Source organism: Cottoperca gobio, chromosome 16 (assembly GCF_900634415.1).
Source record: "Cottoperca gobio chromosome 16, fCotGob3.1, whole genome shotgun sequence".
Lineage (NCBI taxonomy): Eukaryota > Metazoa > Chordata > Actinopteri > Perciformes > Bovichtidae > Cottoperca > Cottoperca gobio.
This window is the reverse complement of record NC_041370.1, coordinates 26,060,954-26,168,453: the sequence shown is the minus strand read 5'-3', so window position 1 is coordinate 26,168,453 and position 107,500 is coordinate 26,060,954. Positions and strand designations below refer to the sequence as shown.

Here is a 107,500-nt window from a genome sequence, read left to right as displayed (position 1 = left end):
TGGTTTGACTCGGCCCTCCTGCCTGCCCCTGCCTGAGCTGGGCCTCGTGCTCAACCTGAAGGAGAAGAAGGCTGTCCTAAACCCCACCATCAAGCCTGAGCTGGGGGTCGGCACTGTGATGGACACAGCTGTCAGTATAGGCATCCATGGTGTCGGCATGAGCTACGCAGCAGTAAGTGGTGTGGGGTCATTTCAGGCAAGACATACGACATCACGCAGCAACTTGACTTTCATTGGTCTCTTTGCTAATGGTGATGTTATCAGCAAGCTGCGTTGGTGGTCTTTATTTCCCTCCACTCGAGTGTCTTTGATTTACTAAAGCAGCATAAAACATTTCAGATGGCACACACATAGAACCTCATAAAAAACAGTTATTTTAGGTTGAATCTATGTAATTATGGCTACTAAAGTGCTGCCAACAGTATTTGGCTGTACATCGTTCCCATTGCATCACCATTGCACCCAGAATCCTCAGTGTTAAGAGCACTTCTGGCTATAAAACATCTCTGGCAGCTGTATTATCAGCAGAATCCTTACATCAGAATTCTGCTCAAAAAACATTAATTTGTGTTGCAAACTCATCTTATTATTAAAGGTACATTTCTATAAAGAACAATAAGTAAGCCACACTACTACATATTAAAGTTTGTTTGTGTGTCCAGGTGGATGAAGAGCCTGATCCCATTTCATTAGGGGTGTGTGGGGTGGGCCAGCCCCCCCAGGGCCTGAAAAGGAAGGCTGAAACCCCACTGGGCTCTCCTCCAGAGCCAGGACAGATACTGCAGCAACAGGAGGATGAGGGGAGAGGAGGGCGCTACAAGATCAGGGTAACAGACCGCTCTGGCATGACCTTTTGATTTTCTGCACTCTCCTCTCTCTTCTGTTTCAGGTTATTCATTAATCAACTTCGGTTTTGCTGAAACCTGCAATGTTCTGTGACAATAACGTCTCTGCTGCGCCAAAGACTCGGACGATGTTCTGTTATTGGTGTTCACATGTAGTTCTGTGTGTTGTAGTTCAACACAATGGAAGAAGAAGATATTGATATGGAGACGGTTCATGATAGTCAGGCCTTCATTCACCATCATCTCAACCTGTTGGAGAGACCGTCGACACCAGGTGAGCACACCCACATTACCAAAAATAAATATGTTAGCCATAGCCTGGTTACACACACACACACACACACACCTACACACACCTGTCCTCTTTCTGTTTTTAGGTAAAGAGCCACCGTCCGTGGAGCAGTCCATGCTCTCTATGCCTGCCACGCCCGTCCCGACCTTCTCCAAAGAGACCACCTCCTCGTCCTCCAAACACGGCGGGGAACATGGCCACCACCATCACCACCACCATCACGAGCACAAGAAGAAGAAGAAGAAGCACAAACATAAACACAAGCATAAGCACAAACATGAAAGCAAGGACAAGGAGAAGGACAGAGAGAAGGACAACTCCCATGCCTACAGTAACAGCCCGGCCAGCGGCAGGTCGCTGCGCTCGCCCTCTTTGTCGGACTGAACATCTGGAGGCCAGTTCGCTTTCCAACTGCTATTGGTTCAGTCGTGGTTAACAGGTTACAGCCATCTGAGCACGGAGACACAGAATGGAAAGCAAAACATGTTTAGTTTATCTAAATATTCAGTACTCGTGGTATTATCATAGAGGAAGACTCATTTGGACAACGTGTAATAAAATGTAATGCTCAGTTAAACGCCACTGATGCAGAGACAGCAGCCACACACACACACACACACACACACACACACAGACACACACACACACACACACACACACACACACACACACACACACACACATACAGACAGCTTTCAGGAGTTTGAGGAGTTGCAACCACATACACCCCCCCCCCACAGAGACACTCTGGTGTGCCTCACCCCACAGCTCAGTTCCCTTCAGTTCAACATGTTGGTGCTGCGGCTTCTTCTGGACTTACTAACAACATTCTCCTGTTTGCCCTGGAAATGAAACAGGAATCTTCTGTACATTTTTTACTGTACAAGTGAAACTCAAGTAATATTAGTATGTTTTTTAAGATATGTCATTGTTGACAATGAAACACTTTTGTCTTCATGATTGTTTTAACTACATTGAGTCCATGTATGGCTGTGTTTACTCTGGCACGGTCTCTTAGCTTTGATTAGTTTAAAACAATGAACACAACGTGCAGAATTCAATATTCCCCATTTAGATGACCAGAAGGGGATCCAAATTGTAATTCAAAAGGTTAAGGAAAAAACATTCTTGCCGACTTGCCTGAATAAAACAATAAACGTTCATGCAAAGATTCTTGACATTGGTTAAATAGTCCCTGTCGGCATAAATGATTACTTGTGCGTGAATTCTCCGGGGACCCTCGTCTCCAGTGTGTTGATGTTGTGAAACCTTCTTGGGATTACAAAGTGTTGACCAGGTGTTTAAAATACTTGCTTCCTCTTGTTAAACACAATAATCTCCTGAAAGCTATGACACAGTATTGCTTTCACAAGTGTAGGAGATGCAAAGAAGTCATGACAGACATGTAGAGATAACATTTAAAGTAGAATTCACAAGCTTTGTTGGAAATGAATGATGCTTAATTTAGGAGCGTGGCTCAAATGTTTTCTTCTTTAAAAATTAAAGTAGAATCTTTCATTTTCGTTTTCGTTCAAGACTTGTTGATTTAATTTTTTTTTTAATAAATTGAGTGAAATAATCTCTTTTCTTAAATGTTTCTACTGAAAGCAAATCGTAACAAATCTTCTTCTTTTTTTTGCTTTAAAAAAAGAAAGTGGTAGGGTGTTCTTTAGTCACACCCAGGGTCTTTGGGGCAATTTGACCCGGCTCGTGTTCAACCATTCTAAAGTAGTTATAAACCACTGCGATGCTGGTGGGCCCTGGCACCATCTTGATTATACTTTCTGCATCGAGTCTTCCTTGACATTTAGGAGTTGAGGACCATTGTATGTCACCATTTTTTAAGATGAAGGTACGGACAGGAATGTCCTCATTCAGACACATCCTCTTCAATTTCACTGTTTCACTGTCAAGAATACCTGCCAGATACCCCAGGGCTGTCCTCTCTGTTTGAATTGCTCATGTTGTCCCGCTGAAAGTCGCTGCAAAGTTGACCGGAGATTTTGTCTATCTCCCCTCTACTGCTGAGTGTGGGTGGAGTTTTCTCACACACAGCAAGAGAAGGGACCTGTAGCAAAACATACAACGTGTGTGTGTGTGTGTGTGTGTGTGTGTGTGTGTGTGTGTGTGTGTGTACACATGGCAGACTCGAGGCTTTTTCATGTCTGCCATCGTTGCATTGGGAACATCCTTTGTCATTTCACCTTGTTAATTGCTAATTGCTACTCCAAGATGAAAAATCCACCTTTTTATAATTGTCATATAGTAAAATGATTATTATTTCATTATATTCTATAAAGGAATTATCCAATTGATTCAAACGATTGTGTTCCTCGCCACAATATGGGTTCTGAAGAGTGATCATATTTAGAAGATACCTGCCAGTGTTTCATTATTATGATACAAATCAAACATGGTTGTAATGTGTCTGCTCTATCCTGGGTTGACCCGCAATCCTGTGACACAGCACACGAGCACGCGCCCACAGACGTGAGCCCCACTCGCATGTTGATGCCCCCCCATTTGACTTTCCTTCTCTCCCTGTATCTGAATCCCTCCTCCAACCCAACACCAATAAGAATCCGGTCCGCTCCTCTCACTCACCTCCCCCCTTCCCCTGCTCTCTTCAGCGGTCTTCCTCTCCGCCTCGGTGGTCCTTCAGTGTTGGAGTCAGCATCACTCCCTCTCCGACCTACAGCCCGACACAGGAACATGTTGCTTCACAAACTGGTACGGTAAGAGTCCGTGTCTACTACTTTTATCTGCAGGTTACTTCAGAGTACATGCATCGCTGTGCGTTATCCGTGCGCTATTACGCATCCAACTGTGTCTTTTGTTAGTTTGAGTTATTCATTGTGGTCAAATAGCATTTTCTTACCCCCCCCCCCCCCAATTTTCCCTCTTTCCTTCCTGCTGCTTAGCATTTGCAGAACAATTGTAGATCCATCAAAGGCGATTGTTCTGCAGCCGCTGGGGGTTCCTGTTCTCTTTGAACTGAGCACCGCAGCAGTATTGGCAGGTCATCGTGAAATACAGTCAGCATGACCGGTGTTAGACCACATCCAATAAAGGAGTTTTATGAAGTTTTGTTCTGTCCCCATTTCTTTTTAATGCTTCACAACTTTTTTTTAAATATAAAGTTGAACGTGGGCTCCTTGACTCTTTATTTTCTTTAATAGGCCAATACTAAACTAGGATAGAAAGACAACATTTTGCAATAATAAGGCAAATGTAAAGCCAAAAAAAGTAGAACAAATTGTAATGTTACATATAACTATCCAGGAAGAGCTCACATAAAAACATGTATTCTTATAAGTGTCTGATGACTCTAATGGAGACAAGACCTCATGATTCACCTCTGCAGCAGTTCTAATGTCCATGTGTTGTTGTCTCAGTTTGTTTGGATCCTGTCAGTCCTGTGTGGCACCGACGTGTGTTCTGGGTTCGTCTACGACCGGCCCAAACGCTCAGGAGAGGACAGGACTTCAGCCAGGACAGAGTGTGAGTAAGCTGCTCATGTTAACTTAGAGAACATCTTTGAACCTGAACTGACAAGCATTCACACACTGAGGTGGCACTGCATCCATTCCACCTTCAGGGGGGCTCTTCTCTAACTTGACCTTTACTGCTGACCTCCTTGTGGATAGTAGGCAAGAGAGAATACAAATGACAAGAGTCAGAAGTGAACCTGGATTGTCTGTCAAATAAAGTAAGATTTCATTGAGTAAAGTGGGACCCTGGGTCGTTTTCCTTTTGTGGGATATCATTTCATTTCTGTCCCTCTAAGCCAGGGGTGTCAAACTCATTTTAGTTCAGGGGCCACATTCAGCACAATTTGATCTCAAGTGGGCCGGACCAGTAAAATCATAGCATAATAAATAACCTATAAATAACTCCAAGTTTTTTTCCTTCGTTTTAGTGCAAAAAAGTACAAGTACATTCTGAAAATGTTAATCTTTTCACAAAACATTATGAACAACCTGAAAAAGGTGCAATTTCTACAATATTGTGCCTCAGTTTATAATTTACACATGTGTGTTACAATTTACAGATCACAGTGTATCTACAAAGGCACAACACATTTCGTCCCAGGTATCTGGAACAGTATTTTACTTTATGATCAAAACAACTAAGTTTTACACTTTGCGGGCCGGTTTTGGCCCCCCGGGCCGCATGTTTGACACCCCTGCTCTAGGCACTACTACAGAAATACATTAGGTGATATACAGTCCTTTTAAGACAAAGACATGTGTCCTTGTGTCTGAGCTGTGAGGACTAAACACACACAGATGGTAACGCTGTAATCATTCCTAGAGCTCTGAAGAGGTAACTGTTCAAGAACAAAGCAAACATTAGAGCATTTTGTTCTTGACTGAAATAGTAAAGAAAGCACATCCCAGTTTCCAAAAGTCCAAGATTACAACTTCAGAAGACTTGTTGTGTTTGGCCAACAGTCCAAAACCCAAATATCTTCAGTTTACTGTCACCTAAGACAAATGTTGGACAGAATATACAATTTGAAGATGTCACATTGGCCTCCAGGAATTTATGATGGACATGTTTCACAATGTTTTATTTAACTGAAACAAACAATGAATTGAACAATCAACAATGAAAGTAATTGTTAGTTGCAGCCCTACATCAGCCCCATGTTAGTGCTGTCAGATGTATGAGCACAATGCAAAGGTGCATTAAACGTATGTGAAAGCTTCTCAGGACTGTGTTCAGTAAAGCGAACCCGTGAAATAGTCACAGACTTTAATTTATTTGCCATAGTGGCTCAGCACAGGCAATGTGAAGTGTATTTTGGACCAGCACTAATGTTTCTTGGCCAAGTGTTGGTAGGATATGTCTAAAGCTCTGCTTCACTCGCAGAAAACTAGTTTGGAGTTTTTTTTTTATGTGAGCTTGAAGTGCAATCATTCACCCCAACGTCAACCGGAGGGACACGCGTCCAGCCAGGCTGTCTCTGAGCAACATGCAGTTAGATGAGAACTAACTTTCCACACCAACAGCAGCTCCAGAGGAATGTCTCCTGCTCCGTTTATTTGCTGGGTATTTTCTATAAGAAGTGTCTGCCAGCTCATATGAAATGAGCGAGCAGAGAGTAGTATGGTGGGGGGGGTTACAACGGATCACTGTGAACCTGCGAGGCTGTGATTGGGCAGCGCATGTGTTTTTTTGAGGAGAGAGAGTGTGTTTGTGTTGCTCTACCTTGAGTCAATATTAAGAGAGCATTGGAGCTCATTTTCTGCTTCAGATTCTCAAACCCTGTCAGGATAAGAAGGTAGAGGTCTGCTTCACGGTGCCATAGATTGTCATGGTAACTGGCAGTGGCTGCAGACGATTATGGAATTTGGTTGCTGTTTATTTTGCTATATTTTTGCATTTGTATAAACTATTCACAAGAAAATTCAAACACGTGGCACAACTCTTCTTCAATATACCTTGCTTTATTCACCGAAGGCTTTCAGCTATCTTGCCTTCATCTGAAGGGTCTCTGTCGGCCTACAGGGGCAGCACTGAGCGCACTGTCAGGGTGAAGAAGAAATCCTGCACCATTTTTGGTGTTTAAGGTTTGAATTGACTTTAATAGAATAGGCCTTTCTCGGTGGAGAACATAAGTCTTTTTCACAGAAGATGTTTCCATACGTCGCAGCAGGAAAAGCACAGGTGTAAGTAATCAAATGAATGTTGGCCAAATTCCATTTAGCTGCTTGAGTTTCAGGGCACTTCACACTTGAATAGAACAGAGCCATGTTAATGTTGTTGTTAGTAACACCGGTGCTTGTCTTACTTACTTTGACAAGTCAAATGTCTGTTGTGAAAAGATTGATACAGAGGGTGAATATCTCAGCACCGGGAGTCACAGCGGGCTGATGGAGTTCTGGGTCTAACCTGTGTTACAGCAGCAACAGAAAGATGAGTCGGCTGAATCAGAGCAGTCTGCTGCCGGCTAACAGAAGATCTGTCCGTCTCCCGTCTCTCTCCCACACTCTCCTCCTGTGGACGGTGAGGACGAGGCGAGGGTGCGAGATGTTTCCTCGTTTCTGCCACTTTGGATTTAATCAAACAAACTATGAAAGCGTGCAGGGATCATGGATGTGATGTACAGGACTGTCTCAGAAAATTAGAATATTGTGATAAAGTTCTTTATTTTCTGTAATGCAATTAAAAAAACAAAAATGTCATACATTCTGGATTCATTACAAATCAACTGAAATATTGCAAGCCTTTTATTATTTTAATATTGCTGATTATGGCATACAGCTTAAGAAAACTCAAATATCCTATCTCTAAATATTAGAATATCATGAAAAAGTATACTAGTAGGGTGTTCAACGAATCACTTGAATCGTCTAATTAACTCGAAACACCTGCAAGGGTTTCCTGAGCCTTGAAAAACACTCAGCTTGGTTCAGTAAACTAAATCACAAGTATGGGGAAGACTGCTGATCTGACTGCTGTCCAGAGGACCATCATTGACACCCTCCATCAGGAGGGTAAGACACAAAAAGAAATGTCTCAAAGAGCAAGCTGTTCACAGAGTGCAGTTTCAAAGCACATCCACAAAAAGTCTGTTGGAAGGGGGAAATGTGGCAGGAAACGCTGCACAACCAAGAGAGATGACCGCAGCCTTAACAGCATTGTGAAGAAGAGTCGCTTCCAGAATTTGGGGGAGCTTCAAAGACAGTGGACTGAAGCTGGAGTCTAGGTACCAAAAGCCACTGTTCACAGACGTGTCCGGAAAATGGGCTACAATAGCCGTATTCCCATGGTCAAGCCACTTCTGAACTCAAGACAACGGAAGAAGCGTCTGACTTGGGCTATGGAAAAGAAGCACTGGACAGTTGCAGAGTGGTCCAAAGTCCTCTTTTCAGACGAAAGCAAGTTTTGTATTTCATTTGGAAGTCAAGGCGCCAGAGTCTGGAGAAAGGCTGGAGAGGAGCAAAATCCAAGTTGCTTGAAATCCAGTGGGAAGTTCCCACAGTCAGCGATGGTTTGGGGAGCCATGTCAGCTGCTGGTGTTGGTCCACTGTGTTTCATCAAGCCCAGAGTAAATGCAGCTGTGTACCAAGAGATTTTAGAGCACTACATGCTTCCGTCTGCTGAAAAGCTCTATGGAGATGAGGAATTCATTTTCCAGCATGATCTGGCACCTGCCCACAGTGCCAAAACCACCAGTAACTGGTGTACTGACCATGGCATTACTGTCCTCGATTGGCCTGCCAATTCCCCTGACCTGAACCCCATAGAGAATATGTGGGGTATTGTGAAGAAGAAGCTGAAAGACACCAGACCCAACAATGTTAATGAGCTAAAGGCCGCTATTGAAGCATCCTGGGCATCCATAACACCTCAGCAATGCCACAGGCTGATTGCCTCCATGCCACGCCGCATTGATGCAGTAATCCGTGCAAAAGGATTCCCAACCAAGTACTGAGTGCATTAATGGACATTTTCAAATGTTTGATTTTGTTTTGCTGTTATAAATCTTTTTTTTTTACTTGGTCTGAGGAACTATTCTAATTTTTTGAGATAGGATTTTTGAGTTTTCTTAAGCTGTAAGCCATAATCAGCAATATTAAAATAATAAAAGGCTTGCAATATTTCAGTTGATTTGTAATGAATCCAGAATGCATGACATTTTTGTTTTTTTAATTGCATTACAGAAAATAAAGAACTTTATCACAATATTCTAATTTTCTGAGACAGTCCTGTAGACCCTGAGTCTGCTGAGTCAGGCAGCTGTACTTCTTCTCTCTGTACTGAGGCAGACTGCAGCTACAGTGACTCACTATCACCTCTACAGGAACAAGTGGTATTACAGGCTGGATGGAGAGCAGCTAGCTGTTAGCATGCTAACCTCAGTAGATATCTCTGCAACACAACACATAGACGTGTTTGACACTGTTACCTCTTCACACTCTGTTCATAATGTTAGTTCATTGTTTTAATGTGTTAAGTTTAAATCTGCCATATCGTACACATTGAACCATTAATGACCTTTGCAACATAAATAACAAGCTTTTCCCAGAGCTTTCAATCTCATCATTCATATTTTTGCTGCGCCAACTAGCTGGGCAGAATAAATCATTTACAGAGCAATACCTCAGCTACTTCACATATGCACACTTGCAAACACACACACGCACACGCACACGCACACACACACACACACGTATGTCCACACAGGAACTCACAAACTGCTGTTTGCATCCTCTGGTTTTTTCTGTGAGTAAGTGATTGTTATTTCACAAGTCAGTGGACAAAGAGCATGTTGTTAAAAATGTAAAAGTAAGTTCAGTCTGTCTCACTTTTAGATCTCCAGGATGTCTTCAGTTAAGCCAGGGGGTTCACAGTGTGGGTCGAGTTCCTTTGGGACCTTAGTCGACAAGGTCATTATTGAGAGATAGAATTACACAGTTTGGTCCCAGGAGAGTAACGTTTAGTAACTGTTGAATTTGGCACATGGCGTACAGACCTTTTGTCACTGGTATTAAAAGTTATCATCAAATACAAAAATAAAATGAATTGTTCATTGTTCACTGCTACATTTTAGTTTGCCAACCACAAAAAGTGTGTCGTAATTATACAGTATTTATGACTGCAGGTCAGTCCAGGTTGATACATTTCATTTTCCTTGAAGACATTTGAACAGTGCAGCCATTTATTCATTGTCTTGACAATATGCAGTATTTTGTTATTAATCCCACTTGCTGAATGCCACAATGTCCTGGTAATGTTTTTGAAGTGTGGAAGATGTTGAGTTGAATGACCGTGACATTTGTGGTGAAACCGTTTAAAACCGTCCACAGTGAAAGTGTTTTATGCCTTCATAATAACATATGAACACATTTCTGAATACAACTAAATATGAGAGTGGTATTATTTTGAAAGGGAACATTGTTGCCAGTTGATATCTAAACACACACGTCCGTTACTATGACTCAAGTCAAGTGCGGTTTTTAGTGTGCCTCAAACAAAAACAACATAATAACAAAAAAAATTAAATGGCAATATAAGGAGCACACTGGAATCACAGCTCTGTCATTTTATTAGCAACATTTGGATCAACTGCAGGTCCTCACGGGTAAGAAAGGATGAATTACTGTATAGCAAAATGACTAGTGACATCATTATCATCTCACCACATTCATATGTATCAAGATATCCTGGTCAAAGGAAAACAACTCAGCCATGTAAGTAATAGGGTTCATGCCAACAGTTGAACAAGACACAAAAAGAGTCGATGAAAGGCATTTTAACCCCTAACCCTAACCCAAGACTAATCTGCTCCATTACACTATTATACTAAATCTGAGACTATGACATGTCAAAACATTTTAGACTTATTGATCGTACATATACAAAGGGCTTAATTATCATACAAATTATAATCATACACCTGGCCGCGCTTGGTGGTGTATGTGACTAGAGAGAAATTAGATGGTTGCCTCAGACCCACATTTGACTGGAAATATATAGATAATATATAATATATAAGATATATTATAGAAATAATATAGATATAAATATATAGAAAGAGAGAATAATATACGAATGGTAAAAAAAAAGAAGAATTAGATAGTAAATAGATCCCTAAAGAGAAAAAAAAATAATACTATATCTCATAAAAGATATTTTCTCCCTTCTCTCTCAGAAAGAGAGAGCGAGAGATCTATAGAGAATCTATATATATATATACATATATAAATATATATATATATAGATATATAGATATACATATATATATATATATATATATATACATATATACATATATATATATATATATATATATATACATATATACATATATATTTATACACTGCTGGGTTGAGGAAGAGTTATCAGATATATTTTTAACATTGCACAGGAACCTAAAATATTTAAATACTCAAAATATGTTTTAATATTTCTGCATTGATGTTCCAACAGTTTTGAGAAGTTTTTCAGCAGTGTGTGGAGACACCACAGCAATAACATTGAATGTGTGTTTCTTTGGTCAGCTCGCTCTGCGCCTCAGTACGTGCCATTCTCCGGCTCCTGCAGGAACAGGTGTTTTGAGCTGGTTGAGTTGGAGCCGCCAAGCTGTCGCTGTGACAACCTGTGCAAGACCTATAACGGCTGCTGCTGGGACTTTGATCAGCTCTGCCTCAGGACAGGTACTCACTCACTGTCATTTGTGTCTCCTGACTTCAGACACACCAACATTTGTCTTGGTAGGTAGACAGGCAGGTTGGTAGGCAAGTAGGTAGACAGGCAGGTAGGTAGGCAAGCAGGTAGACAGGCAGGTAGGTAGGCAAGCAGATAGACAGGCAGGCAAGCAGGTAGGTAGGCAAGCAGGTAGGTAGGCAAGCAGGTAGGTAGACAGGCAGGTTGGCAGACAGGCAGGTAGGTAGGCAAGCAGGTAGACAGGCAGGTAGGTAGACAGGCAGGTTGGCAAGCATGTAGACAGGCAAGCAGGTAGACAGGCAGGTAGGTAGACAGGCAGGTAGGTAGGTAGGCAGGTAGGTAGGCAGGCAGGCAGGCAGGTAGGTAGGCAGGCAGGTAGGTAGGCAAGCAGGTAGACAGGCAGGTAGGTAGACAGGCAGGTAGGTAGGGAAGCAGGTAGACAGGCAGGTAGATAGACAGGCAAGTAGGTAGGCAAGCAGGTAGACAGGCAGGTAGGTAGGCAAGCAGGTAGGTAGGCAAGCAGGTAGACAGGCAGGTAGGCAGGCAGGCAGGTAGGCAGGCAGGCAGGTAGGTAGGCAAGCAGGTAGACAGGCAGGTAGGTAGACAGGCAGGTAGGTAGGCAAGCAGGTAGACAGGCAGGTAGACAGGCAGGTAGGTAGACAGGCAGGTTGGTAGGCAGGTAGGTAGGCAAGCAGGTAGACAGGTAGGTAGGTAGACAGGCAGGTAGGTAGACAGGCAGGTTGGTAGGCAGGTAGGTAGGCAAGCAGGTAGGTAGACAGGCAGGTTGGTAGACAGACAGGCAGGTTGGTAGGCAGGTAGGTAGGCAAGCAGGTAGACAGGCAGGCAGGTAGGTAGACAGGCAGGTTGGTAGGCAGGTAGGTAGGCAAGCAGGTAGACAGGCAGGTAGGTAGACAGGGAGGTTGGTAGACAGGCAGGTTGGTAGGCAGGTAGGTAGGCAAGCAGGTAGACAGGCAGGTAGGTAGACAGGCAGGTAGGTAGACAGGCAGGTTGGTAGGCAGGTAGGTAGGCAAGCAGGTAGACAGGCAGGTAGGTAGACAGGCAGGTAGGTAGACAGGCAGGTAGGTAGTCAAGCAGGTGGACAGGCAGATAGGTAGACATGCAGGCAGGTAGACAGGCAGATAGGTAGACAGGCAGATAGGTAGACAGGCAGATAGGTAGACATGCAGGCAAGTAGACAGGCTTTGTTTTGTCAGAGCATTTGATTTATTATTTCCTGTCAGGATCTAAAGCGAATTTAAATTTCTAAAATACATTTCCCACCCTGGATTTTATTCAATATACCGTATTATGCTCCATTAATTACTGATACATTACTTTCAGTGGTGGAGTGTAACAAATACATTTACTCAAGATCAGTAGCCTACTCAGTACAAATTATAGGGACTTTTAATTTACTAGTATTTCTTATCTAATGCTACCTTCAGAGGGAAATATTGTATGTTTACTCCATTACCTGTTGTTATTAGTTGCTTTAAAAATTAAGATGGGCATACCAATCAGATAATGAGCCTATAAAATGTGTTGCAGTGCTATAGGTTCTACCAACACTGTACGTGTTTACATTATATATTAGCTCCACCTCGACAAACTACAGCTGTAATATCCTACTTACACACACGCATCACTGACAATAATCCTCACTTTCACACCATTCTCTGTATTGAATACTTTTACTCTTGATACCTTAAGTACAGTTAGTAAAGTGACTTAGATACTTTTACCTAGGTATCATTTGGAATGCAGGACTTTGACTTGTAATGGGCCATTTATACAGGGTGTATATGAATATTTATATTATATAATAGTATCTACTTCAGGGTTGCTCATAACTGTACTTTGCTTGTTGTTTGTTGCCATGCTAGTCTAGAAAAATACTAACAGAGTTTATAATGTCCAATGAAGGAATGTTTGTTCTAGTCACTTTAAATTTCCAGACATTTCTTAAACGTTGGTGAGTTAACATCTCATTTGAAAAATACTTTATCAAAGTCTTTAAATCAAAACTTTTATATCAAGTTTAAAGTCAAGAAACAATATCTGAGGTATAATTCTGAGCCTTCAATTTAGTTCTACAAGCTGAAATGAGCCCGAACAGGTTTCTTACTTGTGATGTAAGCTGTACTTGTTTGTTTCTATACCTCCCTGTTCGTGTTCTGCATTCTCTCTGTCGCTCTGTCAACATCTCCCCCTGCTACTTCAGTGTTGGTGGTCTGATTTAATGTTCTCTCCTTCAGCCTGGTGGTCTTTGGCTTACCACTCCCTTGTCACTGAAATCCTCCCTTGGCCTGAAAGGATGATACACATTGGTACACTAAGCCGGAACTTTCAGCTACAACTCTCATCTGGTGTTCTCATCTTGAGAATTTGGCCAGAATCCATGTAATATTGTCAATGTATGCAGCCAAATCACTGCTACATTAATATATCAGCTTTCAGTGCTTGTGATTTCAGCACTAATGTATCATATTAGTTGTGTAGTATATACAAAGGTTTTGGAGTCTACTGTGTTAATTCCCTGCAGGTTATTATATAAACATCTATGTTCCCGCACACAGACGGAGGTTATGAGTGCAGTAAAGATCGGTGTGGGGAGACTCGAAATGAGCAACATGCCTGCCACTGCTCTGATGACTGTCTGGCCAGAGGAGACTGTTGTACCAACTACAAGACGCTGTGTAAAGGTTTGCCACTGTCCTAAATATCATAGTACATACGATGATGGAAAGGCTTCTGTATGCCCTATCAAGCTGATAAACAAACAATCCACCAAGACAAAGTGTACTGCTAACTTCAGTTTGAAGTCTAACGTTCTATATATCTAGCTATATCGCTAGCTATAGCTAATGCTTTTTAGCTAGTGAGCTCTTACTTTTAACATCTTAAAAACTTACACCCAATTATCAACATCAGTCACGTTAGGTGCAAAATGCTTAGATTATTTTTTCTCTAATATGAACAAGATGCCGCCTGTCCTTGGCTTGTAAACCACAGTGAACAGGTTTGTTTATGTCAGTGCATTCACATGGATTTAATAACCAAATTACAGTCAGCTTTCTCCAGTACCTTAACTGATTACACACCCACTCAATCAGTACCACGCCCCACTGCCATCCGGGCGCAGGTACAGAACTCTAAAATGTAAAAGGCCGCTGCCATTGCTGCCTTAAATAACAGGCAGTGAGTGTGTGTACACCTGTATACCTGTCATGTGTGGTGCTATCTGTTTGTCTTTTGTGTTATTCGTTGTATATATATATATTGTATGTATACTGTGTATATGTACAGTGCCGTGAAAATGAATTTCCTCCTGGGGACAATAAATCTAATCTAATGTCTTACATGTTAAAAAAAAAACCTTAAACCTAGGTAGGACTTTAGAGAAACTTGGTTTCCCTGCTAGATGACTCCTGGAGAACGCGTAACCGGGTTTACATTTGCGCATGTGCGTTAAAACGACTTCAGACAGGGAAAAGATCAGATAAGCTTATCTCAGCTAAACATTAGACGATCGGCATTTTGGAGAATTCAGACACATTTGTGCTGTGAGGAAGAGCTCCTCTCTGTCTGTCCTCAGTGTCAGTCTGCTCAGACACACAGCAAATGTGTGAAAATAAACAGTTAATGTCATGTTTCCAAAATAAGTTTAGGGTATAGGAGGAGTCTGATCACTGACCTGCAGATTTGTAGTAACCTTCATGTAGACGCACTGACACTGCCTGTGTGCCCAGTCAAACATATTCAGAGGTTTGGAGGCATTTCTGATATATCTTTAAAGACTTTTGTATGTTTTCTATAATACAGAAATAAAGCATGAACAATGCATTTGAAAATCACTGTTCCAAAGCAGCCATTCAGTAGCTTGTGTTGTTTACGCATCATCTTCTCTCTCTCTCGTCCCTCCTGGGATTATGTTCTTCCAGGGGACTCTTCGTGGCTGCAGGATGAGTGTGAGGAGATCAAGACATCTGAATGTCCTGCTGGGTATGTTTACACGTGAGCCATAAAGGGATCAATCAATGTTAATATTAATACTTCTTTATTTGCCACACATTTGCTGAGGATGGAGCTCGGCAGACCAAGTTTGATTTCATGTAACAGCATTGTCTTCCTCTCTTGTGTGTGTGTGCAGGTTTGTGCGGCCGCCACTCATCATGCTGTCTGTGGATGGATTTAGAGCTTCTTATGTGAAGAGAGGAAACACTGTCATACCTAACATTGAGAAACTGAGTAAGACCTGCATGGGACTATGAGAAAGATTTGGTTTAGATTTCTACGTTATCTCCTTGGCAAGGGGGAAGACTCTTGATGTGGTGATTTATGGAGCCATGAGCATTACTTGACAATCAAAAACTGATTTATGGGTGTCTCTGTGCTAATGTAGGGTTTTTCTTTTCAGGAACATGTGGAACCCATGCTCCATACATGAGGCCTGTTTACCCCTCAAAGACCTTCCCCAACCTCTACTCTCTGGCTACGGTACGGCACAGTGATGTCATCAATAATCAGGATGTCAGTTGTTGTTAGTCTCATGTTATATAAAATATAAAACAGTTTGCCCCAAGTGTTTACAGATGTTAGCCTCAGCTGTATCTTAACATTGTACTGCATTGTATTAGGAACGGAAAACAGAAGACCGGTCTTCTACAGTGCAGTTATTAATAAATGCTATTTCCGTTAGCATAATGTCAGTTTGAATGTTCTCAGGGTCTCTACCCAGAGTCTCACGGTATCATCGGCAACTCCATGCATGACCCCGTGTTTGATGCCACCTTCAACCTGAGGAGCCGAGAGAAACTCAATCATCGTTGGTGGGGAGGACAGCCAGTAAGTACTGTCTCATCCTCCCTTCTCTCCTCTCCTCTCTCATTTCTCCTCTCCTCTCTCATTTCTCCTCTCCTCTCCTCTCCTCTCTCATTTCTCCTCTCCTCTCCTCTCTCATTTCTCCTCTCCTCTCTCAATTCTTCTCTCCTCCCCTCTCAATTCTCCTCCCCTCCCCTCTCGAGCGCGAGAAGGGAGAAGGAAGAGAGCAGGGAGAGGTGGCGGAGGGGCATTAGAGAAGGAGAGCGGAATTCTCCGAAGCCTCCCTCTCCTCTCTCGTCTCTCAGGGGAAGAGAAATCCGCGCCCCTCCTATCCTACGGCTCGCTCCTCGTCTCATTTCCCTCTCCTCTCATCTCTTCGAAACAGAGAACAATCTCTCGCTATCCTAGTCTCTCGCATTCTCCCTCCTCTCCTCTATCCTACTCTCCTCTCTTCTAAACTCTGTTCTCTCCTCTCTCTCCTCTCCTTTCCTCTCCTCTCTTCCTCTCTGTTCTGTTCTGTTCTGTTCTGTTCTGTTCTGTTCTGTTCTGTTCTGTTCTTTTCTCCTCGCTCTTTATTATTAGTATTAGTAGCTATGGCTTTTTTCAAATTCATCTGTCACAGATCGGGATTTACGGGATCTAAAACGGCAAGTCTGATTTATTTAAATGATAAATAACAGATGTTAATAGGAACGCTGGACAAGCCTGGGTTAGGATTGTATTTGTTGATTGACAAATTGAACAAACATAATATTGGGTCAGGATGCATTGCTAACTAACAAGTCTTAGACAATGGTTGATGAACACTAAGCTACTGTTTGGGTCAGTACCCATCACCCACATCCTTCATGGTGTACTGTAGCTACCGTGACATTGTTTTTTTTTGCCTCATGTTTTTGTTTGTGTTCAGGGTAACGCTCCAGGGTAATAGTATCCTTCTGAACTATATCAGAGAGATAAAACTAATGTTTCTCTCCTAGATCTGGATCACAGCACTCACACAGGGAGTAGCGGCTGCCACCTTCTTTTGGCCTGTGTAAGTCTATATTTGCAGTTTTCAGTCTCAGAATATTTTCTTGAATACATTGTCTGGCCTTGCTCTCTCAGTGCAGTTTGTTGATGCTCTCCATAAACCTTGGATGTCCAAAAAGACAATCTTTCACAAATTGACAGTAAATGTCTTCCTTTTCTTTTCAATACTTTCTTTAGTATCACTTACTAAGTATTACTCAAATATGGCCCTGATAGTTTAAAATATTTACAAGAATGGTGTGATGAATGTGGTTTCCCAGCAGGATGTTCGTTAAGTACGGCACAGATACGGAAACGAGGCATTATTTCCAATGCTATTTTATACTATTTTTGTAATGTAATAATTAATAATGTATATAATTTGTATATAATTTACATTATAATAATGTAATAATTTGGTATTTTTTCATTTACATCAACACTGTGATTATTGTACTGTAAATGCTCTTATTCTGTCTAATGTTGTACTATTTTTATGTGTTTCTGTGAAGCACTTTGGGCTGCAATTCTTGTAAGAAAGGTGCTATACAAATAAAGCTTATTATTATTATTATTATTACGGCTGGGTGGACGCTCTGTGTGTCACCCTTCTGCTTACACAGCACAATTTAAAGCTTTGTACAGTTCTTTTAAACTTTGTTCTCTGTGGTCTGTGGCCTCTCACAGAGAGTCACATACAGTCTGTTTAATATACTGACTGCACTGTTGATGTAGTGCCACCTGAGCTCATCTCCCCAAACAAACTGAACTAAAATAATAAAAGAGTTTGGTGTAAATGTGTCTTAAAGACCACTGCATTGTCTTTTAATTTAGAATTCATGGAGTGTTAATGATTTGGTGGTGAATGTTCTTTAAGGAAGTCATCAGAACATGCCTGTTCATGTTCCTGCTGCACTCAACCTATAGCCTGCAGGAACACAAAGGAGCCCACATTTATCAGCACAGAGAAGGCTTTGATGGAGCGGGAGGCAGATCTCAGCAGAGGGCTGTTTTCTCAGCAATTTGTGCAAATGGCCCTGCTTACACTGGGCAGGACTCCTCTGTGAACCCAGGGCGCAGACATGCCACTATATAGAATTATGAGGGCCACAGTGTGATTTACAGTGCTTTTCTTGCACTTGGCCAGTGCCCCTGACAGGGGTGTGAGGAATAAAGGGAGAATGAGACAGAAGCATATGACATAGAAGCAGAGAGAGGAAGTCTGTGCTGATATATCTTTGTGGCTGACTGAACCTGTTGTACATCACAGTACAGTGTTATAGTACCACAGTGGGATTGGCATGGTAATGTGGACCAGAGATTATTATATAGTCGGTCAATCATTTCTTATATTAAATAATTGGCTGACTGGTTGAAAGTCTGTGTTGGGTTCAGCATCCTGGGAGGTCCCCCCCCCCCCCAACCACAAGAAGAGGATGGATAGAAGAGAGAAGAAGAAAGAGATGGACAGTATATAAAATAGACATCGGGGGAGGGGACATTTTGTTGAAAGATTTGTTGTGTGAAAAGTAGAGAAAGGGATCAAACATGCTGAGAGAAGCATTCTGTCAGTGTAACCACACCTCCTCCTTCCTCCATGCTGCCCCCTCACTGCCTCATACATCAAGCCCCATTCAGGGCCTCCATCCTGGGCTTGATGGCTGGCAGCTGTGGACTGTATGACAGCCAGCAGCTTGGTTGGTGGCCTCATCACTACACAGGCAGCCTTTGACTTTCAGACACTTTAAACAGTGTGAGGTCTCTTCTCTACAACCCTCAACTTTATGAGGCTCTTTGTGAGTAAAAAGAGCAGTTTGGAGTTTCATGGTTTAATGGTTCAAGAAGGCACCAGATTCTATTACTATAACTCTGTCTTTATGTCCTTGGCTTGTTTGTCACTTGCTGCTATGGTGTTATTCAAATGTGAGCTATGTTACCCTTCCTTGTGTGTGTTTCTGTTCCAGTGCTATCCCATTGGAGAGGCGGATACTGACCATGCTGCAGTGGCTCCACCTCCCTGACGGGGAGAGGTGAAATCCCTTTTTAATTTTTTGTCTAACTGAAATTTTTTTTCACCATATCGCATTAGTTGCTTGAAGTCAAGTACCACAGCTGGATGTTCAGAAACAGAATATACATTTGCTGATGAGTGCATTCGAATCCGACACAAGGTCCTTTGCTGCATGTCGTCCCCTCTCTCTCCCCCTTTCATTTCTATCTAATAAACACTTTTTGTGAAATGTTTGATAAATTGACCTCTTTGAGGCTCAGAGACATGGAGCTCCGACCAGACACTTGAATCATTTTGTGTTTTCTTAATGTACAATCTTTATCTAAAACAGTAACTAGTAACTATAACTGTCAAAATAAATGTAGTTATAGTATAAAATAGCGTAACATGGAAATATTCAAGTAAAGTAAAAGTATCTAAAAAGTATACTCAGTGCAGTACTTAAAATACATTGACTTAGTTTCCATCACTGCAAATGATGCACTGTAAAGCAGCCGTTTTAGAAAAGCTTTTATTATTGATTATTACTGTCATTACAGCACAAACACTTCTCCATCTCACTGACTTGCATCTTCTTCCAGGCCCTATGTGTACGCCATGCACTCTGAACAACCAGACACATATGGACACAAAATGGGGCCAATGAGCACAGAAGTGAGTCTGCATCTGTGTGTGTTGGTTTGCATGGAAAGCACACAAACCAGACACCAATATACACCCACACCCATATAGTTTCTCTATGTGTGTGTAGTGTAGCATCAAAACACACACACACACACACACACACACACACACACACACACACAAGGTTTGAATCCCTTTCTGTGTTTCAGTTGAACAACCCTCTGAGGCTGATTGACAGAATTGTTGGTCAATTGATGGACGGACTGAAACAGATGAAACTGCACCGCTGTGTCAACATCATCCTGGTGGGGGATCATGGTACACACACACACACACACACACACACACACACACACACACACACACACACACACACACACACACACACACACACATGTGTGCTTTGCTCAAAGGTACGCAGGCTTAATATAACTCAGGCAACAAAGAGCAAGAGACCTTTCACTTCATTCTAGTCACCAGCCAATAACAGATATCCCCACTCATTCTCCTGTGTATGTGTTCTCAGGTATGGAAGAGGCTCACTGTGATCACACCGAGTTCCTCAGTAACTACATGACCAACGCTGATGACATCATCCTCATCCCTGGGTCTCTAGGCAGAATACGCTCAAGATACCCCAACAACCCTAAATGTAAAAAATAGACAGAGTGAAAATTCTTTCTCTCTTTTTTTTGTTTCTTTGGGTTCTTTGTTTTTTCCATTCACTCAACGTTATTTAGGATTTATCATGCAGACTTCATGTATTCAGAGCTTTTGGTCTGTTAGACCTTCATCATCAAGCATAATCCAATGATTTGTAGGCAAGAATTTGAGGCTCTGAAGGGATCATGGCAGTACCTACAGTGGCTACCAGTGGAAACGTGTCAACCATCTTTGATCATCTTGTTAAATAGTCATTTTGTTAGGTGTCTACATTCATTTGTCCTACTAACCTACTACCAGTAGTACACCAGCTGAAGTTCATTAAGTACATTGTTTTCTGGGAGTACATTGTTCAAAGACAGAGAACTTGGATGGTAACTGCTCTGACTATTGTTCTTTTTTGCAGATGATCCCAAGGCTGTTGTTGCAAATCTAACAGTAAGTATTAAGAAGTGTCAATTGTGTGAACTTAAAAAGTACTGATGGAAAATGTTGTAAAATTTGGTATGAAGAGAATTATACTATTGTAGCACAAATAAGATAGAACATGCAATGCTGCGTGGTGATCTGTATGATTGGCTTTGTTCCAGTGCAAGAGAGCAGACCAGCACTTTAAAGCATACTTGAAGCAGCACCTGCCGAAGAGACTGCACTACGCCAACAACCGACGCATTGAAGAGATTCACCTGCTGGTGGAGAGGAAGTGGCACGTTGCCAGGTACCGTACCACCACTGCAACAGGAAGTGCAAATAACATCCGACAAAGTGACACTCCTTTCAATATACCAGTTAGAGATACAGTATAAATAGCACATGAGAAGTAAACTGAGAACACATATATATGATATACGAGATATCTCTCCTTCCACCTTTGACCTGAAACTATATCACATGAGACCCACCCTGACACATGTGTGTAACTTCAGATACACCAGGCTTGAGTCTTATAGTGAAACATCTAATAGCAGATTTGTGATTGTAACCATTGCGAGGCATTTAGTGTTTTAATGAAGTTCACAGATTAGGTGAAGTTTGTCTTTTATTGATTTTACTAACCCTTAGCAACCGATTTCACCTGTGCAGTCTGTGTAGATGTGGCTTTTTCAGCCCACCCATCTGTGAAGCTTTTTACTGCACATCTTGCTTTCCTTAAAAGACACATTTTATGTCAATGTGGCCTGCTAACAACGCATCATTAACATGAAGTGCTGAAAAGTTTAAGAGATGTGCTGTTTCCAGCCACACTCTTGTGAAAAAACCTGAATATTTTTCAAATATGCAGCTGCTGAAATGTTAATGACATGCTAAAGTGTACTCTGACAGGCGTTTGATGTCGAGCCGTGAAAAGTCTTAAAGTCTTACTGCAGTGATTCAGTGACAAAGTAAACCATGAGGTCATCAGGACAGAAAGTGAAAACAAACCACCTCAGCTAAAACTGTGCGCGTGCATGCGTGTGTGTGTTACTTGTGAGTAACAGCCTCCTTGCATGGAGCTGTCATGTTGTTTTGGTTGGTAAACCATGGGAGAGCTACATTCTGTCTCTGTACACACACACACACACACACACACACACACACACACACACACACACACACACACACGCACACACACACACGCACACACACACACACACACACACACACACACACACACACACACACACCCAGATAGACACATATACATTCGTCAATGTCTGTGTAAATCCCAAACCAACTAACTGTTCATAAATGAAACACTGAGTTTGACTTATTTTCCTGTCAGCTAGCATTTACATTTTTAACATGCTTGTGGCTTCATCCCCGACACACACACACATTAAGTTGAATAACTGGAAGGAGTGTTTTAATGGACACTTAGTAAAAAGTGGCAGTTTTTCAATTAGAGGACTGAGACTTGGGTTGTGTTAAGGAGTACTTCTCCCCTGCCTAGGGCTTAAGTTGGTGAATACTGACAACATACTGCAGTTCAACTGGATATCAAAGCACAGTTTACCCTTTAAGATGTGGACCTGACGGCACACTGCATCAGGTCTTTCTAAACCATCTAGGTATTTGATGAAAATCCTTTGAAACCTTTGTGGATTTATTGGACTTGTTTTGTGCAATGTGACATATGTGGCATGCACCCAGAGATCACTGGCATGTCAGTCAAAGTAAACACATTGTTTATGTTCTGTTTCTCTGACCCCAGACTTCTACCATGCTCACAAACATTTGAAATTTACTGCAATTAGAGACCGAACGAGATCAAACATATACTGTAATCCTGAACAGTTTCTTCAGAGAGCCTCAACAATCTTTTTACAATTTCTTAAAAGTCGTCATTCTCCTATTTCATTTGCCTGATTTGACCACAGTTTGGCATTGATGGGTGGGCATCTTTCAGAATTGCCACAATAAATTTAAGTAAAACAAATGACAGCAGTATTAAACAAAATTGGTTGATGTGGTATTCAATATTTTATCTTGTAACTCTGCTTGTGACAGTACTTTTGCAGCTGAACTTAGTGGGTCATCTAATACAATGTTCTGAACAGACAGATGAACCTGCAATTAACATGTTGAAATGTCCTTGTGCAAGTTACTGAACCCCAAAATCAGTGTTTATCCTGATGAGCAGGTGCCACCAGTGTGTGAATGTGTGTTTAAAAGTGCTTTGAATGGTTGCAAAGACTAGAAAAGCGCTATATGAATGCAGTCCATTTACCATAACCTTAGTACTGGAGGTGCACACTGCAAATAGCCCATCAAGTTGATGGATGCTGGAAGTATCGATTTGTTTTTGTAGGAAAGAGGAAAAAGCCAATTGACACCAGGAGTTTAAAACAAGCAAATGTAAAAGTTTTCATGAAGAAATATCATTTGCACCACTATTAGAATATAAATAAAATGTAAATGGCCACATTTACTGTATATAGCACTTTTATCCAATGTGATTCACAAGGTTTTTGAAGGTCATTCACACATACACAAACACACCAATGGAAGGTAGCTACCACTCAGGAGGTGATCAGTAGACGACTGAATTGAATTATGAGTTCTTCTAAATGTACAGCTGCATTTTACATACTGTATCCATGGAGCTACTTTAAATGCTGGTTGACTACTTTAATAATGAATTATTATACTTCATATTCAATCTTTGGTCAATCAGAGTTAACCACAATGTGCATGAACCAAATCCGATTCATACTATTCATTACAGGAAGGTCCCTGAGGGGAAGAGGCACTGTGGCTTTGCTGGTGACCATGGATACGACAATAAGATCAACAGCATGCAGGTACTCTTGATAATCTACAGTGTCATGAAGGGTCCAGTGCAGCAACACAGATTATACACTACTCTACTGGCCTAGAATAAACCACATGGTGTAATAGCCATACACCTGAACACCTGAACCAGTGATATACTAACTGTTGTTATTTATTCTGATGAATCAATTGACTGACTCAAAATGAAAACTTTCATTTTCAGACTATTTTCTTGGGGTATGGACCTACATTCAAATTCAAGACTAAAGTTCCAGCCTTTGAAAACATTGAGCTTTATAACGTCATGTGTGGTAAGGCATATTTTTGTGTCCCTGCGATTCTAGTTCAAGTGGTGTTTTAGTCTTTCAGCTGATGTGAAATTGACTCTCCCATGCTCAGATCTTCTGGGTCTGAAACCAGCTCCCAATAATGGAACCCATGGAAGTATGAACCACCTGCTGAAGAGCCCCCCCTACAGAGCCACCATGCCCGAGGAGGTTTCCAGGCCAGCTGTCTCTGCTCTCGTTCCTGCAGGAACAGAAGACCTGGGCTGCAGCTGCGACGACAAGGTCAGCCTTGACTCAGTGGCAGACTTGGGGTCAGCATTGACTCAGAGGCAGACATGGGGTCAGCATGATGACTCAGTGGCAGACCTTGGGTCAGCCTTGATTCAGTGGCAGACCTGGAGTCAGCCTTGACTCAGAGGCAGACCTGGAGTCAGCATGATGACTCAGAGGCAGACCTGGGGTCAACACGATGACTCAGTGGCAGACCTGGAGTCAGCACGATGACTCAGAGGCAGATCAGGGTTAGCATTATGACTCAGAGGCAGACCTGGGGTCAACACGATGACTCAGAGGCAGACCTGGAGTCAGCACGATGACTAAGAGGCAGATCAGGGTTAGCATTATGACTCAGTGGCAGACCTGGGTCAGCCTTGACTCAGAGGCAGATATGAGGTCAGCATGATGACTCAGAGGCAGACCTGGGGTCAGCACGATGACTCAGTGGCAGGCCTGGGGTCAGCCTTGACTCAGTGGCAGACCTGGGGTCAGCCTTGACTCAGTGGCAGGCCTGGGGTCAGCACGATGACTCAGAGCAGATCTGGAGTCAGTACGATGACTCAGAGGCAGACCTGGGGTCAGCCTTGACTCAGTGGCAGACCTGGGGTCAACACAATGACTCAATGGTAGACCTTGGGTCAACACGATGACTCAGTGGCAGACCTGGGGTCAGCCTTGACTCAGTGGCAGACCTGAGGTCAAACCTGGGTTCAACAAGATGACTCAGAGGCAGACCTGGGGTCAACACGATGACTCAGTGGCAGACCTGGGGTCAGCCTTGACTGTGTGGCAGACCTGAGGTCAAACCTGGGGTCAACACAGCCTTGACTCAGTGGCAGACATGGAGTCAGCACGATGACTCAGAGGCAGATCAGGGTTAGCATTATGACTCAGAGGCAGACCTGGGGTCAACACGATGACTCAGAAGCAGACCTGGGCTCAGCACGATGACTCAGAGGCAGATCAGGGTTAGCATTATGACTCTGAGGCAGACCTGGGGTCATAACGATGACTCAGTGGCAGACCTGGAGTCAACACGATGACTCAGTGGCAGACCTGGGGTCAGCCTTGACTCAGTGGCAGACCTGGGGTCAGCCTTGACTCAGAGGCAGATATGAGGTCAGCATGATGACTCAGAGGCAGACCTGGGGTCAGCCTTGACTCAGTGGCAGGCCTGGGGTCAGCACGATGACTCAGAGCAGATCTGGAGTCAGTACGATGACTCAGAGGCAGACCTGGGGTCAGCCTTGACTCAGTGGCAGACCTGGGGTCAACACAATGACTCAATGGTAGACCTTGGGTCAACACGATGACTCAGTGGCAGACCTGGGGTCAGCCTTGACTCAGTGGCAGACCTGAGGTCAAACCTGGGTTCAACAAGATGACTCAGAGGCAGACCTGGGGTCAACACGATGACTCAGTGGCAGACCTGGGGTCAGCCTTGACTGTGTGGCAGACCTGAGGTCAAACCTGGGGTCAACACAGCCTTGACTCAGTGGCAGACATGGAGTCAGCACGATGACTCAGAGGCAGATCAGGGTTAGCATTATGACTCAGAGGCAGACCTGGGGTCAACACGATGACTCAGAAGCAGACCTGGGCTCAGCACGATGACTCAGAGGCAGATCAGGGTTAGCATTATGACTCTGAGGCAGACCTGGGGTCATAACGATGACTCAGTGGCAGACCTGGAGTCAACACGATGACTCAGTGGCAGACCTGGGGTCAGCCTTGACTCAGTGGCAGACCTGGGGTCAGCCTTGACTCAGAGGCAGATATGAGGTCAGCATGATGACTCAGAGGCAGACCTGGGGTCAGCACGATGACTCAGTGGCAGGCCTGGGGTCAGCACGATGACTCAGTGGCAGACCTGGGGTCAGCCTTGACTCAGTGGCAGACCTGGGGTCAGCCTTGACTCAGAGGCAGATATGAGGTCAGCATGATGACTCAGAGGCAGACCTGGGGTCAGCACGATGACTCTGAGGCAGACCTGGGGTCAACACGATGACTCAGAGGCAGACCTGGAGTCAACACGATGACTCAGTGGCAGACCTGGGGTCAGCCTTGACTCAGTGGCAGACCTGGGGTCAGCCTTGACTCAGAGGCAGATATGAGGTCAGCATGATGACTCAGAGGCAGACCTGGGGTCAGCACGATGACTCAGTGGCAGGCCTGGGGTCAGCCTTGACTCAGTGGCAGACCTGGGGTCAGCCTTGACTCAGTGGCAGGCCTGGGGTCAGCACGATGACTCAGAGCAGATCTGGAGTCAGTACGATGACTCAGAGGCAGACCTGGGGTCAGCCTTGACTCAGTGGCAGACCTGGGGTCAACACAATGACTCAATGGTAGACCTGGGGTCAACACGATGACTCAGAGGCAGACCTGGGGTCAACACGATGACTCAGTGGCAGACCTGGGGTCAGCCTTGACTCATTGGCAGACCTGAGGTCAAACCTGGGGTCAACACAGCCTTGACTCAGTGGCAGACATGGAGTCAGCACGATGACTCAGAGGCAGATCAGGGTTAGCATTATGACTCAGAGGCAGACCTGGGGTCAACACGATGACTCAGAGGCAGACCTTGGCTCAGCACGATGACTCAGAGGCAGATCAGGGTTAGCATTATGACTCAGAGGCAGACCTGGGGTCAACACGATGACTCAGTGGCAGACCTGGGTCAGCAAGATGACTCAGAGGTAGACCTGGGCTCAGCACGATGACTAAGAGGCAGATCAGGGTTAGCATTATGACTCAGAGGCAGACCTGGGGTCAGCCTTGACTCAGTGGCAGACCTGGGGTCAGCTTTGATTCAGTGGCAGGCCTGGGGTCAGCACGATGACTCAGAGGCAGACCTGGAGTCAACACGATGACTCAGTGGCAGACCTGGGGTCAGCCTTGACTCAGTGGCAGACCTGGGGTCAGCATGATGACTCAGAGGCAGACCTGGGGTCAGCACGATGACTCTGAGGCAGACCTGGGGTCAACACGATGACTCAGAGGCAGACCTGGAGTCAACACGATGACTCAGTGGCAGACCTGGGGTCAGCCTTGACTCAGTGGCAGGCCTGGGGTCAGTACGATGACTCAGAGGCAGACCTGGGGTCAGCCTTGACTCAGTGGCAGACCTGGGGTCAGCCTTGACTCAGTGGCAGGCCTGGGGTCAGCACGATGACTCAGAGCAGATCTGGAGTCAGTACGATGACTCAGAGGCAGACCTGGGGTCAGCCTTGACTCAGTGGCAGACCTGGGGTCAACACAATGACTCAATGGTAGACCTGGGGTCAACACGATGACTCAGTGGCAGACCTGGGGTCAGCATTGACTCAGTGGCAGACCTGAGGTCAAACCTGGGGTCAACACGATGACTCAGAGGCAGACCTGGGGTCAACACGATGACTCAGTGGCAGACCTGGGGTCAGCCTTGACTCAGTGGCAGACCTGAGGTCAAACCTGGGGTCAACACAGCCTTGACTCAGTGGCAGACCTGAGGTCAAACCTGGGGTCAACACAGCCTTGACTCAGTGGCAGACCTTGGCTCAGCACGATGACTCAGAGGCAGATCAGGGTTAGCATTATGACTCAGAGGCAGACCTGGGGTCAACACGATGACTCAGTGGCAGACCTGGGTCAGCAAGATGACTCAGAGGCAGACCTGGGCTCAGCACGATGACTAAGAGGCAGATCAGGGTTAGCATTATGACTCAGAGGCAGACCTGGGCTCAGCACGATGACTAAGAGGCAGATCAGGGTTAGCATTATGACTCAGAGGCAGACCTGGGGTCAGCCTTGACTCAGTGGCAGACCTGGGGTCAGCCTTGATTCAGTGGCAGGCCTGGGGTCAGCACGATGACTCAGAGGCAGACCTGGAGTCAACACGATGACTCAGTGGCAGACCTGGGGTCAGCCTTGACTCAGTGGCAGACCTGGGGTCAGCATGATGACTCAGAGGCAGACCTGGGGTCAGCACGATGACTCTGAGGCAGACCTGGGGTCAACACGATGACTCAGAGGCAGACCTGGAGTCAACACGATGACTCAGTGGCAGACCTGGGGTCAGCCTTGACTCAGTGGCAGACCTGAGGTCAAACCTGGGGTCAACACAGCCTTGACTCAGTGGCAGACCTGAGGTCAAACCTGGGGTCAACACAGCCTTGACTCAGTGGCAGACATGGAGTCAGCACGATGACTCAGAGGCAGATCAGGGTTAGCATTATGACTCAGAGGCAGACCTGGGGTCAACACGATGACTCAGAGGCAGACCTTGGCTCAGCACGATGACTCAGAGGCAGATCAGGGTTAGCATTATGACTCAGAGGCAGACCTGGGGTCAACACGATGACTCAGTGGCAGACCTGGGTCAGCAAGATGACTCAGAGGCAGACCTGGGCTCAGCACGATGACTAAGAGGCAGATCAGGGTTAGCATTATGACTCAGAGGCAGACCTGGGCTCAGCACGATGACTAAGAGGCAGATCAGGGTTAGCATTATGACTCAGAGGCAGACCTGGGGTCAGCCTTGACTCAGTGGCAGACCTGGGGTCAGCCTTGATTCAGTGGCAGGCCTGGGGTCAGCACGATGACTCAGAGGCAGACCTGGAGTCAACACGATGACTCAGTGGCAGACCTGGGGTCAGCCTTGACTCAGTGGCAGACCTGGGGTCAGCATGATGACTCAGAGGCAGACCTGGGGTCAGCACGATGACTCTGAGGCAGACCTGGGGTCAACACGATGACTCAGAGGCAGACCTGGAGTCAACACGATGACTCAGTGGCAGACCTGGGGTCAGCCTTGACTCAGTGGCAGACCTGGGGTCAACACAATGACTCAATGGTAGACCTGGGGTCAACACGATGACTCAGTGGCAGACCTGGGGTCAGCCTTGACTCAGTGGCAGACCTGAGGTCAAACCTGGGGTCAACACGATGACTCAGAGGCAGACCTGGGGTCAACACGATGACTCAGTGGCAGACCTGGGGTCAGCCTTGACTCAGTGGCAGACCTGAGGTCAAACCTGGGGTCAACACAGCCTTGACTCAGTGGCAGACCTGAGGTCAAACCTGGGGTCAACACAGCCTTGACTCAGTGGCAGACATGGAGTCAGCACGATGACTCAGAGGCAGATCAGGGTTAGCATTATGACTCAGAGGCAGACCTGGGGTCAACACGATGACTCAGAGGCAGACCTTGGCTCAGCACGATGACTCAGAGGCAGATCAGGGTTAGCATTATGACTCAGAGGCAGACCTGGGGTCAACACGATGACTCAGTGGCAGACCTGGGTCAGCAAGATGACTCAGAGGCAGACCTGGGGTCAGCACGATGACTCAGAGGCAGACCTGGGCTCAGCACGATGACTAAGAGGCAGATCAGGGTTAGCATTATGACTCAGAGGCAGACCTGGGGTCAGCCTTGACTCAGTGGCAGACCTGGGGTCAGCCTTGATTCAGTGGCAGGCCTGGGGTCAGTACGATGACTCAGAGGCAGACCTGGAGTCAACACGATGACTCAGTGGCAGACCTGGGGTCAGCCTTGACTCAGTGGCAGACCTGGGGTCAGCATGATGACTCAGAGGCAGACCTGGGGTCAGCACGATGACTCTGAGGCAGACCTGGGGTCAACACGATGACTCAGAGGCAGACCTGGAGTCAACACGATGACTCAGTGGCAGACCTGGGGTCAGCACGATGACTCAGAGGCAGACCTGGAGTCAACACGATGACTCAGTGGCAGACCTGGGGTCAGCCTTGACTCAGTGGCAGACCTGAGGTCAAACCTGGGGTTAACACGATGACTCAGAGGCAGACCTGGGGTCAGCACGATGACAGAGGCAGACCTGGGGTCAGCATGATGACTCAGAGGCAGACTTGGAGTCAGCACGATGACATAGGCAGACCTGGGGTCAGCATGATGACTCAGAGGCAGACCTGGAGTCAGCACGATGACTCAGAGGCAGACCTGGGGTCAGCACAATGACAGAGGCAGATCTGGGGTCAACATGATGACTCAGAGGCAGACCTGGGGTCAGCTTCCTGTTCATTCCTTAAAGGAGTACTAGTTTTTAGGAGATCTGCTTTTCTGTCAAGCCCTTAGATTAGTGATGACCACAGTGAAACCAAAATGATCCTGGTGACTTGCCATGGAACTCCATGGTAACATGTTGCTTAACAGGAGATTGGGTGATAACGCGTAAATTATTTTCAAAAGTGTCAATAATTCACTTAGTAATGTAATAAGTAATGATTTAGTAATCAAAACTTGTATCTTGCAATTTTTAGCAACTGTAAAGGATGATGACATTGCATGTAGTAAATGTTATGCAGCTAAAGGATTATTGCAGTTTATTAAAACTTTGATCTTATATTGAATGTTGATTCTATAGTTTTGATAATATCGTATTCACCAAAGTATCTGCTGAGAAACACACAAGCAAATGCTTTGGTGGGTAAAATATGGGAACATTTCCAAAAATAACATTAATGTTGTAATAAACTGGAATGATCCTTTAAGTCTAAAAATCAAATGTTCTTGAGTTCATGCTGGAGCTGATCCTGAAGCTAAAAAATGAAAATCTTGAGAATGGAAACTGGTTCAAACGTCCCTCATGCAGACAAGATATTTTAAATGTTCCTGAGTTTGTGTCTGTTGTACTTAGGCATAAGTACTAAAGCTCTTATTTCCACTTCGAGGTGAGATGGTGGTGAATGTATTGTGAATTGAAATGATTATAAAGAATTTGTACAAGGAATATAAATCATGCCAACCAAACATTGTAAGGCCCTCTGAGGTGTGTGCAGATGACTAAATCATAGTAGCTCTAATCATGTTTAGTAGGATTTTATTTTAAATCCTTTAATCATAATGCAAAAAGAGGACATGAAGGCCAAGAGGTAGACCCCAGACCCTGTCACCTGGCAGCTTCCCTTTGTTCAGCACAGGGATGAGTTGGTCTCTTCTCCATCTGAAGAGCAGAGTGTGTCTGTAGCAGTTCTTCGTTTAGAAAGGCTCATTTTAGCAGCAGCCCATCTATTAGACACCCCAAACATGGCACAGCAAGTGACTGAAGGGGTTTCAAATACAGATTATGTCTTTCTTTCTTTTTTTGTTGAGTTTTTAAACAAACCTTTATGTTTTGCTCTGGAAGTGCAGTTAAATGTGTCTTTTTACACAGCGGACCTGTAAAAAGAACATTCTGCATGGGCCTACCATCCATGCTTAACGTACTATGTGTGTTTGTGTGTGTGAGACTGAGCCTGTTTGACATATGTATAGTTGTGTCTTCAGCTTAAAAACTTAAATAACCTTGTTGCATCTTTGCTTTCTGCTGCAGAGATGGAGTCAATTCACCTTCAATTCAAGGCATTCAAACATCTGTAGTTAATTTGCTAACAAAAAGGCAATCTCTGTGTTCATCCAGGCCCTTTACATGTGACAACTTTCTTGGTCTCGATCGTTGTCAGTATTTTGCTAGATCTTCTTCCAGGATTGCTTGGATTGGAGGTGATTTGGACCCAGCCATCATCTGCAGTGTGTCACTTTACCTATGCTGTGTTTGTGATTCCCATGTAGATCTCTGGCAAGAGATTGTTTCAATCTCCGATCTTTTTGCAGTTGCGTGTAAAAAGTAGGGGCCAGAGAGGTTTGAAAGTGACCCTTGTACGAGGCTATAACCTGGAGCATCTGTGGCTCTGTCTCTTACAGAACAAAGTGGAGGAGCTAAACCAGCGACTGAGGCAAGCTATTGATGGTCAGTCTTTCATGATGTTACTGAAAATGTCCTAAATAAATGACCTATCATTTATATAGGAGGATGAAGAAATCATAACCAAAGTTAAATAACCATAAAACTCTAAACAACCCTCACAGTGCCTTTGTAAAGCAAGATAGAGCCACGTAGCCGTATGAAATCTAGCGGCACATTCTTCTAGGGAAATCAGTGTGTGTAATGTGTGTGTAGTCACTATACTGATTCTAATGGTCATTTGGTATATGTCAACATAAAATACAGTAAATAATCCACCATGTCCCATGTAAACCTGCATCATAATCCTAGTTATGCGTCATTGACATGGATGTTAGTTTTCACATGTTGTTGTTCATTCACTTCAGTGTAAGTTGCAGTGTTGTGTTACACCCCTGTGCCTCCTCTGCTGTGTGTGTCTGTGCTCTTCCTCTCTCAGACAGCAGGAACTTGCCGTACGGTCGACCTGCCGTCCTCTTCCGTACCAAATACTCCATCCTCCACCACAGTGACTACATCAGCGGCTACAGCGAGGCTCTCTCTATGCCTCTCTGGACATCCTACAGCGTCAGCAGACAGGTACTCTTCATCCTGGGCTCTTGCAAAGCAAACAGTCAACAAACGGCTATATGGTGGAGTTTAGTTTCAATCTCATACACCAATAGGAAACAGATTGATTTATTATTACGATTATTCGTCTAAAAACTAATTTGACCTTCTGAACATTATGCCCTTGTTCATGGCTCCAAGATGTTTAATAGATTTACTTACAGGAGAAATTAAAACGGTCTGATATGTCTGGGGGTTGAATACAGATCTATTCATTAAACCTGCCAGGTGATTTTTTGAATATGTTCAAATTTCCTAAAATACTACAGCGGCCACACTCATTATTTGCTATTATTTAATAAACATATTTCTTACTGACATATCCTAACACACTGACAGCTATTTGTGTAAGTGGTCTCAAGTTGACATAGACACATCACATACCAAACAGTTACATTATTCATGTTAACTGAAAGGAACTTGTTAGTGAAAGTGACTTGATGAAGGTGAGAGGGTTATCAGGGAAGTTCTCAGACATGAAACTGTCCTGAGAGCAGTCGATGTGGTTTCAAGCTACAAACAAACGCCCTCTGGCCTGACTGACTCCAAACATGAAGATAAATGTCACTGTTTCTTAAAATCCAGATGTTGTGAGTGTGTTCTCTACTTGTTACTATACCGTGTGTGTGTGTGTGTGTGTGTGTGTGTGTGTGTGTGTGTGTGTGTGTGCGTGTGTGTGTGTGTGTGTGTGTGTGTGTGCGTGTGCGCGTGTGCGTGTGCGTGTGCGCGTGCGCGTGCGCGTGTGCGTGTGTGCGTGTGCGCTGCAGGTAGAAGTGTCCCCTCTGCCTGAGGCCCTGTCTAACTGTGTGCGACCTGACACCAGAGTCCCTCCAGCCTACAGTCAGTCATGTACCAACTACAGAGCAGACAGACACATCAGCTACGCCTTCCTGTACCCTCCACGTCAGTTCCCCAGCACAACTTCAACACTGGAACTAAATCAAATTTATATTTTATAGTTTAATCATTTTCATGTTAAATTGAATATTTGGGACACATTCTTATAATATTTTGTACATTTTTACACTAAATGACCAATCAATACATTGAGCAAAAGATATTGCCATTGATTGTAGAAGACATCATTAGTTAGTTACTTGATATATTGACATATATTATTATACATTTCAAACCAACCTGAAAACGTTTTTAATCGTGTTTCATTTTTTCTTCATTAACAGAATTGTCCTCAACCATAGACAAAAAATACGATGCTGTCCTCATCACCAACACTGTTCCCATGTATCCTGCATTCAAGAGTAAGTCCATCAGTGATTAGAAGTCTCTTCAAGGGCGAGATGCCTCGAGTCTCCTTGAAACCTTGTATGTTTTGATTTTGACAGTTTTTCCTGCACAAAAATCACACAAAAAATATAGTTTTAACCACCATGACCTCCATTTACTTTGAATTAAATGAGTAGATGATTCATGGCAGTCTGAAAAGTAAAGTTAACTTGGCATTATGCAGCACGTTCTGAGGTGCTGAGTGATCCACTGACATATTCATTTACCCCCCCTCCCTGTTTCATTCTCACATCCCTCTCTGTTTGTCTCTTTGTTCCCACTCTCTCCAACATTTCTCTCTCAGGAATATGGGGCTACTTCCAGAGAGCACTGGTGAAGAAATACGCCACTGAGAGAAACGGAGTGAATGTGCTCATTGGACCCATATTTGACTACGACTATGATGGCGTCAGGGACTCTGCTGAGAAGATAAAAGAGTGAGAACATTAATTTTACTTCACTTCTGATTCAGCTTCAGTACAGCTACAAGCACTTTTTATTTATTTTGAACTTATTGAAATGTGGCGATGTAGGATTTGGTCTCAACCAAAAAATAGAAAAAAAATAGATTTTCAATCTCATGTGCTAAAATGATTTAAAACTGACAATAGACATTTGTGTATTGAAACAAGTTGAGCTCAGGTCTTTTGTGGAACCTGTGTTGCAGGTATGTAAGTGGGATGATTCCTGTCCCTACGCACTACTTTGTGGTCCTGACCAGCTGCTTAGACTTCACACAGGCTGCAGACTCGTGTGGCGGGCCGCTCAGCAGCGCCGCCTTCATCCTGCCACACAGATCCAGCAACGACGAGACCTGCAACGTGAGAACCATCACACCATCACATTTTAATTACACTCATATACACACATAATACAGACCAGGTCTACACAGTGGCCTCTTGGATAATTAACTCAGAAATGAAAAATGGAAATGTTGCATCATCAAGTCACCCTGAACAGAACATGTAGCAGAATCTAAATATGCAAGTGATTGTATGTCCAGAAGAGTAAACAAATCACATATGTGAACCTTTAAATGCACACAGGGTACACGCTGTACATGATGTTTGTTAAAGGATAGGGCAACATTTTGAGAAATATGTTTACTAGATTTCTTTTGAAAGTAGGATGAGAAGATTGATATCAATCCCAATCTTGATTTTTAACCTTCACACAGAAGAAAAAGTTTTGGAGAAGTCATGTGTTGGAACTACTTCTTGACAAACAACAGTTTATCCATCCGCCCGGCACTCCTGTTCTCCAGCTCTGGGTTGCCAGGTACAGTCAGTGAGCACAGGTTGTGGTACATGTTTCTGTACAGACTCGCTGTTGTCCGCCAAGTACTTCCAGAATGACACTCGCCCTAAAACTACAAATTGTTGTTTTTACATATCTGTTTGTGTGCAGATCAAACAAACAGGAAACAACAAGTTAATCAGTGTTCTATTGGCAGGTGTGTTTCCCTTTGGACAAAGACAGGCTAGCTTTTTCCTTTGGTTCCAGTGTTTATACTGAGCTAGGCTAACCGCGTCCTGACTCCAGCTCTGTACACACACACATGAGAGTGGTATTGATTTTCTCATCTCGCTCTCATGTCAATGTGAACGATGTTCCTTCAAAGCCAAATGTGTTCAGGGTTTCAGTGTGGAACCCCATGCTAATGTTTCTGTGCTCCTCACTGCCTCCCTTCAGAGCTCAGAGGAGGAGTCTCGCTGGGTGGAGGACCTGATGAAGATGCACACAGCTCGAGTCAGAGACGTGGAGATCCTGACGGGCTTGGACTTTTACCGCAGAACAACCCGCAGCTACGCTGAAATCCTCTCGCTCAAAACCTACATGCACTCCTACGAGAGCGAGATCTGATATCTGCTTGCTCTGTTAACCTTCATGTTGCCGATCTTTTTACCCGTGGTGGATGTGTGTGGTACAATCATCTCTATTACACTGACCTACAGCAACTTCAGCTCTCCCTGGATGCTATGGCTGTTGTCTGCAGCTGCTCTGCAGTATCCCTGTTGTGGCCCTTTCACTTCATCCATCTGTTAAGAAACAGCTTCAACACCACTGAGCTAGGAGCTGTGCTACTGTCCACTTATTCTCTTCAACATTTTAATTATTTTCCTGCAAACAATATTCCATATGTGTAAAAATGATTACATGCTTTCAAGTGGTAAAATATCTTAAATTGCACTACAAAGCCATCAAGAGAAATCCATCAGCTCAGTATTGAAGCAGGATGTCACAGTTCCTATATGACGTGGATCCACACAGTTTACTCGTTACACTATGTTTGCATTGGACACTTTCTCATTCAGCGGCTAAGAAGAACTTTCTTTTCTTTTTGAATGATATAATAATGCAATGTTGTTGTTGTGTGTGTACAGTGTCTATATGTTGAGTTCAAAATATTTTCTGTTTGTGTCTGACTGTTGATTGTGTGCTTGTGTTTGTTTGTGTTGACTTTTTGTTCCATGCACAATAACAATAATGTCAATGATGATGATGATTTTATGATTTATTAATGTGTTCCCTAAAACATTTACCACCTGTGAGACCTATTTATGCTTTATGTACATTTCACCACAATAAACAAGTGTTTTTACTAAAAGTGTGGAGCATGTTCAGTCAGACTCAGCAGCAGTGGAGCTACACAATCCATCTACATGGCTGTATGATGAAGGCATGTCTAACATGAATTACTCCTTAGTTACAATATATAGCAGCTTCATATTGTTCATATTGAATGAGCCCTTACCCCAAGTGAAGGAGTTCAAGTACCTCGGGGTCTTGTTCGCGAGTGAGGGGACGATGGAGCGAGAGATTGGCCGGAGAATCGGAGCAGCGGGGGCGGTATTACAGTCACTTTACCGCACCGTTGTGACGAAAAGAGAGCTGAGCCAGAAGGCAAAGCTCTCGATATACCTATCGATCTTCGTTCCTACCCTCACCTATGGTCATGAAGGCTGGGTCATGACCGAAAGAACAAGATCACGGGTACAAGTGGCCGAAATGGGTTTTCTCAGACGGGTGTCTGGCGTCTCCCTTAGAGATAGGATGAGAAGTTCAGACATCCGTGAGAGACTCGGAGTAGAGCCGCTGCTCCTTTACGTTGAAAGGAGCCAGTTGAGGTGGTTCGGGCATCTAGTAAGGATGCCACCTGGGCGCCTCCCTAGGGAGGTGTTCCAGGCACGTCCAGCTGGGAGGAGACCCCGGGGAAGACCCAGGACTCGGTGGAGAGATTATATCTCCTCACTGGCCTGGGAACGCCTCAGGATCCCCCAGTCGGAGCTGGAGGATGTGGCCCGGAGAAGGGAAGATTGGGGTTCCTTACTGGAGCTGCTGCCCCCGCGAGCCCGATCCCGGATAAGCGGTAGACGATGGATGGATATTGTTCCAATTGAACATGTGTCCCTCTACCCGTCACTGCCACCAGGTGGACACTACTTGTTGTGGACCAAGTTAAACTCCAATATGAGAGAAACATTTGAGTTTGCTAAACTGTCACAGCAAAAGGAAAGGAAAAAACAATCTTTGGATAGATAGTAGAATACGCTAGGATAGAACTGGTAGAATAGTAATCTGTAGTGTATAGTGTATTTAAACGGGCTGTGTTTAGGTGATGCATGTGTCCTGTGTGTAAAAACAGCCCATGAGCCTTTATGGCATGGAGCTACAGTCAGAATGTGAATTCCAAGTAGAACAAAACACAATGTAACATTTGTTTCCTTTATTTGAATTTCCCAATTTCATAGATCAATTCCCACATCACAGCTCACTTTTATCACATGAAGGATTTTCCTGGCTTAGAATTTCCACCTTATATTTCATTCCCCCTTTTTTTTAATAACAACTCTGCTGTTTTAATTGATATCTGATTTAAATGACACAATGTAAACTGTGCTGGTTAGTGGATTTTTACCTTTTTTTTTATCCATAGAAACCAGTCCTCTAAGATTTAATGGCCTTCAAAATGATCATAAAAAAAAGTGTAATGTTTGTATTTGTGGGTTTTTTATCACACAGCAATTGGATGTTCTAAACCTCGATGATGTCACTCGTGGTACTCACAGGGAACACATTTGCTCCAACTGGAAATAATGTTGTCCTCGTCACCAGACAGAGACTTTGAGAATGACATTCTATCTGGTAAATCCTGTAAATACTTGCTGTAGAATCTAAAGGGACAGGGCAACCTTGAGAAAGTGGCCCGATCAAATTAGACACCATAGAGAAGATGGCAGTCAAGATTGTAAGGAAAGATTTAATCTGCTTTTAAACAAATCTCTATTCTAGACCTGAATAAGAGCAATTGTAAATATTTCAAGCACAATGGCCACATTTGTCTAGTTCTGGAAATGCTGGACAAAACTCTGCATGATTTAATTAGAGAAAGGCGCGGCAGGCCGCTGTGTTTGTCTGAGATTAGAGTCATCTCACAATAGATGCGGGTGGCTCTGAATGCCCTCAAGATCATTGGTCTACACCATTGGTATTCAACTAAGATTTTAAGAGGTCCAGTTAGGGATAATTTCCTCAAGCAAAGGTCCGGAGCATCATAATGTCTAACTTGCGTTATGAATTAGTGTGATATATATTGAAGCAGCCTAGTAGCTGTATCAACGTCTGCACGTAATCAACAACTGACTGTCAAATCTAATAAAGAAAGTACAATTCAAAAACATTTTGACAATATTTATTGTCACTTAACATTGATCATTATACAGATATATATATTACTGTAGATATGTATAATGTTCTTCTCGGGCTCCATTTAAAAATAAAATAGAGAAAATAAATAAAATAGCTTTTGAAAAATTGTGCATCTTAAAATAAAATAGTTTTCTGTGTTTCTCTCCCTGTCTGCCGCTCACTCGTCTCTCCGTCTGTGTTTCTCTCCCTCTCTGCCGCTCACTCGTCTCTCCGTCTGTGTTTCTCTCCCTGTCTGCCGCTCACTCGTCTCTCCGTCTGTGTTTCACTCCCTGTCTGCGGCTCACTCGTCTCTCCGTCTGTGTTTCTCTCCCTGTCTGCCGCTCACTCGTCTCTCCATCTGTGTTTCTCTCCCTGTCTGCCGCTCACTCGTCTCTCCGTCTGTGTTTCTCTCCCTGCCTGCCGCTCACTCGTCCCTCCGTCTTCGCAATGTTTGTCGCCTGGAATGCACAGATTTGATTGGCTGAGTAGCATCACGTGAGATGTCTTAACTTGCATGCCATTAGTCTGTGAGTTACCTGAACCGCTAAACCAGAGCCGTAAAAACGAGAAAAGCTGCGCTGGTTAAAATAGAAGCGCCCTGTCAAAATTGAAAATCCCTTAATAATTTATTGATTATAGGTCCGGGTCCGGACTGGGACCGCAGTCCGCCTGTTAGTGACCTATGATATACAGTAATGTGGAATGAGAATTTTCAATTAGAATTGCAGAGAGTTTGCATACACAATACTTGATTATATATCAGTGGATATTGATATGTGAGGCATTCATTACAGTGTTCCATAGTGACAGCTGTAGATGGATGTAGTTATGGCATAGCTGTAGACATAAGTAAGATACTCTGTACAGGAAATAATCTGAATTATTTTAACAAAGTACAAAACAAAATAGTCTAAAAAACATGGCTATATTAAACCATTAGGGGTGCTGGGGCAAAAACAATATTGCTGGATACAGCAGCTGATGATAGAGACTAAATTAATTGCAAAGAGCCAGACATTTAGCAATTATCTCATGCTGGAATAATACTGACTGACTCAGCCACTGCAAGGTAAATTGATGATACCACAACTTTATTTATGCACCATGAGAGCATACTATCAGCTGAAATAATGAAGCTCTTTATAAAACAATGTTTTAGTCTTAATCACACATTAACCTATAGAGATGACAGGAAATGAGAGAGGAGAGAGAGAGAGAGAGAGAGAGAGAGAGAGAGAGAGAGAGAGAGAGAGAGAGAGAGAGAGAGAGAGAGAGAGAGAGAGAGAGAAGGTCCCTGTCAGACTCAAACAAGCACATTACAAATCATGGTCAGCATCTTGCGGCTTTGAGGTCTTGAAAAGCACTATATAAATTCAATTTATTATTATTATTATTATTATGATTATGATTATGATTATGATTATTATTATTAAAGACAGAGCCACAAGATATTTCACAACAAATGTATGTAAAACAAGAATAAAATGACATTGAAGTAGCACTACTTGGGAAAACGAGAACGAAGATAAAATTGACAGTAAAATAAGTGCTCTGTAAATAGTTGTTTATATTTTGCAGAGGTGAAAAGTAACTAAGTACATTTAAATTCTGTACTTAAGTACAATATTGAGGTACTTCTACTTTACTTTAGTATTTCCAAGTTCTGTTACATTTTGGAAGACAATATTTTACTCCACTACATTAGTTACTTTGCAGATTCAGATTAATTATACAACCTAAAAATCAACTAATTAATTACGATGTATTATCATGGATTAAACTACACAGCAGTGTATAGAGTAGTTCACATTAGCTCCATTTTTGCCATTTACGACCTGGGCACATTATTAATAATCCTAATCCAGTGAAATAATACAGCCTACAGTATATCATTCTGAAATGGGTGATTCTGCATAACGAGCATTTTTACTTTTGGTCCAATATTAATTATAGCTAATTATTGTACTTTAGTAACATTTTGAATGCAGGACTTTTACTTGTAACAGAGCATTTCTACATCGGGGCATTACTACTTTTACTGAACTCAAATATCTGAGTTGGCCAACAAAGGTTCAATAAAGGTAGAAAAATACTTGGTGTGTTTTAATTCCCACATTTGTGTGGGCACATGAATGCAACAAGAACAGGTTGCGACATTCAGTGAATAAATGACGCGTTCATACCGAAAACGTTCACTTCCTTCAACACAAAGCTGTTCCTATTGGACAGACAGTAGCTGTAGTGTACAATAAGTTACCTACTTGGCCACTTGTGACATTAACAAGAGTTAGTTCTTTTCAACACTTGGTTTTTGTTTTAAAGTTCAGTGTTTACAGCGCTTTGGTGTGGACGCACGGCAATTGTAAAACAATGGTAGGATTTATCTGTGGTTGTGTAGCAATATGTCTCAGCTGGCGAGAGACAGTTAGCTTTTAGATATCATGCAAATCAGACACAGCTAATTCTTCCGGTGCTAATGACGCAACATGCAGCAGTTATTTTAATATTTATTCAGTGTAATGATTGTTTCTTTGGAGATGTCTTCAACTATTGTTGTGGCTGGTCCTACTGCAATATGTGGATGTCTAAAATAGGGTTACAGATCGCAAGATGTTTAAATGGCTCTCACAATCCAGTTGACCGCTCTTGTCATCTGTTATCCCATACAGGTGACGATTCTGCAGTAAGCATGGGTCAGATAGAAGAAGCTAAGCCGTCGTGTCTCAACATTCTCACCTACCACAGAGAGCTGCTGGTGTCCAGGTTGAGGAGCATCCAGTGCATCCTGGACAACCTGCTGTCCTGCGGCTTCGTCTGTGAAGAAGATGTTGAGATCGTTCAGCAAACCGTCACCAAGACAGATCAGGCAGGAAAAACAAAGACATCTGTTAAATAAGGCCATTTGTTTTATTTTCAGTCATTAATACAACATACATCTAAAATACAACGTCTTATCTGTCATAAAATATCTACTGGTAAAAAATCCCAAATAAACGTAAAATCCAAGACGCCTTTTCCTGTGATTGTTTTCCAGGTACGTAAGATCTTGGAGCTAGTCCAATGCAAAGGGGAGGAGGCCTGTGAATACTTAATTTACATCATTTACAAAGTATGTGATGCATACATAGACCTCCAGCCATGGTTGAAAGAGATCAATTACAACCCAAGCAGTGATGTAATGCTGATGGGTGTGGTTAACACAGATCCCAGTAAGTATTACAATCACTCATGCTGTTCTTTTTTATGCTTCAAGGTCTGTTGGATGTCCACACATGTTAGCTGAGTAAGACTGTTGGATATATAACAACAAATAAGTCTCACAAATGAGGAAATCATGGCTCAGTTTAAAGTTTACATTTTTAATTTTGAGCCAGACTGTAGTTTTTATGGTGCTGTGGCATTTCTGCTATTCTGTCCCATTTAGATCAATGAGTGTAGAATAATACCACAATGCAAGAAGAAGTTGTACATTCAAAATACTAAAGTAGAAGTACAGAAGCAGCCATATGTAATATTAATATTTAAAACAGTCATTATGCATAATAATAATGAATAATAAAATATTGGATGGTATTACTGATTCAGCAATATATTAGCATTTTAATGTTGAAGCTGGTTGGTGAGGATAATTAAAATATGAATATAATGTTGAGTAGTTTAGTCTATGTACTGTAAGTGCATCTATTTTAACAGCTGTCAGATGAATAAAGTGGAACTATTTAATACAATATTCCCTCTGTAAATGTACTTAGTTATTGCAGATGTATCAAACTGTAATTTATTACAGATTAGTTTGACGCACCTGTAGATCGACAGGTGTGTTGGGTGGGTGTGTTTGTGCTTCTGTGTGAGGGGGGCTCTCTTATATCTACTGTCAGGAAATCGCTGCCATGCATGTGAGCTCAGCTGAATATAAAGTGAGTTATAACTAAATGCAAGTAGTAACGCACAATGTAATGAGTATAAGTTCATATATTTTATCGTGAAAGTACTCAAGTAAAAAGTATTCTGCAAAACAGCTACAATTTATTGAAAAAATACATGTACCCATCACAGATTAAAAAATGTAAAAGATAGAAATATAAAACAAACAAAAAACAGCACATGCATCTTTGGATTAGATGAAATGTGTTTGGTCCTAAATAGAAGATTCAGGAATCATTGGACCTTATAACACCACTTAAAGCTTCTATATTGCACTAATTCACGATGTACCTCTTCTAAGTCAGCAGGTATTATGAGAAGATGAGGCATGAGATGAGCCAGGACACCTGCTTCATCATGTCTTACGGCCAGCGAGAGGAGACCCGTCTGGAGGAGCTGTACACTGGCACACTGATGGAACTGTTGAATGACTGCAATGAAAGTTTGGGCTTCCTGGAGAGTCTGGACACGCTCTTAGGAGACCATGCAGTCTTCAATCCCCAAGGTGAAATCACCTATGTAATGGGGGATGCTGGTGTGGGAAAATCCATCTTCCTGCAGAAGCTCCAGAACCTCTGGTCCAAGAAAGAGCTGCAGACAGACGCCATCTTCTTTTTTAAGTTCCGCTGTAGGATGTTCAGCCTCTTCAAGGACACAGAGCAGATCTCCCTCAGAGAGCTTTTGTTCAAACACAACTGCTCCCCAGATCACGACCCAGATAACGAGGTGTTTGATTACATACTGCGCTTCCCTGAGAAGGTTCTTTTTACATTTGATGGCTTCGATGAGATTCAGATCAAAGACCTGATGAATATTGCTGAAGTGGTTTCACCAGAAGTCAAGGCACACCCCCTCCAGCTGCTCATCAGCCTGCTCTGTGGGAAATTACTCAAGGGCTCCAAGAAGGTGCTGACGGCCCGGACAGGGACCGAGATCCAGAGTAGGGTGATCAGAAAGAAGGTGGCTCTGCGCGGGTTCTCCCAAGCTCATCTGCGGACCTACATCGATCTGCACTTTAAGGAGCAGGAGCACCGAGAGCTGGTGTCAGTCCAGCTGGATGCTTGCCCCCACCTCTGTGGCCTCTGCTCCACCCCGCTCTTCTGCTGGATTGTATTCAATAGCTTCAGGCACCTGCACACCATGCATGATAGTTTCCATCTGCCTGAAACCTGCATCACGCTCACGGACATCTTCCTTCTACTGGCTGAGGTGTTCCTCAGCCGCTCAGCCTTACCAGCACCATCTCTGCTGAAGAAAAGCACTCGGTGTGCATCAGAAACATTCAAAGCGGGGCTCAGGTCTCTCGCAGCATTTGCAAGACTAGCACTTCAGGGTATGGAGAGAGGAAGCTTCATTTGGAGCCAAGAGGAGATGAGTGCGTGTGGCTTGACAGAGGAGGACCTGTCCCTGGGCTTTCTTCGACCTGTCTCTGAGTGTGATGCCAGTGGAAGCCCTGCTACTTTTGAAGTCCTCCATATCACCCTCCAGTCTTTTCTGGCAGCATTTGCTCTTGTGTTGGATGAGCAGGCTCCTGCCAGATCCATCCTCAAGTTCTTTGTAGAGTGCAGAAAGAAGAGAACACCATCCTGTCTGCCTTTTGACTTCTGTGTCAGTGGCTCCTCAAAGTCCAGTGAAAAGAATCCATTTGCCACTAATGAACACCTTCAGTTCACTAATCTGTTCTTGTGTGGCCTGCTGTCCAAGGCTCACATTGGCCTGATGGAGCATCTGGTATCTCCCGTGTTGTTAAAGAAAAAACGGGCCTTACTAAAATCCTGCCTTTCCACCGGTGTCATCTCCCACCTCTATGGCTTACCCCACTACGACGGTGAAGACGGCAGGAAAGTTCATGTTCTGCCCAACTTCCTGTGGATGCTGCGGTGCATCTTTGAGACAGGGAGCAAAGACATAGCTCAGATGACAGCCAAAGGCATCACAGCTGACTTCATCAAGCTGGGCTACTGTAACGTGTCCTCAGGCGACTGCACCGCCCTGAACTTTGTACTACAGCACTGTCACAAGCCTCTGGGCTTCGACATGGACAACAACAACATCAGTGACTATGGGGTGAAGCAGCTGAAGCCCTCCTTCTGTAAGATGACAGTAGTGAGGTAAAACATACAAATGTGTTTTATATACCTTCTAATCCATTGAGGGTTATTCAGACTGATGTTATGATGTCATCTAACCAAACACTAATTAACCTGCATTTCTTCAGATTAAGCGTCAATCACCTGTCTGACAGCAGCATTGAGGTTCTTGCAGAGGAGCTGTGTAAGCACAAAGTCGTGGAGATCTTGGGGTGAGTAGACATTGTTCCAGTTGACCTAAAATACGATTGTCATGAGCTTTTTATTTAAACTCTAAACCTGTAACTACCAGCTGTAAAATAAATGTAGTGGTGTAAAAAGTGCAATATTTCCCTCTGAAATTTAGACGAGTTGAACCATGAAGTAGCATTTCGTTGCATTACACAAACATCCCACGTTTCCCCACTTGTCATGGAATTATAGACGTTTACATTTTCTGAGCACTTTAAGGATATTCTGTCCATGTTATGTTGTTGAAAGCTCATTATTGATTTTATACACCATTGCTACCAGAGGAGGGACATTGTTTTCCTTAAAGGGACAGTGTGTTGGATTTGGCAGTGGCTGGCATCACCGCAGTTTTACAAGCGTGTCAGAGAACTACGGTGGCCTTCAGGTGACGTAGAAAGGTGAAAGTCCCTCTCTGGACAAACTCTGGTTTGGTTTGTCCGTTCTGAGCTACTGTAGAAACATGGTGGTGCAACATGGAAGAGGACCTGCTCCCTATGTAGATACACAACAATTCTTAGTTTCAGCAGATTATACACTGATGAAAACATAGTTATGAATGTTATATTCAATTTCTGCTAATAGATCCCACTAAATACTACACACTGGCCCTTTACATGTTCTGTCATAGTCATAGCTCTAAATAATATTTAGGTTATACATGACATAAAGAGTTGTATTTATATCCGTAGTTAGGTTTTCAGTGAAACAAATGCTTTCTGTTGCTGTGGAAAGTTTGATGTTTCCTATGGAGTTTTGTTAAGTGTTAGTGTGGTATAGTATTTTGTAAATCCATTCCCAGCATGAACAAAACTGCACAATACTTCTAAATACTGTTTTTCAAAGCTACATGTTGGTCTCTTGGGGTACGTAATTGTATTTTTGGCTAAACAAATGCAAAATAACTAGCAAATAGGGTACTGCCCCAACAAGTGTCCGTACTCCATAAAGTACAATTCTGCTGGTTTTGAGAGTAAAACAGAAACTTTAACCTTCATTTGATCTGTTGTCCTCAGGCTTTACAACAATCACATCACAGATGTTGGAGCCAAGCTAGTTGCTCAGATCATTGAGGAATGCCCAAAGCTGAGAGTTGTCAAGTATGTTTGTAACTTGTACCAATATGGAATATTATAATAATTGATGAATCAATGACATCTGCTCTTACCTTTTATTAGTATCTCTAAATTGTCTACATGTGTATTCACAAATTGGTGAATAAAGGAAAAGATAAGATAATTGTAAAATGAATATGTTGTGGACTCATGTCTCTTTGTCCTCAGGATTGGTAAAAACCAGATCACTAATGTTGGTGGGAGGTATTTGGCCAACGCAATTCAGAAGAGCACTTCTATATTTGATGTGGGGTAAGACTTCACTGCTGTCAAAAATCTTTGCTGTTGTATTCTTATGAAAGCAGTGGGATCAACTGGAGAAGCAGAAAGGGTTAATGCAGGAACGCTTCAGAAAAGTCTTGACTGATTGACACACAGACAGATACACAGACAGACTCACAGACAGACAGACTGACACACAGACAGACAGACACACAGACAGACAGACTGACACACAGATAGACTGACACACAGATAGACTGACACACAGATAGACTGACACACAGACAGACAGACACACAGACAGACACACAGACAGACAGACAGACAGACTGACACACAGATAGACTGACACACAGATAGACTGACACACAGACAGACAGACACACAGACAGACACACAGACAGACAGACAGACAGACTGACACACAGATAGACTGACACACAGATAGACTGACACACAGATAGACTGACACACAGACACACAGACAGACAGACAGACAGACTGCCACACAGATAGACAGACACACAGACAGACACACAGACAGACACACAGACTGACACACAGATAGACTGACACACAGATAGACTGACACACAGACAGACAGACACACAGACAGACACACAGACAGACAGACAGACAGACAGACAGATAGACTGACGCACAGATAGACTGACACACAGACAGACAGACACACAGACAGACACACAGACAGACAGACTGACACACAGACAGACATACTGACACACAGACAGACAGGCAGACACACAGACAGACAGACTGACAGACACACAGACAGACAGACAGACACACAGACAGACTGACAGACAGGCAGACACACAGACAGACAGACTGACAGACACACAGACAGACAGACACAGACATACTGACACACAGACTGACACACAGATAGACAGACTGACACACAGACAGACAGACTGACACACAGACAGACATACTGACACACAGACAGACAGACTAACACACAGACAGACACACAGACAGACAGACACACAGACAGACACACAGACTGACACACATACAGACACACAGACAGACTGACACACATACAGACACACAGACAGACACACAGACAGACAGACAGACAGACTGACACACAGACAGACAGACACACAGACAGACTGACACACAGACAGACAGGCAGACACACAGACAGACAGACTAACACACAGACAGACATACTGACACACAGACAGACAGGCAGACACACAGACAGACAGACTGACAGACACACAGACAGACTGACAGACAGGCAGACACACAGACAGACAGACTGACAGACACACAGACAGACAGACACAGACATACTGACACACAGACTGACACACAGATAGACAGACAGACTAACACACAGACAGACACACAGACAGACAGACACACAGACAGACACACAGACTGACACACAGACAGACACACAGACAGACAGACAGACAGACAGACTGACACACAGACAGACAGACACAGACAGACTACACAGACAGACAGGCAGACACACAGACAGACAGACTGACAGACACACAGACATACTGACACACAGATAGACAGACAGACTAACACACAGACAGACACACAGACATACTGACACACAGACAGACACACAGACATACTGACACACAGACTGACACAAAGACAGACAGACAGACAGACTGACACACAGACAGACAGACAGACAGACACACAGACACACAGACAGACTGATTACTCTAAAACCTAAAACATAGAATACAATAAATATGGCAGACTACTAGAACTCATATATAAGCATAGGATGTTCTATAGTTGTTTTTTTAAATAACTGATGGTTTGATGACTGATGAATTTAGATAGTTTAGACCCAGTTTAGAGGTAAAATACTGCGCCCTATTTCTTTGGAGCAGGTGGTTTGGAACTATGTTGCACCTTTAAACCCACATTTGACAAACCATTAGAATATTTCCATCAAGATTTAACAAGTCACTTAATTTGCGAAACGTTTAAGCTAACTTGGTGAATAAAGCCTGTTGAGTTTTAGAGTTGTTTGACTTTATTGATCTCGATTAACGTGTGTGCATTTTAAAAATGTGAAATTAAAGCATGAAAACATGTCTTGTTATTTGTCTCTTTTGAGGATACTGCTAGCCTAAGTAAGGCAGGCCCTTTGTGTTTCTATGCTTCCTGATGCAGCTCAGATGACTGTTGTTATATTTTTGCTGGCAGAATGTGGGGGAACAGCATCGGCGATGAGGGAGCAGAAGCATTTGCAGGAGTTTTGAGGCACCACCCAAGTCTTACCAACCTCAGGTGAGAAGGTCCCCACAAAGACCATACAAGCCAAAATTGTACAAAATACAAAATACAAAATTGTGGGCGGCTGTGACTCAGGAGGTAGAGTGGTCGTCCAGCACTCGGAGGGTCCGTGGTTCGACCCCCTGCCCCTGCAGGCAGCATGTCGAAGTGTCCTTGGGCAAGATACTGAACCCCAAATTGCTCCCGATGGCCAACAGTGTGTGAGTGTGTGTGAATGGTTATCACTACTGATGAGCTGATGTGCACCTGTAGCCTCTGACTCTGTGTGAATGTGTGTGAATGGGTGAATGACATGTGTTATAAAGTGCATTGAGTGATCACAAAGAATGTAAAAGCGCTTTATAAAAGCCAACTGATTTAAACTCTTTGATTAAATTGAGTAATTTCTGTGTTTTTGTTATCTAGTCTCTCAGCTAATGGCATCACATCTCAAGGTGGGAAGTGCCTGTCAGAAGCGCTGAAAGAGAATAACGTCCTCAGGATATTCTGGTAGGCAGCTCGTTCAGCTTGAGTTCAGTGATATGAGCAGTTTTCTAACAGAACTGCTCTCATATAGAAGTACATGTGTGTGTTGCAGGTTAGTGCAGAATGAGTTGACTGATGATGCAGCTCCACACTTTGCTGAGTTGGTCCAAGCGAACACAGGTTTAATCCACCTCTGGTAAGGAAAACACGCATGATGTCCCCATGACGAGTCCTGCTGAACACTGTGCTCAGACATCAACTGTCACAAACTCACCTGCGCTGTATGTTTGTCTGCAGGTTAATCAGCAACCAGTTCACTGTGGAGGGGATCCAACAGCTCGCTGAGGCCCTTACTCACAACACAGCTCTCAAAGAGATATGGTGAGAATCAGCTGTCACTCACAGGGATATTATAACACAATGTCATTGTCAATCTATTGGGATATTATCATTTAAGGTTGGCTAGCTGGATTTTTAATTTTTGTTTAGTTTTATATCGGCTATAATGATATTTATATAATAACAAGGTATCAAGTGACGATGTGAAAGGGGTCGCTCGTAGTGATGACCTGAATGTGCAGCTTCCCTCAGATTTACAGAGCTTTATAGAGTTTCAGCTTTACTGTCCGGTTCACTCTCACCGCTGTCATCGCATCGTTGTTTTGGGTCGCAGCAGGCAGCTGTTTGCAGAAGCTCTAAGCAGACACAGTCAGAGACTAGCTTGTGGAGTATGTAGCAGCTAAAGACATACATATTTCCCTTTGCTTTAACTCAAAAGGGTAAATCATATGTCAATGATGTGTTTGACAAAATCAAATATATAAGTGATTCAAGTTTAATTTATAATGATAATTACAATACCTTAAATGATGTTAATAATGCAGTTATTACCATATATAATATCATACGCTTTCTTATGTTTTAATGATCTTGTGGAAACAACAACATCTACTGAATTATCCATCTCCTGTACTGGTCTAAGGTGTCACTCTCTGTTACGGCCAGTGTACCAACACTTATGAGCAGTCAGCCTTCATGTTCATGTGAAAGTATCCTAAAGGATCATTTGGTTTGGAATTGATAAACCTAAATTTACTTCACTATTGTGATGACGGGGGTGCATTGTTGAGCTTACCTGCCTGATGTTTTACCGTTTCTGTTACTTGAACTCTAGTTACTCACTGTAGTACACCATTAGGGCCACTTCCATGTGTTCTCCCTTTGAAGGCTTGCATGTGTTTTGAATGTGAAGGATTTGTGATGGTGTCTGATCATGTTCCCACAGTGTGAAAGGAAACCAGCTCTCTGAAGAGGAAGAGAAACAGTTTGTGGCAGAGAAGAGGCTGCGGTTCCACTGACTGGGCATGTGAGACATTCATGTGCTGTCTGTGTGGCAGGGAAGATGTAGTGCGGGTTCACTGTATGCATGCACAGTGTTAGCAATCACAAAGTCTGACTATAACTGAATGGAAATACTCTCGTCTATATTCTTCACATCCTTCGTTGTTGATGAAACCATGTTTGCACTGAGGAAACTGTCGCTTTGATGTAGGAGAGGAAAATGTTTGACTCTAGCTGCTAGATCTAATAGAACTTTAGATGATTCTAGATTCTAGCATCTTAATGTTGCTCTCAAAGTGCACCAGATACAAACAATTCACTTTAAAATGTTAAAAACATTCTGCCCGTGGGAGCATGCCCCCGGACCCCCCTAGAGGATGTGAAGTCCACCCTACTCCTAAGACATGTCAACATGACTAAGGCCAGGTAACATGGACCTGGTTAACATGACTGATATGTTGACGACCAGCACAAAACACTGTGTGTGTAGTGGCTTTGCTCAGTGCAAAACTCCCAGACTTACTTCTCCATCATCATGCTATCTGAGTTCCTTTAATGGTAACTGTACTACCATGCAGGTGCACACTGCTTCAACTCACCTCTGGGCTAAGTCCACCCAAACTTGAAAACCTAGCTACGCCCCTGCTGAGGACAAAACATGGAGCTAAGTTCAGTAAAGAAGACTCCACTATATGTTACTCTCTCTATTCTCTCGGATCAGTTTCCCTCCATAAACCGTTTTCACATCACACATTTTACCTTGTTGACGCAGGAAAAGTGCTGCTCTGTTATTGTTCAGGTTGCAACCTACACCTGTGCTTTCTTTGCTATATGTCTATATAAAAAGGCCTTTTATTCTATTGAGGAAACTCCTTCGTGGTTATTGTCATTCAAAGCTTCCATTCCTCTCACACAGGAGGATATTACTAATGAATCATCCACCTTTAAAAGAGGCACTCAAGAGACTAAGTTTTACACTTCATTAAGGTATAGAGACAGATTAAATAATGGTCAAAATGGAAGAAGCAGAAGCCTGGACATCCTGATTTAAAGTCCCTACTATGGGTCAAGCTCCAAAACCACTGGATATATATATATATATATATATATATATATATATATATATATATATATATATATATATATATATATATATATATATATATATATATATATATACATATATATATACATATATATATACAGATATACATATATACATATATATATACATATATACATATATACATATATACATATATACATATATATACATTATATATATACATATATACATATATACATATACATATATATATACACATATATATATACACATATTATATACACATATATATATACATATATACATATATATATATATATACATATATATATATATCATATATATATATATATATATATATATATATATATATATACATATATATATATAATATATATATATTAATACATATATATATATATATATATATATATATATACATATATATATATATATATATATAATATATATACTATATATACATATATATATATATATATATATATATATATACATACATATATACTATATTATATATACATATATATATATATATATATATAGATATATATACACACATATATATACATATATATAGCATATATATATATACACTATATATATACCATCATATATATATATATATATATATATCATATATACATATATATATATATACATATATATATACATATATACATATATATATATATATATATATACATATATATAGATACATATATATACATATAATATAAATATATATACATATATATATACATATATATATATCCATATATACATATATATTAATACATATAATTATACTATATATACACATATATAATACAATATCATTATATAATATACATATATACTAACTATATATATATATACATATATACAATACATATATGATAACATATATACTATATATTACACATATATATATAGATATCTATATATAATATATATATATATACCATATATATATATATATACATATATTACATAGATACATATACATACATATATATATATATATATATACTATACTATAAGATACATATTATATATATATACATTATATTATACATATATACATATATATATATATATAAGATAATAGACACATATATTATACATATAACATATATAATATATATTATATATACATATATATACATTACATATATAATACATATACTTATAGACATATACTAACATATATATACACTATATACATATTATATATATATATATACATATATACTATATATATATATATAACTCATATATATATACACTATATATATACTACATATAGTATATATATATAATATATATACTATACATATATATCAATATATACTATATCATACACCATATATATATACATATATATATCATATTTATATATAGACTACCATCCAGATATAATATATACTATCAACATATATACATATATATCATATATATATATAATATATATACAATATATATACCTACATATATATACACATATATATATACATATACATATATAAATCATACATAATATATATATATACTATATATATATATACTTAACTATATATATATATCTACATATACTATATATACATTATAGATACAATACAATTATATATATACCACATATATATACACATATATATATATACTATACCATTATATATCTAATATATATATAACATATATATAACACATATATATATATATATTTATATATTAATATAATTACATCATACATACATATATAACCTATATCATATACTATATACATTATAATTATATAATATACATATATATCTAAATAATCTATATATATAACAATATACTTAACCTATATACTACATACATATATATACTCCAAATACATACTATACATATATATATATTATAAACTATATATAACATACATATATATACAATATATATATATACTATATATCATACACACCTATATATATATACATATATATATAATCACATCATATACCCTTATTACCATAATAATATATAATATCGCTACCTATCTATATTATATATCATATATCATATACATAATACTACTATACATATCACATGTTTCATTGTATTTGACAACTATAAACTCTAATATAATATGCTATAATTAATACACATCACATATATATACATACATACATACATACATACAACATACATACAATACATACCTAATTACCTACATACCTACTTAATATACATACATACATACATACATACATATATATATACATATATATACACACACACACACACATACGGATACTTGGCAGTAAGTCGGATTAGTTTCCCAGTGGATGTTGGCCTCTGCCAGGGCTGCGCTTTATCACCAATCCTGTTTGTTATTTTCATGGACAGGATATTGAGGCGTAGTCGTGGAGGAGAGGGGTTGCAGTTCGGTGGCATGATGATCTCATCGCTGTTCTCTCACTCACACACACACACACACACACACACACAACACTAGCAACAAGGGGTGTCACGATTCTCCTAATCCACAGTTCAATTTGACTTTCAATTTTAAAGGTCACCACATCCTGAACTGTAGTTTTTATGTCAACGACAAGTTTGTTGTTAACATAACTTAGAGCAGGGGTCAGGAACCTTTTTGGCTGGGAGAGCCATACAAATATTTTTAAATGTATTTCCTTGAGAGCCATATATTTAATAAAATTGAATGCAACTTTATGCGTGCATTTTTAAGTATAACACGTCTCCGAGTACTAATAGCGGTATCAGTATTTCATTGAACAGGTGCTCTTTTATTAAATAAACTAAACGCTTATGTTATATATCTAATTTATGAGCACGTTTCAGTGTTTACTGCATGGGTGTCAAACTCAAGGCAATTATATCCGGCCCGCGAGAAAATATCATGTCTATCATAACTGACCTGAAAAGATTAGTGGGCAGCATGCGGGAGAAGATACACCGTCAGCTGCATGTTACACCAGGAAGCGCTGTGTTGTAAAGCTCTGGAGATGGAACATGTAATGAGCACCGTAACACAGAAAGGAAACTTTATAAGAGTCAATGTAAGTCTTTTCCTGAGGAGATACATTCTGAACAGGGCGGTGCGATGGCTCAGTAGAGGGAAAGTGCTGAATAGATTTTTCGAGATGTGTGAGGAAATCTGCCAGTTTTTGGAAGCAAAGGGAAACACACCACAGATCTCTGGGACGATGTGAGCTGGACTGTTTGTGCGACATAACGAAGCATCTCACTGTTAAACCTCCAGCTTCAGGGCCGTGTGTTCACGGACATGTATGATGCAGTGAGAGCTGAGCTGCTTGTGGGAGACTCTGATGCAGAAGGAAACTTTGGTCACTACGTGTTTCCAAACACTGACAAACCATCTCCACCGCTGTGTTCCCGACCACGCATTCTGCTGATCAACTGAGCGTAATTTGCCGACTTTGCAGCTCAGAAAATTTAAATTGAACTGCTCAGCAATCCGTTTGCAGTTGACTTAAATATGTTCCATATCTTTTTGCACTTTATCCAATATGTGTACCGTAATTTCCGGACTATTAGCCGCTACTTTTTTCCCACGCTTTGAACCTCGCGGCTTATACAATGATGCTAATTTATGGATTTTTCCCGCTTTAACAAGCTTCATAATGTGACGTAAATCGAGTGCGCTCAAACTTCCCATAATTCTGATTACGGTAGTCATTTTGTCACCCTCATCATGGCAAAGACACGGAGAAATGCATATGATGCAGCTTTCAAGTTGAAGGCGATCGATCTGGCAGTTGGAAAAGGAAATAGAGCTGCTGCACGGGAGCTTGGCCTTAATGAGTCGATGATAAGACGTTGGAAACAGCAGCGTGAGGAACTAACTCAGTGCAAAAAGACAACAAAAGCTTTTAGAGGGAAGAAAAGCAGATGGCCCGAAGACTGGATCAACACACAGAGAGCAGACGGCCGAGGTGTTTCAACTGTGCAGACCCGACTGAAAGCTAAAACAATCGCCACCGCAATGAAGTTTGAGGATTTTAGAGGTGGACCATCGTGGTGTCTAAGATTTATGAGACGTAAAGGCCTGTCCATCAGGGTACGGACAAGTCTGTGTCAGCAGCTCCCTCCCGACTACGAGGAAAAAGTTCCAAACTTCCGCAAATTCACTGATGCAAAGATAGCGGAGCATTCCATCGGCCCGCACGACATCATAAATATGGATGAGGTTCCTCTGACGTTTGACCTGCCTCTCACTCGGACTGTCAACAGAAAAGGCGAATCATCAGTCAAGCTGAAAACAACTGGGCATGAAAAAACGCACTTCACCTGTGTTCTGAGCTGCACGGCATCGGGAGAAAAGCTTCCACCGATGTTGATTTTGAAACGCATGACGATGCCAAAAGAAAAATTTCCGAGAGGAATTGTTGTGAAAGTCAACAAGAAAGGATGGATGACGGAAGGCCTAATGCATGAATGGCATACGGAGTGTTACGGCAAGCGACCGGGAGGATTCTTTCACAAGAACAAGGCATTGCTCGTGTTGGACAGCATGAGGGCCCACATAACAGATTCTGTGAAAGAAGCCATCAAGGAGGACAAACTCGAAGAGCAACTTATGGTCAAGTCTGCCAGTGGGTCCTGACAGCCGGTCCTGACAGCGTGGAGCATTGTCAAAAAATCCACTATCATCAATGGGTTTCGAAAGGCTGGACTGCTGCGTGTTGAAGAGGGCAGCATGAGCTCAGCGGGGAATTTGCCTCCGGATGAAAGTGACGAGAGCGACAATGAAAACGATCCAACATCGGATGAAGCAATTCTGAGGCTATTCAACTCCGACATCGAAGGAGTTGACTTCAGTGGTTTCAGTGCACAGGAGGAAGATAGTGACCAATGACTTTCTTGGTAGGCTACTGTTTACTGCTTTATTTTTGTTACAAGCCGTGTTTCGTTAAAGCCTATTTATTTTTGTTCCAAGCCGTGTTTCGTTAAAGCCTGTGTAAAGTTCATTTGTTTCAATGTACCGGTAGGCACCTGCGGCTTATAGACATGTGCGGCTTATTTATGTACAAAATACATCTTTTTTAAAAATTCAGTGGGTGCGGCTTATATTCAGGTGTGCTTAATAGTCCGGAAATTACGGTATCCTGTTCAATAAATGTGGACCGTGTTTGGCCCTCGACGTAGTCCCAGTTTTTAATGTTGACCCTCTCTGTGATTGAGTTTGACACCCCCGGTCTACTGCTTGCTTTGTGCAGTTTCTCCTCTGCTCGGTTTCGCGAAGGGCGGGGCTTCACTGCCGACACACACACACAGTCAGAGACAGGGCGGAGAAAAGGAGAGGGGCGAACTAAAAGCAAAAATCCGCTGCTAAAAGTTTTACTTTAAAATGACACAGTATAATTATTTATTACTTGATTACTAAAAATGTCAGCTCAAAATTGTCTGCGAGCCATATTGTGTCATCGAAAGAGCCATAGGTTCCTGACCCCTGACTTGGAGGGAAGGCCAAATGTTCATTTCCGGGAAGCAGGAGGATCTTCCAGTTCTGTTTTTTATCCGTCATCCGACTCCAGCTGTGGATGTGGTGTCACAGCGTGGAGAGTACAGATGCAGGCTACCGGTGAGTCTTTGAGCTGCAGACTACTAGTAAACTGTGCCGTATCGTCTTTTAGCTGCAGGTTCCCGGTAAACTGTGCTGTGTCATATTTTAGCTGCAGGTTCCCAGTAAGCTACGCGATGTGTTGTTGTGAGTGCTGTTGTTTTTTTTAGGACGTGTAGGAGAGGGTGGGGGTCTTTGACCGTTTCAATCTAGCTTTAGCTCTTTTCAGAGAACACATTCACCCTCGCTTTGCAGATGAACAATCTCAAAGAGCAGAAACAACCTCTTTCATCAAAAGGAATGAAAAAAATGCAGCTGCTGTTAGTAAGGAAAAGAAAACAAAAAAAAATTCTAAAGTGTTTGTCTTCATAACCCTTAATCAGTTATGACATAAAATTGTCACAGTTTTATCTCATGGGAAATTAGAACTTATTTATATGAAAAGAAAGGCAATCTTTTTTTCACAGTAATGTTTTCACTTCTACCAACGCAGTTGTGCAGAGGAACCCTTCTGATTGTTACAGAGCTCAAAGCTCTCCTTATATTTTTTAACTGTACTACAGTATTACACTCTGTAGTATTGTGGCACTCATACTCCTGTGTTATTATGTACACCTTCATACCAATGCAAATATAGATTCATTGCCTAGTTATCTTTATATGCAATTATATTGGTTCTGTCATTGAAGGCTTTGTCTGCAATGCTAGCTAGTACAGGGCTAATATGTAGCTACAGCAAGTCGGTCAGTTTAGCGAACACACAAGTATGAGTGACAGCTAGCAACTAGCAGTCATTATGTTCCAGTTAAAGGTAGCATAAGTTTAACACTATACATACTGGTGTGGAATGGTATCTGTTGGTGAAATGTTATAAAGCTCTCAGTGCAATAAAGGCCCAGTATGCGTAGGCATGTCTCAATTATTACATAATAAGCGATCATTTTGCATAATCGTTGGATTTTACATTCAAAGGACTTTAATGACAATCTTATAAATGTGGCAACAAATATCATGTAAATAAAGTGTCTACCTGAGCACAAGGTGAAATGAAAATGAAAAAAGACAGCTTGGCTGTCTAGAGACAACAGTATTTGGTGATAGAGGAAGGTTATCAGGTCTCCGGAAAGGGAGTTTCACTGGTAGAGCATGAATATGCACAGCAAAAAAACAGATAGAAAATGGAGAATTATGTTTGGAAAGCAAAGTTATATGCCATCTTTCAGAAAAACACAATAATCAGAGCAGGACTGCAACCCTGCAGAGGTGTGACTGTCACATTGTGCTTGCTCCATGGCTCTACATATGTATAGGAGGTATTTTGTGGAATGGATAACAGTTTGTTGCAAATGGAATGCACATTACAGAAAACTATTACAGCTGGTGTTGCTATTGTTATAGCAAGACATGTACAGAATACATTTTAGAGAATGTATAGCTCTATACAATATTTAACACCGATGTATCAAACCTTTGAACTCGCTATAATTACTTTTTGCAGAGAAACGGGGGAACTAACTGAATAGATGAGCCGCAGATGCATAATCTTTGTTTTGCCACATAAAAAGTCCCTCAAGGTCCTCAAATCCAATTTCTCAGTCTGGGGCCAGCACCTCTATGAAATCAAAAGTTTGCTACAATTTAGATCTGTATGCATTTGGTAAAACCAGATTGCTGAGATGTTATCACACTCTGAGATATAGCTATATCTATTAAAATCACATGCTGAGGACAGGAAACTATTTCCATCATTAGTTTACAGCTTATAGTCCAGCATTGATGTAAATTCTACAAACAACACAAACATAATGGACATCGTTTCCTTGTGCATGAAGTCCATAGCCGGTACGTAACCTTTTAAATGTTATGATTAGGTTTGATTCAAGGATTTGAAGACATCCAGAGTTCAACCCAGAACCTTTTGTGGCAGCCTGAGGGCAGAGTGTACATCTCTAGAGATATTCTTTTGTGTATGTACATGGTTGGCTGGAAGGCAAAGCTCTACTATAGGGTTTACAATGTTTGAGTCTTTTCAGTTGTCTCGCTGCCTTTTCCTTACTGAAATGGAGGGCCAAAATGTTGCAACACAACACACTGATGAATATATAGTTTCTGTAACAGAGGAGATGTGGGCCTGTGGACAGATGGAATGTTTCAATCCTTCAATGTTTTTTACTAAATTAATTTCAATGCAACTGTATTACTTTACAACAAATATTATCAATTAGTGCAATAATTGTATTCAAATAAACACTGAGTATGTTAAAGCACCCTTTAGCGTCACTTAATCCCGAAATGTCCACCCAGATTACTGGATATTTTGAAACACAACTGTAAACTGTGTTGAGTTGCAAACACAAGTGAGATGGACGGACATTTTGTTAATGGGTGATATAACAAATTAGGTCTCCTCTTTTAAAGCTTTAGGAAACACAACTTTAACAGTGAGTTAATCTCCAGCATCCAGCCCTCTCTGTGCTGTTATTACAGACGAGTCTGAGCTAACTGTGACCCTCCACTCGCTAATTGAGTGCTGCAGGGAGGACATATTTTGGGGCTTTTCACTACGAGTGATACATAAATTCAATGCAAAGATGACTGAAGAGACTTTGAGTTTTGCCAATATAGTGGGAGTTTTCTTTCTGACTACTAATGCATAAATAAAGGCTCCAGTATTTAATTATTAATTGCAGTTTTGATTTCCTGAAGACTTCTGGATTGGTGAGTGTGAGGCTGAGTTGTCAGAAGACAAAGTTTTGTATGCGTAACTTGCTGGTTAGCTAGCTTTTGGCTTAAATCAACTTTTTTCTTGCTCAGCAACAGGTGAGTTTTCCAATTTCTATACAACGGCTAACTGCTGTAGTATATTTTCTATACTGCATATGTTTTAACTGTCTTTATTGCCGTGACAACTACAATTTAATTTCTATTTACCTCCATTGTGTTTGGATGGCTATGTGCGACAGAAGTTTCAGAGATATCTGAAAACTTTGGGAGATAAAACCAAAATTGTCTACATCTTGTAAACCAACATTTTTAATCCAAACTTACAGATGTAACTATGGTCCTATGTATCCTGTATTACCGCCAGATCTTTCATCTCGTGCATGTGGAAGTCAAGTATTTATAGTACCAAAGTCACGTGTGACCGTGGATGACCCCATCCATGTCAATTGTGTCAATGACGAGATCAGTCCTACGGAATCTTCTTGCGGGATCACGAGATGCCAATTGACTAAGAACTCTAGCGGTTATCCAGGATTCATTAGAACCATAGTTACATCCGTAACTTTCATTCTATCTCATCCTTACTGACCGCCAGAGACAGTGCCTAACACTGATGACAACAGAGTCGCGAGGATTCATATGTACCCACCTCAGGACTCTGCAGAAGAACCGCGGCTAATGGATGAGGGGTGGCGACATTCATCCTGTAAAACCTGGAGAATGTGCTCGGTGATGCACATGTGGCCGCAGCACATATGTCCTCCAAAGGCACACCTCTCTGGGTTGCCCATGATGTGGAGACACTCCTGGTGGAGTGGCTCTTTACTCTGGGCGACAGAGAACGGTCATTCTGTTATTATATACATGAGGCCACAGAGGCTGAATACATGAGTTCCATATCCATACTTATTTAATCCAAAAAGTTTGGCAACAGTTAGGAAATAAGAACTCTTTTGTACCAACTGGTTAAGCTCCATTTATGCTTAACAAATCAATGATGGAAACATGTGCCTTGTATTTGTAATTGTGTGGATATTTTGACTATTGATTGATATTTAGAATTTCTTTATTTCAGGATGTGTGAGATTGAGTTTATATGAAATGTGTATGTAAAACAATTGATTAAATATGAAGGTTGAACAATAAATACTATCAGAAATAGCTATCAGATATCAGGCATTGTAATACCATATTACACAGAATATCATTCAAGCAATAATTGTCAATGACTCAGTAAAAGCTGAATAGATTAGTATCATAAATAATATTTTATTTACTAGGGATCTGATGAATTTTTACTTTCTGTATATTTCTATTCTACTGGAAACTGTCCAACTTGCCTGCAGCTTCTTGTCTCTTCTTCCGGCTGCTACCACCTGCTCTCATACACTTTCCAGACAAGGCTAAATTCATCTCAAATCAACCTATTGTCTTCTTCAAATGCTGCTAAGAATTCATAGCTTTCACACTTTCCACCTCTTGAGTTTGACAAAAAACTACAACTCATAGAACAACCAACCAACAAAAAAATTAATCTAAACTGAATTTCTTGAGGCACAATCCTTGACATCCAGACACAGCCTAACAAAAGGGTTGTCATGGTTGATCAATGAACTCAACAAGACATTCACAGGGAGGCTCACACTGATTATCTCAACAATGTTTGGCTCAACTCGCACATGAGAGTCTGAGTAATCATCTCCACACATGAAGGCCATTAAACGCAGCAGGGGCCACTCAGTCAGTGGCCAGCGCCTCCATCAGTGTCTGGAAGTTGTATCAGCACAACTTTACTTCATAGTGGCTCTACTTATAAAACCTCACGCTGCCTTCAAATGCAACTGGTGAGCTCGAGGTAACAACATGGGAAGTCAAGCACACGATATAATTACCGTTTAGGTGGTTAAGTCATGAGAACAACGCTGCTAGGCAAAGGTGTGTGTCAAGCCACCAGGGCTAACAATTTAGCAAGCGGGTATATACAGGAAATACAAGAAATGCAAAGGAATAATGACGGAGGAAAAACTGTTTCCTCAGACATATTATAATATTACAAAAACTTTAAATTTACAATATTAATAACTTATCATTCACTGAAAAAATAACTTCCAAGGCTTTCGTCATTGCTGACAAGGTCAGCAAACACGTCACAACAGAAATTGCACTTACAAGGTTGTGAATACTACAAGAGGGGGGCGTTCAAATGGTGAAGACGGTAACACGATCCCGTTTGAAGGCAGCATCAGGACTTTACGAGTATGGATCAAGTTGAAAAGGCAGCAATCGTGGCATAAAATGCTTTGTCAGCTTTTCTTTGGATCAGATATTCCTGCTTTAAATGACTTTGTGTAACTTTTGACTTTATTTTATTAATTATTTTTAAACACTCATGCAAAAGAGAAGTTTGTAATATTTATTTAAAACGGACAAAAAAAAAGATCCCAAACTCAAGCTATCAAAGCCCAAAGTGATGTCTTCAAGTTGCTTGTTTTGTCCAACCAACAGACCAAAATCAAACAGTATTCAATATATAGTGTTGTAAAAGACACAAAATGTAATATCTTAGTTTTATTTTATCCTCTGTGTTGTCTTTGTGTACCTAGATTAACTGTCAGTCTAAACTACCCAATGGGTCTAAAATTGTTGAGGGGAGCCCAGCCTACGCTAGCGAGGAGTTACACCTTAATTTACATCAATTTGTTCCACAGGTTTAGTAACCTGGAGGAGTTTAACCATTTTATAAAACTAACACACAGTAGATATTGTATTGGCTGATTGATTGCCCTGCTATGCTCTTGTAAAGTTTTTTATTTACATTGAATGCCCACGTCGGTCTTCAGATATGGCTTTTTAAAAAACCTGCTGTCACATGACCAAATTCTAATCATTTTAATAGAATAGAATTTAATTTAGCCTGCATACAAAAAGTTGTGTATCATATAAGAACTATATGGAATGATTGGATAAAGTGTTTAGTACAGATTTCTTGCAAAAATAACGAAACAACCTACAGTTTACATGTGCACACTAACATGTTGTCTACACTGGCGACATCCTAAACGATGTGCACAGCCGTGCTGTAAACAACCATGTGCCAGTGTCACTACGGGTCAGTGAACCACTGAGCTGTGTGAACACAACACAGCGGCCGGCGGTGCCCTCTTACCTCCGAACAGATGAGGCGAGAGGTGTGCTGGTAGTGATCCTATCAACAGCCGGGGACCCTCCTGCTCTCCGCCTGAGCGCTCTCTGTCCGCCTCCTCCGGGCTACTGCCGCCGGACTCCTGGGAGCTGTAGGCTCCGCTGCTGTTGGGAATGTTGATCCCGGACTGAGGTCGGGTCCCGGAGCCTCCGGAGCCCCCCACAAACCTAGCCCTGGCTCCATGGTGCTGGCTGGTGCTGGACGAGGCTCCGGACGCACTGTACGCATGGTACCGAACAGCCCCGGTGGTAGTCCTGTTACCATTACTGCTGGACGTGCTGGAGGGCAGGTCCGAGCCGGAGTAGGCTCTGGTCCGTCCGTTAGCTGCCGGATTAGCAGTCGGGCTGCTCGGCTTTGCCCCCATGTTAACCTCCAGTGACTCGGCTTTTAAATATTAAAGAGGCGCGGGACAGTACACCAGATTTACACCCGAGGCTTTACAGGACAGACGGAACGTTACTGTCTGGAAGAAAAGAAAAGCAGAACAAACTCCGCGGCGCTAAGATCCCGTCGACATTAGGGAAGTACCAGTTAGTGGAAAGTTGAACCAGCCAGCTGTGACAAAAGCTAAAGATGTGTGTAAAACTTTAGAAGCCGTCACCATTGTGTTCCGTCACTAACAGTTGTGGCTGTGCTGCAGGTAACGTTAACGTGGATCCCTCCTCGCTCGAGCAGCTGCTGTGGAGCCGCTGTCTCCTCCTCAGTGTCCGCTCCGCCATGGCTCCTGAACAGCCTGAAGGAGTGAAGAGCCGGGCTCCTCACACCTCCCTGCCAGACAACGCTTTGCTCAAAGGAAGGATGTGATGAAGGAGAAAGCTCTGCACAAAACCGTTTTATTAGTGGCAGCAAGGAGATTCTCGGTGCGCAGGCTAGCTGTCACGCTCACACAGTTCACAAGTATTTCCGCTCAGAAGTTTCAAAGTAAAGCCGTTGCTGTGTTTCATAGGGAGCGTGACAGTTTCCAGTTGATCAGGTCTAAAAAAACAGCCCTGCCCCAAGAAATTCGACCTTATGCAGTTTTCAGTTTTAAAGAGGTGTTAATTATATTCATTATGTCTGATGCACTTAGTTGTAACCATTTAAGGTCAATGCTTAACCTTAAAGGTATAATATGCAGCATGTTCCTAAAAAACAATGTACAGACAATATTAAATAAATATATGCACATATTCCTTCTCAATCGTCCCTTATGAACCACTAGAAGTGTGTGGTGGTGTATGTATCTGCAGAGACCCTTCAACTCTCTGTCTGGATTTTATTTTTTCTTATTATTTTTTCTTTTGTTTAGTGACCGTTCAGAAACAATGGACCAATCAGAGCTCCGGAGGTGGGGTCAGGAATGTGGATGTCACCGGACGTTTCTGGGCATCAACAAAGAGCCTTTGGGCCAATAAGCATGGTGTGCAGCCCATTTTCATTACCAGGTCGTCAAACAACGCCATTCTGTCACGCCCCTCAGCGCCTGATACCAAGGCACAGGCACCCTTTAGCATGTACACAAAGCAGTAGAGAAAGATTGTGACATCGCTGTCTGTTTTATGTACTTCAGTGTTTGCTGAAGATAGAGTGGCTGCTGCACACACACAGAGCAGACCGGCCACAGCAGGATGCAGCGTGCGCTTCGGCTGCATTCATTAAAAATGAAGCACCTTCCTGCAGGGCTGTGCAAAGTAGTGGGTGTGTTTGTTTGTGCTTTAGAAAGATTTATTCTTCTGATTCACTGCTTTGTTCTCTTCATTCACACTGTAGCTCGCCCGACCACTGCTCAGTCTCTCTCTCTCTCTCTCTCTCTCTCTCTCTCTCTCTCTCTCTCTCTCTCTCTCTCTCTCTCTCTCTCTCTCTCTCTCAATTTAATTTAATTTAATTTAATTTAATTCAAAGGGGTTTTGTTGGTATGAACGTTTCAGGAAACAGTGTTGACAAAGCATCAAAAAAACAACAACATAATAATAATAATAATAATAATAATAATGATACTACCATACCTTTAACCTTTAACCTACAATACCTTTAACTATTCAAGGTCTATGCCTAACCCATCATGCAAGAGTTTTGCAATACGAAGGTTACCCTTTAGACAAAACCCCATTTCACACAGACATTATTTTGGGTCTGTGACTTCGGGCTTAGTAACCTTTTCAAGTTGACTGGCAGCTGATTTCTTTAGATACATTGAAGGAACTTCAAAACACACTTCCTGTGTAAACAGAGATATAGAACCGAGCTTACATGGCTGCAAATGAAGGTCAAGCTGTACTGGGCTAAATCTGCTGCTTTGTCTAAACAATGGATATCAGTATTTACAGTGTGTGCAATGTTACAGTATGACACACTTTGCTCAAGACTGAATAGGCATACTCATTTATGTGATTTGTTTTTTCAGTCTATATATTACTGGTCAACCCTTTGTCAAGGTTCTAACTGGACATCTTCCATCTTCTAACTGGATAAGGTCCGTTTGTGCAATGACATTTTGCAATTTGTATCACAAGTCATTTCACTTCATATTTTTGTAACAATTCCACTGAATATAATGTTTATTCCGTGCAATTTAAATACATTTTCCAGAATGGAAGTCATGCTCTTATTGTGAAATTGAAAGGGATTATTTTAGGTCTGATGGTGTATATATGTAAGACTTGATCAATTTGTACCTTCGCGTCGATTGACGTCATCAGCGGCGCAGCAACGTCAATAACAGCAAAGAGTCTCACGCTACATTTATGATCTTCCTCCTGAACGCCTCATTCTGAAGTTTTTAAGTAACAACCACCATGCAGAATACACGGTGTGTTGTATTCGCATGGTGTAGTGTAATTACATACATAACAAATAATGTCAAGTTATTGTGTTCAATCCAGGATTTATCTCACTCCTTTTAAATTTGCTTCTTGTAGTTTTGATTTTTTTGTGAGCAACCCAACACATAATTATAAAATGTTGTATTTATCATTTTACAAGAATAGGCCTTCATACTTTATAAAATGTGTTTACATTCACTTTGAATGAAAACCTCCATGAAGACTCCCTGCAGGTTTCTTAAGGCTTTGAATGCAGAATGACTTTCTGTCACATCATGTGGACAGCAGCGTCCACAGAGCCGCTGTGGAAGGTGAGGTTTTCTCACCCTCCACTGCATTAATCCTTCTAATCTCCTATGTCTCTAAATAGGCGCTTTATCTGTCGATTGATGGCCACAACATCAATCACCACCTGCATAGTAAATGGGAGGACGTGGCAGCTCAGCAGCACAGCAAAACCACAATTACATCAGTCTTAATGGCTTGTGGTTGTTTTAATGAACTGCCAGTGTGGGAGCATTATGTTTAGGTGTGTAATATATTAGGTGTTGGATGGCAGGAATCCTTGTGGACTTGGTCTGTGCTGGATATCAGGTTTATTCAAGCTTCTGAAACAGAATTCAGACCATTTGACACACAACAAAAATTCTACTAAACACAGGATTTTAATAAAACTATTTAACTCAATTTGCAATGAATATGTAATAAAACTAATGCAATCAATCATCAGATCTGATAATACAGCATTTCTTTCTTTTATTATATTGTAGGTGGATGACATTATCCTCAAATAGGTCACTTTGAATAATAGAATTTGGACGGAACATTTGTACGTGTTTTTAGTAGAGGCCTTTGGTTTATGTAAAGTGACTAAATGTTTTCATTTTAGTTTCACTTGGTCAGTGGCAATAATAATTAGCAACGGACTAACTGCAGTATTACTGTATCTGAATACTTAATGTGGCTGTCAACACAGACCACTTCTCTAACCTTCAAAAAAAGTAGAGACCATCTTGTGATAGGATCCAACAAGCTGCAACGCCAACTCGGGCAAGAGGTATAAAGTGTGTGTGTGTGTGTGTGTGTGTGTGTGTGTGTGTGTGTGTGTCAGGGGGTGGGGGCATTGAACCCTTCCCCACTTCGTGACTGCATCGTGCACCATTCTGACGCTATCGCTGTCGCTAAAATCTGTCCGCAGGCAACAGACAGGCAGGCAGGCAGACAGACAGACAGACAGACAGACAGACAGACAGACAGTTAGTTGTTGTTTTCTTTTACACTTTGGGGAAACTGACAAAGCTGTAAACAAACCATGGACATATTATATTAGTATAAAGTTGATATGGTGAAAATGTTAGCAAATAGTTGTACAGATACACACCAAACATATTCAGTTAAATATTAGCCTTCATTTGGACTTGTGTCTAATATTCATTTCTTTTTTGTTCTGTTCTCCTCCACCTCCTGTCTTTAGCTGTTTCCCAGGACAGTTGCTGCCTTGCCTCCCCGCAGATCGGACCGTATCGGATCCCTTTTGCTCCTCGCCGCGCACTCACGGGAGGATGTTGCCCAGGACAGTTGCTGCCTTGCCTCTCTGCAGATCGGACCGGATCGGATCCCTCGTGCTCCTTGCCGCACTCTATAGACGGAATCGGAGTTTCGGGCTTCCGGTGGAATCGCAATGCATGCTGGTGTGGCAAGCCTAGAAAAGTGAGCACCAACTCTACAAGGGCCGCCATATTGGATTTTTTCTCTACGTGTTTACATTGTATTTAGCTTATTCTTCAAGCGTTTTTACATTGTATTTGGCTAGTTTTCAGTGTGTAATCATCGCTCTTCTAGTTATGGGATTTGGACACCGAAATTGTGTGGTGAAAGGATGTTCAAACAGTGGGGAAAAAAGCTAAATAAATGGGCAGAATCTTATTGTGAGCTTCACGATTGCAAAAATTGCGACTGCAAGCCCCCGTTCAAACTATTTCCATTTCCAACAGCACTAAAGAAGAATGATAGAAGGCTAGCATGGACCAAAGCTGTAAAGGATTACAATGGGAAGTCTTGGGAGCCCAAGAAATCTTGGCGGATTTGCAGTGAGCATTTCATGCAAGGAAAACCAACAAATGAATTCCCTGATCCTGAACTCGACCTGGGGTATGTAGTCTATCTACTTGTTTTATATATTGACAAATGTACTTTCTATATATTGAGTTTTATAATAATTAACAAACACAAGTTAGGTATATATTTATAATAGCTTACCCTGCAACACAACTGCAATAAGCACTTATGATATCGCCAGTTTTCTTGACTGCGCAGATCCATGCCGAATGTGGCGTATGGGAAATTTTCATTGAATGTGTACATTTTGCTTTCAAAAAGCAATACTCAGAATCTGCGAGAGGATTGAAAGATATTTGTTTCAACCAGCCAGAGTCAAACAGTCTAAATGCTTTGCCTTCTTTGTATTCGTTCAAAGTTCGTTTATGAAACTCGACATCGTTCCCTGGGTGGTCAGACATTAAAAATAATGTTATATCGCTGAGGTATATCGGCGGCCAAGAAGTCATGCTGTTGTATTCATTGACCCAGCCATCCTGCAATGTCAAGGGATCAGGCACTGAAACTCCACTCGGCATAACCAAAAGCTTAGTCTTTTCTTTTTCTGTGATTGAAATTCTTTCGTTAGCTGTTGGTTGCTCCTCAATGCCCATCTCTGATGCAGCAAACACCCTGGCAATAAGCTCGAGTTTTGTTCCTGAAACCTTTAAATTCCGCTTGCGGCAAAGTACTTTCAAAGCTTCGACTTTCCACATCTGAACCTCATCATAAGAAAGGAGTTCAGAACTCATTGTAGAGTAGTAGGTTTGTTTACAACACGCTTGAAGAATAAGCTAAATACAATGTAAACACGTAGAGAAGAAATCCAATATGGCGGCCCTTGTAGAGTTGGTGCTCACTTTTCTAGGCTTGCCACACCAGCATGCATTGCGATTCCACCGGAAGCCCGAAATTCCGATTCCGTCTATCGACAGTCCGACTGGAGCCTTTCCCTGGCGAATGGGAAAACGCAGAGCGGTTCTTCCATATTAACTGGACTGGACCTTTGGTATTTTTAAACCTGACACATTTTTGCTTGACACATTTAACATTATCTTAACTATTTATTAACGAGGCGTTTTAAAAGTAATGTAATAAAAGTCAATCATTTTATACGTTTCTTGGTGTCATTCTCGCTGTATTGGTGTGGCCGGGAATCCGAACTTTTTAGATAAATTTGATGTTAGCGGGCTACTCTAGTCCGTTACACAGTCTGTATTCAAATTAATTAAAGCATTAGACTAAAAACGCTATGGAGGGTGCAGCGCAAATACCTCTGAAATGTAACGTTCTTTTTGTGTGTGTGTGTATAAAGAATGCTGATATGAGATATGAAAAATAACCAGCAGTCAATGTTCATGCTGCCAAGAAAATGGTGAATAAGCTACTCAGTTGGGTTCATATATTTGTAAATATGATTCTGAAAGAGTCAGTGCCTCGCCAGCCATGAACCTCACCACACGTCACTGATGTGACCTGTATTGTGTATTTAAGTTTCTAAAAGCATAATTCTTAAAATAACAGGAAGATTCATTGTGGGAAGGAATACAATGTTTTGTAATTGTAACTGCTTGGGGGAAGAATATCATTTTCTGTTTATTGTTGAGAATAGAAAGACGTACTTGCCAAAAATGTTTAAACTTATATAATTAATGCAGACAGATAAACCAAGGACAGTATGTGAACTAAGTGCTTCTGCTTCTCTTTAAATTACTTTAAAGTGCTACTTTGTGCTAAAGATCTATTCTGGTTGTTTACCTTTGTACTGCTGTTTTGGTCTATGTTTGTACTCCATATCCCAATGTGCACGGTTTATTAGGCATGGGTAGATGAATGCTATGGAAGCCTGGGTCATCATTTGGTACTTGAACACAGGTCATTTGATATTAATATAACTATTTAACCACAGTACTTACAAAGGATTGCCATTACAATTGGGTCAGACATTCTTTGTCCCTAGATAAAACAGGACAACATTTAAATTTACGAAACGTTTGTTTATGACACAGCTTTATGATGCGCACATACTCTGTTGATCTTTAGTCCTAATTAAAGCAGACATTAGCATTTGGAAAAGTAGAATCGAGGTTTCAGGGAGACATTAAACAACCAAGCATTTCATCTTTGTGAATCCTGATTCCCACACTCATCCCATTATTTGACCAAATTGAGCTGTACTACTTCAAGCACAAAATCCTTTTCGAATCCCTCACCTAATCAGCCATAGATCAGGACTTCAGCTTGCATCATGAATGGCCTGTCCAGCCTGAGTCAAAGCACAACATTACATCATTCAAGTCTTGTGATGTGTCTCTTGTTTGGTTTAGTTCAGGAGATTCAAGCCACCGTCTCCAATTGTATTTACTTCTGTTTATGTCCCCAGTATAAAACAACACCTTGTAATGAGGACAATCATATAGTATTCATTATTATTTATTATAGTATTCTATTTTTTAATTAGGAAGGATAATATGAAGTACTTGACAGAATTCCACCAGAATCCCCCCTGCTGGCCATCAAAGACCACTACAGCTTAATACATAGAAATAAAAATGTACTGTGAAAAAATACAAAACAATCCAATATAGTAATCTAATGTTCCCAATAGTGTGTGAAACAGCATTTCTTTATATTGGGCTATATAAAGAAAATGTGATTGATTTTTGACTTTGACCATTTTGATTCCTCTGGTTGAAATTTTAAGATGGTCATGCAAGTCTGGACCTTCAGAGACCAAAAGCTTTTATTGGCGTTTCCACTACAGGAACTTTTATATTATTATATAACTATATAAGCTAACTGCCAGCAACCTCACTTGAATACTTTGACTAAGAGGAGTTTACATTTAGATAAACAACTAAAACAATTAAACTGAATCAACATACGACTCAAACCTCCCGGAACCATCCAGCTCCCATCCAGAGCTTCACAGAGTTGGAGGTTAATGATCGGTGGAAGACTCCAGCCTTTTTCACCGGTGGTATTTTAGATTAACAATTGTTTTTTAAACTAGCACCAGCAAACATAAAGTATTGCTTCACACCTTTTAGTTTGAACTAAATTCAACACCATGACCCACAACAATCAGACTTTATTGAGCATTAGTTGCAGGAGGGCTTGGGGCAGGAAGGTCCAAAGAGGGAAAATGTTCTGTAGGCTACTTACTGCTGACAAACCATCTAAATTCCAGAAAAAACTTCTTAAAACAAGCTTTTAGAGGACAGTGTCAGTGTATCATTATCTAAATGACTCTTTTTCTCCTCTTTCTAGCCCTTTTCTGTTCTTGACTCCCAGCTGGGTCCTCTAACAGATCCAGCCTGAGGATGAAGTCTCAGACATGAAGCAAACATCCTTCAAGCTGTGGCAGTCAACAATCACACAGACAATACTACAGAGAGCAGAAACCTCCTGAATGCAACTCATCAATGGTACATCTAGAGACTGTGGAGATATTCCCCCAGGCTACATAGAAGTACTTGAAGTATCTCATGAGCCCATTGAGAGTAAATGTGCATGTTTCACTCCCACCACTGGGTGGCACTGTTGCTTTAATATATTGAGTTTACAGGACAAAAAAGCCTGTCAACAACACCCAACATGAGCAGCTATGTCCTGTCACAAAGTGTTGCAATAACCTCAAACACTAAAGATCAGATTTGTACACCTGTTACAAGCATTTCTGTTTTTATCTAACTCTTAATGCTGCTGCTGAGTAGAGCATGTGGTCGGGTATTACACAGTGATGCAGAAAGACCTGCTCTCAGTTGTGTGTAACACAGAGTGGGCCTTTGAGTTGTTAGTGTTGCTCTGTGTAAATAACATGGATACTTTAACCAATGTGAAAATTAAAGTGTGATACACTATACAAACAGTATTCTACTTCTTTCAGCAATGGGACTTAATTATAATCATAATTGTAATACATAATTACAACATACACAAACTTAACATTAATGCAAAAAATGGAATATGGAATGGAAAATAAATCTTCTAATTTACTAATACTTTTATTTGACTAACATAGTACAATAAACCAGAGCAGTGCAGGTCCTCCACTTGAACAGGAATACATTTCAACACTGTGGAGCTGAACAACTTATCTTTGAGTAATGCCACTGGAGCTCCTAAAGACTGCAACTTCTGTGTTACAGACGAAACAGGATGAACTCACATTAAACTTCCTGTTAAAATATTAACAGGGAGTGTTCACCCCTCTTACCTTTCTTAGGTTCAGAAAAGACAATTTTAAGTGCTCAATATTTAAAAATAAGTACGTATTTAGGAAATAAATTGTCCTATAAATACACTGTAAACTATATAAATAGAACAATCATTAATTAATTAATAATAAAATAATACATTTTTTGTTATCATAACATTTTATTTCATAATTCTTATTTTCATAAAAAACACAGTTTTATAGGAGTTACCTACCTGGCTGAACTTCCAGGGTGTGAGCTTGGTTTGTTACAGTGTTTTACAATTGCTAAAACACTAAACCCCATTCTCTGAACCAAATGATCAGTTGCCTAAACCCATTTGTCGAATCAACCACTCTTTTAGCAAAACCCTAAACAAGTTCAAGTAGTTAGACACTATTTGCAAAACTCTAAACACATTCTCCTTTACTTTATCAACCAATTTAACACACTATATAAGCAAGTTCAGAGTGCACATGTGAATACCGACAATGGATGAACATATTTTGAGAGGCAGAGGAGGAAGAGGCGGAAGAGTACGAGTAAGAGGTGGTGGGCCAAGAGGAAGATATCAAGGCCGAGGAAGAACCAGAATCATCATTTCAGATGCAATTTGGGCAATGGTCATAGACTTGATGGCTTGACAATGATGGAAGCAGGACAAAGAGTGCAACCAAATTTGAGTAGGTTCTCTGTGGCCACCATCGTAAGGGCATTCAGAGAAGAAAATAGTTAGAGATTGTTTGAATTTGATTCTAGGGAAAGGGCCCATGAATACATTTTTGTTGATGAAGCAGGGTTCAATCTGACGAAGAGGAGAAGGAGAGGTAGGATCATAATTGGCCAACAGGCCATTGTGAAAGTCCCTGGCCAGCGTGGTGGTAATGTCACCCTTTGTGCGGCCATAAGTAATTGGGGGGTTTCTCCACCATTATGCAACTCTGGGGCCTTACAACACCGAGCATCTTCTCACATATCTGAGTGGTCTTCAGGATTTTCTGATTAATCATGAGCAGCAGGTTCCTCATCAGGCTGGGCATCCTATTTATGTTGTAGTTTGGGACAATGTCAGCTTTCACCGTGCAGTCCGCATACGTGAATGGTTCAACATCAACCAGCGCTTCATAAATGTTTGCCTTCCACAATACAGCCCATTCCTCAACCCAACAGAGGAGTTATTTTCTGCGTGGTGCTGGAGGGTCTTTGACCGGAACCCCTACACCAGGGTAAACCTCCTACAGGCAATGGTATTTTCCCCCGTTGCTTAGCAAGAGAAAACATTGCATGTGATGTAGATGAAGTCCTCTGGCCGGACCCAGCACAAAGGCGAGATGCTGCTGAGGCAGAATGAATCGTACGTTGATATTTTATACAGTTGGTTTTGTAATGTGCTTTTCATTTAGTCTGTGGTTTTGTGAATGTAGCTTGAGTTTTGTGTTTTGTGTTTAAAGTTTTGAGAAAATGGGTGAAGGTTTCAAAAAATGTGTTTCAGCAATCGTAAAAAACTGTAATCAGCATCATTAAGCAGCTACCTTGTCAATTCAGCGTTACCTCTGCTGTGTTTTCATTCTAAAGACATTCAGAGAGACACACAGCTCTGAAGGGAAAAAAGTATTTCTCAAGCCAGCCTAGCCCAACAGGTTACAATAACAAGAGACTGCAGTTATTAAAATAATATTAACAACTATTATTATTACATTATTCCATTTGCTGCCTGATCAATATCTATGTAAAAGCACAAAGCATCGTGCACTTGTCCCATGCTACACCTTTCCACCAATTTTATTGAAAATCAAGCAAGAAGTTTTTCCATAATCCTGCTGACAGACTAACAAACAAACAGACAGACAAACCGAGCCAAAAACATTACTCCTAGGCGGAGGTAATTATCAAAGTAGGAATCCAGAGCTGGCCTTTCAAAAGTTTCCCAGCGATCCCGACAGGAAACTATTCCCAAAAAGATGAAATATATATTCTTAACAAAAGTGTAGACCTCTATTCTAGTAAAAGTCAGAAAAAGTCTGACTCATTGGATGTAGACTGGGGCATTCTCCTCCACTTCCACCAAGTCCGTATCTTTTTTTGCGAGGGCACTGTTGCTGCATCCTGTGCTCAGCACCGGCCAAGACGATTGTGATTGGTTTAAAACAGGGGCAGCCAATGCGGTTGCCTGGGCACCCGACCCGGGTGCGGGGTCTCTTCCCAGCTGGACGTGCCTGGAACACCTCCCTAGGGAGGCGGCCAGGTGACAACCTTACTAGATGCCCGAACCACCTCAACTGGCTCCTTTCAACGCAAAGGAGCAGCGGCTCTGCTCCGAGTCTCTCACAGATGGCTAAGCTTCTCACCCTATCTCTAAGGGAGACACTAGCCACCCGTTGGAGAAAACCCATTTTGGCCGCTTGTACCCGTGATCTCGTTCTTTCGGTCATGACCCAGCCTTCATGACCATAGGTGAGGGTAGGAACGAAAATCGCCCAGAAGATCGAAAGCTTTGCTTCTGGCTCAGCTCTCTTTTCGTCACAACGGTGCGGTAAAGCGAATGTAATTCCACCCCCGCTGCTCCAATTCTCCGGCCAAACAAGACCCCAAGGTACTTGAACGCCTTCACTTGGGGTAAGGGCTCATTCCCTACCCGGAGTAGGCAATCCACCGGTTTCCTGCTGAGAGCCATGGCCTCAGATTTTGAGGTGCTGATCCTCATCCCAACTGCTTCACACTCGGCTGCGAACCAATCCAGTGACTGCTGAAGGTCACAGACCGATGACGCCATCAGGACCACATCATCTGCAAAGAGCAGCGATGAGATACTCAGGTCACCGAACTACAACCCCTCTCCTCCACGACTACACCTCGATATCCTCCATGAAAATTACAAACAGGAATGGTGATAAAGCGCAGCCCTGGCAACATTCACTGGGAACGAGTCCGACTTACTGACGAGTATCCGGACACAACTCTCGCTTTGGGCGTACAGGGATTTGATGGCCCTCAGAAGTGACCCCCTCACCCCATACTCCCGCAGCACCTCCCACAGTATCACAAGGGGGAACCGGTCATATGCCTTCTCCAGATCCACAAAACACATGTAGACCGGTTGGGCGTACTCCCAGGCCTCCTCCAGGATCCTTGCGAGAGTGAAGAGTTGGACTGTTGTTTCACGAACAGGACGGAATCCACATTGTTCCTCTTCAATCAGAGGTTCGACTATCAGCCAAACCCTCCTTTCCAGCACCTTGGAGTAGACTTTACCGGGGAGGCTGAGAAGTGTGATACCCCTGTAGTTGGCACACACTCTTTGGTCCCCCTTTTTGAATAGGGGAACCACCACCCCGGTCTGCCACCCCCTAGGCACTATCCCAGACTTCCATGCAATGTTGACGAGGCGTGTCAAGCAAGACAGCCCCTCAACACAGCCCCTCAACACCCACAGCCTTCAGCATTTCTGGACGGATCTCATCAACCATCTCATTTGCCACTGTGGAGTTGTTTGACTACCTCAGTGACTTCCAACAGGGAAATTGACGATGGTCCCCCATCAGCTTCCAGCTCTGCCTCTACCATAGAGGGCGTGTTAGTTGGATTCAGGAGTTCCTCAAAGTGCTCCTTCCACCGCCCGATAACCTTCTCAGTCGAAGTCAGCAGGGTCCCACCCTTGCTGTACACAGCTTGGATGGTTCGCCGCTTCCCCCTCCTCAGGTTCTGGGCGGTTTTCCAGAAACACCTTGGTGCCGACCGAAAGTCCTTCTCCATAGCTTCTCCGAACTTCTCACACACCCGCTGCTTTGCCTCTGCCACGGCAGAGCGGTTTCCCTGACCACCGGGGTCCACCACGGTGTTCGAGGGTTACCGCCCCTTGAGGCACCTTAGACCTTGAGACCGTTCGGGTTTAGATCAGGGAGGCCGTTCCTCCCAATCACGCCTCTCCAGGTGTCTCCATCGTTTTCCACGTGCGCGTTAAAGTCTCCCAGCAATACTACGGAGTCCCCTACCAGAGCCCCCTGCAGGGCATACATTCAGGGTCTCCAAGAAGGCCGAATACTCCGAACTGCGGTTTGGGGAATAGGCACAAACAACAGTTAGAGTTTTCCCCCCCATAAACCGAAGGCGTAGGGAGGCGACCCTCTCGTACACCGGGGTGAACTTCAACGTAGCGGCGCTCAGCCAGGGGCTTGTGAGTATCCCCACACCCACCTGACGACTCACACCTTGGGAAACTCTGGAGAAGAATAGAGTCCAACCACAGCGGTTCTTCCTGTGAGTGGTGGGCCCACAGGATGGATGGATGGGAGGCACCACGTACCTTCTGGCTCCGTGGCAAACCCGGCCACCAGGCGCTCGCTGTCGGGCCCTCCCTCTGGGCCCTCCCTCTGGGCCTGGCTCCAGACGGGGGCCCCGGGCTTCCTCTGGGCAGGGTCTCTCCTTCTCTTTCCCTTTTTTTCATGAGGTCGTTTTGAACCATTCTTAGTCTGGCCCCTCACCTGAGACCAATTTGCCTTGGGAGACCCTACCAGGAGCACAAGGCTCCAGACAACACAGCTCTCAGGTTCATAGGGACACACAAACCTCTCCACCACGGTATGGTGATGGTTCCTGGAGAGGCTTATTATTAATGATAATATTATCATTAAAGGTGAACCATGCAACTATGTTATTCAGGAAGTTTGTATCAAACAAGTAGCCCTTTGTATTATTCAGCACCCTTAAAGTAGCTCTCAGTATCAAAAAGGTTGGTGACCCCTGGTTTAAAGAAATACTAACAAGCCAGAGCGTTTCTTTTAGCAGAATAATAATATATAGAGCCAGTTCCTTTCTCCAGCGCTGGCACAGCAAGTACGTTTTCCGGGTGTAGTTCTGTAGAAAGATCCTATAAGTAACTTCTCACAAAGGTTTGTGGATTATAACCGGGTCATGATTTCTGGATAGAGACATTGCTGTTGAGTTTTTCAATTGTATTTTTTTAGAGTTTTGAGCACCACTGTAAGCCGAGTGCATCTAGTTCCATTATATTGGAGAGAGGGCAGACATCTCTACGGCCGATACCTCCAACACTCACACCAAAACAATCTAGATTGATAAACAGCACTATAGGTGAGAGGAACAATTTGGATTGAACTGTCGCTTTGTAATCATGAATCTGCTATGAAAATGAAACATTATCTCTTTAAAAGCAGATTTAATTACATTTTGGACATAGTGGACATTTAATACATTTTGGTGTTAAAATGACAAATTCCTGTTTTAATGTCAAATTAAATGACAAATGTTCTTTATTCTTTGGTCATTAACAGTCCATTTCATCCAGTTCATGTCTTTTTGCTCACAGTATCTCAATCTACATTTGGATTGGTTCTTCATTAGTGTACCAAGTCTAGATGTATTTATTTATAAGGATTTGTTGCTCTGACAGCAATTCCAGATGAAATTTACACCAGGTTCAAAGAAAAATGCAGACTCATGTCAAATTGTCAGCCTTCTAATCTGGATAACTTGGTTATCCACTTACAAAAAATGGTTTGCTGATGTAGAAGTTGGTGTCTGCTGTGGTTAGGCAGTTTTGGAGGTGACTTACTTTGCAAGTTGCTTATTAGCATGCAATGACTTTTGGGTCAAAACAAGAAATAAATTATTTGTAGTTTGGTGTATTTATATATAATACCAAATACTGTACAGTTTTTTACGATTGCTAAAACAAATTTTTTGAAACCTTCACCCATTTTCTCAAAACTTTAAATACAAAACACAAAACTCAAGCTACATTCACAAAACCACAGACTCCTCTGGCACAAATCAAACAATACTTTCAGATCATGCACTTTTCCAGTCAAAATAAAAACATCTACAGAGCATTCATTAGACACTACATAAAACAAATGAAAACACTGGTTTTCAGTTTTATTCATTTTAGTTTTATTGTAAATGAACAAATCTTTGCAAAATTAAACAAAAGTACAATTATCCCAACTTATACAAATAACAAAGAAAACTTCATATGTAAATGAAAAGCACATTACAGGTAAATGAAAAGCACATTACACGTAAATGAAAAGCACATTACAAAACCAACTGTATAAAACATCAACGTACGATTCATTCTGCCTCAGCAGCATCTTGCCTTTGTGCTGGGTCCGGCCAGAGGACTTCATCTACGTCACACGCAATGTTTTCTCTTGCTAAGCAACGGGGGAAAATGCCATTGCCTGTAGGAGGTTTACCCTGGTGTAGGGGTTCCGGTCAAAGACCCTCCAGCGCCATGCAGATAATAACTCCTCTGTTGGGTTGAGGAATGGGCTGTATTGTGGAAGACAAACATTTATGAAGCGCTGGTTGACGTTGAACCATTCAAATCAAATCAAATCAAATCAAATTTATTTGTATAGCCCAATATCACAAATTATACATTTGTCTTAGTGTGCTTTACAGACTGTACATGTTACGACATCCTCTGTCCTTAGACAGAAACCCCAAAATTAAAGGGGGAAAAATGGAAGAAACCTCAGGGAGAGCAACTGAGGAGGGATCCCTCTCCCAGGACGGACAGACGTGCAATAGATGTCGTGTGTACAGGATAAACAACATAGTACAAATACAACATTTGACAGAAATTATGTTGTGTTGGAAAAAAAGAAATAGAAAGTATGGATGAATCCAGGAAAATGTCAATAAGGCTTCCCGGTGTCCATCAGGACCAGGGCAGCAGGCGCAGCCACGATTCATGATCCTGACGTAAACTTTATCAGTGGCAACCTGCCACATGAGAGACAGACACTCCGGGGATGATACCCCGGATGGTGAGTTAGTAACAACATTTACATAAATGCATACAGATAGAGAGGGAGAAGAAGAGAGGGAGGGGAGGAGAGAGGAAGAGAAGGAAGAGAGCAGGGAGGTGTCCCCCGGCAGTCTAAGCCTATAGCAGCATAACTAGGGGCTGATCTAGGGCAAACCTGAGCCAGCCCTAACTATAAGCTTTATCAAAAAGGAAAGTCTTTAGCCTACTCTTAAATGTGGAGAGTGTGTCTGCCTCCCGAACACAAACTGGAAGCTGGTTCCACTGGAGAGGAGCTTGATAGCTGAAGGCTCTGGCTCCCATTGTACTCTTAGAGACTCTAGGAACCACAAGTAACCCTGCAGTCTGGGAGCGTAATGCTCTAGTTGGTTTATAAGGTACTATGAGATCTTTAAGATATGCTGGAGCCTGACCATTAATTGATTTGTAAGTCAGGAGAAGGATTTTTAATTCTATTCTGTATTTTACCGGGAGCCAGTGCAGTGCAGCTAATACAGGAGTAATATGATCCCGTTTCCTTGTTCTTGTCAATACACGTGCCGCTGCATTTTGGATCAACTGAAGAGTCTTAAGCGACTTTTTGGGACAACCTGATAACAATGAGTTGCAGTAATCCAGCCTTGAAGTAACAAATGCATGGACTAGTTTTTCTGCATCATTTTGAGACAGGATGTGTCTTATTTTTGCAATGTTACGTAGATGAAAGAAGGCAGTCCTTGAGATTTGTTTTATGTGGGAGTTAAACGACAGATCTTGATCAAAGATGACGCCAAGATTCCTTACAGTGGTGCTGGAGGCCAAGTTAATGCCATCCAGAGCTTCTATGTCATTAGAAAATGCGTTTCGGAGGCGTTTAGGGCCAAGTATAATAACTTCAGTTTTGTCTGTGTTTAACATCAAAAAGTTGCTAGACATCCAAGTTTTTATGTCCTTAAGGCATGCTTGAAGTTTAGCCAATTGATTGGTTTCATCTGGTTTAATTGATAGATTTAATTGGGTATCATCCGCATAACAATGAAAGTTTATAGAGTGGTTCCTTATAATATTGCCCAAAGGAAGCATATATAAGGTGAATAGAATAGGTCCAAGTACAGAACCCTGCGGAACTCCAAGACTGACTTTGGCTGTCATGGAGGATTTATCGTTAACAAGTACAAATTGAGATCGCTCAGATAAATAGGACTTGAACCAGCTTAGTGCGGTTCCTTTTATGCCAACACAATATTCCAGTCTCTGTAGTAGAATGTCATGATCAACAGTGTCGAAAGCAGCACTGAGGTCTAACAAGACAAGAACAGAGACAAGTCCTTTGTCTGATGCCAATAGAAGGTCATTGGTAACTTTCACCAGTGCCGTCTCTGTGCTATGATGAACTCTAAATCCAGATTGAAAAACTATTCGAATAAATATCGAATAAACTATTATTATGTAAAAAGTCACACAACTGTTTTGCGACTGCTTTCTCAAGGATTTTAGCGAGAAAGGGTAGGTTAGATATCGGCCTATAGTTGGCTAAAACCTCTGGATCAAGACTAGGCTTTTTAAGAAGTGGTTTTATTACAGCTACTTTAAAGGATTTTGGTACGTAGCCAGATAATAGAGACAGGTTGATCATATTTAATAACGAGGTGTTAATTAAGGGTAAAACTTCTTTAAACAGTTTAGTTGGAATCGGGTCTAAAAGACAGGTTGATGGCTTAGACGATGAGATTGTTGAAGTTAGTTGGTTAAGGTTGATTGGAGTAAAACAGTCTAGATATATTTCAGGAGTTACAGATGTTTTTAAAATTCCAACAGTTGAAGTTAAGTCATTACCAATTGAGGTCAGGAGGAGATTAATTTCGTCTCTAATAATTATAATTTTATCGTTAAAGAAGCTCATGAAGTCGTCACTACTGAGAGATATAGGAACAGAAGGCTCTGTAGAGCTGTGACTTTCTGTCAGCCTGGCTACAGTGCTGAAAAGAAACCTGGGGTTGTTCTTATTTTCTTCTATTAAGGAAGAGTAATAAGCTGCTCTGGCATTACGGAGAGCCTTCTTATACGTTTTAAGATGATCTAACCAGACTAAACGAGATTCTTCCAATTTAGTGGAACGCCATTTACTTTCAAGATTTCTCGACTTTTGTTTTAGTTTGCGGATTTGTAAATTAAGCCATGGAGCTTTCTTTTTCTGTTTTATGACCTTCTTCTTTAGAGGAGCGACAGAGTCGAGTGTTATTCGCAGTGAGGCTGCAGCGCTATCAACAAGATAATTAATTTGTGAGGGACTAAAGTTAGCATTGGAGTCCTCCATTATATTGATATTGAGTCCTGGTATTGAATTAAGTGCTGATGGAATCACTTCCTTAAATTTAGTCACAGCACTTTCAGATAAACATCGAGCGTAGGATATTTTGCCTACTGGCTTGTAGTCCAGTAACAGGACTTCAAAAGTTATTAAAAAATGGTCTGATAAAAGAGGATTATGTGGACACACTAATAAACTTTCAATTTCAACACCATATCCCAGAACAAGGTCCAGAGCGTGGTTTAAACAGTGAGTTGGTGTCAGGGTTTTTGGACTGCAGTTCCTCTTTGGACCATGTGGGGTCGCCACCATTCATTTCTGTGTGTCATGTGCTTGTCTTTATTGTTTCATTGGTTGCACCTGTTCCTTGTTTGCTAGCCTTTATAAGCTGCCTGTTTTCTTCTGTTCATTGCTGAGTCTTGAATTGTTGCCGGAGCCCAAGTTTGTGAGTTTTTGGGGCGTCTCTTGAAGTGTCCGTTTTTGTGCCCTTGTCTCGAGTTCCTAAGTTGACTGCCTTTTTGCTCTTTTGCTCTCAAGATCCTTTTACTGCCTGCTTTTTGTATACCCTCAGTTGATCCTGTTTTTGCCCAGACTTTACCTGTTAGTTGTCTGGAGGTATTTTGAGTTTTGTCCTGCCACCTGTTTGTCTAAAAGTAAAGACTCCTTTTCTAACCCACTCCGAGCCTGTGTCTGTCTCTGCATCTGAGCATATCACCCCTGGGTAGCACAGTGGTAGAGAGTCTGCCTACCACGCAGGAGACCCGGGTTCGTTTCCCAACAGACCCTGTCAGTTGGTTCATATACATTTTGACTGAACCCAATTGAATCTAATATTGAGATAAATGCATTAAGGCTATCACTATCAACATCCACATGAATATTAAAGTCACCTACAATAATTACTTTATCTGTTTTAAGGACTAAATTTGATAAAAATTCTGAGAATTCAGATAGAAATTCAGAATACGGACCAGGAGGGCGGTACACAGTAACAAATACAACTGGCTTTATTGTTTTCCATGTTGGGTTTGAGAGCGTAAGAACAAGGCTTTCAAAAGAGTTATAGTTTAGTTTAGGATTGATCAAGAGGTTTGAGTCAAATATGGCCGCAACTCCACCTCCTCGGCCAGTACCTCGAGGAACGTGAGTATTAATATGACCAGGTGGAGTGGATTCATTTAGACTGACATATTCTTCATGTCTCAGCCAGGTTTCAGTGAGACAAAATAAATCAATCTTATTATCTGATATTAAATCATTTACCAATCCAGCTTTCGTTGATAAAGATCTGATGTTTAAGAGCCCACATTTAATTTTTCGATTTAGTTGCACTTTTGCAGCGGTGGTGTTTATTTTAATTAGGTTTTCATGTATAACTGCTCTTCTGTTAACCATAGACTTGATTAGTTTCAGTGGTCGTGGGGCACATATGTGGAAAATGGGGTTTAGTGTTTTAGCAATTGTAAAAAACTGTAATATCAAAGGTATGATGCATAACAAGTGTTTGTGTGTGTGTGTGTGTGAGAGAGTGTGTGTGTGTGCTGGTCTGCCAGCTCTGTGGTTTTACGTCTCAGGGTTGATGAGAATTGTATGAGATGTGTAGCTCCAGTTTACAGACACATATTATCTGATTACACGAGTGACCAGCGGCTGACCTCCGTAATTCACCAACACTGCCTCTGTGTGTTCTGATTCCGGCAATGCCACTCTGCATTCCAGACAAAAACTTGAAAAGAAGAAAAAAGCACTTAATTAATTGCCTGACATATTTTTCAGTCCTTTCCCAGCCAATTTAGTGGGAGATGTCAATCAGGTGGATTAAGCTTGTTTTTCTGTTAGCCCTGTGCTGACAGTGGGAAATGATTAGAAGGGGAGATTATGTGACAGAAAATTTGTGTTGATATCATTAAACTTTCATCATGGACTGGGTCTAAAGCTCTAAATTGCTTATTATCTCAGCTTTTTGTGGCTGTTCGCCTATCAACACATCAAATGAGCCTGATATCAGAGCGGTTTCCCCCCCAACCCACAACATTCTCTACTCCTATTCGGCTGTCCATCCTTTGCATGACTGGGATAAAACAAGGACACGCATGCATGGATTTTCTCCTATTTCTGGTCATCATCTGCAATGTATCCGTTGTAATATATAGGCTTTGGAATCACAAATCAACCATGGAAAAAGGCATAAATCGGATAGTTCTGGTTCTTGATTGGCTGTGACGCGTTAGAACCCATTGTAAAATACTCTACACACACAGCTGTGATGACATTACAGTACTACAGAGTAAGTGGTTGGAAGAGATGGACAGGATAAAGGAGGAAGATAAAGATACAATGTAATCCAGGGACAATATCTCATACTACATACTTCAATACAGTAGGTGGTGGTAAAGAAGAAGAAGAAGAAGAAGAAGAAGAAGAAGAAGAAGAAGAAGAAGAAGAAGAAGAAGAAGAAGAAGAAGAAGAAGAATCCCTTTGTTGGAGAAATAACATTACCTGTTATTACCTGTCTTTTATCTCTATCCAAAGCAGACGATCTATGGTGAGTTAACCATGTAACTTTAGCTAGTTCCCATGTTTTTATTTGTAGCTTATTGTGACAACTTTGCTATGGTTATAGTGAACCTAATAGCTGCCATGTGTATTTATCATAATTGCAAAATAACGAGAACTTTGTTTTTTCTCCTAAAGTTAGGCATTATATAGAGCCCATACCTCCGCGCCCCTCAGCTGTTGTAAAATCATTTTAAATTACTTAAAAAAGTATAGACTCATGCAACAATATTCCCTCTCAATCATCACTAACAGCCCTCTGCCTGGAATTTCTCCTTTCTTCTTATTTGGCTGTGTACGGGACGTTTCTGGGCATCAACAAAGAGCCTTTGGGCCCCATGTGAGTGTAACCCCCAGCCAATAAGCAGGGTGTGCAGCCTGTTCGCACTTCCAGGTTGTCAAATATCACTTTGTCACGGCCATCGGCGTCTGAAACACAGGCACCCTTCAGCACGTATACAAAGCGTTGGAGAACAGGTTGCTACATCGCTGTATGTTTTATGTGCTTCATTGTTTCCCTTTCTCGTCTCTCTCCTCTGCTGTGTGTAAAGTGTCTGCTGTGTTTTATTCCACTGATTCACTGCTTTGTTCTTGCTAACGCTAACTAGCTCGCTTGACCATTTCTCCACAGTCTCACTCGTTGAGCCGGGGAGAAGAAGCACATTTGACAGGGTCATGAAATGCGGTTTTATGCATTTTTTAAATTGTTTATCTATCTTGTTTTAGATGAATTAACAGGTGTGTTTTGCAATGCTTTTATCGTTAGTTTAGTTCTTTATATGATTGCCTTTTTCACATTCCAGAGTGTTTCTTTTTACCACTGCCACTGAAGTACACAAACACTGAAACCTCTGGCAGCAATCAACTTTAACTAGCAACAGGTGTAGAGCACAGAGGATAATCTTTTTAAGACACAAGCAGAGAAAGAAGCACCAGAGTGAAAGCACGAAGAAAGGATGATGGAACTGGGGGGCCACGCTACGCCTGTCTAAGATGACCTGTTGGTGTACATACGTATCTCTCCCTCAACGTACCTGAGTATGCAGTCTTTATTTATTTATTATTTATAACCTTTATTTTACCAGAATAGGTCTCATTGAGATTAAAAATCTCTTTTTCAAGAGCGTCCTGGCCAAGATAGGCAGCAGCATAGTTACAAACAAAAAAACAATCACAACACAATCACAACATTAATTAAAAACATTTACAAACACAGCGGTCTGCTTCAATGTCTTTAAGAATTGCTTTGAGTCTGTTCAGAGAGACCAGCTCTCTGAGTTTCAGCTCATTCTGCAGCTGGTTCCAAGTAGCCGGAGCAGCGTAACTAAAAGCCCTTTTCCCAAGTTCTGTACGGACTTTTGGGACAGTTAAATTTGGAGCGAAGCAGATGTGGTCCACTACATTTCCGACTAATGTAGATCCTTAGGTATTGTGGAAGAGCACCAATAATAGCTTTATAATGAATGATGTGGCAGTGTTTCAGTCTACGGGTGGTCAGGGAAGACGAGCATATAAGGTGCAGTGGTGCGTCAGAGTTTTGAGGTTTGTTATGAATCTCAGTGCCCCGTGGTAGACGGTATCCAGAGAGCTGAGGCACTGAGACGATGCATTCATATAAACAACATCTCCATAGTCTAACACAGACAGAAACGTTGCAGAGACTAATCTCGTTCTGGCCTCGAAAGAAAAACAGGACTTCTTTCTAAAATAAAAACCTAATTTTATTCTTTATTTTTTCAAAGGTTCTAAAATGTGAGGTTTAAAAGAAAGAGAATATACCAAGATATTTGAACTGAGACACAGATTCAATCTCAGAACCCTGTGAAGTGGTGATAGGAGGGAGGTTCAAGTGTTTGGTTTTTGCTTTCGAGATCATCATGAGCTTCGTCTTTCCAGCATTTAAAATAAGTTTCAAATCACACAAATTACATTGTACAATGTTAAAAGCAGTCTGGAGCTGACAAAGAGCCTGATTTGGGGAGGACGCAGAGCAGTAAACTACTGTGTCATCAGCATAAAAATGGAAATTTGCATTTAAAACATTGTGATTAAGATTATTTATATAAATGATAAATAACAATGGTCCTACAACCAATTCCTGTGGCACACCCTTGGATACATTAAGAGAACTAGAAGTTATACCTTCTGCCCGCACACATTGTGATCTGCCTGATAAATTGTTTTCAAACCAACAGACAGCTTGATCTGAGAGGCATGATCTACTGTATCAAAAGCCTTTAATCAACTGTCTTCTTACCTTGATCAGAAAAACCTTCTTGATCTGCACCAATCTGGTTTTAAGGCAGGCCACTCAACTGAGACTTCCCTCCTCGCTGTCACTGAGCAGCCTCCCTCTCCTCTGTTGTCATCCTTCTGGACCTTTCTGCTGCGTTTGACACAGTGAACTACTAGATCCTCCTCTACACTCTCCAAGAAATGGGAGTCACAGGCACTGCACTTGGATTCCTCAGGGGTGTGTCTAGGGTACCCTCCTCTTTTTTCTGTTCACTCTAATGACTTTTCCTACCACAGCTATGCAGATGACACTGCGTAGCGTAGTGTCATCTCCTCTCAACTAATTATTTTTCCCCCCGTCCGAAGCCCAGGTGGCTGCACACATCTTTGCTTGTCTGGCTGACATCTCTCAGTGGATGTCTGCACACCACTTGAAGCTTAACCTTGACAAGACCAAACTGCTTCCTTACTATCAACATTGGCACCTCGGTTGTTTCCCAGACCCGGACTGCAAGGAATCTGGGTGTGACACTGGACGACCAACTATCCTTCACTGTCTCCTGCAGACACACTCTATACAACATCAGGAGGATATTGTTTGAAAAATATTCTTAATAATGCCACAAAGTCAGGATTAAAATCAAATAAAAGTCTTGATCAATATTCTTATAAGAAGAAGCCAAGTTTTATTTCATACAAAGGATGATCAATAAAACACACAAATACAGGTTTGTAAGGTCTGCTGTGCTGCTCAGAGAAGCAACTATTTTGTTCTACAGCATGGGGGTTGCAGAACACACAGATGTAAGCAATCAACCCAGGTCCCAGACGTGCTAATTCAATCGACTCCGCTATCAGACATGGCTGAGGAACTTTTCTTTAGAAAGAGCAGTTCACCTCCTGTCCCCTGCTGTGCTTTAACACTCCTTTGTTAACCCTGTCTTTGTCTCCTGTCTCCTGCTGTACTTTACACTCAGTATTACAATCAGTATTATAATCAGTATAACCTGTATTTTCCTATCATAACCCTCCTGTATAACAATAAAAAAAATACATCAAATCTAGTAAATTAAAATCAAAAACATCAATATATATCACATCTTCTCGAAACGGACACTGTCTTTATCCAGCTTGCTTTGTTCAGCTACTTCATCACGATGTGACTTCTTTAGGATTGTCAACATCATGCTTTTACAGTTCAGTGTCTTTAGTTTCTTCTTTAAATAATTCTCCCAAACAGTCTTCGCATGGGGGTGCATCGTCTCCGTCCTCAATATCTTTACTGAGCTGCAACTTCCAGTCAGGCTACATATTCTTCTCTATATATCCTATCTCCACGCTACTCTAATTCCTTTCCCTACGGACTCTGCTCTGAGATTGCAGTTTTCTTGTCCTCAACCTTTATCCTAAATGTCCTTGTGGACCTGCTCCTAAAACCTCAGCTGCTAAAACAAACACTCCCTAATCTCTAGGATACGATGAAATGATGGTGAGGAATAATGGATTACAATCATTTGCTTTCTTACATGTCACTCCTCTGATCTGTTTTGCATATTGTTAGAGAAGGACAGGTTATTACATTACATAATTCAAATTTGTATGTGGCTGTGCGATGTGATGTTCTTTGCTTTTGAAGTTCTTCAGGTTCCTTGTTTCCCACCAGATGTGTGGGAACACCATTGCAACATGATCTGATTATATTGGATGATGCAGGGTTCTTTCTTAGTCTCTGGTACAGGGTCATACTCACCCCTCCTGTTGAGGCTCTGACCTCCTCCCTAGTCCCCTTCTAACACTTCGGGTCTGTTGATCTCTTCACTGATGTTGAGATAGGAGCCCCTAGGAGTACCTCCTCCCCGTGTAGTCAGACTTCACCACGAAGAGGTCCAGTTTCTGCTCTATGGAGGGTCAGTGTCGCCTGCAAGAGTGGGTGATATATTTACCCGTTTACACTGTGTCAGGTGTATCCAAGATGCTCTCTCTTTGACTCGGACTGCTGTGGGTGTTGTCAATAGGACTTGAAAACCGTCCATCCCATCTTGGAGAATGCCAGTGTTTCCTTTTGATGACTTTTAGGAATACCCAATCTCCTGGTTTCACTGGACTTTCCTCTCTGAGTTTTCTGCATGTGACACAACAAACACATTTCGTAATTTCTTTTCTTCTTACAGTTATGACACTTCTTCTTCTATGTCTAATTCTAAATGCGATTGTTTGTCCATAAGTTCTCTCATAGCTATATATGAGATAATATATATATATATATATATATATATATATATATATATATATATATATATATATATATATATAATATAATACAACTCTAATGGCGATAAGCCTCTTGCACAATGCACATTTTTAATATTACTGGTGCTAAGCACTTCCTCTAGTTTATGCAGTTTTATACTATTATTAATCTGCTATTTCATACTATTATTAATGCTCTTTCACATTAATTTACATCAACACTGTGATTACTGTATTATAAATGCTCTTATTCTGTCTAATTTATACGTTTTTGCAGTGAAGCTCTTTGGGCTGCAATTCTTAAATAAAGCTTATTCTTATTCTTATTCTTATTCCTAACATTACCTTATTTTACAGTTAATTTATCTACTGTCATAGCGTCTACTGTATGTGTTAAAACTACTTCAACCCAATTTATATATGTCTATTGTCGTTAAACAATATTCTTTCCTTAATAGTTATTTAGTTCTATAAAATCCGTGCATATGCGCTGAAATGGATATTCTTGAGTCGGCATTCGGCCTCCTAGAGGACGAAAGTTACCCTTTGTACATATTGTACATGCTAAACAAATTTTTTTTTTCATGTAGTTTGTAAAGCCAACTGCTATGAATATACTTTCTATCAATGTAACCTTCCCTCCTGTTGAGACATGATCTATATCATGGCTCAAAAATACATACACAGTGATATAAAACTTCTTGCTAGTACTATCTTCTTCTCTGGTCAAGTACAGTTCCAAATGTCGTCTTTGTCCTGTATGCAATTATTCTTAGTCCAAATAGCTTTTCTTTACTTTGTAGCTGCATTCTGCATATATTTATCTCTCTGTCTATATGTTCTGGTATGTCTGTTATCTCATTTACATATTGTTGCTTAACTTCACTCCCTGCTTGTGCTGCCTTCTTGGCTTCCTCATCTGCTTTCCTGTTGCCTATTGAAACTGGATCAGTTCCTGTCGTATGTGCTGTGCATTTACATACAAAAATAGAAAATGCATAGTTACTGTCTGTATAAACTTTGTCAACGAACATTTCTATCTCTGATTCCTCTAGGGGAATGTCGGTCAAGTCTGGTCTTTGTACAGTCTTCTTGACCGTCTCTGACACAGTCATGTGGTTCTCCGTCTTCAGCTGTTGGTCTAACTTTGTGTCCTTGCTGACATAAAAATGTTAACAAAGTATGCATATCTTCCTTACAATCTTGTTCTGTTTTTGAACCAATCAAAATGTCATCTACATACAATAATATCTCACTATTTCTTGGAGGGTCAAATTTAGCTAAATTAACTGCTATCTGTCTGTCAAAATATAGTAGGTGCTCTCACAATATCCTTATGGGATTCTTGTGTAAGTGCACTTATTTCCCTCGTATTGGAACGCAAACTAAAACTGACTTTTCTTTTCCACTGGAATGGAAAATAATGCATTTGCTAAGTCAGTTCTTTCACTAAAAAGAATTTGCTCTCTGGAGCCATGTCTTTTTAAAAACGTGAATGTGTCTGGGACTATGGATGCTCTTGGTACTACAGCCTTATTTACTGCCTGTACATCTTTGTACCATTCTCCATCCTGTAGATGGCGCTGTGTTCCCTAATGGAAATAATATTGCAAGGTAAATCAGGACATTAAATTATTACTCCTGACTCAGTTACAGCCTATAGATCGTGTGCATGTGACGTCACGCTTATTTCCCAACCCGTAAGTCAGCCATGTTGGTTGGAATACACAACCAAGACTGCGGCCGTTCACGTGTGAGTTGCTGCAATGGTTCGTAATTTTCTTTGTATTTAAACGTCTAAGATTGAAAGAAAATTCCAATCTTGTGCGCAGTGTATAATTGTAGTAATAACGCTACTTGTGACCCAGAGAAACGGTTCTTTATATTTTCTAAAATCATCAAAAACAACGATCCACAAAAGAGGGATGAATTGCTGTCTACCTAACACCGTAAACTGTGGTTTAGCAACATAACTCGTAAGGATTTAACAGGAGAAAAAGCACAATTCACCCGTGTTTGTGGCGTCCACTTTATATCTGGTAAGAGCTCATGCTAAAGCTATGTTTTCAATGTTTACGTTAAACATTTGTGCTATACCCAAACACTGTAAGACCTTACTTCTCCATATCGCTGACTGGTAAATAAGGCACTTTCTTTAGATGTGATGGCAGCCATTTGCTCTTTTCTTCTGTGCATGTTTTTGTTTGGCTTATTCTTGAGACTACTTCACTTGCGAAAAGCAAAGCACCAATGTGAGAACATGCTTCGCTTAATCCAACCATACAATCACAGTGTGCGAGGATAACATTGCCGCTCTTCTCACTCACAAACCATGGCTTGAGCAGTGTATCTCGAGCTCTTTGAGAGTGATTTACATGGGCATGGACGAGCACCCTGTCATCTTTCAGTGGTTTGGTAAGAAGACTACCAACCCAGCCAGAATCTCTTCTAATCACACATTGATTCGAGCATTTAAGAATCATCGTTATAATATTCAGTCTCTGTGTTACCTATTTCACTCCTTGGTTCAAACCAAGGACTGTTAGGGAAGGATTGTTGGGGAGATGAAAAGGCCTGATTCTCTACCTACTTGACAAAGTTTAGACACAAGAAAATCAGCAGATCCAGATAACCTGGAGCCATACTTTTAAAAGTTAGCAGCTGATTTCCTCGACTCCCCCCTAGCCTATCTTTTCAACCTATCCCTTGAGACAAACGAAATTCCCCTTATTTGGAAATCTGCTTTTGTTCTCCCACTGTTGAAAGGGGGTGACCCCACTCTCCTAAACAATTACAGACCCATCTCCAAATTGTCTGTCTTAAATAAAGTGCTGGAATCATTGGTAAGTCAACAACTAAGATACTTTTTAACGACTAATAATATTTGAATCTGACCTTCAATCTGGTTTTATGAAAAAACACAACACTACAACAGTTGCCTTAAAAGTAGTAAATGATTTTATACATTTCTTAGACAATAGAGAACATTGTGCAGCACTTTTTATTGACTTATCAAAGGCTTTTGATACAGTAGATCATGCCTAATTATCACAGAGACTCTACAGTATAGGTCTCTCAGATCAAGCTGTCTGTTGGTTTGAAAACTATTTATCGGGCAGATAACAGTGTGTGCGGGCAGAAGGTATAACTTCTAGTTCTCTTAATGTATCCAAGGGTGTACCATAGGGATCGGTTTTAGGACCATTGTTATTTATAATTTATATAAATAATCTTAATCACAATGTTTTAAATGCAAATTTCCATTTTTATGCTGATGACACAGTAATTTACTGCTCTGTGTCCTCCCCAAATCAGGCTATTTGTCAGCTCCAGACTGCTTTTAACATTGTACAATGTAATTTGTGTGATTTGAAACTTGTTTTAAATGCTGGAAAGACGAAGCTCATGATGATCTCGAAAGCAAAAACCAAACACTTGAACCTCCCTCCTATCACCATTTCACAGGGTTCTGAGATTGAATCTGTGTCTCAGTTCAAATATCTTGGCATTATCATTGATGATTCTCTTTCTTTTAAACCTCACATTTTAGAACTTTTGAAAAAATTAAGAATAAAATTAGGTTTTTATTTTAGAAACAAGTCCTGTTTTTCTTTCGAGGCCAGAACGAGATTAGTCTCTGCAACGTTTCTGTCTGTGCTGGACTATGGAGATGTTGTTTATATGAATGCATCATCTCAGGGCCTCAGCTCTCTGGATACCGTCTATCACGGGGCACTAAGATTCATAACAAACCTCAAAACTCTGACGCACCACTGCACCTTATATGCTCGTATTGGATGGTCTTCCCTGACCACTCGTAGACTGAAACACTTGCACATCCTTATTTATAAAGCTATTCTGGGTACTCTTCCACAATACCTAAGGATCTACATTAGTAGGAAATGCAGTGGACCATATCGGCTTCGCACCAAGGACTTGTTTCTTTTAACTGTCCCAAAAGTACGTACAGAATTTGGGAAAAGGGCTTTTAGTTACGCTGCTCCGGCTGCCTGGAACCAGCTGCAGAATGAGTTGAAACTCAGAGAGCTGGTCTCTCTGAACAGACTTAAAGCAACTCTTAAAGACATTGAAGCAGACCGCTGTGTCTGTAAATGTTTTAATTAATGTTGTGATTGTGTTGTAATTGTGATTGTTTTTTTGTCTGTATCTGTGCTGCTGCCTATCTTGGCCAGGACACTCTTGAAAAAGAGATTTTTAATCTCAATGAGGCCATATCCTGGTTAAATAAAGGTTATAAATAAATAACAGTTTGTCAAGGGTCCTTCTCTCTGCTACTGTCACCAGGGAGTCCAGCTCTGTGCCCACTACAGAGCCAGCCCTCCTCACCAGTCTGTCCAGCCGCCCAGCGTCCCTCTTCTTGAAGGACCCCAGCCTTCTCAGAAAGTACAGACGACTCTGCCCTTTCTTATGAAGAGTGTCCATGTTTGCTGTCCAGTCCAACTTGTCGTCCAGCTGCAGCCCCAGATATTTATAGGTCCTGACCACCTCCACGTCAACCCCCTCGATGGACACAGGTTGCAGGTGTGGCCTGATCCTCCGGAAGTCATGATGAGGTAGCACCAAACAGGTGCACAACCATCCAATACTCCACCAGAGCTTTGTTGATGTGTCCATCTGGCCAAAGTAGGTCATCGTCTTCTGGCGGGACTCATACCTGGTGGCACATTGCTTCCGCATCAGGCAGAATCTTGTGACGATTCCATTCAGAGTACTGGTGAGGTCCAGCTAGGATTGAGCTATATAACAGTCTACCATGCAACTGTAGAAATGTGTCCATGAATAGAGATTTGGCAAAACCATTTCCAACGCCGGATCTTGTGATTCTCGCAAGATGTATACTAAATGATCTGTATTATAAATGACCTGAAATGTAATACATGTGAAATATAATCAGCACAGGCTGCAAAAGTTAGTCTTAAAGAAATTAAAGTATTGTTGTTATTGTTGTTAGTTAGGACATCATGGATACTTGATGTAGGTTCATACATTGATATGTTAACTATGGCTAAATGTGTTCTTTAATTTAACGGTACTATCATTTAACATTTTTATCATAAATTTGCACTGCAAGAGTACATTTAATTGAACTACTTCTTGCCATTATCTGAGTAGTTTTGCTGTTACTTAAAAATAATACTCTTTTTACTTCATATCTTCATAGTCTTTTTACTTCATATATTTTTTTGCTGTGACAAGATACATTTCCCCGTTGTGGGACTAATAAAGGATAGCTGATTTCTGATAAAACAGAAAGATACATCGATAAAGCATAAAAGAAAGGTGAAATGAATGGGCTGCGTCTTAAAATGTTTTGCAGAGGTTATGAGTTCAATAATTAGTATGGTCCTCGAAGGACCATACTAATTAGTGAATCCTGAAATTAATCAAAACACAAAAAAATCAGCATCTTAGGCAAACATGACATTAAGAGCATGAACCGAAAATATTCAGTTTGTATTTGCGAGGGGCTGGACTAAGAATGGTTCAAAACAATTTCATGAAAAAAAGGGAAAGAGAAGGAGAGACCCGGGGACCCCGTCTGGAGCCAGGCCAAGAGGGAGCGAGCACCTGGTGGCCGGGTTTGCCACGGAGTCCGGTCGGGCACAGCCCGAGTGGTGCCTCCCATCCATCCATCCTGTGGGCCCACCACTCACAGGAAGATCCGCTGGGGTTGGGTGCGCTGTCACACGGGTGGCAGTGATGGTCAGGGACCTCGACGGACCAGACCCGGGCAGCAGAGGCTGGCTCTGGGGACGTGGAACGTCACCTCTATTTGGGGTAAGGAGCTGGAACTAGTGCGGGAGCTTACCTCTACCTCTTGGCTCTGGATAGGGGTTGGACTCTATTCTTCTCCAGAGTTGCCCAATGTGTGAGGCGTCGGGCGGGTGTGGGGATACTCACAAGCCCCCGGCTGAGCGCCACTACGTTGGAGTTCACCCCGGTGGACGAGAGGGTCGCCTCCCTACGCCTTTGGGTTATGGGGGGGCAAACTCTGACTGTTGTTTGTGCCTATGCCCCAAACAGCAGTTCGGAGTATTCAGCCTTCTTGGAGACCCTGAATGGAGCCCTGCAGGGGGCTCCAGTAGGGGACTCCGTAGTCTTGCTGAGAGACTTTAACACGCACCTGGGAAACGATGGAGACACCTGGAGAGGCGTGATTGGGCGTGATCTAAACCCGAACGGTCGTTTGTTGTTGGACTTCTGTGCTAGTCATGGAATGGCCATAACAAACACCATGTTCAAACATAAGGATGCTCATAAGTGTACGTGGTACCAGAGCACCCTAGGCCAAAGGTCAATGATCGATTTTGTGATCATATCATCTGATCTGAGGCCGCATGTTTTGGACACTCGGGTGAAGAGAGAGGCGGAGCTGTCGACTGATCACCATCTGGTGGTGAGTTGGATCAAGGGGTGGGGGAAGACTCTGGACAGACCTGGTAAGCCCAAACAGGTAGTGCGGGTGAACAGGGAACGTCTGGAGGAAGACCGTGTCCAGGAGATCTTCAACTCACACCTCCGGCGGAGCTTTTCAGACATCCCTGTGGAGGTTGGGGGCATTGAACCTGAGTGGGCGATGTTCAAAACCTCTATTGCTGAAGCTGCGGTGAGGAGCTGTGGTCGCAAGGTCTTAGGTGACTCAAGGGGCGGTAACCCTCAAATACCACGGTGGACCCCGGCGGCCGTTCGACTGAAGGAGTCCTTCCGGGTTATATTATTCGGGAGGACTCTGGAAACAGTTGCAGGGTACCGATGGACTCGAAGGGCGGCAGCCTCTGCTGAAGGCTTTGGGTGTTGAGGGGCTGTCTTGGTTGACACGCCTCGTCAACATCGCGTGGAAGTCTGGGACAGTGCCTAGGGGGTGGCAGACCGGGGTGGTGGCTCCCCTATTTAAAAAGGGGGACCAGAGAGTGTGTGCTAACTACAGGGGTATCACACTTCTCAGCCTCCCTGGTAACGTCTACTCCAAGGTGCTGGAAAGGAGGGTTTGGCTGATAGTCGAACTTCTGATTGAAGAGGAACAATGCGGATTCCGTCCTGGTCGTGGAACAACGGACCAATTCTTCACTCTCACAAGGATTCTGGAGGGGGCCTGGGAGTACGCCCAACCGGTATACATGTGTTTTTTGGATCTGGATTAGGCGTATGACCAACATGCCATGCCTCCTCCAAACACGAAGAAACACATGCTCTCATTTCAGGGGTTAGCAAACACAGTGCAGTCTGCTCCTCCCACTGTGCAATATACTGAACAAATGAGTAAATGCAAACCCCAATTCCAAATTTAGGTTTTGAATTTCTATTGTGATTTTTGAGCAATGACACCCTCACACCCAATATCTTTCAGGTTCTGCTGTCAATATTGAAACCGATGTAGTGGGGATGGATGCTGTGCCTTGTGGAACATCTGCTTAACAAGCTGAGTTGTAAACTCCAACACAGGTCTGTATTTCAGCCGCGAGTCAGACCGCCACAATGTGCAAGTTACAGTTGAGGTACGCTCTCTTCTTATATCCAGTTTATTGAAAGCTATTTTCTTTTCTTCCCAATTGGCGATTGTAATGTACACTCCACACAGGTGAAACTCATTCTGCTTTAAAAGTAACTCGGTAGCTAACTATGCTAATAAACAAGCCATGCTTAAATCAACTCCTAAATTCTTCCTCCATATGAGCACACTGTGCAACACATGTCGGAAAAGGAGATGAGTCAATTATAATAATAGTATAATAATTAGATGCACTAGCGCCTGCAAACATCAAAAGTAGAGTAACAGTACAACAAGACCATCTGATGTCACCATCAGGATCATTACATATGTACATTAACTTTGTAATGAAGCCAGTTAGTGATATAAACATCTTCTAAAATCACCCACCAGCTGAGCAAAGTGTGAAGGATAGACTAGAAGCTGAATGTCCCTCACGACTTAGAGCGATAGAGAGATTGACTAAAACCACGAGGACAACAGGTCTGAAATGATCAGATCGATGCATTGGATGCAAGTTTACTCTGCTGTGGACTAATGAATATATGATTGAGTATGTTAAAAGACTAACAGAGATTTTAAAAGTTTCACAGGCATGTTGCAGATCGACACCAAGGTGGAGAGCCACATATCAGGTCCTGGTGACAACCAGAATAACCCTTAAGGTTGAGGGAAAGACGGAAAGGGTCCCCGCATCAAGCTGCAGGTTGGCTTGCTCAGAAGACCAGGAGGTTGTGAGGTCAATACCAGGCTGCCACAATTGTGCCCCTGAGCAAGGTACTTAACCCTGAGTTGTACAACCCCTGTCGTACAGTACTGATCTTCATCAGATTATGAGCTTTGTAGTTCTGCAATTATATTAAATAAGAAAATACATATAAAAGTTTAATGATTTAATATGATGTGTTTGTTGTATCACATACAGTACAGAGTCCAACCCTGAAGCATAACACTATTTTGTTTGACTCAACGTCTTACTCTTATGGCCTCAGCATGTCTTCATTCATTGCCTCACTGTTGCACCATCACCTCTCTGAAGGTCAATCAGCATCTTGGTTTATATTATAGATATCACAGCAGAGAACTCTTTTCTTTACTGATGGGATGTTAAAATCTTTGAAAAAAGAATCAAAATGGTGTTGCATCTATAAAATGAAACGTTACTGCTTCCTGTAGGAATATTGGGAATTTAAAATCCAATTACAATCACAATTAGTTATCACCCTTTTTGCTAACAATAATGTCAAATGTATGGTAATACTTATTATTAAGAGGAAGAGAAAAAGGTCTTTGGGGATACATTATAAATGTTCTTTTTCTCTCTCAGACTCTGAGTGGACGTGTCAGTAAACCAGCAGGTTAAAACTCAGCGGGGCATGGAGACACAATGGAAACACATTTCTACAACACTTTGCATCTAAAATGGCCAAAGTTACATTTGCTTGCACATTGTTGAGATGTTCAGTGTGCTGCAGCTTATAGCAAAGTGATATTAGAAGCCTTCCCCAGGAGAAACAAAATACAAAATATGTCAGAATACAGCTAATTTAAATGTTGTGAGTATGCACAACAATTTAGTTTTTGTTTTTGCATGAACAGATACACTGATATTTATGGTGTCTTGTACACATTCTGGGAACAGTCATGCTGTGGTGGTGCATACTATTTTTTTATTCAGGACAATCTCCCTTTCTACATTGTTTGTGAGTGTTAAAAATCTGACTGACCAATATAAAAGTAAATATTAATTTATTTAACTGTTACATGATGTTGCGTCTGAGGATCTTATTATTTTACTGTCTGAACACATTCCACTAAAAGCAGGACGAAGAAGAGAGTTGAGAAAAGACTGTAAATACATCCACGGAGCAGTACATGATATATTCTGTGTAGGGATAGATTCATCTGGTTTTTGTTTTTTTTAACAGATTAACTGTTTGGTCTATGAAATATAAAGAAATAATAAAACATGCCCATCACAAACTCTAAAAGACCAAGGTGATGTCAGCCAAATACCTTTATCAAAATATAAATATCAGAAAGTGGAAGGAGTTACATAGATTTTCATTAAGAATTCTATAAAAATGTGTCTGTAACTGTGAGACAAATATATTTCCCTGCTTATAACAAGAAAGTAATTTAATAACTTGCAACACCGAACATGTACAACATGTGCTTTATCAGGGCACATTACAGGTAGAATGAACATTGAGCCAAGGTGAACAGCCTTTACTTTTATTTATGTAGTCCTAATTTAGCTAATTTGCAATTAGCTGTGGCTCGTCTGTATGGGAACACATTGTGTGGTGTGTTCAGGCACCCTATACCATGGGAACATCTCTCTACCTTTGTTTGGTCTGTCAACACATCATATCATCATTTACTTAAAGACAAGAGTTCTTCAGACATGTTTGAAACGTGAGGAAGAGCTTGGTTCAGCCACATACTGGGAAAAAGCTCTCAAATATATCAGATATGACAGTTGGCTGCTGAAAATCAAACCCAGAGGAGAATATGCATGTGCATGGTGTTAATAAGTATGAGAAAGTTCCTTTCATTAAAAACTGTGGTTATTGTAATTATTTATAGTAAATTGTAGACTGATTGTAGATTGTTTACTCTAATGCATCAATATTCCAACAATATAAAAGCCAAATACTGAACAAGCATCAAGCAGTATGAACATATCATAGTCATGTTGAATAATACTATAATCTTAGGCTGCAGAGAGAACGCCTGCTAAAGATAATGTGTGTATGTGTGTTTTTGTGTCAGTGATCAGTGATCAGTGATCAGCAGGAGAAAAGTGAGCACTGCTTTCCCTGTGGCAGAGACCAGCTGAGGGCAGGAACTCTGCCAAGTGTAGCCTGTCTCATTTGCATGCATAGATGGCATAGTATTAGCATAGTAATAGTGAGAGAAAAAAAAAGTGCAGAGAACTAACAGGAGATATTTGGCAGCTGATACTCAGGGCCCAATTACAAGCGTTCGCCTGCATTCTCCTTTACTCAGGGGCTTTCTCATCTCACAGCCCTCTGCTTGGCTCGGCTCGGCACAGTGGGTCTATCTTCAAACTGTCAGTCTGTTTAGAGCTGGAGATTGCTCTGTGTGTGTGTGTGTGTGTGTGTGTGTGTGTGTGTGTGTGTGTGTGTGTGTGTGTGTGTGTGTGTGTGTGTGTGTGTGTGTGTGTGTGTGAGAGAGAGTGAGAGTGAGAGAGAGAGAGAGAGAGAGAGAGAGGGGGGGGAGGAGGAAACAGACCAGCTCTGCACTAATGAGGACAGGGACAGAGACAACTAGAATCCTCTCTACTGCCTCGCCTCTGCAGCTCTTCCCACAGGATGGAGGAATGTTAATATGCTTTTCATATTCTGACTAAATGTGGTCAGGCTGAAGACCTGGAGTTGTTCCAGGGAGGAGGCTCAGAAAAGATAGACTTATTGTGAAAAGCCTGACTTCAGTTAACCTAACCTGCTGATCGTTTTATACTGTTTCAATACTCAGCGTTAAAATAAAAAATCAATCACAGATTATCCATTGAAGAGGACAGATTTGAAGGAACTTTAACCATGAGTCCTCAAGCTGAAGTGTGCACTGTTTATCATCGTCACTGAAGTAATCTTTGCTTTGAGCATTTAAGCTCCCCTCAGTGGTGACTGAAACTGTCCCACAGTCTTTGTCAAGATGCTTCATGTTAAGCTCATAGACTACAGGCCTGGTCACAACAATACTTACAGCAAATTTATGTAGTGGAATGAAAGCATTTCAATGGAGGCAGAGGTCAAAGTAATTACACAAACTAACAAAGTCGCACATCTGACTGACCTTTGGGGGAATGACGAGAAAGCTATTATAGCCTATAAGGTTCAGTACAGTTTTACGGATTTTACAGTTTCAGTCTCAATAGCTAATTTTCCCACTCATGACAACTGTACAGGGATTTTTTATACAACTCACCTGTTCAAATTATACTAAGGCTTAAAGTTATGCATAATTAAGGGCGTGGTCGCTATGAGTGACAGGTGACTGTCACAGGTTGCTAGCCGCTAGCTGTCTGCTCTGTTGCCTCAGCTGGGCCCACCTCAACTCCACATGACAATCTACCTCTTTGCATATTTTTGGATTAGTGGGGAGTTATGCAGAGTTGGCACTGACAAGATGGGGACACCTTGAGCCACCCACACTGAGCTTCACAACAGCTCTTCAAAAACCTATAGGTAACGTCATAGAGACTACGTCCATGTTTTATACAGTCAATGGGTATAACTCGGCTCTGCTCCAGTATAAACTGCTCCACAAAATAGAGCTATAAGAAAGGAGTGAATGATACAAATATATGTCTGGTAAATAAACTGTGTTAACTTATTGTCAGATAAACTACAGAGCTAGCTAGCTGCTAGCTAGTTTACAGAGCTTTTGTGAATTGGCTGATGTGTTAGAAATGAGCTTGACCGCTACGGTAACAAAACAAGTAGCTAGTTCCACCAGTCCAAGTGTCTAGCACCAAGTGTTTCAAGGACCTGGGGAAAAACTTTGCTGTACCACTTTTTAGTGTGACCAGAGCTTAAAACAAACCATGTTACCTTTAAAAGAATATTAGATTATAAGATAACTTCCCTCCCATCATAAAATATGAATCCTTCACCTCTGACATATTTTTGAGTCCTGAAATTCAATTCAAACCCCATCTCATGCAGTTCTACATACGCGGCAAAAAACACACAGCTGTTTGGTAACACAACCTTGCTAAGCCAAAGGCAACATATTGACTGACTTTGATATGAGAATCCACCAATTACACAAATAAAAGCTCTGCTGCACAACATCTCCTGGCACTTGGCTTTACACTTCTCTATGTTGTTGGAGGTGGAGCTATGGCTACATGAGAAGAACCTGAAGCAGCACGGAGGTCTTTTTCAACATACAGCTATGCTGTGGGGTTAGTCAGAATCAACTCTTCTGGGCTGAGTCACGTACAGCATCTTCTCCATCCCCGTTTGAACAACAAGAACAGCCCTGCAGCTCCAGGCAGGAGAGAAATGATTGAGGCACCTGGGATCTTAGTAAAGAACAGAGAGAGAAGCTCCCTCAGGGCCGCAGGTCAATTCCAAAACAGACAACTGCTCTCATTGACACACCATCACCCACAGGCAACATCAAACTGAGCTAGAAAGAGAAAGCTGGAACAAAAGACTGGAGACATTTTTTTGAGTGGTATTCAGACTTACGGCTCTGTTTTAATGAAACTTGGAACAAGTGCAAAGTCAAGTGCAACCTCATGGTGGAATTCATTTTCACAATTTTGGTGGCCAGTGGCTCAATGCAACAGTGGCTTAGAACAGCGTGAGAAAGGAGCTGCTGTCGCATTCTGCAATTCTCATCTTGCATCATCGTCAGGTCAAAATGAACTCATTAATTTGTCCAATACTTTGATTTATGACCAAATATCTGCAAAACTACTGACATTTCCATCATCCTCAACTGTATTTTATGTTTAGTACTAACTACCAAGCTAAGACACTACAGTAAACTAACATGGTCAACACGGTAAACATTAGGCTATATGTGTTAGCGTTGTCATTGTGAGCATGTATTTATTCAGTTTTAATAAAAAATGGTGATTACCGTATTTTCCGCACTATAAGGCGCACTTAAAAGCCTTTAATTTTCTCAAAAAGCGACAGTGCGCCTTATAATCCGGAGCGCTTTATATATGGATTAATTCTGGTTGTGTTTACTGATCTCGAAGCGATTTTGTGTGGTACACGGCGCTCTGTCAAAATGTTTTAGTACGACCTTTGTAAACTACAAAGCCGCACTGTGCTGCCTATTTCTATGTTTATAGAGTTGGGACATGTTTTTTGACTCAGAGTGAGCGCTCCTTGGTTTGTTGGTTTGCTGGGGGCGTGTCAGAGTGAGCGCTTCTGCTTTGCGAGGATCTTTGTTTACGGAGCTGCGAGATCAACACGTGGAGCAGAGACGCTAAAAAACTGTGTTTGTGTCTGTGATGCTTGAGCCTTGGAAACTATTTGTCTTTTTACGAAGTAAAATAAGAACAGTAAAGTCAAGAAAGCAAACCTTGCATCTTTATTGGAGGACTTTTGCATGTTAGCTAACTGTCTAGCTACGCATAGGGATACGCGCTGTACTTGCATAACACGCACCGCTTGCAGCATTACGGCTACCGTAGTCAGGAGCGTCGCGGAGTAATACATACTGTGCTTCACCATAATATTACAGTGTGTGTGTATAAGGACCCCAAAATGGCACCTGTCAAGAGACACGCTTACGACGCGGACTTCAAACTCAAGGCTATCAGTCACGCAGTAGAACATGGGAATAGAGAGAATTCAACATTAATGAATCAATGGTACGGAAGTGGAGGAAGCAAGAAGATGACGCTTGATTTGGCGGTATCAGACTGTTTTTTTTTACGTGTTACAACTGAACAAGGTTGGGAGTTATTGTGAATACGCTCATTAACGTTTGAACAATGTTGAGTTATTGTGAACACGTTTAATAAAGTTTGACTGACTGACTTATCTGACTGTTTTGTTTCGCTTAATGCGCCTTATAGTCCGGTGCGCTTTATATATGAAAACAGATCGAAAATAGACCATTCATTGACAGTGCGCCTTATAATCCAGTGCGCTCTATAGTGCGGAAAATACGGTACATAAATGTTGACTCGTTTCTTTGTGCTATTAAAAATGTAGCGTAAAAACAGACGGTGTAGAACAGATCTTGTGGCATTCTCGGTCCACCCTCAAGACACACCAGGGTGCTGCAGCACCCACTCTAGGAACCATTGTGCTAAAGGATGTCTGTTTTGGTTTGGAGAGTTCTGTTTTTGTAACATAACATCTCTGCAACCTGATTCCATGCACAGACCAGTGTATTGTCAGTCTTGATAGTCATCCCACAAACAGTGAAAAAAGCAAAAGTAAAAACATGTGCTGTTTGTGTTCTGCAATCTTAGCCATCTATAATATACACAAAGGCTGATGTCCAATTTTTATCTCAAAAAACAAATATCACTTATGAAAGGAGATGCATTTGTAACAAGCCATTCCCTTGAAATATGTTTTCCAGTACATTTCTGCCTTTCTCATTTGACCTGTCCCACATGCAAACATGTAGAGTAGGCTACATAAACAATGGGATATTTGGTCTTCCTCTGCTGTTTCGAGATTGCTGTATGATTAGGAACAGATCATGTTATTATTTAACGCTAAGCTTTGGCATCTGGATGTAACATATGGTTATAATTAGCCAGAAGACGAAGGTCCGGCTGCGGTCGGCCTGTGGAGAGGGAAATCATGAGTTCACGATCTTTAAGGGATTAAAGCTGCATCTTGGGAAAAGCGTGTGTGTGTGTGTGTGTGTGTGTGTGTGTGTGTGTGTGTGTGTGTGTGTGTGTGTGTGTGTGTGTGTGTGTGTGCGTGCCTGTATGCGTGCGTGCGTGAGTGTGTGTGTGTGAGTGTGTGTGCGTGAGTGTCCTGTGTTTTCCTGAGTTCTTCCAGTCTGTGTTGCACAAAATGTTCAACTCTGTAGTAATTGCACAGTATATGTTAGTGTACATAGACATACCTATACATATACTGACTGGATGTAACATTAATTGTATAGGTGTACATGTACATTTTTATAAAGGGAATTTATAAGATGTTTATGATGTTAATGTACTATTACAAATCGCAAACCGCAAAATCGGCTGTATCATTTTTCACATAATATATATACGCGGAACAGCGTGTATTTCATACCTGTGAAAGTATTTTTTAGCTGTAAATGGCCAAATATGCTACATTATTAGGGAAGATGATTTACAATTAGTGCATGTTCTACAGCGCCACATAGTGGTCACAGGAAGTGACATTTAAGTCCTTAGTGCAATATCGAATACTCAAAATTCAGATCTGCATCAACGGACCTCCAGTCAAAGTAACATCATGCGTGGGAGCAGAACTGGGATCTAAAGGTATTACTTTACAATCAGCCTCTGCAGTAACAAACACTGTGTGTCGCCTGTGAACTCAAAAGTAAATGTTGACTTTTTTTAGTTTACGTCTGTAACTTAAACATTTAATACTTATAATTATACTTATTTTAAGCCAAACCATTATCTTACCAAACCTAACCAAGTAAGTGTGTTGGCTAAACCCAGCCATTTAGTTTTGTTGCGTTTTAGTGTAGTTTTGTTTAAAAAAAAATGTTTCCCTTGAAACGTAATTTAGAATGCAGTTTAGTTGTGTTTAGTCTATCTTAGTTCTGAGATTATTATGGGCAATAAATTAGCCATACTGCAATTATAAAGGGTTAGGGTTAGTGTTTTCAGTTTGTGTTGCTTAAATGGAGCTAAAAAATTAGCCCAACACTATAACAAACCTGGGAATCACGGATCCTGCCGAAGATTAGATTTCCTTGTGTAAGAATTTCTGAACAGTACTGCATAAATAAAATGAATAATTGCCTTGTCATTGCTACTTGTATTTCAATGGATAAAGAATATATTACATTTTCCACAGAAGGGGATGACTGAATGTTTGTGACATGGAGCGGGTTAGGCTACAAATTGTTAAGTCAAAATACATGGAAAGAACTTGACCTCCTTCTTAGTTCCCTCAATGCCAACCAAGGTTGGTTTGTGTTGCAACCCTGAAGGTCCAGAGCTACACAAAGCCAAAGCTGAAAGTAACACTCAGAAGACAGAGAAACGCCCTGAGGGATGCAGTCATCTGGGATTACTGGGCTGGAGAGTCTGCATATCATATTATCATTTCCTTGTCTTTTAATTCTTACTCCTGTCAAAAGAGCTGCTTCAACTGGATGTGCTGAGGCTACTAACTCATATCTGTTTCAGTTCAATGTCAGAAGACTGAAATTTCATATGAGAAAAGTTAGTAGATTCAGTTACTTTAGCCGAGTTCTTTCACTCTTTAGATTGCTCTAAAACAGATTGCAAATACTTTCACATTCAGAGTATTTCAAACCAACTCTGTCAGGACTGTTTGAGAACCCTTAAAGTCAGTAAAGATACTTGAGAAAGTAAAAGTAACATGAGCCATAAAATGTTTTTATGAAGTTCCACCTAATGAAGCAAATTGGTATGTATAACATTAAGTTATATCTATCTTGAAGAATGTGTATAATTTGGGGTAAACCGAGCAGCTACCTCAAGCTAAAGCACACGTTTCCAGGCAATGGCAATTTAACTCAGCTTTGGGCTCAAACATCCCAATGTACTTTCTATGAAAGTTGGCATCCTCTGCCATGATTTATGGAACAATAGGATATTGTAAGCAAGGCAGAGTACAGTGGATATTGCTTTACAGCACATATCGGAAACTACTATGACAGCTACTTTATTACTTTTGTTTAAACTGATGAGTCCATGTTATCAAATGCTGTTACAAGTTTTAAGCATCCTGATTGAAACAGGAGGCACTGGGCTGTCAGCCGGGAACAATGAGCTCCAGTGTAGGAATGCAGCATCAAAAAGCTATACAGATGAGTTATTTCTGCCATGGATGCATGGTCAGCAGTCTTGGTTTAAGCCAAAAGCAGCTGATTAATTTGAACCTTTTTTGTGTTTTATTGTGGGTAGTTGCCATGACTACTAGTCAATGCAAGCCAAAAATGCTGTTACAATACCCATTTTCATACACAATGCAAACGTACTGGTAGAGCTGACCCACCTGAAATGTAAGATAGATGTTGACATCTACAGCGGAGTGCTATTTGACAGTTCGACAGACTACTGGACAAACAGACTGACTGAACCAGTTTGAACTTTCTTTCATGCCGTTGCTACAAAGACAAACGAGATAACAAAACACAGACATTTAGAGTATTTTACAGGCTCTCCACGTGACTCTTCAGTATGGGAATTCTGTCTGGCTCAGACCAGCCTGCACGTGAACACCACAAGACTACTGATATTATAACCATTCATAAGACTGTGCTTTGTCTCAGTTAAAGTGTGTCCAAAAGCCTCCTCATTCCATCAGATACTAGGACAGAGTAATAAATTCTCTTTAAATAGCCAGTCTAAGCATGAAGCCTCAGCAGTGTTAAGAAGTGTGTATATGCAAAAGGTATCAGCAGATGTTATGGATTTACCCCAGCAAATACACATGCTGAGGGCTGTTTGGAATCAAAACATGTTCTAGGAGATTTTGAGCTTCAGAAAACATTTCACAGTTAGTGCTTGGATATCACCTCAGCACAGCTTCCTCTTTACAGGGATATCAGTTTGTCTGTCAAAGATAAATGTTCATAAACCTGCTTAGAAATCATGTTTAACCTCTTAAATAAGATTTTCTTCAGTATGTAAAGTATTCCACTCCTTTATCTTGTGTATCCATGCTTACAGTGCAAAGAGGATCTGCTAGTTGTTAAAGCAGCTTCACTTAAGCCCACAATAACTCACTTTACGACATTAAAGGCTTTTACACACTCGCAGCGTTCAGCGTTCGGACATTGGGGTTCACATTTGTGATTGTGATGTATTTATCAATGCAACATCATTTCATTGTAATTAACCCTGAAAGTAAATCTGTGAAAATCTTTTGTGTCCATTTCAAACTTTGGTGAACTTTGGCCTATATATTTTTTAAATAGCAAACCATCTTGCCTGAGCTGAACTTTGAAGGAATGAAAAGCGAGAGAGAATGGCAGTAGCTATCTCAGCTTATCACTATCACCTCTCATGTAACTCTGCTGCAGTGTACATTGCTCCACAAAAGAGATGTGGTTTGTAGTTGTCATAGAGTCTGTAGTGTTTGATTCCACTTGCTATGAATCCAGTGGTGTAGGTTTGTTGGCTAGAGGGTGCCCCCGGCCTCTTAGCTGGTAGCTGTGTAACTTTAAGAGGATATGGTTATGTATGTTGTATTGTTGTCACATAAGTTAAGTTGCATGCATACAATTCAAATAACTCAATGTTGATTTTAGTTTTGTTGTTCTTCATCTTCTTAAAAATGTGACGGCCCACCGGCATTTGACCATTTAAAAAAAATATATTTTCTAGGAGTATAACATGTTTAAATTTAGCATCTGTGTAATTTAAATCTGTGTAACAAATGCTATAAACCCAAAAATTGCTGCAGCAACTTATGAACAATAATTTAGCATGGGAGTGGCCATCTTATAACTCCATCATAATATGTTAAGCCCCTATACACTTTCACAATTTATTTATTTGAATTAATTTATTAATTACATTTAAGTGGTGGGTGCTAGAAATAATATGATGTCGCCTGACTTCCTTCTTTGCTTCTGTCATATGTACTACGGCCTCACAATTCTAAACCTCCCTGCCGTGATCCAGTTTACCAATAGATGATAACGGCCTATTGAACTAATTAGGAGGTGGAGTAGGGCCGTACCACATCAAATCTATGCTCCTAAAGACAGCTGATAAGGGCCATTTAATCTGCTGATAACATTCGAAGCAGGCTTTTAAATATACTGTGTGAACTTATTGTGCTGTGAGGTGAACTATTGTGACTGACGAGCCCGAGAATATTACCAGGCTGCTAGTGTGTTAGCTTCCAGTTCCACACTCACAAACACCTTCTGGTGGGATCAGTTCTTTACATTATCAATATATGTTTTATTTAATTAAATGTAATTAAGTAAATCATTTCCCAGAAGTTGTAATTTACCACTGACAAGCCATCTAATGACATGTCTGAGTATTCTAACTTAACTTAGCCAAGACGTGTCAAAAGCCTGTTAATAAAAGAGTGAAAAACACCTTTACTAGGTTGCAGTGGTTGCATCTTATTTAAACTACTTTCTACTTCAGTAAACGTATAGCAGGACTTCCATTTCCTTTTCCATTTGGTTTTAGACTTTCTAGCCCTGCTTTCTGTGTTCAGTGAGCTTCCAGCTTTCTCC

General features: G+C 41.6%; 4 protein-coding genes across 11 annotated transcripts in view; 3 read left to right on the top strand and 1 right to left on the bottom strand.

Moving 5' to 3' along the window:
• taf2 (TAF2 RNA polymerase II, TATA box binding protein (TBP)-associated factor) overlaps window positions 1–2,716 on the top strand; it is a 30,206-nt gene extending 27,490 nt beyond the window's left edge. For 2 of the 3 annotated variants that reach the window (XM_029451370.1, XM_029451369.1), the window contains 4 exons: window positions 1–172; window positions 663–827; window positions 1,017–1,119; window positions 1,223–2,716. The exon at window positions 1–172 is cut by the window's left edge and continues 58 nt beyond it. In XM_029451370.1, the coding sequence (XP_029307230.1) occupies window positions 1–172; window positions 663–827; window positions 1,017–1,119; window positions 1,223–1,521 (739 nt within the window). In that variant the 3' untranslated portion in view covers window positions 1,522–2,716. Of the gene's footprint in view, window positions 173–662; window positions 890–1,016; window positions 1,120–1,222 lie in introns of all 3 variants that reach the window. The other variant, XR_003833703.1, reaches the window with a different exon arrangement.
• Window positions 2,717–3,788: 1,072 nt separating this feature from the next.
• enpp2 (ectonucleotide pyrophosphatase/phosphodiesterase 2) lies at window positions 3,789–36,471 on the top strand. 3 transcript variants are annotated; one of them, XM_029451477.1, is made up of 25 exons: window positions 3,789–3,867; window positions 4,533–4,638; window positions 11,151–11,306; window positions 13,893–14,018; window positions 15,258–15,318; window positions 15,467–15,564; window positions 15,734–15,813; window positions 16,042–16,161; window positions 17,118–17,173; window positions 19,113–19,178; window positions 19,741–19,813; window positions 19,993–20,101; window positions 20,310–20,435; window positions 20,853–20,884; window positions 21,037–21,164; window positions 23,652–23,727; window positions 23,922–24,009; window positions 24,098–24,267; window positions 31,961–32,006; window positions 32,440–32,579; window positions 33,377–33,512; window positions 33,791–33,868; window positions 34,198–34,330; window positions 34,561–34,714; window positions 35,586–36,471. In XM_029451477.1, the coding sequence occupies exons 1-25, from the start codon at window positions 3,850–3,852 to the stop codon at window positions 35,754–35,756; spliced, it is 2,547 nt and encodes an 848-aa protein (XP_029307337.1). In that variant the 5' UTR covers window positions 3,789–3,849; the 3' UTR covers window positions 35,757–36,471. The 3 variants fall into 3 exon arrangements, with proteins under 3 accessions (XP_029307337.1, XP_029307336.1, XP_029307335.1); XM_029451476.1 differs by having other exon boundaries at window positions 31,871–32,006; XM_029451475.1 differs by having other exon boundaries at window positions 31,829–32,006.
• A 4,283-nt stretch (window positions 36,472–40,754) lies between these two features.
• nod1 (nucleotide-binding oligomerization domain containing 1) lies at window positions 40,755–50,771 on the top strand. Of its 2 annotated transcripts, XM_029452247.1 has the most exons (12): window positions 40,755–40,955; window positions 41,252–41,448; window positions 41,617–41,791; window positions 42,808–44,617; window positions 44,725–44,808; window positions 45,841–45,924; window positions 46,108–46,191; window positions 48,376–48,459; window positions 48,871–48,954; window positions 49,043–49,126; window positions 49,228–49,311; window positions 50,216–50,771. In XM_029452247.1, exons 2-12 carry the CDS (start codon window positions 41,272–41,274, stop codon window positions 50,286–50,288), a joined length of 2,823 nt encoding a protein of 940 aa, XP_029308107.1. In that variant the 5' UTR covers window positions 40,755–40,955; window positions 41,252–41,271; the 3' UTR covers window positions 50,289–50,771. The 2 variants fall into 2 exon arrangements, with proteins under 2 accessions (XP_029308107.1, XP_029308108.1); XM_029452248.1 differs by lacking the exon at window positions 40,755–40,955 and having other exon boundaries at window positions 41,306–41,791; window positions 42,812–44,617.
• A 7,196-nt stretch (window positions 50,772–57,967) lies between these two features.
• On the bottom strand, window positions 57,968–63,792 carry znrf2b (zinc and ring finger 2b). Of its 3 annotated transcripts, none has more exons than XM_029451790.1 (3): window positions 62,836–63,792; window positions 60,319–60,496; window positions 57,968–59,076 (listed from the first exon to the last, which is right to left on the bottom strand). In XM_029451790.1, the coding sequence occupies exons 1-2, from the start codon at window positions 63,233–63,235 to the stop codon at window positions 60,492–60,494; spliced, it is 405 nt and encodes a 134-aa protein (XP_029307650.1). In that variant the 5' UTR covers window positions 63,236–63,792; the 3' UTR covers window positions 57,968–59,076; window positions 60,319–60,491. The 3 variants fall into 3 exon arrangements, with proteins under 3 accessions (XP_029307650.1, XP_029307651.1, XP_029307652.1); XM_029451791.1 differs by having other exon boundaries at window positions 57,968–58,557; XM_029451792.1 differs by having other exon boundaries at window positions 57,987–58,081.
• Window positions 63,793–107,500: the final 43,708 nt, after the last annotated feature.

What these genes read in the sequence shown, in the direction of transcription:
- nod1 (XM_029452247.1), top strand. Translation starts at nt 41,272, where the DNA reads ATGGGTCAGATAGAAGAAGCTAAGCCGTCGTGTCTCAACATTCTCACC. An exon ending in ACTTCTATATTTGATGTGGG is followed by an intron (nt 46,192 to 48,375) that starts GTAAGACTTCAC and finishes TTTTGCTGGCAG; the next exon opens with AATGTGGGGGAACAGCATCG. An exon ending in ACAGCTCTCAAAGAGATATG is followed by an intron (nt 49,312 to 50,215) that starts GTGAGAATCAGC and finishes ATGTTCCCACAG; the next exon opens with TGTGAAAGGAAACCAGCTCT.
- enpp2 (XM_029451475.1), top strand. An exon ending in ACATCTGAATGTCCTGCTGG is followed by an intron (nt 15,319 to 15,466) that starts GTATGTTTACAC and finishes GTGTGTGTGCAG; the next exon opens with GTTTGTGCGGCCGCCACTCA. An exon ending in ACCTAACATTGAGAAACTGA is followed by an intron (nt 15,565 to 15,733) that starts GTAAGACCTGCA and finishes TTTTCTTTTCAG; the next exon opens with GAACATGTGGAACCCATGCT.
- znrf2b (XM_029451790.1), bottom strand. Translation starts at nt 63,235, where the DNA reads ATGGGGGCAAAGCCGAGCAGCCCGACTGCTAATCCGGCAGCTAACGGA.